This window comes from Prinia subflava, chromosome 3, assembly GCF_021018805.1.
Source record: "Prinia subflava isolate CZ2003 ecotype Zambia chromosome 3, Cam_Psub_1.2, whole genome shotgun sequence".
Lineage (NCBI taxonomy): Eukaryota > Metazoa > Chordata > Aves > Passeriformes > Cisticolidae > Prinia > Prinia subflava.
The window spans coordinates 21468553-21596189 of NC_086249.1; the positions used below are offsets into that span (position 1 = coordinate 21468553).

Here is a 127637-nt window from a genome sequence, read left to right on the forward strand (position 1 = left end):
AAGGCAGGAGTCACCATCCAGGGGAGCTTGTTTCTCTCCAGAGCACTGCCTGTCATAAGGTGGCCACTTCAGACTTAAGTACCCAGAATCTGTTAAAAATGGAAGTGTTAAGTTTTGGCAGTGTATTTGGAGCAGGAGGATGGATTTCACAGCAATTTCTCATCACTACAGAAACATGCGGCAGCTTGACTGCGGCCACAGACACATTCAAAATAAAGATTGACAGGCTTCAACAATTCACACAGAGAAGCCACTCTCTTCTTCGATTTGTTTCTTTCTCCCTGCCTTTTTCCTGTTAAAGTCCCGAAATATCATCCATGTCCACTGCGTTTGCCACGTGTCAGAGCATCTGCTTCTTCAGCATGTCTCTGCAGACTTCCATTTTTTCAGGTTTTACACATCTCAGCCTAAATAAATGAACCTGGCTCCTCAGTCAGGAGCACCACGTGGACACCTCACGGCTGTCTGCTGGCACAGCCTTCCTGGGTACAGCGCTGGCTGCAGGCACACTTGTTTTTGTCAAGTGACTGCAACATCACTATGAGATGAGATATAAAAAGTATATAAAAGATGGAACACACACAGAAAACCATCATGACTGCAAAAACAAATCCATCAGGTCTTTCCCACCATCAGCCACAGCTGCTCAAAGAAAGGAAGGTTTTGTCAGTTGAGCTGCCATAACAAAACCAACATAAACCAGGAGTTGCTCATTCCCATGGCAGGCAGCAGCACCATCACAGGCTGGAACAACACACAGCAGCCATTACTCTGCTTGTTCTAAAACTAGAAAAGGTATGTGCATGTGTAATGCCCATTAAAAAGCACTTGTATCTGCAATACACATTATACTTTGTACATCAAGTTATTTCAATTTTTTTTATTATGACAATTTACATGTCATATTTATATGAAAGAAATGACAGTAGATATTATAACAAAACCATTATGAAAGAAAAGTTACACAATTAGGCCTACAAGCTATAAAATGGCTTCAGGCCCAGCTTATACACAAAGAGTTCTGACCAGACTGTAGTGAGAGACAACGCTAAACAATTCATTAACAAAAATATTGGCACCAGCCTTAACATTTTTTCTTACTTCATTTACAAGGAATACAGTATTTAAACAGTTGTGTACTGCAAATCTAAAAACATTAGCTGTTAATAAACTGCAGTTAACCCTTTCAGCACTATGCCACCATGATTTCCGTTTTAAAAAGTTTTAACACAGCATGTTTTACATGCACGTGATATTACCAGTGGGAGGGAAAAGACAGTGAAAGCACCACCCAATTTATGTGCAACAAGAATAACACTTCCAGTTTTTTCAAGTTATCTCCCCCCCTTCCCACACACACAGTGTGTGTCCGCTGGGTCCTTTCCCTTTGATATTGTAGCAAGTCATGTTGGAAGAGAGACTGAAAAAAACAAGGTTCAGGACTCAAAAAATGCAAGGATTAAACTCTACATAAAGAGCTCAGCTTGTAGAACTTTACCATGTTAATTCTTTAAAGAAAAAAAAGATGATGCCAGCTGTGGAGACCATTTTTAAGGAACTCAAGGTGTCTTTGCAAACATACAAACATCACACAGGAGCAAGACAGAACTGTATTTCATGTAAGCATACCTTAAATTTTAAGAGACCTATCTGGCAGGTTTGATCCAGTTCTCAAAAGAACACTGGAGGGTAAGCATCCACGTGGGACACTGAGAATCCCCAGTGCTTGTCTCATGGACAGATCTGTGGCTGTATGAGAACTGCCCTGCACCCGGGAATGGTGACATTATGTGTTTGGGGCAGTCCCATCCGTCCCCTGGCTGCAGCAGGAGAGCTGTGGAACACGGGCAGGAACCGAATTGGCAACACAGCAGTTCAATGCCAGTAGGAGGAGGAGCATCCTTTGAGTGAATACAGGGTAGGAATAAGGTACTGTACAAGATTTTAGAGTCCATATAACAAGTACAAAATGGAAAACGGAACGAGGCTTACAGCTTTACGATTTGACTTCCTTTTCTACCACTACCTTGTGTGGCAGATTAGTATCTATTAAGGACTTTTACCTGTTCTAACTAACAAACAGGGCACTGGTTACTGGGTCTATCATACGTTTTTGCAGAAGGACCTTATCCCTGTAGAATCACTTACATTCTGACAGACTGATCCAAGTTCAGGTGTGTGGGACACAGTAAGAGGAACAAACAAGAAAGCAAATTGTGTGGACTGTCATCCCTGGAGACAAACACTACCATAATATTCTACAGACTGATCCTAATTTTTTTCTACATCCACATTGCACTGATGGAGGAACATTATTTATTCCCTCAAGGAAGGAGACATCAAATACATTTTCCAGTTACTTTGAAAATCAGGATGAGAAAAAAGGAGGGTATGGGGATGATTCTCCTAAATGGAGACCTTCCTTTGGAAATCCAGCTTTTAAAGAGCAAGTCACAAGTAGTTTCTAGGCTTGCCCAAGACCTGTCTTGCAAATGGCATGAGTTTGCATACACATTATTCCATTCCACTTCCCTCCATCCATTCCCCATCTCCCCATTATTGGAACAAGCATCCAAACAGCAGGAGTGACTCTGTCTGCACCTGGGGAACCAGTGAGACTGACTATACACAAAGTGCTGCAAAGTGCACGAAGTAAACCAGCCGAACAAACGGAGCCACGCCGTCGCTCAGCTCTGCTCAGCAACCTTTGGGGTTGTATGGAGCAACAGCAGATTGCTGGCAGGCACGTGTGCCCCTGTAACTGCAATGCTTCCCCTCTCCTGCTCCTCAGCTCAGATGTGGGGCACCAGCATTTACAAGATGACAGTCAAAAACCCAAGTTGTAAGACTTGCTTTCAATTGCAGTTGAATTGGAACGCTTTACAACACAGATTCAACTATAAAAACTTACCTACTTTAGAGTGTTTTATTCTTTCCCACAGAAGCTCCACACAAAGAAAAACCCAACTGGATAATTTCTGCTGGATTTTTTTACTTTTTGCCTTCCAACAGTTTAAGTGAGATACAGTCCCTATGCTAACTGTTAGGAAAGGGAAGGCAGAAGACACTAGTAGCAAATGTGATCATGATCCTGTAAAACCTTACTTCAAACAATATCCTAAATGCTTCTGTGGAAGTTTTAAACACTTAAGGACTTGCAAAATTCTGCTGCCTTATGTCTAGATATTCCCATACCATATTCAGTGCAGTTTTTTCCCCAAAGTTACTGTTTTGCTTGAAGATACTTGATCTTCCACATATATTTATATATATTAAAAGGATTTTACCTATCCACCAAATCAGAAGCATATATCCAATGCAAATACATACCTAGGGTACACACTGCACGTCAGAACCACATTACAAGTCTGTGAATAGTAGTCACTGCACATGTATCAAATCCAATTTTCAAGGCCTATATAAAGCTTTTTTGAATTAGGTGATACAAATCTCTTTGTCAGACCAGTTCTGGGTGCGAGCACTACTGCCGTGATTTATTTAAATCACTGTGTACAAAGTGAATTTAAAAAAGCAGACACCGTAAAAATTCCTTGTTTACTTTTCATAAAAGAAGTTTGTAAAAATAGGTGACTTGAAATTATTATTTGAAGGTTTAGACTAAAGCTTCCTACTGAAGAAGACTGAAAACCATGTTATAAGCACCTGAAAACAGAGGCATAAAATGGAGCCCCTGACAATGAAGGATTAAAATTATTAAATAGTCGCAGCATCTGGATACGAGTGTAGCTCAAAGAATAGATGTGAAGAGAAATCAGAACAGGTGTACTATTACCATACAATTTTTCTTTTGTGAACATACATCTTTTGCCCCTTGAGCTTCTTAGTGTAAGGTCTCTCACCAAGAGTTCAGACACAGCAATTGGAAAACAGAAGTGAACAGAAAACAAGTCCAACTAAGTTATTAGCTCCCATAATATGGAGAGTAACCAAGACACCTAATACCAGAAAATCTTGAAGGTGACACTTGAAAAATGAGCTTTTTACAAAAAAGTGTCTCTTACTTCTCCTAAGTGCTGCTAGACCAGAACAATCTTTTCATTCAAAAAAATAATCAGGAAGATGCAGTGATCTTATAATGTAAATCAGCATGTACAAAATGAAAGTATGAAAGAGTTGATTGTTCAGCACTGACCTTGCTAACTAAGCGTTGTTAAATGTGATGTCATTTTCCATCTTATATGAAGAATATGCTCAGGTTTATCAGACTTAATCAGAGGACAGCAACCGTGGTGAAACCAACCTAGCTGTTAATTCTATCCCCCTTCTGCTTAGATTAACACACCCCATTCATTACTGCAGAATGGCCCTGCTTGTGTGCTTTTTGTCACTGAGTTACAGAATCCCCACACAGGGAAGCAAACAGTCAGCATTTATCTTGGTGGCACAAAAAAACCCACTCCTCCATTTGATTTGTATGTTCCTCTTCCCAGCAGTGCTACTTAAGACTACACATAGAAATCAGCTTTCCTCCAATCAGTTATATACAGAAGAGGTTGCAGCTAAAAAAAGACAAAGCTTTCAGTGACAATCTGTGTTGAATAAACAAGAGTTTGCTGAATAAATGCTCTGCATGTTCAGCCAGTAGCTGTTTGTTCTCATTAGAAACGATCCCTGGCCGGTTTTCTACTTCCCACATGGTTTGAGCTCTAAGACCAAAGCTACACCTGAAGATCACTAATCAAGACAACTTCTGATCTCACACTGAGCACAGAGGAGCACAAGACTGTAAGGACACCAGGAAGACATTTTCACTGTGGAATAACATATATGTACTGTAACAGCATGAACCCTGTGTGATAGCGGGCCTCTTATCAGAAAATGCCATTTCCCAAATAGGAGATAATACATTTTCCACCAAGCAGGAAGTCTTAAAAATGACAAAAATATCAAGTTTTAAAATGGCAATACTTTCCAGAGCATTTTTAGCATTCTTTCCTTGCACACCATTCCCACTGATTTAAGGAGGAACCCTAGATCCTGTGGGATGAAGCCATCTTAGGTAAGGGTGACTTCTTAGAAGACAGAAAAGTTGCTTTTAAGAAAAAACGTATAGAAAATACAATTTGGCAACAACTGGCCATTTTTAAAACATGACACTTCTGATGCAAGCTTCAGTGCTCCTGTTTTGCTTCCTGGTCTTTCCTGCTTTTACATCACTCTAACTCAGTACTCCAGTTTTTTCATGATTGGTATATCCAGAATTGTAACTATTTTGTATTTTCTTACACACACAAGTACCTCCCTATGAAGTATTTAGCGTTTGGAGTCGACTCTACAAGCAAGAATGTTTGATCAGACAATAAAAGACTCCATCAGGCAGCAAAGGAAAATATGGCACCACCAAAACAAATGAGGAACCATCGATTCCACGTAGTTGATGGATGTGAATCAGTTTGCACTGCAAGTATTAAAAATTCTCAGCAGCTACTGTCATGGACATGTGGAAGCCTTATGTTCTTACTTGTTCTAACATGTAAGTATATTAGAATTTAGAAGCACTACATTAATGCATCACCTAGGCAAAGAAAAGCACTAGAAGTAGCTTAAAACGCTACATATGCTTTTAAGAACTCATTCTAAGCTTCTGTGGCTCTTCACTACCCCATTTTAATCATTAAACTGTTAATTGTTAACATCAGTAAGGTATGAAAACATTTAATCTTTGATAAAATTAAATTGTCATGTAGAGAGAGATTTCTCTTTGTTTTTAATCACAAGCTTGCTTAGCACAGCAGATAACCAGCAAGTTCCATCTTTTTGCATCTTTCTGATCCTGGTTTTATAGCATGATATGTGCACTGCTAGAACCCAAACGAGTAAGAGTAACAGAGTGGTTCTGACAGACCTTGTGGAAAAAGAGGTGGGGAAACAAAACCAAGACTTTAAAGGCCAGAAGATAGGTAAATTTTGGATCTAGGTTTTCTACAGAGGTATTTAGTAAAGGCCTAAATGCTGGTTTTATTACAAGAAAACAGAAGTGCTTAATGACTGAGTAGTAAATACAATATAATGGAAGGGAATCAGGTGGGGCAGGAAAGGAGAACTCACTCCTTAGTGGCAGCAGCAATTTTGGTGCATCCATTGCCGGCAATGGACATAAACACCAGTCAAAAATCCAAATCTCAGAGCAAAAGGATTAATAGATGTGACCTTTTTGGATTTCAGTGTTTGGCAGATCTCTTTGAACTGTCTGTGTCCTGCAATATGTACAAATGCTACAGCCTGCAACTTAATCAGAGTAAAGAGAAAACTATACTCTTGATGTGCCCCATGGTGATTTGGTGGGGTTTTTATTCTTCCGTTGTCTTTTTTTTTTCCCCCTTGAAAAAAAGCACGTATCACTTCATGCCTGCTCAAAAGTTGATGAGGTGTCTTGGAGTCAAGTGTTTTCTCTCAGAAACTCTGCCTTCTTGAAATCTGTTGGTCACATGACAGTTATTAAAATGTATTTTAAGAAAATTCTAATGGCCAAAGGCCAACAACTACATTCAAAACCTGCTAATACATCCAGGCAGATAAGTAAAACCAAAATAAAAACACACACAAACCCCAAACAGGAAACCTCCAAAAGGAAAACTGTTCCATTTGTTTACTTCAATTTGAAGTAGATACTAAGGGCATGAATGGACCAGTCATGGTTTATTTGAAAATCCCTCCATCCTCTTAAGCACTGTCATTCTGTGGTCAATGCTGCTTGTACAAACACATTTTGTTCAGAATATTCCAACTGGTGATGAAAAGTCACGTGGCCAGGCAAGCGACCGCAGGGTTCTTTTGTCTGTAAAAGTTTGCAGTGCTTACAGACTTACTTGACATCCAGCTTACAGACTAACTTGACATCAATATGTCCTCCCACTAGACACTGTGCATTGAAGGCCATCTGATGAACTGTGCATGGGATCACAGAAATTCATGGCTAGAATGTTTTGACTGTCAAAAACTTCATTACAGTACACTTCACTGTACAAACACTTTAAAGGATGTTTATTAGGAAAGTCTGCAAGTCATAATGAATAGCAGAGTTCTTGTTTATGGTACCTTCTTGGCCTCTAATAATTCTGTTTGCCTCCAGTATTGAAATCAAACTGCTTCCATGAAGGTGATTACTAAAATGAGCTATGGTATGTTAACCTACAACTCACAAAATGCGACAGTACAGACATTAATTTTGCTTTTAACTGCCTGTTAAGTTGTAATCTAAGTTGTGAACATTTAAATATAATATATATCTCATATGAAAAAGCTAAAGCACAAGTGCTTCTGCACCACCCCCCCTCCCATCCCCCCCACCCCTTGAGCCAAACCCACCCCAGTTCCGGTTTGGGCCCTGACTGATTTGGAATGCTTTCTTAGGCCACCCATTTCCACAAATTTGTATGCACTCAGGAAATATAAAGTCAAAAATATACAAATCTCTTGTTGTTATAAGGTTTTTGTGAGTGAAATTACCCAGGACCATGGACTTGGAAGGAGGAGGGGGAGTAAGAGAGGGAATTTACAGCAATTAATCTTCAAAGTTCAAAACTGGTCACTTCACAGAAAGACTGCAGGACTGGTGAAATTCTTGCTTCTAGAAAGTGATACTGTAGTGGAGAATTTTCTAGGAAAAATAAAACAGCTTTTAATAACTGGCCCGCTGGTATGAGCTACCGTGGAATAAATTAGCACAAAAATGGAAGTCTTATAACTGTTCACTGTTACAGACGTAATCAACAAGGTCAGTCACTCTCAAAAGTTCATCTTCATCTTCCTCCGGCCCTACCGCTTCCTGCCCGCTCCCTGTCCCGTTGGGCGCCAGGCTGGCGCTGGCTGTGCTGTCCTTGGGAGCCTGGGTCTTCTCGCCTGGCTTGCCAATCAAGTTCTCAATGGTTTTCCCTGGGCTCTGTCCATTGGTGGAAGGCAAGTCCACCAGGCTGTAGTCCAAAGGGCTCTCTACTTTCCCTACATTATCAAAGTCATCTTCGTCGTCGCTCTCTATCCGGTAGCAGTGCTTCTTGGGGTTGTCCTGGGGGGCTTGTGCTGCTGGCAGCTTCTCTGCAGGAGCGGGGGTTTCTGCATCGTTGTTTGCGTTTTCGCACGCATCTTCCTCGTCGGTCTCGATGCGATTCAGGCGTTTGCGGACAGGCTTCCCTTCTTCCTCCTCATCCTCTCCTTCTTCCTCAGAATAGTCGTCTGTACTTCGCCGACGTTTTCGAATCAATCGCTTTGATTCCTTTGTGGATTCATCATCTTCAGAGTTCTTAGATGTGTAGCTCTCTGGAAGAAGCAGCAGACTTAGAGCCATTAGCAAATCTCAGTGAAACATTTATCTCTCATCTTTTACACTCATTACCAAGACAGCTCTCTGAGCACACACATTTGTCTCCCTCCCCAGGTTCCCCAACCAAGCCAAAAGCTTGCATTCTTTTTACTCTCTAAATAAACTCCTAATGTAGCAAGTATCAACAACTTATGGATATTCTGTTTCCAACTTGAGGAGTACCAGAGGCTTTGGAAGTAGGTGTGTTCTCCCCTAAAACTGCTGACTCCATGCTGGGAATAACACAGAACCGCACTCCTCATCGCACAGTATGCACTTTATTTGCACCCTGACAGAAACTCATAATCCAAATGATGGCTGCTCTGTCATAAAATTCATGCATACACACACACACACAAAGCTGTACTATACCCCTACCATCCCCAAATTATATACAATTTCTTCTAAAGTAAAGGAATGCTGCCTGTCACCTGAAGTTTGCTGCTCTTAATGGGAAGCTTGGTGCTTTGGCAAACTGGAATACTGCCTACACACTGACAGCCTTTACACTGATCTTTGATGGTTGTGGTGAGAAAAGATGGAAACTGAAAAATCAAACTGCAAACATAATTTGTTGTCTCTTTGTGATTCCAATTAGAAATCATGGGAATTTTCATTTTAAAGTGTATTATTTAATGTAAGTTCAAGTTGATAGAGACTGTCAGTGTTCCTTTATTTTTAAAGTAATTACAATTCCAGTAACACTGTTACACATTTTACAACATACAGTGGAAACTGCAGGACAGTGCTGGAAAGGTGCTAAACGGTGCGGATTTTAACATATGGAAAGCCAATACTGAGAATACCCAAGGCAATGGGATTTCATGAAGAAAAGACAACATCAATCAGGGAACGTCTAAAGCCACTAGTGCTGGTAAAAAAATGCCACCACAGAGCCTGAGAACAGGCTGTACTGAAGATCATGTTTTTGAGATACCACAGACTTGCATCACATCCTTGTTTCCCTTCACCTACAGGATACTCTACCACTCTGTAATCTCAGCACAGCCCTTCCAAAACTGAGGCACTCAGGCTGTCAAGGACAACTCATTTTCTGAGGAAGCCTGGTATCCATTGCAACTTGCACCAGTCAGCATTTGCAAAGCCAGACCTAAGGTCTGGTCAGCCAGGCACCGACAGTCCAAACCAGCCAAAATCAGTGGCTAGTTTTGTAAAAGCTAATTCGTTATAAATCACAAAGCACACCAATCACTCATGGTGTGCCTGACATTACTGAGCGAGGCTTCCTCTGCATTTGGCACAGCTCTTTAAACAGGAGATGGAATGAGTCTGAAGCACCAGCACAAACAGCCAGGGCACCAAAGACAGTGCCCTTCCTCTTACATAAAAGAATCTTCAGAGGCTCGTGGGATGCAGCTTTGTGACCTCTTAACAGAAAAGTGGTGAAACAGTTGCATTAGTGCCAATTTTGGAATCCCAACACTCTGTCAGGCACAGTAAATTCAGACCTGGAAGTCAGGATTAAGGGCAATGATAAATTTGAGAAGTGACTCAGCGCATTATAAAGTACCAGTGGGCTGTTTCAGAAGGAAAGAGTTTCTGAGAAACATCAAGGGACACTAGAACGAAAATTCTCTGAAATCTTGGAATTATATAACTTTCCCTTCATGCTGACGCTGACATACACCTGCTCCTGGAAATGCTGGACTGTTTATTTTACCTTCACTATCTGAAGTGGAGAGCCTGCGTTTATGAACTCTTCTCAACTCCTTCCCGTATCGGACACTCTTCTGTGAGCCGTCACTTTCTGAATCTTCCTTATAATTGACTTGTCTCTTCTGATTCCGTCTTGATCTTCTCCTCCTAGTTTCCAGGTAATCATCATCACTGTAATCCGTGTAGTCACCACTCTCTGTATGGAACAAAAGAGTGATGTGCATTATTCCATCAAAGCAAAACTGCCTCACATAAAAAAATTCAGGTAAGTTTCCTAATTCAGATAATTTCCTTATGATGTTTTTGTTGCTTTATCTCTACTGGTGTCAGAGAAGTCTCTACAATTCCTGACAGTGGAAACAATCTTACTGAATTGACGGCTCACATTACCAGTGCCTCAGGATAGTCTGTTCTGCTTTTAAAATTTAAATAAATTGTACTCTACTAGAAGACTTTTAAGAACAGGTAGATGAAAAATGACTGAAGAAATAAAACTCCAAGACCCGAGTTATATAAGTTGAGAACAAAAATCAGTTTCACTCAGTCATGGATTTGCTTAAAACAGAAACCATACAGAAGAAACTTACCATCAATCACAGTTCTTCCCACACCAGTCTACTGCAGCTAGTATCTTCAAATATTAAACTTATTTACACCAGTTGAAAATAGCCTCAAATCAACTTCAGTTGCTTTTCACTGAGCTATGCCAGAACAATTATCCCAAGATACATTTCTATAAAAGTCACACACTGTTCCTAAGTTAGTGATTGACATGAGTCACAGATCAAAATGGCATCCTCTTTACTTCCTAAAACATTAGACAAAGAAACAGAGCAAGTCAGCAAGAACAACCAGCTTCAAAAACAAAGTCTGTCTCTGGAGACTGAAAATAAAGCCTCTTGCAGGGCACCTGATTTCCTTAGCTCAAAACAGGCTTAAAGCAGTATCCTGACAGACAATTATTGTGAGAATACACAAGACAGAGAGTCAAACAGACTTGATTAGCATAGCTGGTTTGATAACCAAGATGCCATGGCAAGAACAAACAGAACTGTGAAAATTACAGAAGATGGGATTAAACCTGCTTATGGGAAGAGAGAAGATTCAATCAATTTCTGCAAGCAAAGAATTATTGTAAAATGCATGAGTTTTCTGTGTGATTTTTAACCTGATTATTGCAGTAGAAATTATTAGCCTGTCTGAAATAGTATATAAGCTTTTGAGAAACCTGAGTAAAATTGAAATCTGATCACCAAATCAGTCTTCCCGTCTCTCAATCAATCACCAATAAATTATGAGGGTAAGAGAGAAACAGAAACATACAGTTAAGATTATACTTTAGATATATATGGAATGATACTGGAATCAGTTGATTTTATCACAGATGTGTGTCCACCAGAAAACAAACAGTCGCTCTTGTGCACTACAGAACAGATAAGCAATCTCTTTAGACTTCTGCTAGTACCTTCATTGATAAGAGCTTATGATCAGTGCAATGATGCATTGAGGACAGGGAGACAACAATCACTCTAATCACTCATATAATTGTCTTCGTCTGTCCATGCATGAGCCTTCCTTTTGGAAATCAGTACTCCAAAGCAACTTATTCCATTCTATAATCTAGACAGACAGATAAAACACTGGAAAGATAACACATACTGCAGTAAGTTAACATTCCAGTATAGTTAGAACCTGAAATTCACAATAAGGGTGATAAAAATTGAGTGCTTATGTATATGGCACTTTCTAGTCTGTGTCTCAAATGAAGCAGAAACAAGGAGGACAGTCTTCAGAGAAAGATGCTGATCATGAAAATGTTTATGTAGTGCACAGGTACTATTCTCACCCTTCAACAGAAAATGAAGTAGTTGAAGGACAAGTAGAACAAAGTCAATTATTAGGTTCCTTCGTAATGCAAGAGTCTTCTGTTACTAAAGATTTTAAGGATAATTTTAGGAGAGAGGGATTCAAGGTGTTTTTCTTTGCTTTCAAGCCTCCTAGAAAACACAGAATGCCACACAACTGAAGTTTTCTTCCACAAGAGTGACAGAAAATGTTTCTTTCAGAATCTTTTTCATAGGTGTGTTCAGAAGGTCTTCTGCTAGCTATGAAGAAGCACGCTTTTGTCTCCATCCTCTATCCTATAGTCAAGTGCCAAACAGGACAGGTACAGAGGTAGCTACAACTATCCACAATGGTGGCCTCCAGAATCACAGCAAACATTTATTCAAATACATAATTACCTAGAGATGCCAAGAATCTAATGCACAATATCAGTTTCCTGAAAAACACTGACAGAAGAACAAGATGCAAACTGCTTTACAGCAAAGATGACAACTGACTTGACCAAAGCAAGCAAACACGTTAGTGTCAGTCATGACAAAAACTCAGACTGCCATTCTCCCTCTCTCCAAAACTAAGTATTTAAAATATCAAAGATTGCTTATACTCACCAGACTCTCTGCTTGAATTGTCTTCAGACTCCTCATCTTCATCATCTTCAGAGTATTTTTTCTTGACTGTTTTCCTTCGTAACCTCCTGCTTTGCCTCATGGGCCTGGAGAGGTGTCGCCTGGATATGCGGGCGCAGAACTCGGAGTCGCTGTCCTCGTTTGATGGTGGGTCATCTTCACTTTCATCCAGATTTTCCTCTGATATAACAAATTCATCCTGAGATCTGTTCATAGGAAAACCCCAGGCAACAGAGATAGGTATCACAACCAAAGGATTGAACTAGTACTTGTATTTTACAAGCAAGTGCTAAATATCATTTTACACAAAAAAAAACCCCACAAATCTTATAACGAGGAGCAAAGACCCAGAAAGAGCAAGCTGCCGTCACTGACACAGGGGTTCAGCTGTGTATTTGAGATATGGCTCTTCAGTCCATGACATACACAGCAGACTACAACAGCAGGTGGATATAAACACTCTGTCAAACCAGCACTGCAGGTGGCATTATCATAGGACGGATCCTAGACTGTTCATATGGTTCACTGCAATGTAATGTCTGCATGCAGTAACTGGGGAGGGAAAAAACACCAACCATGTCCCAGCAAAGGCACCTTTCCTTCACAAATCCAGCACTGTCCCACACAATTTCTGAGAAACAGAATATCATGCCTTAACACAAAACTGTGGCTCTAATGCAAAACATGCACCTCACAACCTTATAAACTTGTAACATTCCCATAATTTCAAGTGAGCCAAGGCTTTTTTAAAAACCACTGAGCACTGAAGGTACACAGTCACTTGCATTTGGCTGCCAGCTGAATCTAAATTCCAGTGTAAGATCCAGAAGGCCCTAAGCAGAGGATGGAGTTGAAAATCCACGAGCACACTTTAACAGATCAGTGCACTATTAATTCTGTGACATTTCCACAAGCTACACTCATTGATTGGAAATTTCCAGCACATGTAGCTCAATTATTCAGGGTGCCACTGAAATGTCCTCAGCATGGTCACAGATGAAAAACAAAGCTCAAAATTTGCATTTGTCTTGTATAGATTTTTCATACACTTAGTAAATTGACTCAATGATAGGTATAAAGCTTTAAATTTGACTGGTAAAGAGCCTACAGCCTCATGCCTCCTTTATTATGTTGCTTCATTGAAGCTTAAGTTAATCTAAAATTATCAACCTTTTTAACACCAGTAACTGCCCAAACTGAATGATGAAAAATTCTGTGGAAAGTGACTTTCTGTCAGCCAGAGCTATATTCATTTAGAGTTTAAAGCTTCCCATGATAAGTATTTATTTTCTACAGTATAAGCCACCTCTTTGACTGTTTTCAAACTGTGCCTCCTACAGAACAGCAATCAAGAACTAATTTCAAAATCTGCCCGTCAAGTTCTGGATGCTCTAAATAATGAAAATTTTCTTCTTCCAATTTCCAAATGACAATCAGGCAAAAAAAAATTCCTACAAAATAGGAATTTTAAACTCATTTTTTAAAAGGAAACAATGAGCCTCATTTTAGCTTCATTTTTGTTATGGATTTCTGCTCTACAGTCATATCAGCCAAAGAACTGAGCCCACCTGGCTCCTTCACTAACAGAAGTCCGCAGTGAGGCCTCAAACATCCCAGTAACACTTCCAGAATATGTTATGCTTAAAATACGACTGGATGATGTCAGCACATGGATCCAGAGTGCAGCTTTTCCAGCACAATGATGTTCCTCTGGGCCAGGAGGACTCCATGGTAGGGGATTTGGAAATGGGTGATTTTTAAGATCCCTTTCAACCCAAACCATTCTCTCATTCTTTGACTTTTACTGGTACTGTGCAGTGCCATTACAGCACTAAGAAATGCTCCTGATGATCATTTCAGGGGCACTGAAGAGTCACTGAAGTCTGTAGAGGTCAGTGACTTGTGGTGGAAGTTAAATTGCAGACCTACCCATCACTTATCTTGAATTCATCCTCACTCTCTTCTTCATCCATGTTACTGTCACTATCCAAGTCATTTAGTCGCCGTCGTTTCTTGCGTCGTGCTGCAGCAGCCCTTTGTGGTCGCTTGTTTTCCTTCCTTTCTTCCTCTAGGATTGTGGAAATGTCTTTTCCACGGTGACCTGTGATATTTGACATGTCTTTGCCTCTGCCAATGCCTGAATTCAGTGACAGAAAGGGTAAACAATAGCAAGTTTATTTTCTTGTTTTACTTCCTACAGATCTTTCTTGCATGCGCCTAACTTCAGTTTATTTTCTGTCATGCAGATATTTTCTTGTCAAGCAAAACTCTGTCCAGAGTCTTGCTCCTGACACACGCAGCCCAGCTGTGGTCACTTGGAAATATTGAGGTCCATACAGAAGGTCATGGTTAAGGGTCTGCATTCTGATGCTCAACCCCAACCCGTGTTATTACCATGCCAGTGCCTTTTGAGAGAGCAATTACCAGAAATTACACTTTTTTCATAATGCTGAATATCCTTCTTAGGAGATGAAGTGTTTGAGTTGTGGTTTGGCCAAGAAGTGGAGTTTTTGAAAAGGTGCTTTAGTCTTGAGACTTGGTTATGTTTACTGTAATGGGCCTTGTGTTACACACCCACAAACACATGATTTTCAGATTGTCTGCGTACATCCACGAGCTTCTGAAACTGGTGAGTGCCTGGAGATGCTACAGGCCAGACAACTGAGGGACAACGTTTCATGGTTCTTGTGTTCGGGCAAGTTAAGGTGATGCAGAGGCACAAAGGCACCTCCATCCCTCAGACAGTGCTGAAGATCTCTGGTCTCATGTTGCCTTAACAGGCAACAAAGAACAGAGCTGCACCTTCCTGGTGTTCAACTGAGAAGTGCTAATAGAGCTGGATGAATATTAAGACAATTTGGTACACCCAGTCTTTAGGGGGTCCAACTGCAGGCCAATTTGTGAGCCCTCTTTTTACAGGGGACAAATGTCAATAGCACTGCTGCCATTCCAATCTCAAATCCAAAACTTACTCATTACATGTATATAAAAACCTGTACAGGCTAGATTTAACTATCAACTTTTACTAATTTTCTGACATTTTTGGCAGCATGGGATGGCCACTCCTAAGGGAAATTATTTCGTTCACATCCAAAAATACAGCAGTAAAAAAATCCCTGGCAAAGTAGAGAGTTTAAAGGGAGAGAATTGTATTTGTTGTGTCTCATATCAAAATAAATTTGCTCTCCATCTTCTTATCACCATTGCAATGCAAAACAAGTAATATACAAGAAACATACCTCCTCCATCAGCCTCCTTGATATCATCTTCAATTGCCTCATCAATTGCCTCATCAAATTCATCAAACCTAAAAATAACAGCTTCCATTTACTACTTTGAAGTGAACCTTCATTAAATTGTTACAAAAACATACCACAAAATCTGAAGAAATTACACTGCATAGAGAGAGAGTTAGATATATAATTCACTACCTAAAATAATGGGCCAGAATTTAAAAAAAATGGCTATTTTATTATCCCAGTTGTGTTTCTTACTTCTATTTGCTTGTGAATTATTTACCATTGCCTGTCTTACTATTGAATTACATGAACAGCAATCCCCTTCCATTTTACACAACAGGCCTCTGAATATAACAATATATAATCTGAAAGTTCTTTAAAATGCTTTCAATAGCATTTTCACACAAAATATTCATAATTTTCTCCACAACTTTTATTAGATGACATTAGCTCTACCAACCTTCAGAACAGCCTGAGAATCACCTACTAAACTCAATGTAAAATTCTTTATTCTGTCCACATTTTCCTTCAGAACTGATTTCAAATAGTTGCTTTCTACTCTTAAAGCTCATTATACTTTATGGATCTGCAACATTCTAAGCTGAACAGATAAAATAAAATACAGAGCACGAAGTTCCTCATAAATCTGCATAAGTAAGTTATAATGCAATGTTACATAACTGAATAGGACAAACAAAAGCAAAGTCTTTGAGTGTGCTTGTCCTGTAACAGCTTTTACAAAACTGCATAAATCTCTGCATCCTGAGTAACTCATTTAAAGAGAACAGCAAACTGAAGAAAAAAGATCCCATCTTTTCAACACAATGACCTCAGTTTGTTTCTTCAGTTACGAATTCAAATGCCATAAAAAAGGATTGCTACCTGTTTTAAAAAATAAATGCCTTGAGCTCCAAAATGCAAAAGTACAAATTTTAACTATATAGAAAAGACTTTTTATTTAGATCCAAACTTTTCTTTTTGTTTTTTAAAAAGTTAATTTTTTGTATTTTTAGATACAGACAACTAACAACTGGACAATACATTCATTAAATATTCCACGTCTCAGTCATGAAAGAAAAATTACAGTTATATTTACCTTGGTTCTCCATAGGAACCTCCAGCAGTACAAGAGAAAAAATAAATCTAATACTTTACTCTGTATTCCAGTAGTAAGCATGAAACACTTTCTCCTTTAAAACTAAGGTGATAGGCTTCTGATATATTTATATTACTTAGGAGCAGCTGCATGCCACTCTAAATGCAGCTTTACCCAGCAAGGAAATAACTCTGAAATTTTTCCATCAGTAAGATTAATTCCACATTACTCAAACACTGTTTCTCCTCCACATAGCTATTAAAAAAAACCCTCTTAAAAATGCAAGAAATCACTTAATGCTTTCAAACCACTGCTAACAAATAACCGGAGCTCAGTCACAAGCTGACAGCTGCTTGTCCATTAGGTGTAATGGAACATAATTTCTTCTGCTGCTTTATTCATGATGCAGGTTTTTGCTAACTTGCTCATGAGAGGACTCAACAGAGGAGTGATACAAAGGGATTACAGATCCTTTAGAGAACTAGGATGCTCCACAATTCACATCTGTTTCCTAGTGAATAAGACTTTCAGCATTTATTTTCTCCTGATGTCTACAACTGTCAGTGACACCAATGGAACTTCACTGCAGACATATAAATCTGACACACTGATACATGTAACATTTTCCTCAGCTCAAACATATGTGTATGATGTAGTCTGTGAGAAAGATTATCACTTCTTATCAGCCTGATTTTTCTCAAACATTACAGTCAATAAAAATTTACTGTCTTTGCACAACATGGGTCCTGCTGAAGGGTCGTGCCACACACACCCTACAGGCAAGGGTTTTTTTTTCTCCTGGTCAGATGCTGCCTGCTGGTCATTAACATAATCACAGATCTATGTAGTCTTGCCCATAGTATAATGCTTCTTACAGGAATGCCTGATTTCCCAAAGCAGCAATGGCATTTTCAATAGTGTCACTTCTGCTGTTCATTCAAAAAGTTACCAAAATTCAACAGCTAAGCAAAATCAGACTGAGTGTTCTGACCAGGCTGGAAAATTCACCTACACAGTCTATACAAATGCCATGCCTCTCTTCAGCAGCAAAACTAGGTTGATTACAAATTCAATGATGGTTATTGTTGGAAAGTTATAATTTTTGACGATAAAGGTCTACACAGAGCAACTACTGAAAAGATAGAGTTTTGTTTTAACATTCCTTATGTATCCGGGGCAAACCTCCACAATCTCTCAGGCAACCACATTCTTTTCTAATCCCAAGGGCATTCTACTTGCCTGGTGGACTGAAGACGATACAGAGTGTCACAAGGTATTATTTCGAAAGCAGTTTATAAAAACAACTTGGTAATACACTGAGAACAAAAGTTGTTATTAAGATCATGCTGAATTTTGAAAAGCTTAGTGACCTATTCTACTTTCAGAATGCAGAGTCTAAACATCTTGGCACTTTCATTTACTAATTGTATTTTTGTCATGATTTCTCTACAGAGTTGCATTTTTAGATGCAATGTTTGATAATTACATTTTAAGTATCGTGCTCCTTTCACATAAGGAAGGTCTAAGGTGGGGAGGGGGAAGAGAGCAAGGAATTGAAGGCCTTTAGACACAAGCAGAAGTCTCCCTTGCAAGAGAAAGGAGAGGTTTAATTCACCTGCTGTAACTCACTCTAGAAACTGCATTAGTACCAAATAGTACAATACTTCTCCAGTATTCCTGAACAAAACACCACATGTGTTTTCATTTTTTCAATGCATCATCTCTTCACTATACCACCTCTTGCTCTCACAAGCACCAAGCATAACCAGTGCTCAGAGGAAAGAACAAAGACACTTTAGTTGGGCTTCCCTGTTAAATGTAAAAGTTTACATGAGAAGTGGTGGGATGATTCAGAAAGGAAACAACAGCACGACTTTTGCTGTACAAGCTGTTTTGAAAGCTGCTGACCTGTAGCTTATGCACTTTCGGGTTCTGGTAGATCTCCTTTCAAGTTTCGATTTGGGCTTTTTGGAATCTTTCTTCTTTTCCTCCTGACCTTCAGGTATTTCCGGCTCCTGTTCAGGTAAGACAGAAGTGTCAAAAAGCTTTATCTCATCCCTCCCTTCACACTCATTACGACTGAACTCACAATACAAATTATTCATTCTGTCTAGAAAGCTTATATGCCCAATGAGCACATTTTAACTTCTAATATTGTGACCTATTACAGCAGTTCAGGTGAATATGCACATTTTGGCCTCACAGGCTACAGAATTTCCAAACACAGAGTTTAAAGTCAGGCAACTGGATCATTGTGTTCATGCTGCAATGCTGAGATCACACCTCAGGTGATACTTCCAGGACTAGTAAATGTGGCAGCTGAACAAACTGTGGCCACCACCTCTACATACTGAGCACAGGGGTACCTTTACACGGTGCAGTTTCAATAAAGCTTCATGCAGGTTGGTTTTACTATATTGCTTGCAAGTTATTAATTTAAAAGGAAAATAATCTGCTCCCAGGATGCATTTTTCAAATATTTACTCTTAGCCATAGATTCTTCTGCAAGTTTGTAAAATCTGTTATCATTTTTCTCTTATTCAGAGACAGGCTGGCCTTGTTACAGCCAGGCAGAGTGGAAAGTCTAAGTTTAAAATGAACAAAAGTTCCATTTTAAACTGCAAAGAATAGATTATATAATTCCAGATGAAAGCATTTGGTTAAGACTTCTGGAGACTTGCTTTTAAGTGTATTTAAGTGAGAAGAGGCTGTTCTTCTTCATGTGAATCAGAGCATTTTCCTCTCTTCTCAAGGGAAACCATACAAAAGCATCAGTTAATGAAACTAAATGTTTACAGTTTTTAATCACGTGACCTTCACATCCACTCACTGAAGGTAAATGCTATGCTGCCTAGAGATGTACGTATTCCCTCTGAATCAGAAGTCAGAAACATTTGTTTCCATCAATTTCAAAGGACAGCCATAACAATTAGCTCAGACCTAGATAACTGCACAGCAAACAGCAGGGTTTAATAACTGATTCCCAGCTTTATAAACTACTGAACACTGAGCACTCAAAACACTGTAATGGGCAGGGAGGTCATCCTGCAATCCCTCACAGGGAGAGGACTCTGTGTAGCATCAGGTGCTCTAATAAATACCATAAAGCTCCCTTGGTTTCTCTGCTATATTCAGTCTAAAATGAAGGGTCAAGAATTATTTCTGATCTGCATATGGATTGATTTTTCTTTCCAAGATGCTACTAGTAGCTCTGATGCAGCACTGGGAGACTTCTTCCCTGAGAAGTTTAGAAAATTAAACAATAATACCACATAAACACACTAGCTTACCTGAGGTGGAATGATGTTCTCAATACTGATACCCACATACACCAATCGCTCCTTTCTTGAGGAGAGAAAGAAAATGGAAATAAGCTTAAAGAAAGTCTGCAGATATCTAAAAAAATGCTGTAATTAGCACCATTTGAAGCTGTTACTGTATCACTAGGCAGAAACATCCCAAGAGGATGTTCCAAGTGAAAAGTTATTGAAATTAGGATTATGTGCTAATTCTCATGTGATTACATTTTCGTGCATGTATAACGTAAGAGATTTACAAAGAGTTCTGACAATCAACAGTACCTGAAGGTTGTGAGCCCCACAGAAATTATTGAATTTGGGGTATAAAATGCAAGTAAAAACCAAATGAAAAATATTAATGCTGTGATGAAGATTACATTGTCAGGTCCCTAACTACTGCCAATCGTGAAGGCGATGAAAGATAAAATGGGAACAGAATCACACTGAACTGCAGAAAATATATAAAGATAGGATGCAATCAAAAATGGATAAAAGCCAGATATTAGACCCAAGCAGGAAGAACCAATTCTAGAAACACCAGGGGACAAAAAACTGCCTACAGAGCAATTCCTTGCCAGAGAAGAAAAGCCTGAGCAAAGATCAGCAGAGTCAAACTGCTGCACAAAAGAACTATGGTGACAGATGGATGTGCAAATAGGACAACAGCCGACAGGACACCTGAAGGACACCTGCCATGGCAGTCAGTCTCCTGTAAGGGGAAGCAGGCTGTCCTCTCTGTCCACAGTGTGTTACAGGATTTAATCTATGTAAGCTAAATTCAGTTTAGACTTAGCTTTCCTCAACACAGACATTCTGCACCATATGAATTGCCATGGGGACAACTCAGGCTCCCAAAGGACACAAGTCTTCTCTAAGTCCTGTTGTGTCTGTCAGGTTCAACTAGAGATGGACTCCCTAACTCTTCACAAACAACACTGCATGCTGATCTTCATGCTGCTGAACTGAGCTTTCAAAAAAGCAGTCTCTGAGGAAGAATAGCCAGGTACTAATGCAGACCGGGATAGGAAACCAAACTCCTATCACCATAGGTCCCTACGAGCCTTTTCTATGAAAACAAAGGTTAATTTAAAGAAATTAAGAGCACAATGAAAGTTGATGGCATTTACTGGTGTCTGGAAGGAGTCTGGATTTTTGAACTGAAGGGTTTCAATCAACCAGAATCAGACTATTGAAGTTACAGGGAGTGCTCATATGAGCCTGTCACACTACACTTGAGTTGGAACAGGACACATCATACTCATAACTGCAAAAATACCCAAGACATGCATTAATTTTAGATATGTTTACTTCACTGTGTTATGTTTTGCAAATAGAAGCATCGATGTGTAAAAATTTTGTTTCAAATTCATTAAGTTCTGAAGAATCTAAGTAAATTTTGAAAGTCTTCTGAGTAGCCTTCTGCACTCTCTAGCATAATATTCTTAAATAAAATGAACAAGCACAGTTCCTAAAGTAACACAAAGAGTAAAAGGTTGTTTTACAGCTAAAAAGATCATGGACTTCGACAACTTGCTATCAATTATGTCTACTGAAATGACTGGCTGTCTATAGAAGGAATTGGTTTTGTATTCTAATGTAAATATTCCTAAGTGACAGAGGAAAAGAAATCCTAATCCAGCTGGGCACTATTAGATTGGTTGGATAAGGAGAAAGGATGCTGTGCAAAATCACTATGCTCCTGAAAATTAATTAAAATAACATTTTAAGGCAAGGAATACAATTAGTGAAATGAGAAAGGAACTAGAAGTGCGAACATTTTAGTATTCAGCAAGTGTCTTTGATGGTTTACTGAACTTCTCATTTCTTGTAATGCAAAACACCAAGAGACAGGAGACGAGAAAAATTCATCTGTTCTTAAACATGATCAGCAAGGTTTTCCAGTTCTGCTGTTCCTCTCCCTGGCTTGGGTATACACTGCTTAACAAATCAGCAAATGGAACAAGACAATCCTGCTGAGGTCAAGATCATGAAATGAAATACAAAATTATATCGAAATTCCTTATTCCTTTTTTTGGCAGACAAGAGCTCAAGACTTCAGCCACAAGTTTAAACATTTGAACCAAGACATCTCCAAGGGCAGCAGCAGATAAGCACTGTCTGGTTATTTCCCAGGCAAATTCTAGAAAACATTTTTACCTCAATTACACGGCTGCAAAAGCTGCTACAGGGAAGTCATGAAAGTGCGTAGGAAAGCAAGTATTCCTCACAGTTTGGCCTAGGAGAATTAGACAAATTGTTCCTAGAGGGATTTTCCATCAAGAAGTCTCAGAGTATCTAACATGGATTAAAAGAGAGATCCTAGAAGGCTTTAATGTCCATTCCCTCCAGCTGGTGGTAGGACATGATTACAGAAGGTAGTCTGTACATGAGAAACCTGCAATTCAGCCAGGTTGTTGCAGTAGCTCTTTCAATTCATGAACAGAAAAAAAAGGAAGCGGGGGGAGATTATTTAATCCATTTGTATTTTTAAGTCAATGGGAACCCTGAAGGTTTCATTTAAAAATCAGTGACATAACAGTTTGGGGATGCACAAGCACACGGCTGAGCAGCTGAATCAGCCTCAGTCAGATTCCTGAGAGCTGGAAAGGGCACAACATCACTACTTCAAAAAGCATGATAGCAACACTGGTTTGAAGAACCTATTAGGTAGACAGATCCATAATGACAGAGTTGGATTTCTTCTCTTTGCCAAAAAGACAGACACCAACCACATACTGAGTTTTCAGAAACACTGCATTCAAGTATGTCTGTGCCTCAAGCAACCAACCTGCTTTAACTTATACACTGAGCTGTAATAACGACTATCATTTCGTCTGGCATTAGGATTCTTCAGCCTTTTTTCCTTATTATTTGCTACAATACAGCATTAAGTTGGAAGACTTCCATATCCAACTATTGCATTGTGAAGTCTATTACAACTCAAGAAAAAAACAGTGGAAACTAACTAAATAAAAAACTCAATTTTATGACATACAATATAAAGCATTAGTTCATTTGGTGTGAGGATCAAATAGCAAAACAGTTATTAAACATCTGTTTCAGACACTGAAAACTGCTATGATATCAGCTGTATTCTCTCCTGTTGCTCTCAGAAGATTGTGTTTTTATGAAACACTGGTGATTTCAAGAAAGCAAGACAGACTGGCAAAAGCTTGCATTCCATGTAATGTTTGCCAGCAGAATATTTACCAAAGTAGGTCCAAAAATACTGTTCACTAGTAATGAGCATTCCCACCATAAAGCAAAGCAGCAGAGGTCCTGTGTGTCTCATACTCCTGCACAGATGGAGGCTGTGTATATGATGAGTTCACTCATAAAAATAAGCTGATAGTTTCATTCCCACAGCTACAAATTCAGCAGAATTGGCAATGGATAATTTCACCACAGTATGATCTAGATACACTCTGAGCAGAAGCAGTGACATCAGGAACAGTTGGTACTTGCTCTGTCACTATCACTGTTGCTGCTGTAACAGCAATAACAAACAGATTTGAAGAAAGCTGAAAGCAGACACAGATTGTGCTCCCATCTTCCCAGCACTGACTCACTACATCTCATGTAATGTTACAGTCCCTTCCACAAATATAAGCCTGCACAATTACTGTATTTAAAAGGGTCTCACCTTCTGGTGACATTTGCCTTTCAAGATAAAATTCATGTGAAGTTTTGTTTAATAATGCATAAAGATGTTATTAGAGTCTACAAAGTATTCAATATATGTCCTAAAAGGTATAAATTATGCAGACTGTGTTTCATGTCCCTCATTTCCAGGCCTGAAAACTGCTAACAGAATGTTCCAACTGTTAGGGCTGTTGCTCCTAAATGCAGTAAATACGTTTGCATTTAGCCTTTGGTAATGGCAGGGCTGACAGTTGGTCAGAGCAGGGTGAGGATATTGCCAAGGTTGTGGGTTCAATCCCTGCATGGGCCATTCACTGAAGAGTTGAACTCAATGATCCTTGTGGGTCCCTTCCAACTCAGAATATTCTGTGCTTCTGTGATCACTGACCCACTGCCCTACAGCAGCTGCTGCATAATCTTGTACATTAGGCAGATTCTGTTAAACTCTGCAACAACTCTCAAATCCCACAATAATCTGGATGACTTTAAGTCAAGACTTAAACTTGCTTACAGCAGGAAATCTACACTGACAGTCAGCTGAACCAGTGCTGGAAGCCCTTTAACTATTGAGAGTCAAACTTGTGTTCAGGCACTTTAACCAAAGTTTAATACAAATGTATTTGCTTATCTTTTCCAGTTATTGTACTTTTCCCCCCTTCTTGCAAGTTGTCCCAGCACTGAGCCAGCAACAATCAGTGGAAAGTCAAAACTGGTCTTACCAATTCCCTGTCTCTTCACTGTTTTTCTCCCCAGCCCCCAGTCATTTTAATGCTCGCTCAATTGTTACCACCCCCTGCACAGCACTGCTGTGAGTGCATTCAAACAACAGTACCTGCGTTCTGCACGCTCCTTCTTTTTTAAGACAACATCCAGATCTTGTAATTGTTCCTCTAATTTCTCACAGAGTAATTTCTAAAAGAAGGAAACAAAGTATCAGTTTATTTCATAACCAGCTGTCTTCACACTGAACTAACATTCAGACTCTTCATTCAGTCAGTCTGAATCTGGAAGAACCCTTGCTACAGTGGAGGCTCCTCTTCACTGAACAAGGCTGATAAAGCCTGTCTTTTTAAAACATGAGCTCCACCATCAAGTCAAGGTTGGTGAGACTTTGAGCAACCTGGTCTAGTGGAAGGAGTCCCTGCCCACAGCAAAGGAGGCTGGAACTAGATGAGTTCAGTGGACACTGCAGCAAAAGCAGAGATACGCTTTAGGATAATTTTCTTACCAAATACCCAAGGAGCTGTAGGCAAAAATTACTTTTAATGGATAAACTGTGCCTTAGTCCATGTTAACGCCCTCATTATACTATTTACAAGTATGCCCTTCACCCTTTTACACACCTGTGTAAAATTTTTCATACTAGAGAATACTTTAACAGCAACAGAACAAGGATATGACATGATGTGTAAAGAAAACATTCTTATATATTCAAAATCATCACTACTTAAAAACATTCCTCAGAAGACAACTGAAAATCAACACCAAATCAAGTCATCTCCCATCATGTCCAATGTCATTAGCTTACTGTCAGGCAACAGCTCTTTTGGTGCAGAATTTCTCTAAAACCAAGGAAAGGAGTAGGGATCAGGCAGCTTATTCTGAAAATCTGTACAAATCGTTTCTCATTAATTTAACAAGAGCAGCGTCACACACTTTCTGCTTATCCTCCCAAGTACCAACCCTGCTTCTGACATTGGAATATGGGTTCATACTTGTCTATTACTTGACTGGAACAACCCTAGCTTTCCCAGCAGAGACAAACTATACCCTGAGATTCATGAGTAACAGCAGCTTTCTCTAACCAGCTTATGAGCAAATGTCTCTGAAGAGGGAATAGCACTTCAGAAACAGCTGCTTGCTCTGGCTACCTTGTTAACTTGATCCATTCCTTGTTGCCTACTGCTTCTGCCTCCTGGATGATAACTTAAATGTTTCTTTTGGGAAAAATGAATACATTATATTTTTAATACTATACTAGTCTTATGACGTAATCAGAGATGGGAGATAATCAGTGTGACTGGAGATTCCCATCTAAAAATCAGCAACGTACAGTCATTCATCACTAGCAGAATGAAGAAAACCATGTCACAAAGTCCATTTTACTAATGGATGGGAGGGCAGATCAGCAGTCCTACCATTCACCCCAGTCTATTTGCTAACAAACAGAAAAGATTATAGAAAGGACTTGTCAAGGTCCCAGTCAATCTCCACAACCGTAAGGAAAGCTGCAAAGAAGAGTGCAGTCACAAAGGAACCGTACATGCTGGCAAGGCGGGCAGAACCACTCTCCATCAGGGATGATCATCAGCGGAGGGCGAAGGCAGGCTGTGTGGTAGCCACTGTCACAAGAGTCACACAACAAAATCTGTGCAAACAAAACATGCCATGAGTATCTTTTGGCATTCCCATGTAACAAGCTCCAGAACTATTTCCCCAGCCAATGCAGAAGTGTTTGGACTGTGCCAAAACAACAACAACAACAACAAATGTACCACTTATTCTGTACCACACTTCCAGGGCCAAGGGAGGTTTTTAAGGGAAAGTTTACTCATCACGGTTTTCCATGCCAATACCAGATTTCCTCTTACTGTATCTTCTCAGTACTTAATACTACCAGACTGTGTAGACCATGTGCCCTTCGTGTAGAATCTGGTAATGCATTCCAGATCCTAGACTAAGTGGAAAACTCTATCTGAACAAGACATGGTATTACCTGTTTTCTCTGTGCTCTCCTATGCAGAAAACCTGGCCCTTTTCCTCAGTCAGGATAATTTTATGACCTGGGTAGTGGGGACAAAGTCTTGCAGGCTTGCACGGCATCCACAACTAGAGAACTACTAAAAGTTCATGCTTAGTTGGGTAAAATTTGAGATATCCCTTTCCATAAAACTTGAGAACAAAGCTGGCATAAACTGTGTGTCTATCTACTGGAATATTTATCTCTAGTATCCTAAAGGTCAAACTTTCTCTCAGCTATGCCAAGATACCTGTCAAACAGCCAAGAGTGGGCTTTTTTCTGGATTCATATCAGGACTGCACATGATAAACAGATAAACAGAAGAATTCATGATGGTTATCTACCACAAATAAATGAGAACCAAGAGAAAAAGCAAAATCTTGTGCTCTGTCTGGGACTTCACTGTACTCAGTCCTCAGGGTGAGATGCAGCTACATCCAATGAAGATGACTGTGCAGCTATGTGGCTATGTCATTGTTGCCTTGGAAAGTAGACATCACACTGCTGGGGTTCTTTTAAATGTTGCTTCCTCTGTATTCATTGCAACTGCAGGCACAACCTCAAAGCCTCACCCAGACTGATTCTCAACGGGCTATGGTGCATTACACCTTGTAAAAGATGCCATTTTTGTTTTGGCAAACAGGAAAAATTACTTCCTTCCCTCCTTATTAAAGGTAACTCATCTACTCCTGAGTTTACCACCTAAAACCTAGAAGATCCTCTCCTACGTATGGCCACCCTGATGTGCCTTCAGACACCACCAAAGCCAATCCAACAAATCTAACACAACAACGCACAGAAGCTTTCCCCAAAAACCTACCAGCTCAGGATGATTGGGAAGGCCACACTTCTTGCAGGGCTCATCATCATCAGCAGGTGGAGCTTCTTCCTCCTCCTCTTCCTCCTCTTCTTCCTCCTCTTCGGAGTTTTTTTCACTCTCAGAGTCCTCAGTCTCTTCATTACTTGAGTATTTCCACCTGCCACGTGTCCGCGTACCCGTCCACCGAACTTTGCTTCTCTATGAAACACCATTTCCAAGAAAAAACACAAAGGAAGCCCACAGAGTTTCTTCCCAGATCTTAAAAAAATATTTGTCTCCAGAGTAAAGTGATTCATTTCAGTCAGAACAGCTGCAGTAAATTTACAGCAGAGCATTTCAATGAATATATTGTCTTTCCAAGATTCTTAAAATGCAACCAGATAAAGGAAAAAAAAATGCATCTATGTGCAAAAAGAAATTTTCAAATAGATTTAAAAGTAGCCCCTTTTTTTCTATTTCTACTTTTTCTATTTTTTTTCTATTTCTACTCAGCCCCTTTTTTTCTATTTTGACAAGGCCTACTTCATAGTGAACATGGTAAACTCCACAGTTAAACTTCCTGATTTTTTCATGATAACTTGCTTCAACCCAAAGAGAATCTTTTTTCTCCTACCTGCTCCTCAAAGAGTTTATGCATTTTTTTTATGTTAGAAAATGTGTTTGTTTCTGAAATAAGAGCACTGTACCTTTTATCTATCTAGGTCTTCTTTCACATTTATACTTTTTCATTTTTCTTAACTGAAACATGGCTCACTTGATGCTTCTTTTTTGCTAATCAAAGGGGCATCCACCCCCTTCTATCATACACCATATCATGAATGAAAATATTTTGAATATATATATATTATCATATTTTGAATGAAAACCAGGTTTCAATTAAAATTCCGAAGACTATTCTGAATTAAACTCCTTTGTGCAACTAAGATATTTTCAATTTAAAGTAATATGTCAATCAGAAAAAACTTCTATTCCTATTGACTGACTTGTTTCTCACACCTATCATTCTCTCACAACTTATTACCCTCTCCCCACAGATGCTGAAAACGGAAAATAATTTTTCCAGCTTTTTAAACTCAAAACATTTTTTGAATTTTGACTAAATTAATCACAGACCTGAATAAGCTAAAATGCACAAAATATTTTCCTTCTCCTACATGATGGACTCATATCAAAGCTGCATTTATCATTTCGGTAGAATTTTGTTTCAGGTTCTTAACATCAATTTCTACCTGTTTAGAGACTGTACTGTTCCCTAAGCTTTAGCAGCAATGATACCTTAAATCCATGATAGTCTAAGTTTAGGCTACAGATTAATCATATAGCATCAACATTTCAAATCAGGTTTTCATAAGACCCATCTTTAAAAAGAAAGGAATGCCAAGATATAAAGTAAGCTATTAAAGATCTTGGCATTCTTCATCTTGTTTAAATGACAGAAGCTTAACAGCCACAAACTTCTTCTTCTATCATAATTATTTTAAAATCTCTCTAGAAAAGTAAACATCTTTAGGTCTCTTGATCTTTCACAAATAGAGATCAAGTTAAAACAGTTAAAACACATGTAGCAACAGTGCTTCAAAATTCTAATGACTTATGATTTACAGTCACTCTAACTTTCATGTTTTCTTTTTAAATTAAAATCTTTAAATTAAAAAATTGTTTTTCATTTCTCCATGCATATGACAGAATTTTTCAGTACAGATGTTACCACTCACTGAAAAATCAACTGTTTGTTCATTTTATTAAGGTTATCTAACATAGCAGGATGTGAAAGAAACTTGCTAAATGAGTGAATGTTTTGGGAAAACTACATCAGTCAAAAATATGTTGCAGCCGAAAATTAATAGGATTTTAGAAGCTGATATTAAGAAGTGCACTTAAAAAATACAAGCTCATTATTCCTCTTTTATTTTGTGCTGCATATCCAGAGAATACAGAAGATAAATTAATAAAAGGCTCTTTATAAATGCAGTCTCAGAAGCACACCATACAAATGTATAACTTCCTGTGATATATTTACCTCAGGTACTTTTAAAGATCTATTCTGCATGAACAGAAGTTAGTATGAAAAAAACCCCTGTACCCACATTAAAATGTGTATCACATGTGAGAAAAGCTAAATTATATCATGAAATCACCACAATACCTTTAGCTTCACTTAGAAACAGAAGTCATAAATTCTTGCCCATTTGTTCGTTTGTTTTTAGCTTATGATCATTGTGACCAACCAACAAGTATCCATGCAGTAAATCCAGAGAGAGTACAAGTCTCTATTCAGCCATACAGCCAGACAGACTCATATCTGATCATGCCATTTTTCAAAAGAATTCACTTGGGTTGGTTGACTTAGGTTGGTTTAAGTGGCAGATTTTATAAACTGTCGAAGTTTATAAAAAGTCAATGGATATTAGCACTCTCCTAGGAGGTGTTTTTAAATTGGTTGAGTCCACTAACTGAATTGCAAAGCTAGCTTCTTGCAAAAGCTGACCAAAGGAACATAATCCTCAGTATTCCTATGCAAGAATATAATCTCCTTATAGATAGGATTGGGGGTTTTCATTACTCCCAAGTAATAAAACTGTATTTACCTTGTTAACTTTAGAATTTGTCTCCTTCTCTTGCTTTTTTGCATCTTCTTTTCGTTCTGGTTTTTGTGCTGCTGCAGGTTTCTCCTCTTCCTCTTCAGGTCGCTTCTTCTCAGGCTTCTGATCCCGAGTCTCCACAACTTTCGGAGTAGGCTTGGATATTCTTGGTGACCGCCTTAACGTGCGGCCAATGCTGACCTCTTCTGGCGGTGTTTCTGTCTTTCTCTTCCGACTAGAGATCCTGATTGTTAATTTAATTCCTTCTTTCTGTCTTTCAGAAGTTATTTCTTTATTCTCTATTGCACAGGTTTCTTCTTCAGAAACTAGCTTATACTTAAATTTGCTTTTAGGTACTGGAGATTCCTTTCTGCTCTCTGAGGAGTCCTCTAGATTAGATGCATGAGCATCATCTAATCTATCTGGCTCTGTTTTGGCAGCTTCTGGCTCTTCCTCTTGTTTTTCAGGGCTGCATTTTTCTTCTACTTTGCTCTCCTCAGGTAGAGCCAATTTACTATCGGGGTCCTCCTTTTCTGAAACAGGTTTCTCTACTGTAACAGGTGAAGTAGATGCAGGAGGTATCTCAGCAACTTTTGGAGAGTCGTTTTTCTCCTCAGGCTCATCTTTACTTTTCAAAGTCTCTTCACCAGCCAGTGCAAGTGTAGGCAGTTCTGCAGGAGCAGATGCATTTGGAGACATCTCTACCTTCTCTGAACATTCTTTGGGTGGTGGCAGGCTGTCATTTTTGAGATCAGTGGCTTGTTCCTCTTCAGTTGTTTTGGCACAGACTTCAGAGTTTGAAGACTCTTCTGCTATCATCTCAGTAGTTGTGCTGTCAAGAGACTCTTTTTCCACAGGACTAGATTCCTCCTTTGAAGGCACTTTCTGATTAGAAACCTCAGAGACCACATCCCCAATCTCTTTCAGCACAGTTACTGCATTTTTTTCAATCTCACATGCTTTTATAATTTTACTAACAGAATTTATGGAGTCTGATACTTTTTCTGCACTTTTCCCATTTTTCTCTTTTAATGAGGTGCTGTCTTCCATAGTAATAGCAGAGTGTTCTGACTTATTATTTTGTATGACGCTCGGGGTTATTTTTTCACAGCTAACCTCTCCATTTACTAGCACTTTCCCATCAGGACATAGAGCAGTGATGGTAGGGACTCTCTTGAAAGCTTCTTCTTCTGGTTTCCCTTCTTCCTTCAAGACATCCTTTGTTGGAGTAACACACTTACACAGGGGCCCTTTTATTGGACTGTCATAGTCATCTGTCAGTTTGATCTCTCGCTTTTTAAGTGGTATTTTTGCCTGTTGGTCATTTTTAAGTTTTTCACTTTCTTCCACAGATTTCTCCACAATTTCTTGTGGAGTTTTGACATTAACACAAAATTCTAACCTCTCTGCCTCATGAACTGCTATTTTGTCCATACAGCTTTTTACTTCTTTTAGGTCTTTAGGTTCTGTTTTGTTTTCCTTCACCTCTACTTTAACAGGCTTGACATTTTCCTTAAAGGAATCACTTTCTTCCTTGACAGTTTGCTTTTCCTCATTGTGCTCTAAAGGTTTTTCTAATTTCACTATTACTGGCAATTTTATAATTTCTTTTTCTTCCACTTTCTCAATTTTAAGCGCATTTTCATCTTCTTTGACCACAGGAGGAGGAAGGCTTTCTGATTCCACTGACTGTTCCTCTACCTCCTCTTTTTCTTCTTTGATTTTCAATTGATTTTCTGTTGAGAGAGAAAAACAGCTATGAAACAACCTAGGGACCCACAGGATTACAAAGAACTTCATCAAAACAGAGGCATACCTAAAAAACCCAACAGCCCAAGTCTCGCAGAAAGGTCTCTTCTCTCACTGAATTAGAAGAAATCTGGCTTTTCCAACACTGTCATTAAATAAGTGGGTTGACGATTTTTAGCTATAAAACCGCTGTTCAACCTATATTTCAGAAGCCAGCAGCAGAACCCTAGATTTATGCTTCTTTCAACACATATCTCAGTCCCTTCCTCAGTATCACCACAATACATCCAGAAGATACATAAAACCTAGGCAGAGGCACGAAATCTCATTGGAGTTTCTGGACTATTTCAAAAAACAGAACATGGTGTAAGATTCCACGGCCTTCAAGAGAAATTCCTCAGAGAAAGGAGTCCCCTGTTTGTAGGTATTTTAATTTCAAGATATACTTAATTTTATTTCAACAGTTCAGAGAAAAGACATTCAGCATTATGCCTTACAGCAAAATTCATCCAGGTTCTCTGAGCAATGACTGCAGACAATATTCTACACTCACCTCATCTGCTGTTTTTAAAACAAGCAATGAATAGTAGCATATCCCAGGAAGCCTGCACAGCTTTAAGAATCAGGTTATTCCACTTTGCTAACTCAGTTTTAGATCATTAGGGCTTGAAGTACAGTTCCAGCATTTGGAATAAACCATACAGCTATTTTGTCTCTAAGCACTTCAGCTTGTTATTTATTTTTACCACAGCCTCTTGATACTTCAGGTTTTCTTACTTTACCAACTGTTTTGTATCAGCCAGAAATAGAACTAATTAGAAAAAGCAAATACAATAGCACTGCATATACCAGAACAGCAGCTCCTGTTCTGGAAGATGCTTTTGCAAACGTGCCACAAATGCAAACAAAAAGATGATTTTTTTTCCCTTCTACCTCATGCCTCTCCAAATGAGCTAGTGTAGTTTTTTTTGCATGATGAGAGCTTCCAAAAGTGGTTAAAAATATACAGGGGAAAGGACATGACAGCTAACAATTACATCAAAGAAATTTAATATTTTAGAAAAGAACAGTGAGGAGGAATTTACACATTTTCTCCATGCGCAAATTCTTCCATTTTCCCTTTATTTCTGTCTGTCTAAACTTTGTTCAGCCATTTCTTCCCATCATCTACTGCTTTCTCCCAAACCTCATCAAGGATCACCAGAACCCCAAAACTCACCATACCAAAAATCAGCAGACGTTCTATAGTTTAACTCCCTGAACTAATCACAAAATATTTCACACATAAACAAAATGACTCAGTCAATGCGCAAGCTCTCCTAACACTGCTGGAGTCAATCAGTGAGGCCAGTAAACATGCAAGCATTGGGTTAGGTTACCATGTATTTCCATGCACTAATTCAATGATATGTGGAAAAAGGCCAAAGCCAACAAGTGTCAGGTCTTCCAGCATGTTTTTCCTATATCTTAGTAGGGCTTTCAGTGCAAACCCTGGACTACAAGGAGGAAATAGTACAATTTCTCAACTCAAAGGCTCTAAGGAATGTTCTGTGACATTGACAGCACTCAAATCATTGCAAATGCAAATAATAGCATTATTCATTATGCACACAGGACATGGACCTGTAGGAGTGAGGCCATGAAGATGTTCAGAGGGCTGGACCACCTCTGCTATGGACACAACCTGAGAGACAGGTTGCTCAGCCTGGAGAAGAATCTGGAAAGACCTTATAGCATCTCCGAGTACTTAAAGGGGTCTTTATTGACTTTTGACAAGGGCATGGAGTGACAAGACAAGAGGGAAGGGCTTTAAACTAAGAGAAGTGAGATTTAGATTAGATACTACAAAAAAAATCTTCACTGTGAGAGTGGCTCTCATAGGCTGCCCAGCAAAGTTGTGGCTGCTCCATCCCTGGAAGTGTTCAAGGTCAGGCCAGATGGGGCTCTGCACAAACTGATCCAATGTCTCTGCTCATTGCAGGGAGGTTGGACTAGACGGCTTTTAAAGGTCCCTTCCAACCCAAACTATTCTGTGATTCTGTAACTAGTGCCTAGAGGTGATTTTACACCAATACACAGCCTAATGCAAATACTGAGCCAGGTGAATGTGTCACAGGACTTAGGAAATTATCTACAGTAGGGACATTTAAAATATTTTCAAATGACTGCTCCTGAATTCAACATAAAGCAAAATCGTATCTGAAGAAGAGGTCTCAATCAGATAATTTAAGGTGGCTTGACTGAGACAAAAGCACAATCAGTACATGGAATTAATTTGGCAGTGTTGGAAACTATGCAGGTTGTGTTGGCACTTACATGCAGAGTTAGATACTGGAAATGCCTTAGACTGAAAGACAATTCTGCTGGGCTTTGTCACCCTTTACTGCCATTTCTACAATCATCTCTTAGTACTTCCACAAGAAGTCCAATTTTATCTAAATGTTTATTTCTTTCTTCTGTTCTACATTGCTTGTTGCAAAGAAGAATAGAATAGTAATTCCTTCTCTCTGATACTCAAAACCAAGACAAGCCTTGGCTAATTCCATGTATTAAATTAACTTCCACACATTAGCAGAAACACCTACTGACACAATGGAACACCTAAATTTTGTTTCTGATTGTACAAATATTTTCCTGTATTTTATTAAAATAGGTAGTAAAGGATCAGGTAGTAAAACTGGGGTAAAATTACTTGGTATAACAAGCTTTTAGTTTTTCATGACCTGAAAGAAGACTAGGTTCTTAAGAAGTCAAATACTTCAGGCTGACTGATACTTAACAAAACCAGTACACAAACCAAGTCAGGTGAGTTACTAAATACATGCAATGACATGATAATAAGGAATGAAAAAGGTTCTTGGCTTTGATCTTGGAGATCTTTTCCAACTAAAATAATTCTGTGATTTTAATAACAACAATATAACAGAGGCAGATAAGGACAACCTCAGTTCTACAATAGTTTAGCATTTTAAATTGCTGAACTTAAGTTCATGTCTTCTTGAAATATTGTGTCAACTGTGAAACATTCGAGGAAATAACCTATATTTTTCTGATTCTAACTGAAAAGCAAGAATAAACACCACACCCCATACTGCCTTGATTTCAATCATGGCATTGCATAAGCAGATTTCTTTTTCAAAGTTTTATGTTGCTAACAGGAGAATTTTGGCAGCAGTTCAATGCCAAAAAAACCATACAATAACGAGCATTTACAATATTATACAAAATGTAAAGAAAATAAAAGTTACTGAGAAAACATTTTTTACACAGCTCTCTTCCTATAAATAAATGTTTGAGATTAAATATGTACTGAAAAACCTCCAAATATATTCAGAATTTCAAAGTATTCAATATTTTCTTGATTTACTTTAAGTCCTAATCCAACACAGAAACTTTTTGTGAAGCTTAAAATTCTAACATTGTCACAGCAAAACAAAAAGTTTGAGAAAAGAAGGCAGAAAACCTTGTGGAGCTGCTTCTTCACCCTTTTTGGTGTCTTCATCTTCTATGCTTGGACTTTCACGTGATGAATTCTCCTGCTGAGAATTGTTGTTTTTCAACAGAGCAGGATCAATTTGTGCTTTCAAGAGCTCAAGGGTCTCGGCAAGCTCATTGCGGTTTCTAGAAGAGAAAAACACTGTCTGATAAGCCACTTACTTACCCCAAAGGGATTCAAAAAGAATAAACAAACATTATCTGCTTAAGTGAATTACCCTGAAAACGTTATAGAGTTATATAGTGAAAACACAAGCACACTGAAATGTTTGTCCCACCAGTGGCTGCACCTTTGCAGTCAGAAACCTTTCAATTTATTCATACCAAAATAAAATTATGCTTTTGGAAGGACCATATCTACTTATCTATCTTAACTCCTGCTGGGTCTGGATCCAAGCTGCTACTATTATTCTGTTATTTATTATCTTCTCATTACCCATCACTGATTCTTTGCTATTTCTTTTTTTTTTCTCAGCAGAGAACAAGCTACAGCTCTCTGCTCATGTACCAAAGAAGCAACCATATCATTTCAGTGAAATTTGCAAAAGCAAACAGCAAATTAATTTAGATACTTTTTGGAAGTGCTTATCCCAAGCACAAGCAACAAACAACACCAAGTTGTCTAGAAAACTCCATCAATTCACAACAGCAAAAAATGTTGGTGCACATCTGTATGACTGTGCATCTCAGTGCACTGTAACTCCTTATTTAAACTGCACATCCAACTATAAAAAACCCCTTAATTTATAAAGAATTTGATCCATGATTGAACAGTAATTGCTTTCTTAATGGACTAGAATAATAAGGCTCTCACATCTGTTTTTCAAAGTCAGTGTTCAGCAATTTGTTTTCCCCAGGTTTACAGAAAGAACGGAAGCCTGCAACAATCCCAGTATATGGAGACTCACAGGTTTTAAAACCACTTCAGATTTCTTAATGCATTACTACAGTTTTCTGCTGTGAGTGTGGAGTGTTAGAACCTTCCCAGCAGAACCCTGGTTTCTTCTTTTGGCAATGAATTTTGTTGTCTACAATGCATGGAAGAGATGCATGATGCATGGATCAGCGCTCGATCTGTTTGTTTGGATACATTTACTTTACTCCCCCACAACAGCTGTCTACATGTAACTCATAGTAATGTGTATCATTTTATGCCCCGTTGGTAGTGGTTTAAACACTTCTGCATGGCTCCCTCAGTTACTGAAGTCACGGCAGTGTAAATAACCTGCAGATAGTTTGGGTTGGAAGGGATCTTCAAAGACCATCCAGTTCCAGCTTCCCTGCTATGGGCAGGGACATCTACAAGAACAACTTGCTCAAAGCCCTGTCAAATCTGGCTTTGAACACTTCCTGGAATGGGGCGGCCATAGCTTCTCTGAGCAACCTGTGCTGCTGCCTCACCACTCTCACAGAATTTCTCCACATCAAATTCAAACCTGCCCTCTGTCAGTTTGAAGCCATTTCCCCTTGTCCTGCCACTACATGCCTCTGTAACAAATCCCTCTCCCCCTTTTGGCACTAGAAAGAGCTCTGAGTTATCCCCAGATCCTTTTCTTCTCATGGCTGGACAATCACAAGTCTCTCAGCCTGCCTTCATAGGAGATGTGCTCCAGAACTCTGAGCATCTCCTTGGCTCCTCTGGATTCCTTCCAACACGAGTAATTGCAATATAATTTCCCCAAGAACAAATCTATCCATTTGTAGCTTTCCTAACAATGCTGAAGTTAAAGAGGCAAGAGTGCTCTATTTTCCAAGGCATGTAGCCGGTCAGTAAGCAACAATATGGAGCCATCATCCTCAAGACAGTCTTCTCTTGCTATCCTTTCTATATATTCATTGTAGCTTGAACTAGCAGGAGACAAATTATGTGATGGCTGCTACCAATGAGTCTGTGAGTTATTTCTGTAAATGATTTTTCACTAGAACACAGATGTCAATACAGAAAATCCCACTGTCATGAATCCTACTGTGTGAGAAATGAAGATTTACTGAAATACATTTCTGAGCCCAAGTCACAAATAGCTAAAAAGCCCACCAAAAAAAAAAAAAAAAAAAAAAAAAAGGAATACCTAACAATGCACTTCCACGTGGATCCATCCTGGTCATCCTGTTCTTCTATGTACATCCTGACATTATGCTCTTGATCCAGCTGATACCAGTACATGAGGCCGTCCTTGTCCCGACCAATGGGCTGCAGACGCATGGCGTCAGCATCCTCCTCGTTAATGATATTCTTAAACTTTAGATTGTCATCAAACTGACATTCGCAGAGATACTGAAAATGTAGAAAGACAGGTAAGATACCAAAAATATAAACAGAAAGAAGAAAATCAGCTCACTTCATTTCAGTGTGATTTGGAACTTGTTTTTAGGCCTCTCTCTGTTGGATCTGTGTGTCAGCTGTAGCTATCAGATTTTTCCAGACCATGTTGTTTTTAAATGAGATACAAGGTTGGGTTGGTTTTGGGTTTTTTTTAACCTGGCTAGCTTAGAAGGTTCATTCTCAATTTTTAATACATAGTACAAGTTATCTCATTCTATAATAGAACCCATTCATAACTTGGAACCAACCCTGATAATTTTGTCAAGGCCACAAAAGATGAAGTCTCATTTTGCCTTTGGAATTCAGCACAGTAACAAACATATTTTAAAGTGTGTATTGCACAGGCAAAGAGCTCTTGACAAAGCAGTAAGCACAAGATTATTTTCATATGAAGTGTGAAAAATATGCAAACAAATTGTTACATGCAGTTTGGGTCCATCCCACTACAATGAATAATATGTCTGTTCCAAGATCAGCTCTGTATTTAATATATGCTCTTATGGTTCAGTCAAGCTACATTTGCAAGACCCTTAAGTGAGTGAGAAAGTAGTAATTTAGAACCTTAGCTGATCATTGTGTACCTTCAGAATCCCCAGTTTGCATTCAACACTCATTTCTAGGTATCCTTTTTTTTCCATCTCCCAAGCCCAAGTGCTGTTGAATTCTTGACATATCTGTTACAAATGAAATAAACAGATTTTTAAGGTTAGGAGAAAAAACCAACTTTAAACTTTTTATTTAGTACCTTAATACAGTAATTAATTATACATGACCTCTTTCAGATCGCAGTCAGAGAGTCTTACAGAAAAACAAAAAGTAAAACTGAGGCATGTTAGCAACCACCGTTGAATGTTCATGGAAGAGGAGATCATCGAGGTCCTGATCACCACCACAATCTCTAAACATCCTAAATTAGGCAGCATGACTCTGGAATGGGAAGGCATTATTGTCTTTGCTCTGCACATATCTCACATTTTTCTATTTTTGTCTATTTAAAATATAAATTCTCTCAAGCAGACATGACTTCCTATTATATCTCCTTGCAGCACTTAGCAGACAAGTTGCCAGGGTCTCTTGGGGCCTCCTAAGTCCTTCAACTGTACGGCACATAAACGCAACTGCTACTCACTCCACACTGTGGAATTATTATTCTTTATAAAATATCTTGAGCTCTGAGCTGCTTGACAAATATTTTAAAATATTTTAAATATAGCCAATTTCAATTTATTTAAAGCAAAGAAATTCAACCTACCAATATGGGGGGAAAAAATCCTATCATCAAAAAAACCAGCAGTAGAAGAGAAATAGATTGAATCAGCATGAGCTCCAATAATAAAAGTGAAGAACAAATTCCCTCTCCTCCTAAACAACTCAGATGTGCTTAAGACAACTCTCATGGAGAGACAAGCTGCTCATCAATTGAGGACACATGGTGGGATCTCCAGCCAGTGAAGCTATTCCAGTGGAAATATCCATGAGGAGGCAAAAGCTGGTCACAGTTACATCTCCAGCTGGAATTATTTTGAAGTGCCACTGCTGAATCACAACTGTCAAATCAGTGCATGAGGTGCTGCCGCCCTTCAGTCTGCAAGGCTGGACTCAATCAAAACAGTGCAGTCTCCCAATTAACAAATTATTACTAAACATAAGATTACCAAGCTACTTAGAAACCTGTCAATCACATCTGAATGCAGCTTTCTCTGGAAACAGCAGCAAAAATCATCCTAAATTTCACCCACCAAAAGTACAGATTAACTGACTCATAATGTGAAACTCTACCTGGGCTCCAACTTAAGCAAAGGGGCTGCTACCACCCCATCCCCACAGCCACACTACCAACCCTCCACTACCCCTTGCAGTGACACCTTTTCTCAGGTGGCACAAGGGTAAGCCTGCAGTTAGTCAGCTCAGCCACACCATAAATCATACTTTGACTTTAAGCTGTGACCTACAGAGAACAGTGAAGAGCACTCTGGTCACAAGGGATTCTGCTGAAGAGCAGTTTTTCCTGCTCTGAGGTTAAGGAATATTACACAGGGACTTCTCTGATGCCAAGCCAAAGCTCACAGCAGGAGACAATTGCTGCTTGCTCACAAAATGAGGCTACTCCACTTTCTCTCTCCTTTTCAACCATGTGATATGAAGAACACTGGGAAACTCTATATCAAAACCCTTGCTCAGGGCATATGTCAGTTGCTGTTCATTACTTACTCATTAAGTATGGGAGCAATAATGAGAAGCTTCACGTGCTACGAAGTGTGTGACTATCAGAGCAAAAGCTCTGAGACATCAGAGCTGATGAAGCATCTGTTCAAACTGAAATGACTACATTTTGACAATTAAAAACCAGATAATTGTGCTTTCTCCTGACAAGCACTGTCACAACCCTGAACTACAGATCTCATTGATTCAGGCTCTACTGAAATCTTAGTCTCTGCCTTCCCAGAGAGGATGCTTCACACTGATCACAGAGCTGCTGCTTGCAGGAACTGCTGGCTTCTGCATGCTAAGAGGGGTCAGCACCTTCCCACCCTGCAAGAAATGCTGAAACACCTCTCTCAAAGAATTCCAAAGCAGCTATGATGGCATCCAACATTTTTATCAGAGATCCAAATGTTCACTTTAAGCAAGGAAACCAGGAACATGAAAAAAGAGTCTCCTTGACAGAGGAGTCTCCTTGGGTAGGACTACAGACATCTGAATTCTAACAATCAGAAATGCGTTCAGAATGTGCTGGGTTTGGGTTGAAGGTTTCAGACAGACCTGTGCAGAGAAATCTTCTCTGTATAAAAACACAAGTTACGTTTCACAATAGTTAAATGAAACACTTTGTCAGGAGACAGTGCAATGTGACCTCACTACACGTTTCTCAAAATCAGCTAAACTGGACACTTCCTCTTAGTTGTTGGAATGCTTGGGACCAGGCATTTCTTTACCTCAGCCACACATGACCACAAGGCATTCCTTGTGCAGAGGAGGAAAGTCAGACTCAGAGACCTACAGCCATTTTCTTCCATAAAAGACTAGTCCACATGCTGGTGGATCCAACCTGGGTGGTTCACCACCGGAAGAGGGGAAGGAAAGAACTCTCAACTACCATGTTCACTTCCTATCCCAAAACATATCCATCTGTCAAAATACCAGCCACAGGTTAGAGACAATTTTTATGATGCTCTTCATATGCACAACAGTCAAGTGAAGCACATTTTGTAATTAGTTGGTATATAAACAAAATATAATAATACATACATGCATAAATATTAAGAGCATGTAAGTCTGAATGTCCTCCACTAAAGTTTCTGCCTAAATAAGAACAGCTAGAATATATCAAGCCCTGTTTTATCAAAGCAACACATCAGTAGTTTCTAACAAAGGAAAAACAGGTCAACTTTGCCTCTTAGAGTGTCATCAATAATATGTGGAACAATACTGCAGGCATCAAGGAAAAAAATGCTCCCAGTGGTTCCACACCTTTTCAGTTTTTCCTGGCTTTTGTGGCATTTCCCAGTACTCTTCCTTGCTTCTCTAAATTAATCATACTTCTTTGAAATGGGGACAATATTAGCATACCTTTCTAATTAGTTATATTCAAATTCCTTTGTTCTTCAAGGTTCCTTTGAACCAGTGGCCAGAATAAGCTTCAAGTTTAGCTCTGGAGACTGTTAAATGAAGTAGAATTTATTAACACTTACTTGGTCTTAACAGGGGTGTGAGGGAGGGTTTCCTTACTGCTTTCCTGAAGAAAAATTTCCAAACTGCTTTGAAGAAGATTTTCCAAACTACTCCCTCAAACTTGTTTAATCGCCCTGCTTTCTGCTTACCACACAACTGGTAAGTGGCTCCAGTGGAGTACATAAGTTCACGAGTCAGAGTTGGGTTTTCTCAGTTTGCTGCAATGGTTTTTGGGTTTATTAAGGAATTTAACACAATTCAGTATCCATTGTACTTGGTAATACAAAAAGTACACACAAGTTACATTAATTATTATATTACTATTTTTTAAAATTATCATCAGTGCTTTACAATTGGTTAACGGGTCAGAATTAACAAAGGCCCTTTAGCAGGTTATTCCTCAACACATTCTCAGCCCTAAAAATTTTCATCATTGTCTTAACAGGTACAGAAACCTCAAGACAAATTCATACCTCTGTAGAATTTATAGACAGCACTTAAGGGGGAGACCTGCAGCTGGATTTGCCAAGTGCCATTATTTGTACAGTTGCTATTACCATGGTGCTGTATTTCTAAGCAAGATGTGATCATGGCTGTAAAGACAGTAACATGATTACAGTTCTGGGGATTAAAAGACACATAGAACATATCCAGAGGGGAAATGGTAACTGACTAATTTTGACTGTCCATATCTTTTCATTTTTTGAAGCAGTGAAAATTATTTGAACTGGAAATTATTTGTATGTAAAATGTCAACAAAGACATAGCTGCAATAAAAACACCAAGACAGAATTATGTAAAACAATGGGATGCTCTATTTTTACTGATGCATAATTACATTTTTATCTTAGCTGTGCCATTCTGAGCATATAGATATAAATCACTGCAATACTTTTATTATTAACACATGCTACAAGACCTCTATATGGTTCCTGTATAAATCAGCCATATCACAGTAATTAAATCATATTCAGACAAGTGATAGACAAATTAACTGCTACTGTATAGATCTCTGCTCAGTTTAATTCATTTGCAGGTTAGTAGATCTTCTTTATTTAGGGTCTTCATACTCAAGAAAGTATTTTCCAGCCAATTATGAGGGTGGACACTCTTTCCACATGCAGAAGATGGTGCCTGCTTTCAGAGACTTTCTTTCCACAAGCCTAGGCAGACTGCAAGTTAAGCTGGGATGTGACGGACGTGTGTCGATGCCGGCACAGCCCAAGGCTCCTGGAGCTCATACTAGGGCTTGCTCACACCTGCTCATCACAACCATATTCCAGCACTGCAGAATAATACAACATGCACATTGTACCTTGATCAAGTATTTTTCCCATCTGTCTGCTGTGACAGACTTCCCAATCTTTCTCATCAGTTTCAAGTGAAGCTCCACCAATTCTTTTGGCACTGTAGTATTGAGAGAGAGAAAAAGAAAAATACAAAAAGAAATAGTTAAGTCTGGTGCAAATATTCTTCAGTGCTAAACACTGAAACACTGTGACAAATCAGGACATTTTAATAAAACAGAAACTTTAAGCTTGCTGAAGAGCCACCCTGCAACTGAGAGATTGAGTAAAGTTAATTTAATCATGAGTCTTTTTGTTTAGGTTTATATTCAGGATAAAATCATCACCCTTCAATTCAAGGATACAGAGCTCAGTGATAGACCTGTGGAAATTCTGGCAGTGTTAAAAGCACAACTGGACCAGAATCACTCCAGTCAAACACCTACAAAAGTAACACTGCAAGCAGCACACCTGCAGCTGCCTCCAGAAACCCCAATGCCATATTCTGCCCCATGCCTGGAATACCACTGGATCCAAACTATTTTTCGCCAGGTGCATGGTATGGAAGAAATGTTCCTTAAACTCTGTTCTCATAGATGGAGCTTTGCTATACACTTACTCTCTCTTGTACTGGAGGGACAGAGAGGTACTCAAGATATGGGGCTTGAGGAACAGTTGCCAGAAGTGCAGCAGAGTACAGGTGCACGAATGCTGTCACAAAATCAAAATTTTTCAACCAATTTTATGCCTTTTTTAGTGTACACTCCTCAGAAACAACTTCAACAGCTTGCTTCAGCTCACATCTGTGACTTATAAATCAATTTGGCACCACCAAGTGGCAAATTTGCAGAACATTGATTTTAGAAGTTAATGAGTAGCATAGCTTGCAAAAAATACATAATTGACCATTATTAATGTAATTCTACATGTCCAGTGGCATCAGCTTTCTTAATTTTTGAGAAAAACCTCAAAAATTAAGTTTTCAAGTATTTTTATTTCTCTACTCTTTGCACACAATTTTATGTTCTAAAAGCATTTTCAGCACTCCATGATGAAAGACACACATTGAAAGCTTTAAACTCAAGAATTTTTATTCTCATAATTTATGATTATGATTTTTTTGCTGGTCCATAGCATTACTTGACACAGGATAAGCAGCTGGGACATCAAATGTGTTTGTTCTAAACTAGGTACCACTGAGATGTTCATTATTTTACTTATTTGTACATTATCAGTGTGAATCTCTTCAATACCTAACTTGACTTCACCCAACCTTTGTCTTTCAATCAAATGTCTCGATTTCAGGTGAACTACTGAGTTGCTAAAAAATCAGTTTGATGAAAATGCTTGTGTTGTTTCAGAAATAACAATATTTCATATACAAACTCCTTCAATAAATAAATATAAAAAGTCCCAGCCTGGTACCCTCAAAGAGACCTCTTTTCAGTGTAAATAATTGATAAGCAACAAGTCCTGACTTGCTCTCTTTCACTCCATTTGCATATAATATTTCCATCACATATTGAAGACACCTAGTACCTCTCCTTGCTTTTCCTGAAAACTGATGCTTTTCATGATTTTGAACTAACACTGATTTTAAAAGGAACAAGATCAAAGATCTTAACCCCCGGAAGTGCCAAGCAGTTGGCACTAACAAAATTAAGAGCAAAGCACTTTACACACATGAGGAATTCTATCTACTTTAAGTCATACAATTAAACCTCTGCTTGTGTTTGTGTGACATAGAACTGAGCCAGGGTATTCAAAATCTTGCTGAATCAAAGCTTTTGTTCAGCATCCTTTTTTGTTTGCTTTTAATCAGACCTCTTTTTATGTGTACATACTGATAAGAATCCTAGTTTAAGGAAGCACAGGAGATTTGTTTCAAATAATCAAATTCCCAGTCACCACAAAAATCTCTGCTAGAGCTTTAATGTTAGAAAAAATGGAGAACATGAAAAATTTTAAAAATTGGAGTAATGTGCACATTCTTGGGTCAGCACTTCCTGTGAGTTCTGTAGTACCTCCAGAAACCTCACTTTTCTCAGTTTCAGCATTTCAGCTCTTGTATTTCTAGGATCTTCATGATGTATTGATGTGATTACTTCTACAAACTTCACAAAACACTTCACATCCATTTTCTGTTTACTACCCTTTCAAGATGCTTTCCATGTAGTATGCAATATTAATCATTGGATTTCCAGGCTGGCTTTTCACTTCTTCCCTTCCTGAGAGGAATCCCACAGTAATGAAGGAGGCAGGAGGTTTGGAGAAGAAAACTGATGTCTAGTTTGCTCTCTAGGGAGTGTGTGAAATGCAGCCCAACCAGCCACATGCCCCAACAACCACAGGAGCAGAAGCCACTGGACTGAGAAACAAATCTGTATTAAATCCAAAGTAACTGTAAACAGTACAGTATGCACATCTGACTTGTCCAAAAACACCAGCTAAGGGAGATGGCCCAGGAAGGCTGAAGAGCAGTGGTAAATCTCCCCCAGAACACTTAGCTGGCAGGGAGCAAAACTACGCTAGTAAACACAACTACTGCTTCAATCCCCCCAGAAATTCATTGAACTTGCATAACTATAAATTAATTTATTTTATTCAGACTACAGAGAGAATTCCTGACAAAAGTTCATCAATAAGGATCATTTTTACAACTTTTCTATCTTACATGTAAGAGAAAGAACATAACACCAAAGAGAATGAACATAATAATTATTTTGGGTTGTGTTGCTGGCTGGTTTCAGCAAATAATACCAGTAGACTATACCCTCCTTTGCAAAATTTCACCTCCATTCATGTGGGACCTGCATTGCTCATTTCAGGAACTTGTATAAGAATGTTCTGCATTTGTAAAAATTTCACATAAGGGAAGGAACAATACACAGCATCACTCTTGTATAACTGCCATAGTGTGAGGTTCTGGTCAAAAAAGTGTGATGGAACATATTAAAAAAAACCTCTCTAAATCTGAATTATATTCTCAAACTTTTAGGAAACTTTGATCTCTCTGGAAAGTAATACACGAGTATTATTTAGTATTCTCTAAAACCTTCTCAGAATATGCTTAAACTATGCACAAGACCAATAGCATTTGTACAGCACTTTTGTGCTGTTTCAAAGAATCGGCTATAATTAAACCATGGTGTATTCTGCTAGATATTCAAAAATACATGCTTTTCATAGGAAGAGGAAGACTGAGTCACTATATACAATTATAAGGTGTATATACAATTATAAGGCGTAACTCTGGTGGAGTTCAGCCCATTTGTTAAGCCCTACACTTCCCTGGAGGGCAGGCTGTCACCTGGGCCTCATACAGAATCCTTTGAACATTACTCTGTCTACTCCAGCATTTCAGGGAGCATCCTATACATCAGTCACATGTCTAATAAATTCGGGAACATCAGAATAATTGAAATGGAAGAGAAAACATACAAACATGTGAAAAGCCCATCATTTGGCTAGAAAAGCTGTAACTTTCAAACACCTACACAACCACAGATTAAAGACAACTCCTCATGCAACCATAACCCCATTTCATCGCAATTTATTTTCCCTACCAAAATGAAAAGGCTTACAACTCACCTAAAAAACCTGAAACAGTGGATGAAAACAGAAAACATGACAAAGTCCTGAGTCCAGAGGGAGTGTGGGGGAATCTGTTATTTTGAAAATTATTATAAACAAAAACACTTTGATATCAGAGCAGATCTGGAGTGCTGGACACAGAGAGAAGGATCGGAACCATGATGTACACAGAGCACCTGGTACTGATGTGGATTGCAAAGCCTATGCCTACTGTCCTCCTTCAGGGGCCCCGAACTCTTAGTGCCAGGAGGACCTGGGGTGAAGGGAAAAAAAATTAAGGGAAATAATAAACAAAAAATAAAACCCTGGGATGCAGTGGCTGCTGGCAGTTTTCATGCTTCAGGAACACAAACAGGTCTTCCCAGTTACACTGCTAAACCATTTTCCATGCAAACTTGTTTTGGCAAGTGGAGGAAGTAAAATGACTCATAAGACATACATGGCAAATATTTCCATTAACCATATGTTCTTTTTCATCCTTCTGCTTTGACCAAAATTACCTCTGCACACTATGACTGTGCTGTCAAATAACAGCACACTGAGCAAGAGGACAGCAGAGATTGATGAGATCATTAATGATCTCCCACCTCCTTTCACCTAGGGGAAGGTGGCTCTCAGCAACCTGCACAGAGCTGATGGGGATCAGCTACAGGCACCCGCACGGGGTTGAATGGCAAACAGGAGACAATTTCCACTCTGTTCAGATCACTCTGCCCTGAGTGCCGGAGGGACCTGTCCTGGAGGCACCGGCAGAGGTAAGAGCATCTCCTGAGACATCAGTAAAGACTCAGTACATGGAAACTGTGGAACAGGCTGCACAGAGAAGCTGTGGGTGCCACACCTCTGCAAGTGTTCCAGGCCAGGCTGGATGGGGCTTGGAGGAGTGTGGTCTACTGGAAGGTGTTGCAGCTCACAGCAGGGTGGTTGGAATGATCTTTAGAGTCCCTTCCAAACCAAACCATTCTATGATAATTTACCACTCATCACACACTAACTGTGGAGTTAATTTCCTTTACAGACAGGTCCTTAAGCATAAATTTGCTTAAAACCAGTCAGCTGCATCCCTTATGAAAGGTACAAGAGTCCCCAACAGACATGTGACCACATTTCCAGAATCTTTAATATTCTCCTTTTATTTCTGTGTGAAGTCTGAAATCCCACTAACAGTCTGAGGCAGCAGATGCCTTCTACGTTAGTTTCAACCAAAGAGAAGTCCCTCATCTGTTCCATTAAACAACCAGCAAACACTGAGTAAAAGAAAGGGAATAGTATCTCCCCTTTGCCACCAGCAATGGTTTATGGTAAAAAATAATCTTCTTGAAGAACTATCTCATCTCAAGTCAGTATAAGGAAAATGTGAGATCCTGTTAGTTATTCACACAAGTTTATAAAACACAGAGAAAAATGGCAGCCTTGGTATGAACTTGGCATGATAAATAAATGAAAAGACAAAAACCCCTAGTTTGAGACCAGACAAGAAATTTCAGTAAACCTCTGATAAAAAATTGTGGCAAAAGGAGCCCCATCTTCACACAGCAAGCTTGGCATAAAAATAATGAATTGGAATCATGTGACCTCATGAGAAAAAGAGCAGTTGTTCCTGTTTGAAAGGACAATCTAAATATCTTATTTTCTGAGTCACCTGATGAGTTATCCTACCAAAAAATGAAAGTGCTCTGCCTCCTGAGTGAATGAAAAGAGCAATTAAACATGCTGTAATTAAACCACAGATCAAAACAGAACGAACAAGTCACCAAGTAGCTGTTTTATATCCTGTTCCTAGAAAGACTGTTGGCAGGCATTACAAACAAACAAACCACGCTCACATTTAAATGACATTGTTATCCTAGGAAAGCACTTGGAAATCTGGATGCTCACCAGCTAGATCATTTTCACACAAATATCCAAGCACATTTATCTCTCTGATCTGTACAAATACGTATTAGAAGACTCTCCTGTTACCTGGACTATTTTGAGCACGGGTCACTCTAACATTCGCCAGGAAAGGTAAGATTTTTATCCTGCTGGTAAACCCCCTCCTACACATTCCCATGTGAGGAGCCCACCACACCACCTCTTTCACTGCTGCTTGCAAATTAATTGTGACAAACATGGAAAGTGTTTTGAACATTCTGGACCAAAATGCCTCTTCTACCCCCAATTCTTTTAGTAAGTTGTGTCACCAGCATAACAGACCTTGCTCACAGAGTTGCATCCTGACCTCACTGCATCAGCCCAACCCAGCACTGCCAAGTCCCAGCAGTAAACCACATCCCCAAGTGCTGCATCCACACGTCTTTTAAATACATCCATAAATGGTGACTCCACCACTTCCCAGGGCAGCCTGTTCCAGTACTTGACAACCCTTCCCATGATGAAATTTTTGTAATATCCAAACTAAACCCCCTCAGCACAACTTGAGGTCATTTATTCTTGCCCTATTGTTTGTTACTTGGGAGAAGAGACCAACCTCCACCAGGCTACCACCTCCTTTCAGGTGGTTGTAGAGTGATAAGGTCCCTCAAGCCTCTTTTTCTCCAGAAGAAAAAAATCCCAGTTCCCTCAGCCGCTCCTCACCAGACTTGTGCTCCAGACCCTTCAGAGCCCTTCTCTGGACACACTCCTCAATTTTTTTTTTGTACTAAGGGGCCCAAAACTGAACACAGATTCAAGGTATGGCTTCATCAGTGCCCAGTACAGGAGGACAGTCATTCCCCAGGTGCCACTGGCCACAGTACTGCTAATACAGGCCAGGATGCCACTGGCCTTCCTGGGCACACAGCTGGCTCATGCTGCCTGTCAACCAACACCCCCAGGTCCTTTCCTGAAAAGTAGATTCCCAAACCCACAGAACCATCTTAAGCATCCTTTCCTCCCATATCTTTTATTCTACAATCTTCCCTTGTCTAGAGTTCAGTGTGTTTATGCTGTGCTTTCAAATGCTCACACCACCATCAGTCACCTTCTCACTGTACATGAAACTGAGATGAAAAAAATCACTTTCATTGTCATCGGCATAATTCTTGAAGCTGGAATTAAAGGCCATACAAAGTAAACAAAATCCCTGGAGAGCTGTTCTTCAGCAGCCCTTTAGCAGATAGAAGATGGCTTAATCTTTCACAATCCCCTCATTTCATTCTCTGGCTATTAAGTGCCTAGGAATGTCGGGGACTTTTTAAAGCCAATATATTATAAGGAACAGCAAAAAGGCTAACAAAAGCAGCACTGATGTTAGAATAAAGCATAAAATTTAGCAAGAAAAGCTTGCTGTCCTCTGCAATGAAAAAGAATACAAGATAGAAGAAAAAAAGAAAATTACTTTGAAAATAATACAGGAAAAAATAGCACAGAATCTATTTTAGAAACTGGAAATAGTCCAGGCAAGACAGTAAATGAAATCCTAGTTTACTGACTCAAAAAATGTATTGAACAAAAAATGGGCTCCAGTCCACAAACTTAGGCCATGCGAAGAGCAAGTAAGACAAATCAAGCTGTGGCAGCAATACGCAAACAAGCAGGTTGCCCTTAGAAACAGGTACTGAAAACATTTGAAATTGTCACTGATTGCCATTACTGGCAGTTAACTCACGTGCAGTGACAACACCATACATTTCTACTGTCTAAAATCAAGTGCACTTGACTTGCTGATCGTTCATTTGGGCATCTGCAAACCCTGACTGAAAGTACTGGGAGCACACCCCATGAAAGCAGAGACACAGCAGCACAGGTATCTTTCATTCTAGCTGGCAGAAACTGGACACAAATTACTCCCAGGATCCTTCTGCTTGCTGCTGCATCTCAGTCTCCAATACAACCAAGATTTTTAAACCATGAACAGAAAATCCTCCTCATTTCTTTCCTTTGCCCTGAACTATGTAATTACAGTTCTCAAATAAAGTGTAGGTATGACAAAGGTGAAAAGTAATTGTAAAGATTACACTTTAGGAGTGGATTCTGGAGTGCTTCACAGCTCCTCAGTGCAAGTATGCAACTCCATGGCTCCTGGATACACTGGGGTAAGTTCACTTCAGAGAAACTTCAGTAGTTAGATTTTTCCCACTGGAAGAAGCAGGCAGAGATGAGCTGCAGTGGGTGGCATCAACATGCCCGGTTCAGGCACTGGGAGCCAGCCTTAGGAACACGTTGCAGAATGCCCTTGCCTATTCTGCTTGTGCTAGGCACAAAGGTGTCCTACAGAAAACACAAATAGAGTTCAGAGCTATAACAAAAAGAAAAAGTAGGTTGATCAGAGGGCTGACCCAACTCTGCAGTAAGAAATGCTAACAAGGCACATATTCAGAAGCGTAAGCCCTCTCCAGAAATGCTGGTAGCAAAAGGAGGATTTACCATCCACATGTCAGTCTGGACTGAGGCACTTGCTGGCCACTACAATCATGGAGGTTCACACTTGCAGAAAGGATGTAAGCAAAAAGGTTGAGATGGCAATGTTCACCATGCTCACCTTTTGATCTAACACTAACAAGCTGCACAGCCATTCAAGTGGGAAAATTTAATTCAGTGTCTTTGTTCACTCTCGGATCAAAATTACAGCTCCTTCTCCTAAGAGGGTGGCCCAGACAGAAGACAAGCAATTAGAAAAGAAATACAAAATTCAAGGGACCAAAGAAAGAAAAAAAGAAAGTATAATTCCTTGACAAGGAGCCTGAGCTTTCATTCCTACACCAAACTCCTGGAATTTTTTAGAGTTTTCCTATTTTTTAATTCCATTAAAAAATAGGAAAAGGCAGCAGCATAGCAGTAGGATTCATCTAAGCAAATGTAGATATTGACACCTGAGCTAATTCCATATAATCCATTTACAACCCACATGGAGAAACACTTTCAGAAAGAGTCAGCTCATCCTAGAGAAAAACATCTGAGCTCTGCTAAATACATTTGGAGAGATTAATTCTGTTATAGAGTGTCTGGCAACTTTTTTCAGTGAAAGCCACCAAACCACCTCTTTCAGTTGAGGAAAGTCTTAAATATACAGGAGTGTTATTAGTTACTGCTGGTGGGTACATCTCATTCTTAAACCCTTCCCTGAGCTCTTACACTACCCATTAGACACAGAATTACCATTGCAGATCTAACTTCAGCTCCTACAACTTACCTATGCACAAACACTTGCAGAAGACAAAAATCAAATGTCTAAGCATGCCAGCATTTAATTTCAGATGAAAGCTTACATCCTGCTACACTAAACTAAAGCATCCTCAGTGAAATAAGTGTTTAGTACACAAGCATAGGGTTGTATACATCAGTAGTTACGAAGCTGGCAGCTTTATTTAAGCTTTATTCACTTAATGAACATAACAAGCTGTTTTTAACACTTTCTGTCAGAGGGTAAGGTGAATGGAAGTCCTTTTTCACTCCATTATATGAAAAGAAGAAAATGCATTTTAATCCCTTACTTTGTTTTGTTACTAGAAACATCTCCCGGCGTCAGTTTTGCCACATTTCTCAGGTACTGTCCAAGGGTGAATATTAACAGCATTAACAGACGGAGGATGTTGATTAAAGTACCAAATCACTTTCTCTCACATCTCTCACTTGAGTAAAAAGGCAATATTTAAAAACTCAGGTTGAATAAAGCCACTTTTCATGAGATGTATTACAAAGATATTTCTGTCCATTTTCAGATTTAATTTTAAAAACAGTGATTTTTTTCTCTAGTCACTGGTGATCCAACTTGCATTTCAAATAAAACTCACACTCCAGTATTTACCATTCTATCTTTCATTTACTAACAATTTCACTGAACCATTGCAACAGGTAAATATTTGTTTGTAGTTTCTCTGTAGCTGTCAAATATTGCAGACACAGTTTTTTTGAAAACCTAGTCCTGCGAACCATAACCTTTTTCACAGGATTTTTTATTTACTGGATCCTAAAGAAGTACAAGTATAAAACTACAGTGCAAAGACACACATTTTATGCATTTCAAAATATCCGGCAGTGATGAACCGGTGCAGAAACATTTGAGTACTACTCAGCAAGCATTTGGTATTTGACAAGCAGCAGCATTATGTGAGCATGAGGTTTTTTTAAGAATCAGGATACGCAAACTTTGAAGGTGAAGCCAACGCAAGTCATTCTGCAATGCAGAACACGCTTCCGTGTCAGCTGGAAATAAGTAACTGCATGCTTGCTCTGCTCTAAGGTAGTATCGGTTCATTAATCTATCAGCAGTGCAAGTGAAATTGTACAATAGTTTATAAAAATATCAGATATCCACAATGAGATGCATCATATCTCAGAGACTTGGGCAAAACAATCATAACAGAGCAACTTTTCCAGCAGCTGACAAATATTTCCGTGAAAGATAGCAGTCACACGGCTAGATGAAAGTCATTCTACAGATGAATTTGTGATCCCAGACAAAGAATTCTACAACTTTAACCCAACTGGCACAGAATTTGAGGGTTCTTCTAAATTGATTCAGATCTAGTAGCAACTTTTTGTCCATTATGTCCTGAAGTAACCCAGGAAGCATGTGAGAATAGAAATTTAATAAGCAGAATTGTCCAAGACAGCTGTCTGACAAAGTGCTAGTAGTACATAAAAACAGTGTGGTTTTTCACCAACTTCGTTAAGTCTAGATCTAAAATGAAGACTGCTTTAGACTTAATGCAAACCACTTATGTCCTCTTGAGAGCCGGTAACTGAATCATGCACAAAGTGAAGATTCACAGAAGTTTCACTCCTTGAAACACCCAGCTCTTAGGTATGAATTACTATGAGCAAACTCATGTTTTGACCTGTCAACACTATGAAAATATCTACCCCCGTTAACATAATTCTTTTAATTGCAAGAATCAGTTGTAACTGTGGGGCTGTTGCAGCTTCCCAGGGGAGCCAAGACTGTTACCTTTGGGGTCAACATCATCTCCTGTCTGTCCAGGCAGCCTCAAAGCCTCAGACCCCTTTGCCAGACTGGCAGCACTGTTGCTCCTCCTGTTGCCTCTCCGTAACTCAGGCTCAGCTGCTGTCAGCCACCTCTTACACAACTTTTAATCTGAGCTAGAAAGTAAGACAAGGGTAACAGCCTGAAGGGACACTGAATTTGTAGCTACCATTTCCATAATGCCTGCCATCACTCAGTCCTCATGTCTGAGATACAAATCCTCCAACCTACACAGCCACAGGCAGACGCTGTCAGGATCTGGAAAGAACCTGGTGGCCTGGGCCGCAGACACGTGGAAAGTGCCACAAAATAACGCAAACACACAACAGTATCTGAGAGAAAAAACTTCTGCCATCAAATCCTTCCTTTTCCATACAAGACAAAACAGACAGAAAGGAGGGTGAACACACTAAGCAGTAGAAAGGGCTGAGAGTACATGGCACTCTGAAAACGATGAGCCATGGTAGAGATCACTTGATGTGACAGTGACCACCAGGTGCTGTTTCAGAATGTGCGTGAATAAAACCCACAGCACGTGTAACAAAATGACCTGCCCCGAGGTTAGCTTTAAATCACCTTTTCATAGAGCCTGGCTTAACATAAAAGCAAGAAACTTGGTGTTTTTAGTTTTATTTTAAAATATTTTCACTACAACTCAATGTTCATCAGTTTCTAAATATTTTTGGGCTCTGGCCTCAATAATAATTTGCAGCAATCAGCTGCAATTACAGACTATGTGAAAGGCATCTATACCTCAATTACTTTTGAGTTTCATTCAATGCACCATTTTTCTGGTTTTACAATATAAAAGGAATGCAAAACTCTAAGAGCCTTGCTTTGAAAAATTTTTAAAATGTCCTCTGAAGTCAACAGTATAAGCTGTCACACAGATCTCCTTCCTCTACATTCTGCATTATCTTTCAAGGTGGAGCTGCCTCTGCTGAGCACTAAAATCAAAACAGAGGCAAACAAGCAAACAACAAAGCAAGAGGTAGATATACATACTCAAAATTATATATCCCCCCAAGTTTCAGTATGATTCTCAGCCCACTCCTCATGCTGTTATTTTGTTAATTTTAGAACTCTGTATCTGTGTTTATAGGCATGCTTTCCTGACTTATCACAATACTACCTGGAGTATTTTGTTGAGTAACAGTTAATTTAAAATATTCTGGGATGTATTTGTTATAAACATTTTCCTTTATAAGGCATACTTACAACTCTCCTTCATTTGCAGTTTTGTTGCCCATTGACAATATTTTATAGACAGCAGTATTTCCCCTTAGGCTGAATTAGTAATCTTAAACCTTGATCTTTTTAAAAACAACTCCTGTCCTTCTGGTTTCTAAGCAAATGAGATTAATTGCCCATGCTATTAAAAAAAAATAAAGAAATTAGGAATTTTATTTATACTACAGTGACCAATAAAAAATAATCTATTTTTCTAACCAACTTCCTGTTATTTATTAATGTTAAGGTTTATGATGGTGCTTTCACCCTGAACTGATGACCACTCTGGTCCAGTGGTTTACTCACCTTGAGTGATGCACCCCCTCATGTTCTGCCAGCCTTCTGCCAGGTAGGGCTGTCAGGGCTGGACAGAAAGCAAAGCCCCTCCTCAACAAGTCTTAACTTAAAATCAACAGCAAGAACACGGACCACTGGTAACATCAGTTTGCATTAACATGTTGGGCTGTAGACCGCAAAGGCTAAAAAATTCCCCATGCCTCACCTGATTCCTCCTGCCACAACGAATAATGTCAAAGAAAGGGCTGGGCATGAGAGTTACTATCTGGGTCGTGCCACATAAGGTTGCTCTGGAACACCAAGACAACTACCTTAATCAGTGACCTCCTTAAAAAGACTGCATCTGTATGTATTGTAAGCAGATGTCAAACATGACCTATCTATCTTTGCTTCAGAAGAACTAGCCATGCTTTCAAAAGAAAACAGCAGAATGTTTCTGTCTGGTAACTAACTACTAGAATTACGAAATTACAATTTCATAAGGTTTATCAAAACTAGATGTAAAAGCCCCTTGCTTTTGATTTCCTAAATCTTTGTTGAAGTGTTTAAAACAGGCTAGCCACTCTGGTTTCTATTTCTTTACTCAAATACACACTTGTACTTTTTTACCAGCTGTACTTATAAACTTTTTCAGAAAGTCAAGCTAATACCTAATCTAGACAACTCAGTATGCTTTCACATTATTAACCATGTTATCATCATTTCCTAATATGTCATTTTTCCCATATTTCATCATTATTGCCAGAAAGGCAATGGAATTAAGATATCACAAATTAGCCTAATAATGACACCTTATGCAAAGAGGTTATCTAAGTTCTCAGTAACATACTTATTTTAATCCTTGCATTGTGGCTGATGATTTTAGCCATCCATGTCTCCTAGATTTTTCTTCTTTTTACATAAGACACTTTTGTGTCTGCATTTCTGCAAATTCCCCTTGGACTTTTTAGCTTCCTTTCTTCTACTGCTAGCTATGAATACATTCTCCTCCTGGACCTCAGCAGGGTTAGATTTCCACCTCTCAAACAATTTCTACTCAGCATACAAACCGACCCTTAGCCCTTCGGCTTATCCTCACCATCCTACTCTCATTTGTTCAATCGGCACTCAGGGACATCTACCAGCTCTGTGAACACGCTCCATGATCGAGGACATCGTGCTTTTATTCCTTGACTTATGACTACTCCTTCTGGTCTCCCTTTATTACGCTCAGGTCTTCCAAAAGCTCCCCTGTTGCCGCATCAGTTTTTCTCTACCTGATGCTAAACTTTCTTAACCTTCACACACAGTGCTAACATCTTACTTAGGAGGTCAGCTAATGCTGTCTGCTACAGATTTTGTCTAAGCTTAAATAAACATTACAAGGGATAATTTTTCCACTTAATGGAAGTGTCTTTTGCAAAGCAGGGCATTCACACAGCCACTTCATGCCAGCTTAAACTGGTTCCCTCCCAACTACCACCGCCAGGCAATACTGGGAGAGGAGGTTAAGTGTTCCTTTTTGTTGTTGTTGTACCCCACCATACACCTTTCCACCTTGGATGTTTTATTGCAATATACTGTTGGTAAGTACAAGAACACCACACTTTAGGCTCTGGGATCAAACTAAAATTTCCACACTATCATTCACTAATTAATACAGCTTTTGTGAACCATTGCAGTTTGTTCTCAGGAGGAAACCTTTATAATCCTGGTAGTCATTAATACTAAAAGGCAATAAATGTGCCTGGCACTGGTGCTCCTAGATAGCTGTAGATGAGTTGGAAAATAGCCAGGGCAGTACCAGAAGGACACTGAGAAGAGCAGGAAATAAAGTGTTTACTTACACACAAACCTAAACAACCAGCTTTAATCACCATAATACTGGTTCAGGGCAACTGCTAGGATAGAAAAATGGTATAGCACTAGACAACCAAAAAAAAAAAAACCAGGCAGAGTTTCATGCTGATAAGCACCATTTTCCTGGAAAAGAGGATTTTCAAGATTAGGTTAGGTAAGGTACAATTTGCTTCCTACCCATTCTTCAAATATCAACTAAGCCTGTGAGTTCAAGGGTATAAGCAGCATTTTTCTCCCAAGTACTAAAAGACCTAAATGACCATAATGGAAAGAAACTGAATACTAAAACAGAGCTGCTGAAAGACAGGAACCTTGAAAAATAGGCCTTCTCTCACTTAAAGAAGTTGTTTTCTCCAGATCACTAGACAGGAACATGGTCAGAATTTCTACAGTAGTTCTGAGAAATTCTTTGCTGCTTGAGCTTTAAGAGATTTGTTTCGCTCTTGGGGAATACATGAGAGACTGACAAATGCTAGAGGCTACTAATACCTGTTAATGCTAAAATGTTCGTTGAGTTTTACAGATGAGTTGAAGCAAAGTTCATTGATTTGGAGAAAAAATGGAAGAGGAGAAAGAGTATTGAAACAGGGTGGAAAGATAAGCTTAGTGTTATGAACAGCCACAGACCTTGCTATTCCACAACTGGAACACTGCGCTCTTACTGCAAGGCTTTGAGGCAGTGGTGACCATATAGCCACGGCATTCTTCATCAGGTTATCTATTTATCATCTTCCCATCATCTTCCCCTTCTTGACAGTTCAGTAGCTCCTGTCCTCTGCTTCACCCCAAACAAAGGAATTCTTTCTGTCATTGTGATCAGGAGTAGTCAGCATAGATTCATTAAACCATGCTTGACCAACTCAATTGGCTTCTACAATGAAACAACTACCTGGATGATGAAGGGAGAGCAGTGGATACTGTGAATCCTTTAGCAAGGATTTTTGACATCTCTCATCTTTTGACATTGTCTCTCACAATGTTCTCATAGACAAACTCAGGAGTGTGGACTGGATGAGCAGACAGCGAGGTGGAGCAACAGATCCCAAAGGGCCATAACCAGCAGCACAGGGTCTAGTTGGAGGCCTGTCACTAGTGGTGTCCCCCAAGGTTCTATACTGAGCCCAGTATTGTATAACTTATCCACCAGTTATTTGGATGAAGGGGCAGATGCCTCTGCAGCAAGTTCATTGGTGACACAAAGCTTGGAGGAGTGGCCAGCACCCCAGAGTGCTGTGCAGCCCCTCAGAAAGGCCTTGGCACGTTGGAGAGGTGGGCAGAGAGGAACTTCTGAAATTCAACAAGGGCAAATCCAGGGTACTGCACCTGGGAAAGGATAAACTCAGAGAGTAGCACAGGCTGGGGGCTGATCTGCTGGAAAGCAGCTCTGCTCCTTCCAGAGAAGAACCCAGGGACCCTGGTGACAACAAGCTGGCCATGAGCCAGCAGTGCCCCTGCTGCTAAAAAGGCCAATGGTATGCTGGGATGCCTTAGGAAAGCATTGCCAGCAGGTTGAGGGAGCTGATCCTGTCCCTCCGCTCAGCCCTGGCAAGGCCACACCTGGAGTGGTGTCTGCAGTTCTGGGCTCCTCAGCACAAGAGAGACATGGAGCTCCTGGAGCAGCTCCAGCAGAGGGCCATGAAAGTTATTAAGGGACCAGAGCATCTCTCTTAGGAGGAAAGGCTGAGGCCTGTTCAGCCTCGAGAAGGGAGGGCTGAGAGGGGATCTAATGCATGTATGTAAGTACCTAAAGGGAGGGTACCAAGAAGGTGAATCCAGGTTCTCCTCGGTGGTGCCAAGCACTAGGACACAAGGCAAGTGGCAGAAACTCATGCACAGAAGTTCCACTTGATTATGAGAAAGAACTTCTTGACTGTATGGATGACCATGCACCAGAACAGGCTGCCCAGAGAGGTTGTGGAGTCTCCCACTAGAGATATTCAAGAAGTGTCTGGATGAATCCTCTTCAGTGTGCTGTAGGATGACCCTGATTGAGCAAAGAAATTGGACCAGGTGACCCACTGTCTTCCCTTCCAACCTGACCTGTTCTGTGAATCTATAATCTAAATGGCAGCTTTGGGATGAGCTCAGAAGTATATGTACCAAGCAGTGGGCACTGATAATTGTACATGTCTATCAGCTAATTGTTCTTACACTAGATAATACAGGTTGAACCAATCCCAAACAAGAGAAAAGGAGTTCATGATTAGTGCTGAAAACTCAGGAAGACCCTGAACTACAAAGATGGGTGCAGGGAGACTATTCTGAGAAACTCTTAGAGCTTCTGCAGACCTCTGAAGTTGGCCAAGGCAATTACTGATGGATTGCTGGATAAAACACAACTTCCACCTTACATGTGATAATGGGGTCACACGCACCTCACTTTGGTGTTTATAAAGTTCTCCAATACAAATGTACCACAGTAAAGCACTGCCATGGAGCTTCTTTCACTGAACACCATCTCACACCAGCCACTATTACATACTTACATTCCACAGATACAGTCAGGTCAGCCTGCACTGAGGTGATAACTACTTGACTGATTCAGAACAGCAGTTAAAAATTCTGATTCACAAAGGAAAGGGTGCAAAAAGACATGAACAATCAGGCCTGCAGAGCAGATGAAAAGCATTACCTCCTGATACAGCTTTAAGCAGAAGAAAGCTTCTAATATTGATACAGCCACAAACTTAATATGTTAATGAAGAAGGTGTAGCAATATGTAACGTGAGAATAAACCCCACCCACCCAGCATTACAGACACTACCAACATTGTAAGTCAGAACGCAGCCATTTATGTAAAAGGACACCACATGAATTAATCCCTCTTCATTGAAATCAGGTAATAAGTCTTATGTACAATATCAATTATTAAATTTGAAGTGAAGCAATGTTTGATAGTACTTCCATATCACATTTATCACCTACTTTTAGTACAAACCAATCTACTGTGGATTTTACGAGTTACTGCAACATATCACAACTTCACCTAAGAGTCACATCAAACCCTGTAACTTCTGATCAACAGTACACAAACATGCTTGACTTCAAACATCAAATACAAGAAAAATCAATCACATTAACAGAACACCATTTCACTACCCTTTTCATTGGGAACACAGCTTGAAAGTCTGTCAAGCTCCTTGTCATTAGATAGAGTTGACTTTGCCTGTCATATTAAACAGCTACAAAGTTTCTCCCATATATACAAATCTTTTTCCCATATATATATTCAACAGCAGTTTAAGTCAACCTTAATTGTTAACTTCAGAGAATGAGAACCCTTGAGCTTAACACTGTATTCCTTTATTGCTTTCCAGAGGTATTGAAATGATAATAAAAAACTACAAACATAACCTATTGAAAACAAACTATTTCAAGATCCAAATTAATTTGAAAAAATGTTTTAGGTGTCTAGAAGATTCAGGGAAAATACAGCATTTTATAAAATGTAACTTACTGCTTTGAAGCATGGTAGTCCTGAAGACATTTTTATCAGGTCTATAATGTAGTAACAGGTATTCTCTACAAATGGTTTGCACAGATTTTCCACAAGCTGCCTGCCATTAACCTAAACACTCATTATAAAGACAGAAAAGGGGAGAAAAGATCCAGAAAAATGAACCTCCTACCAGACATTTGCACCTCAGCATGTCTTTCTTTAAATAATTTTAACCCTGATCAACACGAGCAGAGTGGTTTTATTACAACACTCCAAACAAACATAACACATTCATGCTGGAATTAAGCAACAATCTTCCAGGCTAGGTCAGTCTGCCAGGGTGACTGTCAGGAGTCAAAGGTGATAAAAAAGTTTAAGCTGCAGTGAAAGTATGGAAGAGTGCTTTAGATTGGAAATCCACACAAAATTCACTTGCTATTTTGAAGCCCCCCTTTAGCATGATCTTCACCAACAAGATTTTGATGCAATTTTACTGAAGGACACACAAAGCATGTCTACTTGTGACCATTTCAATGAACAACAAATCAAACGCCACACTGCTAAGAAAAGCCTGCAAAAATCAATGAGCTAATGCAGCCTAGCACACTTTGGAAGATGCCATTCACCTCCGGGAGAGGTTCTCCCATTCACACACCAGGGAACCTGGCAAACCAGCGAGTGTTTTGCGTAATCATGTGTAAAATTAGATTTCTGTTGTGCAAGCTAACATTCTACTAATATTTTCATTCACAAGAGACCAAGTGCTTAATTAACATTTATACCAATTCTCAAGCTATTTACCGACACAAAGGAGGTAGTGACTTGATAGCATGGTTCCTTAAACACAGCCCTAAATACAAATACAGGTTTTGCTCCCCTCTACCACGTTTTTTACTATTTAAATTTGCAACTTCTCTTCTACTGAAAGTAATAAATCTCTCTCAAAAAACCCAAAACAAACAAAAAAATAAAACCAAACCAAAAGGAAAAAAACCCAACATCTAAACAAAAAAATGCCAAGGAAACAAAAATGCCACTACAGCATATGTCTGTAAGAACAAGTATTGCTTTCCTGTGATAATTTATTTCAGTTTGCAGTTTTGCCTTTGGAAGCAAGCAGAGTTAAAGGAGAAGCAGAACCACAGCATAATGCAGGATGATCTTTATCATTACCTTAGTTTTGCATCTAAAAGTACAAAATATGGTAGTAATAACAGCTCTCAGCCACCAGAAGTTCCAGCCAAAATCATACATTGGGTTCCTGTGGTGCACTTGGAGTTAATATTCTTCATAGTAGTAGCATTGGGCTTTGTTTTGGATTTGTATTCAAGACAGTGTTGATCATCCTAGAATGGTTTGGGTTGGAAGGCACCTCAAGGATCACCTAACTTCACCCTCCTGTCAGCAGCAGGGACACCTCCCACTAGACCAGCCTGCTCAGAGCCCCATCCAACCCGGCCTCGAACACTTCCAGGGAATGGAGCAGCCACGGCTTCTCTGGGCAACCCGTGCCCGTGAATACCACGTTGCTTTTGTTACTGCTGAGCAGTGCTCACACAGAGCCAAAGCTTTTGCTGCTCCTCACCAGCCCCACCAGCGAGGGGGCTGGGGGTGCACAAGGAGCTGGGAGGGGACACAGGCAGGACAGCTGACCTCAGGTGACCCAAGGGATATCCAGACCATATGGTGTCAGGATCAGCATGAATAGCTGGGGCAAGAAGAAAGAAGACTAGAACATTGGTAACCATGGCATTTGTCTTCCCAAGCCACCCTTACACGTGATGGAGCCCTGCTGTCCTGGAGATGGCTGAACACCTGCCTGCCCATGACAAGTGCTGAACAAATTCCTCGTTTCGCCTTCCCTAATAAAGTGCCTGTCTCAGCCCACTGGTTTGCTCACTTTTATCCTTCTGATGCTCTCTGCCATCCCACCAGGGGACAGTAACTGAGTGGCTGCAGGGGGCTGAGTCGCCAACTGGGGTTAAATCATAGCAGTCGATTTTTAATAAACCCTATAAGAAACTATTTACTTTCAAAGGCGTATCAACTAGCAAATTTAATGAGTTAACACTGTCGCCATCTCGACAGACATTCAGCTTTACTCCTTCCTAAGATATTCAAGGTTGTCAACTGCAACCCAAGTCACAACATTGTACTTAAAGCAAGAATAAGCACCCATAAAGGAAAGATAATTATTCTTCATAAAATAAAATCTTCATCAGATAACTATAGGTCATATTACTTTTCTTGAATGGTTGCAACTTTTAAATGAGCCACGAGCCAGAAAATTTAAGCTATTTTATAATAGCGCTCTTGTAAGTAGCCAACTATTTCCAGATCTATCCATTTATCCCACTATTCAGTAGCAATGGGTGAAATCAACACCATACATTCTTATTATCCCAATCAAGTATGTTTTACATTATTCACTAAATCACAATCTGTGTACAATTGGTTAAAACTTCTCATGTGCTCCTAATACAGGTTAATTTGATATCTCTATTAGTCAGACTGCTGTTGAAAACTATTCATACCTGAGCATTGCTGTCCCTACTATTTGTCTTGAAATTCTCAGTTAAGGAGAGGCAGTACAGCAAAGTTCAAGTGCTGTCTATGTGATAATAAAAATCTAAAAACCCTCTAAGAAATAGCTGATAGCTTCCCAGCTGTCAGCACCTGCTCAGCATCCCTTCCTTGGGCAGGGAAATGTTATACCTTGCTTCCCTAATAATGAGCACGTGCTTTGTTCTAATTGTTAACAACAAAGAAAATATGACCATTATACAACAACTGAAGAACATCCAAACTTAAGCTCCTTGTTCTAATTGGGGTTCCTAGAGTAAAGGAAGTAATTTCTACTGGCATCTCCCAAGAATAACTCTTCAGACAGGACAATACAGGCCATACTTTTAAAAAAAACCACACCACAAACAAACAAACAAGAACCAATCACACACACAAAAAATCACACATTTTTAAACTGCTGAGCATCAAACCAGTTTTAATGATAATTAAGGAAACCCTCAAACTACTGATTCCCTTCCTTGATTAATATGAAGAGGAGTTACAAATAGGTGTTATGTCACAGCTGAGATTTAAAACTTGCTGCAGTTTCTAAAATTTCAGGAGAACACCTCCAACACTTTGAGGTTCTGTAGCTATTTCCTTATATTTTATTATGTCCCTGAAAATAGACTGTCAAGTAATCCTGGTATCAAAAGTGAAACTAACTGTACATTACAAACTGAAATCAAAATCTTTTTGCGTTCCAAGGAAAACTACATACAGTTGTAAATAACAGATGTTCCGAGATAAAAGAACCCCTTCAGTTTTCCATCAGTGTTTAGCAACTAAATGACATGTACCCTTAGAAACACCACCTTGAGGGCTACTTGAAGCAAAAATCATGTAGAGAAAACTAGTTATTGCTGCCATTTTCCCAAAAATGTAAAACACACTAGTGTGTACCACAGACCAAGCCCAATGAGTTGGTTTTATCAAAGGAAAAGATATCCAAGACACCCATCCAAATTACCAGACAAAACATCAAGAATTGTCCAAGCTTGTTTTTCACACCTCCACACTTTCTTAGAGATGAGAATTATCTCTCCAATTATATCAGCTACACCAGGAACATGCAGAGAACCACAGTACTTCAGACATTACATTTTCAGAAGCTGCATCTGCTCCCATTTTGGGAGGGCTGTTCTAAAGCAGGGAGAATAACCTGCCCCTTGCCAAACAGAAAGGGTGATACAAAGTTTAAAAATTTGAGAAGTATCAAATCAACCCATAAAACAAACTCCAGTAACACAAGTCATCTGAAATCTCTTTAGAAAAGTCATGCAGTAAACACCACCTTGTTGACAATCCCCATCATGCAATAAAAAGTCATCAGAAATTATGGTGTTTGGGTTATTGTAAATAAAATGCATATTTTTAAAACACAGGCCACTGTCTCACCCTTTCAGTTTAATTTATTCTGCAGATCATACAACTAAATTGCTCTTATATATCCACTCCCTTCATGCCACACACAAGAGCATTAGTTTTCTTTGCAGACACCACTTTAAAATTACTGTTTTCACTAAAAATTCAAATTTATATGTGTTGGTGCCTTTTATTTGTAAGTTTTGCAACAGTTTAACAAAACATTTTTTCTAAATGGTTTCTCAAAACAAAGACAGTCTTTTATTTAGGTAAGAGGTACAGGAGTGGTGGGGAATTGAATCTAAATATATGTTTTCCACAAAGCCAACCCTTTTTTAAGAATTTTGTGGATTTCAGCTGTCTCTTTCAAATCGACAGACAACACGAGGAAAAAACACATTAACCATGTTTTATTCTGTTTCAGCAGTGAATTCACAGACAGGACACCTGCGCTTAGCAAAGTACAACTTCCTTTAAATGAGGAGACACCTACACGCCGATTCAATCACACAGCCCCCTTCCCCGCCCCAGACAGGGTGGGCTTGGTGGGGAAGGAGGCGAGAGCGAGCGCGTTTTGGGGAAGAAGCGGGGGCTGCCGGAGCAGAGCAGCCCCGAGCCGGGCTTCTCCAGCAGCAGGAAGTTTCCAAGGGGCCTTGCCGAGCATGCGCCGTGCGCTGCACGGGCTCCCTATGTGGCAAGAGTGCAGAGGCAACAACCATGCGAATAACAGAGACAAGAGATCAAGAGCAACAAGCTCCCTCCCCTCTGTATTCCTGCGGCCGCCTCCACACAGCTCTCCTTCCCCAGGCTGCTCTCTTGGCCCGGGCCCTCCCGCATCCATGGCGGGCAGCTGGGATTAGAGTCTGGCAACCGAACCTGCTACTGGGGAGGGAGGAGAGGAGAGCGAGAGCAGCTCTACAGCAAACAGCGGAGCGCAGAACCTTCCCCTCCACCTCGCACGTCTCAGGTGGCGGCGGGGGAGCAGCAGCGAGCAGCCACAGCCTGTCCCCCCCGCAACTGGGAGAGAGGATGGGGGAGGAGGAGGGGGAGAAAAGAGGGATGGAGGTGGCACACAATGGCTGTCTGTGTTTGTGGGGAGGAGACGGCCCACGACAGCAGCCATGGGGGGGCTCGGGGCTTCTCCGTGACCCCCAGTCCTCATTCCAGATACACCGAAGTGAAGGGGGGGCGGGTCACTGGGGATCGGGACATTCCCGTGTGTTTGGATATGTGTGTGCGTGTGTCCTCTTCTTGATTCGGGGGAGAGGTAAAAACAGACAGAGATATGGGGGGGGCAGGGGGAGAAGAGGCTGTGAAGCGCCCCCCAAGCCGTGGGGAAGGGAGGAGGTGGAAGAGAGACTGGCTACCAGCGCCAAGCTGAACGAAAATAGTTATTTCGTCTTATCCCTGTTTTCTGCAAGGAGTCCCACCCGCACACAGCTCGGGAACGAACCCAGGGATACGGTGGGGGGGGGAGGAGGGAGGGACGGAGGGGGGTCACAGGCGGCACTGAGAGGGAGGAGAGGGGAGGGGAGGGGGAAGTCCTCCTTCCTGTGCCCTCCGCGGGGGCAGGCAGCTCTCCCCCAACATACACACATAAATAGCTGCTCCCCCCCGAAAAAAGCAGGGAGAGAAGGCTCCCCTCCCCCCGGGAATCCCAGGCCCCTCCTCTCCCTCGGCGCGCTCCACCCCCGGGGCCGGGAGGAGGCGGGGGGGGGACAGCCCCGGTCCCCCCTCCGTCCCCGGGCCCCCCTCAGCCGGCCGCCCGGAGCGGGCGGGCGAGAGAGGTATCGGAGTCGCTCACCCTGGTCTCCGGGCTCCTGCGGCGGCTGCAGTACGCGCTCCAGCTCGGGAAAGGGCAGCTCGGGCAGGTCCAGCAGGGCCCCGTAGCGCTCGAGGAAGGAGCAGACAACGGCGAAGTTGGGCCAGGAGCCCGGGCAGCGCGGGCCCGCCGGGGCAGGGGGCGGCGGGGATGGGGCCGGAGGAGCCGCCGCCGCCGCCGCCATCTTGGACCTGGGGATGGAGAAGGAGCTGGGGAGGGGGAGGGAGGAGGGGGCGCTGCCGGGCCGGGCCGCCACTATCCCACAATGCACCGGGGGCACGAGGAAGGCAGGGGAGGGCAGGGGGCGGCGGCCAGAGCGGCTCGAGCCGGCTCCCCTCCGCCGCGCGCGGCGAGGGGGAACGAAAACAAGGCGGGGCAGGGGCGGGGATGGACCCACGGACCGACCAATCGGAAAGAGCGAAGGGCGGGGCCGGCAGGGAGCTCTGCCCAATGAGAGTGGCAGCGCAGAGGCCCCGCCCCCTCCGCGCGGGGCCGGGCGGAGGCGGAGCCTGGCGGGGCAGCGGGGGTCGCGCGCGCGGGGCGGTGAGTGCGGCGCGTGACGGACCCTGGGCGTGAGGGGAGCGGGCGGGAGGGTGGGGCCAACGCCGGTGGCAGTCCCGGTCCTTGTGCCCCGCCACGCCTGGCCGTGCTCCGGGGGGATCCTGAACTGCACCTTCCCTTCCCAACTCCCTCCCTTCACCCCCCCGCGGTACTTCTCGGGGTTCTCTGTCCTTGTCTCCTTGCTTCTCTCCGCTGTATTCACAAAGTGCTGTCCCCCCTCTTCTCTTAATACCAGATCCCCGTGACCTCCCCTGTTAACTGCTGTCAGAAGGTTCTCCAGCGAAATGGAATTGCCGAATTCCCAAAGTGTGTTCCTGCCCTTCGTGAACTTGACACCTTCCCCCGCCCTACACAGTTGATCTAAACTTCTCCCGTCCTTTCTATTTGCCTTGCTGCTGTCAGTTTTCAATCTTGACCTTCCTCTGGCTTTTGTATTCCCTGGAATGGGAAGTCGCCCGCCTCCTGACCCTGCTCCGATGCAGCGCTAGAGAAGCACGTTGTCTTCTGACACCTTACAGGAATTTGTTCTGCCCCAAACTTCACCTACACCAATTTACTCTTCCCCTTGTATCCTCTTCAGTCTCTGGTTGCCCCTTGGATTTTTTTTTTCCTTCTGCGGCATCTCAATAAAATGTTATCTGGTGCACCGTTCTTGTTCACCCCTTCTATTCCATTTGATGCCGATTACCTCCACAGAGGAAAGGTGTGCTGGCAATCTTAAAGTCCACCAGCTTTCCCAACTGCAATCTCAGCTTTCTTCCTCTTCCTTCTCAGCTACTTTTATCTTCTGCCATCCTTATTCACCACTTCATTTCTCTCCCTCAGTACAGTCTCCTGGCATAGACGTGCATTTTGCCTCCTTTTAAGTTCTGCTTCCTTTATTTCTGATGTTTTTAAACTCTCATAACTTTGCTTGTAGAGTCCTGAGCCATTTCTGCGCCTTGTCTCTTTGTGTTTGGACTACTGTAGTTTGCAGAAGTTGCTAATTTAGTTTGTACTTGCAAGTAATTTAATTTAAGGTCTTTTTTGATCTTAAGTGTTACTGTATATTTTGATAATTTACATTTCTCACAGTGAATAATTTAAAAAAGAAGTTGTTCAAGAACTATTTTCTTGCTCAGTGACTGGACCACGCACCATATCAAAGGATGCCCAAAGTTTCTGTCAACGAGTTCATTCTTACTCAAGACATTCTTATTTATTCAAGTGGCCTGCCTTACTGATAATCACTGGCGGTATTATAGGAAATAGTTTTAGATGGACAATTTTATTTGTGCCTTGTAAGTTTTTTTTCTTCATTTCTGCTATTGACTTATTTTTATGCTGTTTGGAAAAGATAGCAGCAGTTTATGCTTGTTTGATTGCACAATTCCAGCTTTGTGATACTGTTTGGATTGGGGAGGGTGATATTCCTGATAATTTTATTGTTCATTCACCCCTGTCTAACCTCCAGGTCTAATTCTACCATTTCATCTGAAAAGTAGCTCAGGCAAAAATTATTTTCATTCTTCAGAGTTCTTCATTCTGGGTACTTTATTCAGCCCATACTCTTTGATTTCATTCTGTTGGGACTACAGCTGGTTATTTCTTCAGCTAGAATCTCCCTTCAGGCAGACCTTTAGAAAAATAATCTTACAAATCTTTGTTTGAATCCATTGCATCATGGATGTGTGATGAGAGAATCTAGAACATATGAATCCAAGCAAGTTTGAGTCCCCTCTACCTGCTTGCCTCACTTCCTGTTTGACAGGACACATGTGCCACTAACCACACAGGAGTGAGAAGGAAAAGAATTGCCCCACTATTCTATGTGAGAAGCACCTCTGGCAAACTCAGTCCTGTGTTTTTTTCCTTCATGCAAGGCTTTAGGCAGGATACTGAGATCTGCTTCTGGCAATGCAAAGAGAGCACATCCTGTCTGGCAGTGCTGCATCTTCTGTAGCACGTGCAAGACAGGAAGGGAGGCCTCCAGGAGGACTGGAAGTGTGATCATCCAAAGATTTATCTTCTGCGAGGGCACTGCCTTTAATCTGTGCTGCCAGGGTTCATAAAATGAATTTAAACAATTCAATTCCTGGTGACTGTTAACAATTAAAAAATAAAGGATGAGAATCTGTGTATCTTGAAGGATCTGCCACAGAGATTTTATGGATCAGGCAGAAGTGGACCTCTTTTTACAGGAGAAACGTCAAGTTTTCTTCAAAATGTGGAATTGGATGGGCAGAAAGGTGACTCTGCCCTGGAGACATGGCTGTGAGCTGCCATGCTAGTCCAAAGCATTCCCAGGGTATCATCCCCCTGTGATTCCTCTCTTTCCATTCACTGCCAGAATCACTGAGCAATCAGACTGCAGTACCTGGGGGACTGTGAGGAGGGGAAAGCTTCCATGGGGAGCTGACACGGTGCCTTGTGAGGCAGAGCCCCTGCCCTGCCAGTGCCCTGATTGGGAAGCAGATCCCACCATCCCTGTGGCAGACACCAAAAAGCACTTGGGCTACAGCGGAACTGATAAGGCTCTGTCAAGTTCTAGGCAACAGACATCAAAGGAAGATGTGTCCCAGTGGTTGGCTGCCAAAGGAAAAACGGAGAAAATAAGCAGAGACCTAACAAACATGACTGAATAGATGTTTATTTAATCTAAATGAAATAAAAGAAAAATACTGAGTGAAATCCTCAAGAAAACAACAAAAAAATGGTGAAAAAGACAAAGATTAAGCTGTTCTACTTGTCCCCAACAGAAAGGATTAGAAAAAATGGATTTAAGTTGAAACAATGAAGATGGAGGTCAAACAATTAGACAAGTTCTTATTTGGATGTATAATTATCTTGGGAGGCTTGGTCTCTGTGAGCAGTGTCTGAGGACAGGCTCGACCCTTTTACATCTCTGAAAGCCTTGTTTTCTATAGCAATTCGACAGTGACACTCTTTGATTCATGGCTTTACTGTTGGGTTTGTTTGGCATTTCCTTTTAACCTCATTTACCACTTAAAGGGTAAAAGAAGAAAGTGGCCAAAGAAATAGTGCAGATTTCTGATATTTTAGGAAATTATTATAATCCTCATTGTTCATTTTAGGGAGAAGATTAAACCCCAGATGTGAGAGGATATTCTGGGACCTGATCCCTGTTGATAGTTTTAAAAGTTGAACATCCAATACTTGAACAGATTTAGCGCGTAAAATGATTTGCCCAAAATCCTGCACAAAATCCCCAAGAGGACTGGTAATTCAACAAATCTGCTGATCCTCAGTTCAAGTCTGTTGTCACAAAACCACGTGGCTAAAGTCAGTAATAGCATTTCCTTCCTAGCTCCTCGGGGTGAGGACAGAATTTTCCATTTTTATTAACGTGCTGCATATGTTGGCCTGATGTTAAGTATTAAATGTCCTTTTTCCAGACTTCGGTTCAACTTTGTGATGTCTTCCCCTGAAATAGCTTCCCTTTCTTGGGGTCAGATGAAGGTGAAGGGCTGCTCTACAACATACAAGGACTGCAAAGTGTGGCCGGGAGGAAGCCGCACGTGGGATTGGCGAGAAACCGGGACTAATGTAAGTTTGCTGTTACTACCCTGCATTTACAATAGGACTCTGAGCATGGGCCAGAGAACAGGGTCCAAGTTCCAGCCAGAAATTCAGTGAGCTGCCTTTCTCTTTCATCTGGCCATTAGATTTTCCTGGGAAGAACTGAGTGTATGTTTTGGAGGTGACTTTGTGGAGGGATCAGAGGGCTGCAGTCCCACAACATCCTACACACAAAAGGATACAGCAACTGTTGCTATGAGTTCTGACAGCCACCCTGACCAGACAACTCTCACACACCTTAGAGCTCTCAAACAATATTCCTCATCTGCTTAAGAGTGCAATTGTCATAAGATGCTAGTAACAATCTCTCTTCAGACTGTCTAAACAAAAGTTATCTTAAATGACATAGGAAAAGAAATAATGAAAAGTTAAAAAAAAAAAAAATAGACAGTAATGGATCTTGCATGTTTGCAAGACAACATTGCATGTGGCTTAGTTTATATCCTTTTCCTTGGGGTCCCTTGTACATATTTCAGAGGAAAAATAGGCAGATACAGTGTCTCATGCACTATTTTCTCTGTGAAAAGCTCACTGTCTGGCTAATCACACAGTGACTTCTCTTGGTAGCTATATACTAAGTGCTTGCCCTCATAATTTTTAAGGTTTATCTGTAAATGCAATCAGAATTGGATGAAAGTACATGGAGCAATATTGATGTTTCAGATTTAGAAGCAGTATAGCATATATTGCATTAGGAAATTGATGTTGATAATTCTCCCTACATTAGGACTTGCACTGGAATAGATAATTGGCTAGGGAAAAAAAGTTCCACTTTCAAATCAGAAGTTAAAGCACAAAATAACAATGTACTGACCAGGCCCAGCACCTGCAGCTGCATCCATGCCGAGGATGCAGCTCTGTTGGATTCCTTTTGACAGAACTGAAATGCAGAGCTGTCGCTATTGGACACAAAATAAAAATGCTTGACTCTAGTCAGAAGGCAGAAGAGAATCAGAAGGCTTCATTTACAATTCATTCAGCCCTTTTATAACACACTGCACTAAAAAGGCACATTATTGGTCCATGGGATGGACACCTCTCTCCATTGGTTAAGTAACACAAACAACACCTGGGAGAGAGGTTATTATGGGAGAGGAATATTGTTTACTTAGAAATGTTATGGGAAGAATAGTTATTTACACAAATTTGTTTGGGAAAGGAAAAACTGTTGAAAAGTTTCCCTTGGAAAAACTAGCAATTCTCAGGCTTCAGAAATATCAGGCCCACATAGAGCATTTGGGTTTGCAACTTCATCTGTAATCTTTGGGAGAATAGAACTTTTTTAACCTGTCAGGGTTCAGTTTATGCAGAATATATAACACCAAGAGAAAGGTGCTGCTGTCATGCAAAGATATCTGCACCTTGCAGAGGAAAAGGTAGCTGTGTATGTAAGTACGTAACCTTTTAAAATGTATTTCATTTATGGCCTGGTTATAAAAAAATAAGTTTTCACTGGCTGTTTAAAGGGCTGGGTTTTGTGGTGAGAGTTGCTGTCTGCTTGTTTGGCAATATTGTTTTTGTGCTTTACATGCACATTTCAAAATAAATAGAAAACAACAAATATTAAGAATAGAACTAAGCTTTTTGTAGACTGCATCTCCAACACTGAGAAGATCTATAAAAAATTTAATTTTGTACACACTGGAAACAGTCAGATTCAACAGCTGCATTTTCTGCCCATTTTTTAAATGATGAACTACAGTTTACCTACTTTCCTTGAGCATGTTTTTCCTGGAGGTAGCTGGAACTGAAGTGTAGAAAACAAGCAGTGCTGGTCATGTCCTACACTCCAGTTGGAAATAAATTGTTTCCTTCCCTCCTCTGCTGTCACACTGCTGTCTAGTGGAGCATTCTTTCATCAGGAAAATTGTATAACTGGCCCTGCAAGGTTCTAAAACTGAGCACTAACAGTTGTTGTGGCCTTAACCCTTGGGGATGAATGGTACCCTCTCTCCCTGGCCGGCTGCATTTCAGTGCCATCTGCTAATGGCAGGAGAAAATAAGTAGATATTGCTGAAATTAAGGCCAGAGAACAGAACAGGCAAGAAAATCTGCTGTCAAATCAACAATGATACAGTTATTTCATCATGTTACATGTTTCTTTTAGTAACACTAGTTTCTTGCTAGCATCAAAGTGTCTTGTGTAACCAAAGAAAATCCTTTTGTTCCATGGCTTTAATGTCTCAGGAGTGCTTCTCACGTGACAGCAAACTCTCCCCAGACTTCTAATTATCATAATTGCAGTAAAACATACCAATTCTTGTTGTCTAAGTTTTGAGTCTACTTAAAAAACCCCAAAGGAAAAGCATTGCCTATTCTGTCATAAACAACTACTGGAGTGATTTGGTCGGAGAAAGCTCTGCCTATTCAAGTGACTTCTGCATTCCAGGTGTGGATATGGAGTGTAAATGGACTAAGGGGAACACAGCCTTTGGTCGTGGCAGCCCAAAGGGCCTGACACGTCCTGGAGTGTGTCAAGCACAGCACAGCCGGGGCAGATGCTTGTCCCGCTCTGCTCTGCACTGGAGCAGCCACCCCCAAGCTCTGGTGCAGTTTTGGGCACCTCGGCACAAGGAGGACATCAGACTGGTAGACTGTGTTCCAAGGAGGGTGGTGAAGATGCTGAAAGGCCTCGAGGGCAAGGCTTATGAGGAGCTGAGGTCGTTTGGCTTGTTCATCTTGGAGAAGAGGAGGCTGAGGGGTGACCTCATCGCCACCTATACTTTCCAGAGGTGGGGCAGTGCAGGGAAGGCGCTGATCTGATCTCCTCTCTGGTGACCTGCAGTGGGGCCCATGGAAATGCAGTCAAGCTGCAAGGGGACATTCAGGTGGGGTGTTAGAAAAGGCCTCTCACCCAAAGGGTGCTTGGGCTCTGGAACAGGCTCTCCAGGGAAGTGGTCACAGAGCAAGCTTGTCAGAGTTCCAGGAGCATCCGGATGATGCTCTTAAGCCATGGTTTAGCTTAAGATAGTCCTGTGAATGATCCTTATGGATCACTTCAAGCTTGAGGTGATTCTGTGAATTTGGAGAACCATAAAGATGAATCATCTCTGGTACTGAAATTCCAGACATCAACCATGCTAAAGACTTTCTTAAAGTTTTAGTCACTCATTGGAAGTGGCACTCTACCATGGAAGGCTTTTTTCACCTGCAACTTTAGGAGCTCATGTGTTTGTTTCAGCTTGAAAAGTCTTACTTGCTCCATTCTCCATGAGTCCACCATGGCATTACCTACTTCAAGTGAGAAACTCAGACCTCTAGAAAACTTGAGAACTTCAGAATTCTACTTAAAAAAAAGGGAGGGGAAACAAATAATATTTATGTTTTAAAAATAAAAATGCACACCAAAGAGTGGCCAAATTGTAGCCACAGGATGTCCAGTATCTTACTCTTGACCACATGGAGATACATGGAAAATGAATCCAGGAGGAGAATTAGTGTAACATCATAATGTTTATAACATTATAGGTGTGGTTTATGCATTCATATGTTTAAAGCATAATAGCAGTAAATGGGTGTACTTTTTAAAACCTCTGTTAATGTGCTGTGAAAGTTCCTTCTTTATTTGAGGAGTTTGGTTTCAAATATTCTTTTCTCAAAAGAAAGAATAGTGCAGAAATAGAAGCTGTGGAACTGCAATGGAGCTACCCAATACATTTCAGTTCTCTTTGGTGAGATTTGCAAAGTAAACAAGAAAATTATTTAATAGTTTTAATTGTCTGAGGAGCTCTTTGTATTTAAAGTGAGTAAGCTTTGGCTTGCAATGATCTTTCTTACAAGTAGATTTTATTTTGAAACCAAACAGCAGTATTGTTGCAATTTATTGGTTTCACTTTAACCGTTAATATTTATAAAATGCCAAAGTTAGACATAAATGTTTTAGAAATGTGTAATGCATCTTTTTGGTTTTGACGGTTTAATAAGGAATTATAATCTTGCCATCAATCAATTACTTATCATCCTTCATCTGCATATTAAATACCTTTTTCAGTTTCTAATGTTCTCTACTGTGAGTATGTACAGAAGAGGGTTGTGTTACGTTTTGGTTCTGCTAATTTACCCTGCTGCTGCTCTGTGTTCAGGACACACAGACACAGCTTTCCTGGCTGATGCTGTCAGTACACAGACTATTATTTTCCTTCCCTGACACTTAGCATTCTCCAGGAGTGCAGCCAGCTGACCTTGAAGAAGTCGTCAAGAAGGGAGTTGAAACCGTGGTGATTGGTCGTGGCATGAGCGAGGCTTTGCAGGTAGGTTTTTGTTCTGTGACAAGCATAAAGAGAACTCTGTTTTCACTCCCCCTCTGATTAGGAGGAAAAAAAATTAATCGATGATGCTTCACTGAGAGGGAAAAAACTGAGGATCAGTGTGAATGAGCTCCTGCCAGGGGTCCCTCTGGTCCTGAAAGAAACATCATTTGAGCTCCCCTGTATTAGTGTGGATGTCAAGCAGCAAACAGGTTTCTGTTCTGCTACAGGAGCAACTGAAACAAGGAGGACTTTTCAGAATGTCGCTAGGCCCCTCCTCTTGCAATAGGTTATCCCTGGCTCTCTAGCCTGCTGGAGATACTTTGGTAATTAAGCATTCTTGTCACAAGTGTTGCCAGGGTGTCATTTCAGCAGATAAACTAGCTAGAGAAAGCTCAGATCAGAAGTGCTGAGCTTTACTTGGTGAGAAGCAAGTCTTTAGCTTTCTGGTGCAATGAACACCTTATTTAGATAACATTCTTTTAGTTCCAGTTCTATTTATATTTGTAAGAGAGGACTGCATTTTAGTGTGCTAAGGAGATAGGGGAAGTGTGTGTTTAAAAGTGGCTTTATTGAAGAAAAGAAAATTAAATCAATCTTAGAACTGAGTATTAGCATTTTGGCTACTGGCAGTTACTTAAGTCATGCTTAACAAATGGCATTAGTACCTGGTTTTCTACAAGTCTTACAGTTTAAGGGGAAAAGAATTTGCAAAGAAACTTGCTTTTGTGATTTCCTTTTCTCTTGCGAGGTGCCAGCATCCACTGTGGACTATCTGCAGAAGAGCGGGGTTGACGTGCTGGTGCTGCAGACGGAGAAGGCCGTGGCGGAGTACAACGCCCTGGCTGCGCGGGGGGTCAGGGTGGGCGGCCTCTTCCACTCCACCTGCTGAAGCGCGCCCGCCCCGCCTCCCGCAGCCGGGGCACGGACACACCTCTGCCGGATCCCATCGCACTCGGCAGAGCGTGAACTGCCTGCCAAGGCATCGGTGCACGGACAATCTAAAATGCAAGGACAGTTGATCACTTCAGGATTTAAACAAAATCGAGAGCTCTCAAAAGGCGGGGCTGTTAATGTAATTGAATTGTTTCATTACAGAATCGTTTCCATGTATTGTTGAGGTTGACCTAATTTTCCTCTGAAGGCTGTCCATAGTCTTGTTACTTAACTTTTCACCTGTTGACTAAATCAGAAGAATATGTTTTGAATACTTTTATTAGAAAATGGCCCTAAATCACATTGCTGGCTACTGGAATGCAGCCATAAAATAGCTGATGAATGCAATCAAATGGTAGATACGAAGTGGTGGTAAAGAAGCACTTTACCACCACTGGAAAAATAAGTTAAAAATAAAATAAATTAAAAAGCAAACCCAGAACATAAAACTTTACCTACTGCAGGTGACTTCAGTCAGGGTATTTACCAATTTATGAATACCACATAATAGAGCACTTGTAAATTTTTCATCGAGCCTGGAAAAGGGGAAAAATGTCAACAGGCAATAAACATAAAACCTGGGCCGTAAAGAATTTTCTTATTAAAACTGAGGATTGAATTGTCTAATACTTATCTGTTCAGAAGTTCCTACATGCCTAAAATCGTGAGAAAGGTGTGTTACAAAACTAGAGTTTGCAGCATAAAACATTGATCTTTAGGAAATCTGAATTGTTGCTAGCAAGGTACTGCTGGCAAGCTGGGGATGCATGTGAGAATTGTTAGTGGTCATCATTATCTGATGATTTAAATGTTGTGCCAACAAACATGATTACACTGAAGATTTAAACAGTTCTCTTGGTGGGCTTCTACCAATATTGCCAGTTACAAGTTACCTGCTGTAGATTTTTTTCCCACCAGGCTCACCATTTCTTGCTCTGTGCATATTAATTGTGTGTATTAATACAAGTTCCAAGATGAAGCTGAAAAAGCCCTGAGGCACTTGGAGCTATCCAAGCAGTAGTAGAAAGGCTTAAATTGATAGGAGAGCACAATAACTTTCCCAAGACGCACAAAATACTATGTTCTTTTTCTGCTATTTCCTCTAGTAATCATTTAGAGCCTTTTATCTGATAAAATACAAAGTGGTGTAAAAGCAAAGGGAAAGCGAGTACTTGAAAGTTTTATCTTGGAGTCTGCTAATTACAGCAATGTTTTCTGTTAGTGTGGCTCCATTTGAGGCAGAATCTTACATAACGCAGCAGGAACTGCCTTTCCAGCTGCATCTGTGTTGTCTGACACAGCAGCTGGTGTAATGCTCATTGTAGCTGCTGTGACATTTTTCTGCATAACTTGCCTGCTGTGAAGGAGAAGGTGAACTACTGACCCAGAAGAGTGTGGTCATCCCAAGGGAATGCCAGCAGAACGAGTTCCTGCCAGCCCGCAGAGTGTGGAGACTTTTTGCACTGAATGTTATCTGGTAGTGAAGGTGGTTTGACTCTCTTGATCGTGGTCATGTTTTTGTGTTATTTTATGAGCTCCTGGGCCTTAAGGCAGCCTTAAATGGGAAAAGGCTTTGAAATGCTTTGGCTGAGAGGACACTGCAGTACTTAAAAAAAATGGAACCACGCACATTACACTGTTAGGAGAAGTTGAGCAAACACCTTATCTTTCTCCTCCAGGTCTGTTTTTTACTTTTTTTTTTTCTTTTGTAACACGTTTTCATGTTAATGGGGCACATTAATGGTGATGCCACATTCACCAACATTGCCTAGCTCAGGTCCTGCAGTTGAGACAAATGCTGTGGGCTCCTCACACTGCTGCTGCCACACGATCTGTCCTCCCAAAAGGCATGGAGGGAGCAGAGCCCGTTTTGCATTGCCAGGTGACTGAGGTGCACCCTACCCAGCTTTGTGTTGCAGCCTCTTAATTCTTCCCTTCGATTGGCACCTGGTAGGATGCAGAAGATTCCACTTCCAGAACGGGGAGCTGCAGTGTGCAAAGAAATGGATTTCTTTTTTTAAAGGTAAACTGCTAAGTGTCACCACCACCAGTACAAAATTTTGGTGTCAACAAGGAGATTATCTGCTGCAAGTCTTTTCCATCCACATCTTCTCTTGCTGCTCTCGTCACAGCTTCCTGAGTCAGCACTGTCAGTTCCCACAACAGCATCTGTTCCACTTGGTCTGCTCCAGTCACTGAAAGCCCGATTTCCTTCTTGGTGCCTGAAATTGCTTTGCTAGATGGTGGAAGCAGCTGGGATTGATTCATCAAAAAATTCCAGCAGGGCTCAAACTGGTATCTTTGTTAAATTGCTGCTTTCAGCTAGAGCCATAAATAATTTGTTAAAATTACGGGCTCATAGCCCAAATCCTGGGAATGCACTTTTATAGGGCAGGATTTCTCGCATACACCACTGCTCTGCCTCCCACCAGGAAAACGATCTCCCAGTAGGCAGTGAACTCCCACCCTGACGCTGAAATTGAAGCCGAGCTGCGGCTGGGCTGGGAGCCAGGAAGATTCCACCCCAGCTGCTCTGCCGCCGAGTGGGTCAGTCCCCAGCCTTTATCTTTGTGAAGCAGCATGTGTGAGCTGGCAGCCAGGAGAAACAGGCCATAAAAGGCTCACAGACACCAAATGCAACATGACCAGCATTTTTGAGGGATATTGGGCAGCATTTGTGCAAAGCCCAGCATCCACAAGCCTTAAAACTTTATATTTTGAAGTCCTACCGATAACACATAAGCAAACTGTAAAGTAAAAAGACAGCCTTTCCTGCATTCCCAGTGCCTGTTACTAAAAATAAAATGGAAGATGCCAGTGAAATAAGATGAAAAAAAGGGATTATAACTTAGACAAGCAAGATAGGACTCCAGAGGAAAATCCATCTCTGTGAGCTTGAACTCAAGATGACCAGTACCGCATGGTGGAGAGTGCAAGTCTGATGAGGAGCGCCCTGAGGGAGCGGGGGTGTGCAGCCTGGAGAAAAGGAGGCTCGGGAGGGACCTTATCACTCTCTACAACTCCCTGAAAGGAGACTGTAGCCAGGGAGGTATCAGTAACAAGTGGCAGGACAAGAGGAAGCAGCCTCAAGTTGCACCAGAGGAGGTTTAGATTGGATATTAGGAAAAAATCTCTTTCCCAAAAGTGTTGCTAGGCTTTAGAACAGGCTACCCAGGGATGTCGTGGAGTCATCATCCCTGGCAGTGTTCGAAAGGCATGTGGACGTGGCACGTGGGACCATGGCTTAGTGTGGGTGTGGCAGTGCTGGGTTTATGGTTAGACTCCATGATCTTAGGGGTCTTTTCCAACCAAAATGATTCAGTGATGTCATGCAGTCCTCCATTTTTCTATCTTCCCAAGAACTTGCATTGTACTTTTTGCAGTGAGTGTCCCTGCCGATTTACTTTTTTTTTGGTCCTTTTTAAAATAAGACAGGTGAAAGCCACACCAGGTCTGAGTTAATGTCTCATAAGCTTCAACACTGTTCCCAATACACTGTGCATTGTTTTATGACTTGACTCAGTATTGAATTATTTACTTCCAATAATGAATTTCAGTGGACTTCACCAATCTGGATATGAATTTCCCACTAAAACATTCAAAGCTGGGTTTTCCACATACACAGATGCCTTATGTAAATTAAATCCAGAAAGTTAACGGTAAATAGGACAACACATTTTCAAACCACTAAACTACCCCTCTTTTATGTGAGGTCAGCATTCTCCCTGCTCTGCCAGATTCTTTTCCCTCTTGCTTCCATCTAACTAGGAGATACAATGCAGAGGTGAGGGGTGTTTGAACATTGCTGGTTCTTAGCAAATTATCTGCCCTTCCTTTGTAGATTGCTCAGTCTCCCTGTGGCTGCAGCCATACTGGCACACTGCTCCTACACTTGGAACTATCTGAGAGAACAGAAACTCCCCATACTTGGGTGACTGTCATCTGAAGTCCTCTGTTCCCGCTTCAACAGAGATGAAAGATGCAAATTATCTTTGTGCGTGACTAGAGCCCTTTGTTTTTCTTTTCATTCTGAGATCAATCATCTCACAGACTATTGCAGTGCAGAAGCCCAACAATTATCCAGAATTAAAGGACAAGGGGTGAATGGCATGAATACCTCTGAGACAACACAAAGAGCATCAACTCTGGTTTTCTGAGAGCAGAAAAATCTTAATGTCTTAAACCTGGGGATGGGAATAAAAAGTCAACATCTGGATTTCAATAACTACAATAACCCTTGCTTTTTTTATACAAATTTCTTTTCCAATTCCCCATATGTTGGAGCATGGTGTGAAGTGGCCAGTCCCATACACATATACAGGCTGAGTGGAGAATGGATTGAGAGCTGCCCTGAGGGGCAACACCTTGGGGATGTTGGTGAGTGAGCAGCTCAACATGACTCAACAATGTGGCCTGGCAGCCCAAAGGACTCAGCTGCCTTTCTGGGCTGCATCTGGGCAGCAGGGAAAGGAAGGGGATTCACCCCCTCTGCTCTGCTCTGGTGAGACCCCACCTGTACTGCTGATCCAGCTCTGGGGCCCCCAACATACGGATGTCAACATCTGGAGCATGTACAGAGGAGACCATGAAAATGCTGAAAGGGCTGTGGAAGCAGGCTGAGAGAGTTGGGGTTGTTCAGCCTGGAGAAGAGAAGGCTCTGGGGAAACCTGAGAGCTCCTAGTACCTTAAGGGGTTACAAGAGAACGGGAGGGGGACTTTTGACAAGGGCATGGAGTGATAGGGCAGGAGGGGCTTTAATCTGAAAGAGGGAAGGTTTAGATTAGATGATGAATTAGTCATCTGCTTGCATAGGTGAAACTGAAGGAGGAAAGAAGCTGTGATTTCTTCCATGATCCAAACCAGGAATCAGAGAAAAATCTACAGGAAAGAAGCCAACTGCAGAATGCTCTCATTAGTAGATTGGAAATGTTCGTAGCAGCCTTAGATTTTCAGCTTGTTTTAGGCATCTTGAAATTACAGATGGAAGAACTTTTCCACAGCCCCATGAAATTTCATTCTCAATGGCAATACAGAAGGCACTCACTCTTTGCCTGGTATGTTATATGGAAGGGGGTCAAGGACAGCATGAGGGGAACAAAATAGTAGAAATTTGATCCAGTACTTAGCAAAAGAGATAAAGATGCCAAACCTTTGATATTGAAAATATCTGCTGTGCCTACCACAGCATCCATTGTGGTCTGGAGCCTATGGACACCATCTAAATTAGAAACACTACTGAGATGACAAACTGCACAAAATACTGGTGAAGTGCAAAAATGAGAGGAAGAAAAAGGAAAAAGTCTATAACGAGCTCACTCAACTTGTCAAATATCTGCCCAGATACAGCTTCCTAATGAGAGATACATCAACCCTGTCTGCTGGGAACTGAACTGAGGATGCCAAAGACAAGTCGGACGATAACTCAGCTGTCAGAAGGGCAGGAGATTTTCAAAGCAGTGCCCTAAAGGTGAAACACCAAAAAACAGTTTATAAGAGCAGAAGCACTAAGAAAGGAAACTTAATTCAAGACTACCTAAAGCAGCAACAAAGTTTTATGGCTATGAGCCTTTGGGCTCCAACTTACCAATGCTAAAAAATTAAAATCACAAAAAACATGCAGTGACCGTATTAGCCAAGGACCATGCAGGCATCCATATTCACTCATAAAAAAGAAACAGAATAGCATGAGTTTTCCAATTTTATTGTAGGAAAGCATAAGGAGTTATTTACACTAAATACAACTGCAAAGTATTTCTTCACTGTTTTGTTTACTTGCTAAAAATATACCTCTTTTTAAAAAGAAAAAGCCTCAACTGATTCACGAACACAGGCAACATCTGGCTGCTGCACTACAACGTTTCACGATTAGAGCCTCCTAAAAAATCTTACCAAGGGATTGCTACAAGTCATACCCAGTTCCTCAGTCCGCTGAGCCTGGCACACAGAAGTAATGCACAGACACAGTTGCCGACAGGAATTCCAGATGTATCATGTTTTAACTAAATTCTTGTCCCTCTGTACTTCCAGCTCACCTCCAGAGGGCAACACTGACAAGCTGCCCAACTCTGCTGAACAGAGTGTGTTCGGCTGCTTCACCTGACAAGAAAGACTTTGAGTGCCAAAAGTGCTGCTGAACTGAAAATCACAGATTTTCATATCCCACTAAAACTGGCCAGGATGACACGAAACAGATCCTGTAAAACTTAGTGGGTTGTGGTTAGGAATTTTCCAACTGGTACTTAATCACATTGCTCCTCAAGCTGCACAAAGGTGCGACAGCAGACAAACTGCTTTGTTGCTGTAGCTCATGGAGTTAAACTCCATGTCCTGCTAACTGAAATTCTGCCACCTGCACAAACAGGCTCCTCCTGCCCCTGCATCATGAACAACCTGTGCCCTCCCCACAGCTGGACCAGCTTCAGTACAGCTGTAAAGGATGTAGAACAGCAATTGGCAATTTCCTTCCTAGGTGCTGTTCCCACACAAGAATAATAGTACTTATGATTATTTTTTCTGTTAAGAAATTAGGTACCAGTGCACAAATGCAAGTTTTAGACATTCAAAAAAAAAAAAAAACCAACAAAAAAAACCCCAAAAACCCACCAAAACAAAAAAAATACCAAACCAAAAAAACCTCAGAAACAAACCAACAACCCTCCACAAAATGCTGAACTCCTCAACTTCACTTCAGAGTACTGTAAAAATAACATTGATTTATGTGCCCAAGTATTTACATAGTAAATACACAGCAGAAAACTTAGAGGCCTTGGAGAAAGACTTTTGATAGGTAAAAACTGAAAGTACAGCCCAGTGAAATTACTACTGGAATGCTGATTGAGAATAGTCCTGTTTCTGTTGAGTCAATATAGAAAAACCTGCATTTTCTTGAAACCACTCCTAATTAGCTGAGTAACTCCTGTACTTGCCTGCTGCTTAGGAGACCAACTCTTCTTCAGGAGCTTTATTTTGATATCTGACTCCCTTTCTGCATGTACAAGCTGTTTTGGCTTGGTTTGCTATCTTGGACACAGCATTCTGTTTTCATGTAACCCAACAAACCCCATAAATAGGTTTTTCAGCGCCAGCCTTCACCGCCTGGCAGGCTTGGGCATTATATACACCTTGACAGGCTTGCTGAAGGGGATGGTCCCCTCTATGCCATTTTCAGAGGGTGGGAGAGCCTCCAAGCTCTCACTCCAGGTAGATTTAGGAATTCTGGTAGATGCTTTGCTCCTGTTGGAATTGTAAGCCAGCAGCAATCGCACTTCAATCTGACATGGCTCTGCAGAGAAAAAAATAGAACAACGCAAACATGATTGTCATTGCACAGTGAACAATCAACATCAAATAAATCTTAATTTCATGTATGCTGGGTACATACAGAGCTGTTCTGGAGTGGCCAGAATCCAGTCTACAGTCTGAAAACAAGCCTTTGGCATTACATTCAGCACAGCAGAACTAAGGACTATTCTAGGTTTATTCCCCTCTCTTTGTCATCACTTAAAAAATCTTACCACTAACTTGCAACTTTCAAAAGTAACTGTTGGAAAGTAACTCCAATGAAATAATAACAATCATTAAAACCCCTACAGAACTAGCAGGCCCTGCTCACTGTATTTATGTCAGGATCAACCCAGATGACATCTGTAAGACCTGTGGCACAGGCGATTACTTGAAGATTCTCCTTGGTTGGAAGTTTTTCCACACCAGACAGCCTCTTCCTCTCTTTCACCAACTATGCAGCTGGGCAGAGCAAGGTTCCTAATACTGTTCATAGGATGATTTCACTTTACTCTTCTTGACAGTGGTCAAAACAGAACTGGGGTTTCAGTATACACAGTATTACCCTGGACTAACTGCTGGACTTACATACCCAACAAAATTCTTCTTTCTAGACTGAAAACCAGATTTGTTTAGGTTTTCTTTATGGACTGTTCTGCTTTGGGCTGGGATAAAGTTAATTTTCCTTCATAGTAGCTCGCATGATGCCTTGTTTTGGATTTGTGACCAAAACAGTGTCAGTAACACAGGGATGTTGTAGCTATTGCTGCACAGTGTAATACCCATGAGTTTTCTCACATTGCCCTTCTGATCTTACACCCGTCCCCACTGGGCAGGGAGCACCAGGTGGTGTGCGGGACTTAACTGTATACCAGGGATAACCCCCAACAGGACCTCCGTAATGAAACCTCCACTGAAACCTGCTGAAACCCACAGGACTTTAAGATGCCACGTTGAGAACTGCAGGGGGTCTCCAGCTGAGACATCATTAGCACCAGACAGGACACAAGAACCCTTTTGCACAGTTCCACCACGCTTCAGCCAACACCTCCCTGAGCTCACCTTCTCATCACTCCACCAACTCCTACCTGCAGCCTGCAGTCACCTCTTTCACTTCTGCTCTACACCTGACAGTTAATCAGTGCTTTGCACTTGGGCACTTTCCTTTCCAAGCACACTCTTTCTGCTGGACTTTAATGAGTTTCACTGTCTTGAATTAAGGCAATTTCTGCACTTTGAATTCTGACCCTGTTTCCTGAGCCCCTCCCAGCTCAGTGTCTTCCCCCTGTTTTATATGCCTAAGTGCCAATGTCAAAGTTAATGGTTAAAATAATGCCTAGAGGAGACAGCAGAACAGAATCCCTCAGTGGCCCTTCCAGGGAACACTGCAAAAGTACAAATAAGGGCTTCAGCTCCCTCTGGTGAAGTAATATGATCAACCCCTAAACCCAGATACTTCCTAGAAACAATACCATGTTTTCTTCTCCAAAACAAAACAAAGACAGCAGGATGAGTGAGTACACCATGGAAGTACTATATTAAAAAAAAGGGTATGTGAAGGAACACAGCAATAAACAAAATTATGTTGGTTAAACCAAAAATAATCAACAAATCCAATGAAAAACTGCTCAGAAAAAAAACCTCTCAGAGGAAACCCCCACATTTGAATAAAGGTGAAAGGATTAAAAGAAAACAGGACAAAGGGAGCTGCAAATGATTTTTTTGTTGTTTGAAATCTGGTTTTGTTGTTTGAAGTCCACAAGCCAATTACTGAAGGCTTCCATGGGGAAGTGTGAACAGCAGCTGAGACTGAAGGCGAATGTTGGAGTCTCATCATCATCAGAGCTAAAGGAGGGGTTTAGGGCACTGAAAGGGTAAAAGTTGAATCAGCAATGAAATTGTACTGCTGTGCTGTTCTCTGCCATGCTCAGATACCTGTGAGACCTGAAACAACCACTTACAAGGAGTCAGTTTACCATGATCCCTTGCCTCAACCTGAGGATGCAGACCTGGCTCCGAGAGCTAACTTCGCACACGAGTGGGTGACATCACCTTGAGCACAGCTCTCGTGTGAAGGCTCCCAGGGCTCTCCCAAGACAGCAGCCCCTCTATTTCCCTACAGAGCAGCAGTGCCTGGTGAACAGGGAGCTGTAACTGCTCAAAGGCCTGATCGACACCAAGGGCAGCACCAACTACAGGTGCAGACTCCAGGATCCTCAGAGTCCCCCAGACCATGGGTATGTAACTTGTGTCTAACCCAAGTGCAGCCACGTTAATGTGTCTCATTAACTTTACCTGTCCAGGCTGTGTGCGAGAGGTAAACCTGAGTTATCAGCCTGTGCCTCCCAGGGCCAGGATTTCGGAAGTCAGCTGGTTTAGGGTGGATTAGCTGTGCTTGTCCATCTGGATACAGCACCTAGAGGGGAACAAAAAAAAGAAAAAAACAAAAACAACAAAGGAATGACAATTGCACTGGGGATCTGCACAGTGGAACAGGGCATTACTTGGCTGTTTTCTGTTTCACTTTGGAAGGCAGGACAAGCAGGCTTTAGCTTGGAGCCACGAGTTCAGTTGCCCTGGATATAACCTGGATTGCCACACGCTGGCAATCAAACCCACAGCACAGGTGGAAAAAAGGTCACACTGACATCAGCTTCTTCCTCTGCATTGTAACTGAGGGTTTTGTTTCTTTGTTCAGCAGTGATGCTGCATATTTTACTTGGCTCATACCACTCCTACCTCCTCAGCTGTATCTGAAACTAGTGATTCAACAGCAGGAAGAAAACCTGGAAATACAGAGAGCCAAGAGACTACGTATTTTTGTGCCACTCGGAACAACTTCTTTTGCTCCTCCCCTTTCCACTCAACCAGCTGGAAGCTCACCAGAATTTATTGGTGTTCATGTCCATCTCATGCACAATGCATGTGGAAGCACAGAATGACATCCACGTGCTCAAAGCACTCTCAGAACTGCACCCAAGTCAACTGTCAGTGCACTACAGACAAACCAGTTTCTGAATGACTGGTCAAAACACAGAAATCCAGCATTGTTACTAATAAAGTGTATCATTATTTGCAATCTAAAGTATTGACATCCTTAAAGAAACTCCCCCAAGACATAATCTTCTTTGCATTTATGTCAATTGACTTCTTACCTGAACTTTAACAGTTCCTTGGGGATCCTGCACATGCTCCAGAGTTGCATCAACATCCAGTGCCACAACCAATCCTGATGTAAACCTCAGGGGATTATCAGATTCACCAGTAGGCTCAATGATATTTGCAGTGGCCCTATGGAGCTGTTAGGGGCAAAGTGATGGGCAAAAATCAGAAGGTGGGGGGAAAAGGAAAGAAAAAAATCATAATTACCACTGTTCTTAACAGAGACATGCATAAGCCTTGGATTTATTTTTTTTATATTGCCAGGAATTACTAAGTTTTTCATGTTTTTAGCAGTAGACGTGAGGATGCTAGATAAGAAACCAAAGAAGAAATCAATAACACTTGTGTCTGGCCAAGACCCTGAATTCTAAAAGCTTCATGGTATGTTAGGAAGTAGTCAAATGGCAAGACAGTCCACAAGGATATTGCATTTTAATTTTCTGTTAAACCAACCTGCTCTGGCAGAGGAAGGTGGAGGAAGGTACTTTGCCGCAGTGTTGTCTGAAGAATCTTGACCACTTCTGAAGGCTTGGACGTCACAAGTCTGGGCATTAAGTCCAACAGTTTATCTACAAAACTGCCTTGCATATGTGGCAGCTCAGAGATGAAACATCTGTGTCAAGAATAGATTAAAAATCAAATACTTTTTTCAACTTTTTCCACAGTATTGTTATTTTCAGTCAAGCTACTTAATCCTTCCATTTAGTTATAATGACAGAATTAGATACCTGCATTCCTCTTCTCATGTGTCTCATGAGATGACTTTGGCTACGTGTGTTGGGACAATGCCTTGTGCTCAAACTGACACCATCAAGGGCTATGTGGTGTGGGCAGCAGGTCAAAGGCGGGGATTCTGCCCCTCTTTGCCCTCATGAGATCCCACTGGGAGTACTGGGCCCAGTTCTGGAGTTCCCAGTGTAAGATGGACAGGGGAGGCCATGAAGATGCTCAGAGGGCTGGAGCACCTTTGTTATGAAGACAGGCTGAGAGAGCTGGGGTTGCTCAGGCTGGAGGAGAGAAGGCTCCAGGGAGACCTCACTGCAAATTTTCAGTACTTAAAAGGGCTTATAAAGAAGAGGGAAAGTAACTTTTTACACAGGTAAATCATGATAGGACAAATAGGAGTGGTTTTAAACTACAAGAGGAGAGATTTAAATTCGATGTTAGGGGGAGATTCTTCAGTTGTGAGGGTGGTGAGGCACTGGCACAGGTTGTCCAGAGAAGCTGTGGATGCCTCATCCCTGGAAATGTTCAAGGTGAGGATGGATGGAGGTCTGGTCTAGTGGAAGATATCCCAGCCCATGGCAGGGCAGTTGGAACAAGATGGTCTTTAATATCCCTTCTAACCTAAACCATTCTATGATTCTGTGATTTTATGACTCAGCAGGGAATGGGATAGCTAGTCCACAGATACAGATATCCTTAGTTGGTTGAGCAGAATGTTATTTCTAGTTCTGACTAAATTCACATTTATTATAAGCTTGGCAGCTGTGGCTGGCAAACTGATAAGAAAACAGGACCAGATCTGCTCAACCCTAATGCCCAGCTGGAGCTGGAGGATAGAACTGTTCATTTCCAGTGTAGCTTTTCCTCAGAGTCTCAGGATCAGCACAACTCATCACTATTTCACAGAATCAGGACCACAGAATGGTTTTGGGTTGGCAGGGACCTTAAAGATCACCTGTGAGCAGGGACATTTTTCACCAGAATCAATCTGATCCTGCATATTGACACTTAGTACATCTATTCTCCCTGCAAGTAAAGGTGACTATTAAGAGGTGGCAAAAACAGTAGACAGGGCCAGGAAAGATACCACAGAATTCTTGTCTGACTTATTGCTACATGTTGAGTACATCAAGGGTAATACGCTTTTTTATTAATCTTTGAAAGGTCAAAACGCTCTCAGTTCTCCAGGAGACAGAATAACAACAACAGAAATTTAAGTATTTATGAAAACAACATCCACTCAAAGCAGATAAATCCTTATAAAGACAAGAAAAAAAATCAGCTATTCTATAAAAAATTAATTCAGAGCACATGTTTCTGAAGTACCAGCATAAAATCCTGATGTTAAGGACTTTAACTACTAAGATTGTTCTTGCTTTATTACTATCCCATGACAGTTCCCAATGTAGGATAGCAGGGAAGGGAGATGTGAAGAGATGAAAAATAAAGTGAATAACTCCAGATGCTGATGGTGATAGGATTTCTAACATAAAGTGAAGAAGCAATGGAGATTGTCACCTCTGAAAGGAATCCACTTCTTGGAGGAATTTTTCACACATCCCAAAAAGAGGTTCCACTCTGTAATGAAAATAGTATTTCTTGGTTTACTTTTAAAGAAAAAAAAGGCTCTACAGCTATACACATTTAGGTGGTTTGAAATCACATTAAAACTCCTAAAAATGGGAAGATCTTACAGTTTTTGAACAAATAAAAGTGTTCCTCACTTATTTATATCCCCCTCTCACAAAAAAACCCCCATTTGAATAAGGCCCTAATTAAGTTCTACCTCATTTTCCACCTATAAAACAAGAGGTTAAAAGGTAAATATATTATGGACCTCTCTGGTAACACAGTAAGCTGATGGCAACAAACCTGAAACAGAAGTAAACTAGGACAGTAACTAATTTGCTCTAATTCCACCAGCTGGAGTTCTCATTCTACAGCCATGTGTCACTTCTTTAACTTCAGCAGCCAAAACAAACCACTCAGAGCCTCTTGTGTTCCTAAGCCTGCACAGGAGCAGTTTCTGTCTGAGTCACACACAGCAGTTGCAGATCAGTCAGGAGGACAATACTTTCCTGATGCTAAGAATTCAGCAACAAATACTTAATGAAGTAAACATGTTTGGTGAATTCTTTTGATACATGGCTTTTCCTCATTTAAAGCAGGTCCCAAATATCAACTCTACAATGTTTTTAACCTATTTATACATTCATAAATGAGAGAACTCAACCCCCAAAACTCATCCTCCCAATAGTTTTGTCATCTAATTCAGGATTGTGTCCCTGTACAGCTGTATCAAAGGCAAAAGAAGGTTCTTTGTTCTGAATTACTCTAGCAAATGGTTACTGGCATGCTGCCCTGTTACGTGTCTAATTTATCCTTGCTGGTTTTTTAAACAAAGCTTAAGGACAGTAATCTTAGAGCCAGCCCTAAGAAGATGTTCAGCCCAGGGGCTCCTTACCCTCTGGTGGTGCGGGCAGTCACTATGAGCTGCAAGGCCTTCGCCTGCAGTCTCATGTGGTGGATGATGACCACTTGTCTGCTCTCCACCCCGCTGTACATGAACTCCATCTTGTACGTTTCTTCCAGGATCTGCCAGACAGAGATCACAGGCATGAAAAACCATCAGACTGTTAAGCCCTGGTACAACCACGATCAGCAGATTCTGGTATTTTTCTCTCATACCGAGGAACACATGAAGCAAGAGGAAGTGCTCAAATTAATACAGTTGAGCTCAGTACGATGGTGCAGATGCCAAGAACTTCCAAGTTATTTACCACAGAACACTGCCTCCCCTTGCATTGACAGCAAGCGACCAATATTCACCACACATCACAACACAAAACACTTTCCAGGGGGTTCACATGCTATTCAAGAGGGCACCCAAGACAAACATTTCAATCAGAGAATATTTCAAAAGCTGGATGGCTTTTGTTTCTACTCATCAACAGCAGAGAAGGCTTTGATGCACAGCAGTACCTGCCTATTACATTTTAATTACCTGAAGACTCAAAATAACAGCAGAGCTTCCCAACAGATCCATGAACTTGCTTTTACCCCAGATTTATTACCAGACTATTGAATGGCTTCCTTGCTTCTTTACCTTTTCTTAGGGCTTAGCTTCAGTTTTTCCAGGATCTGATCATTTATACATTTATACATCACAGAATCAGAATAATCCAGATTGGATGGTACCTCCAGAGGTCATCTAGCCTGGTTCCCTGCTCAGAGTAAGTCTCATTAGATCCAGCAGGAACTGGATCAGGGCCACATCAAATTGCGAACACTTCCAACCACAGAGACACCCCCCACCTCTCTGGGCAACAGTATTTAACCATCCTTACAGGAAATCTTCCCTTTATAGCTGATCAAAATTTCTCATCATTTGCCAATTGCCTCTTGTCCAGAGCAGCCTGGCTCTGTCTCATTTATATCCTGTAACGATATGGTGCTAGACAGAAGTAAATCCATCCTGAAGCCTGCTCCTCTCCAGGCTGGACTGGAGGCTTCCTCAGCCTTTCCTCACAGGTAATGTGCCCCAGCCCTTGACCACACTGGTGGCCCCCTGTGGAATCTGCCCCAGTCTGTCAGCATCTTCCTTCTGCTGGGGAGGCCAACACACAACACAGCCCTCCAGAAGGCATCTCCCCAGAGCTGGATCATTTCCCAAACCAAGCCATCCCAGTTGCAGCTGGCATCCTGCAGTGCCTCATAGTCAATGTACTGAACGTGATGAGGTTCCCGTCATCCCAGCTCCCCAGTCTGCCCAGACTAGCAGCCATGCCCTGCAGCATATCAACTGGTTCTTCTACTTGCAGGACCCTTACTACCTGTTCATTCAGCCACAATCCTGCAAGTCTGGTGAAAGAGAAACGATGGGAGACTGTATTCAAGCTCTGCAACTTCCACTGCCCTCCCCTTGTTCACAGCACCAGGCCCCTCCCCACAGAGAGCAGTGATGGTGGTCAGCCATATGTTGTTCTTGAGAAATTCATTCTGGCTGTTCCAAGTAGCTTTGTTGATCTTGTTCAGGAACAGCTTTTTTAAGTATTTCATGCATAACCGTCCACAGGAAAGAGGTAAGGACAAGCAGCCCACAGTTTTCTGGATCTTCCTTCTTACTCTTCTGGAAGGTGAGTGTGATATTTGCCTTTTTACAGCAGTCATGAACTTCCCTCCCTCACCACTCATCTTTTGAAGAGAAGAGAAATGACCCCAGTTTGGGGGACTAAGATTGACTTGGACAGAACATGGCAGTGGAAGGTCAGAAGTGTATTATTGTTCCATGGCCAACGAAAGACTCCTACCCAAGGACTGGTCTCTGTGCAGGCTCAGCTGCTTTCACCTCACCTGTTTTGCTGCAGCAGATGCCAATGCATTCTGTTTCAGGTACAGGGGAGCTGCCACGTTCCACAACTTCTCCTGCAAGGCCTACAAGAAAAAAACATGAAATGATGATAAATATCCAATTCAGTCCTAACAGTTGGTTGAAAAAGCATGCCAAAGCTTTGTTTTTTGCTTTTAAATACAACACAGGGCACCAAGGCCTCCAAAATACACATTGTTCTATAAAGACACAGAGATACCTATACAACAGGAAAATATAAAGGAAGTTGAGAGTAACATTAACAAAGCTGTGAATGAGAGACTTGTCAAGCAAAACTCCTTGAACTTCATAAAGAAAACCAACAGCCCACTTGTTATCAACCCCTTGAGACCAAGAATGGGGCAATCTCAGAGAGCAGGCAAAAAGTGGAAACAATAACAACTTTCCCCAGAAACACACTTACTTCCACAGCCACATTTCTTAACTTTCCTCTGCTCCACCAAAGATCCTGGAGTTACTGTGAATATTGTGTCTAATTCAGCTGCTGACATTGATATTAAAAAAAAACGGAACAAAACCAAACCCAACTGCCTACCACAGCCTATTTGCTTTTTGCTTTATGTTTAAAAAAACATAGAAAGCTTGCCTGGATGATTTATATCACTGCCCCCTTTTTGAAGCTGCCTGTCCTTAGACAAAGCAATGCACAAGGGTGGCTGCAGCCAAAGCTCAAGAACATACAGACTGTATCCTTGATCTAGGCTGGCCAGAGAATCCCAGTTAACTACCCCTAAAATCACAGGGTATGTAGAGCCTTTAAAAGTATAGAACCTTTGGAGCCTTGAGAGGTTGGGAAATGAAGAAGTTTTTCCCCCACCAGCTTTTTTTCTGTTGGGAAAAGAAGCAACTGGAAAGAAATCTACTGAAAAGGGCTACTTGGACACACGTTCTCTGCAGTATCAGAATTTTTAATGGTATTGTATGAGTGGAGGGTGTCCTGCCTGTAAGAAGGGGTCTGAAATTACATGATTCTCAAAATCCCTTCCAACCCAAGATATTCTGTGATTCTTGATATTATCAGTTACTTTTCATTCCATGCACATTACTGACCCCTCTGCATCACTGATCTATTGACTGGTCTACAGCTCAAGCCAAGAATTGCTGATGCAGCTTTTACCCTTCTTCCAAACAGAGCACACCTCAGCCAGATGCAAAAACCATCTGGCTCATTCCAGTCAAACCCTGGAGACAGGCAACAAAGCTATCTCTAAATGCTAGTCCTCAGCCTGCACTGCACATTTCACTTTGGATTTAGGTGGATTGTACTGAACTGTACCACTGCTCATCTGAAATACCTTGGGGTGATAAATTTATTCCAAGGATTTGAGGCCTGCCATGAGATATGCCAACTGGCAACTATGCATTAGCAAATCAACTGAAATCCCTCCTTGGTTTTACATAACAAAGCTTTCATTGTGTCCTTTCTGGAAACCTTGCTTGCTTTAGTTCTTGCTTTAGATGTGTGTACATTACACTCAAACACTAAAGAATGCCAAAAGACTAAGTTAAATACTACTGCCACCTTACAGCCCTGAGCAATCAGATCCAGTGGAACCCCTGACCACAGCAGGGTGTTGGAACCAGAGGGTCCCTTCCAAGTCAAGATTTTCTACAAAGTAAAAAATTAGTTCCTGTTTACAACAAGAAGCTGACTTTGAAAAGGGACTTTTGCAAAGGGCTGCTGCAATGGTACCTCAGTAGCCACTTGACTTGCTAATACTAAATAGATGGATCATTTCAGCATGATAAAAGAAAGCATGACTGATATTTAGCTCAATCAAGTCTTAAGAACTCCTTTGGCACTGGTGCCAACAAAGCTATCTGCAAATCACAGTCTACAAAAATGGCACTCATGGCCACAGTCTAACAAAAAACATTCCAGCAGGCACCAGCAGGGAAAAGTTACTCTCCTAACATAGCTGCCCTCAGTGTGATTTCTGTCAGATAATAAACTCTGCACTGACAAAATGCTAGTGAACCAACATAAGCCCTAGGTACAGCAGCTGAGGTCTACATTGGCAAAGTAACTGCATAAATTATTTGCCACAGGAGGGAAGCAGGATAACCAGAAATCCACAGAACCTGCTCTTTGATCACACATCACTTTTCATCCTGAACATCAAAACATGAAAGCATGCCACTGCGATGGACTGGGGGCATTTTTGAAGAACAGCTCAAAAAAGCCCAAATGAAGTCAAACCTTGATGAGGAGCAGCTGACACTGAAGGTAAGTTGCACTGAAATCTGCCATTCCTGCCAGTTCTGACTGCAGCTCTCCAAGCCTCTGAAGATCACTGAAGCATGTAAAAAAAAAAAGAGAAAATAATGTTGAGACAGAGAACAGTTTAATCCAAACACACTCAGAAGGCAGTGACAATAAAGCCAGCTATTCCTGCTGCTTGCTTTTATTAAAGCAAGCACCAGAAACAGCAGCAAAACACACACTACAAACCAGTTTGCACCTTGGGACTCGGCATGTCCCTTCTTCTGGGAAGCTGACACCAGCACAGCAGTGGAAGCAGTGAGTCTGTCAAGCCACATTACTCTGCAGCCCCATGGGAACCACACAGAGTGGCAGCTCCAGATTTAACGTAAAACACTCCAGCCTTCTACAGCAGCTAATGACCCATTTGTGTTACACTGCTGGGAAATCAAACTATTCATGTTGGCTGAGAAAGGTTGTGTGGAATGTATCAGGCTCATGCAACCACCTGTATCTGAAACAGAGCCGCCCTTTAAAGCCAAGCTAGAATCTGATGTACTGATATTTGCCCAACTAGATGGTGTGTGTTGCCTCGTATTTCTTGTAAATCATACAGTAATATCAGCATCTTTTAATATTATAAAAAAAAAAGGTCAGTTAATGGAACCCAAAAGGCTTTAGTTCTCTACTGCTAGACATGTTTTCTTAAAGTGTGCATTAAAAAAACAAAATTGATTTTTCTTACAGAACTGAAAATAGGTTGGATGATGTGGTTTCAGCTTGTGTCTTTTCTTTTCTACACTTTGCTTTCATTCAAAGTCCATTAAAATTGTCACTTTACTTCCACATTTCCTGTGTTATGAATTTTTTTTTCAGATTTTTGTTTTCTTTTGTTTTAGATTTATCTTTGCATTTAGGATGCAATTCTGAAACTTTAGCTCTGCCAGACCAGGGAGTTGCTGAGCCCTGAGACATTAACAAAAATCCATTAGCTTATCTGTATAACATGCAGCCACAGAAAATCTTTCCTAAGCAGAGAATCATAGAATCATTTATGTTGGAAAAGATCTCTAAGATCATTCAGTCCCAATATTATGCCAAGCCCACCACAAGTGCCACATCTACATGTCTTTCAAATCCCTCCTGGAATGCTGAATATACCACTTCCTTGGGCAGCTCTTTCCAGTCCTTGACAACCCTTTCCATGAAGACATTTTCCTACTATCCAATCAAAACCTCCCCTGGCACAACTTGAGGCTGCTTCCTCCTATTCTCTTCCTTGTCACTCACGAGAAGAGACCAGTCCCCTCCTGGCTACAGCCTCCTTTCAGGGAGTTGCAGAGAGGTTAAGTTTTCCCTGAGCCTCCTTTTCTCCAGGCTGAACACGCCCAGCTCCCTCAGCCACTCCTCCTCAGACTTGTGCTCCAGCCCTTCCCAGCTCTGCTGCCCTTCCCTGGACATGCTCCAGCCCCCAATGTCTCTCATAGTGAGGGGTTGTGCTTTCCTTCACCAACAGCCAAGTCAGACTCAGCCTCACGCAGAGATTCCATTTCATCTTTTTCCAGAGAGCAGAGTGAAGAGGAGGCTCCTGGGTGCTTAATTCCCATGTCACAATCCATCACAACACACTAATGGGGAACAGGATGTCATCTCTCAGTTAGCTAGGCAGATACTCCGTGTCCTGGTCTTACAAAGTTCCCAATTCCACTAATTCTATTTCCTTACAAATCTTAAACAGATTTCAACATCCCTGGAAGAAAAACAAAATATTCTTGTATAGATGGAGAAACTAAACCACAGACAGATTTGCTAAACAGCCTGTCGTACATTTCTAACCACGCTGCAGACTGATGCTCCCCCTCCAGGCTCTGCAGCCAAAACTCTGAGTCCCAAGCAGACACAAACTCCACAAGGTCTGCTATTTCTGTGGATGACAGTGATAAAGGAGGAGGGAGTTATGTTCCATGTCAAAATCTACTGCTGTGAACTGCTTCTATCCCTCTGCTCTCAGCAACCAAATTGCTGGTGCAGGGATATCTTGCCCTCTGCAAAATAACCTTTAACACTTTTTTTGGCTTTGTTCAAATCCTCCCTTCAAGGATGGAAAAGAGCAGCTGGTTTAGTATGATTTCCTGGGGGGCAATCCCATCAGGAAAAAAGCCAAGCCAATAATTTCCATCAGCTCAAAAACTGGAAACAGTCATGGCCTGAGAGGTTCTGGATGCATGGCCTAGAGATTACCTGTTTCAAGTGTTTAGTGCATTAAATGCTTTGAGACTGTATTTTAGGCTGGCACACAGCAGCTGCAAAACAGCTGAGGACAAACCTCAAAGCTGGGTTTTCAGTGAGGAGCACAATCTTTACTCTCTGCTGCAGATGGGTGTGACAGTGATACACACAACAGAATACAGCTATTTTGAAGAAAAAAAGAATTTAGCTTTTTTAAAATTTAAATTCCACATTCTAAACAAAGTATTTTGGATTGTTTTTTATTAACTGTTAAAATAAGGCTCTTTTGCTCTTTCCAAGAAGAGGAATCACATTGAAAGGATTCTTTTCAAGTGTTTTGTTTGTGTAAATCAGTCTAGAGATGATATGGAAGAGGCAGCATAAAACCTTCACTGAGAATCAATACCACACACCCTTATCTATACAGCAGCAGACAGCAGCACACAAGAATGTTTTCTATTCCTGGAAAAGCTCTCTGATTTGAAAACTGATGAGGAACGCCTAAGTCCTTTGTAAGTGGGACTGGCAATGAGAACCCAAACCACCAGAAGCAGGTCCTTTCCTGTTGAATCAAAAGGCCACAGGACCCAGAAAATGCAAGAGCAAAGGGGACAAGAACCTTCCCCTCCACAAAAGCAAAACAAGAAAACCTTGTGCACGTACAGTACAAATAACGTGATCAGAGTTACAAGGACACAAAACTGAGAATGAGACACAAGGCTGTCACTCATAAACCATAAAACCTGAGAGTGTATTTCAGCATAAGTGAACAGTCCAAGAAGAACACCCTTACCTAACTCTTACCATGCTCTGAAAAGATGCCTCCCACCCAAAATGCACACTGGTTACTCTGAGGGGCTGTGCCAGACCCGAGACCATCAACTTGATTTTAAACAGGTCATGAACACTCTTTTATCACAACAGTCTCTAAAGGAAGGCTCAAGTTAAACGCTGGACAGCAAATGACAACACTCATACTCAGAAGCAAAGCACCTGCATCAGAGTAACCGAGCATCCTAACACATCTTTCCATAAACAGGGCAGCTTGAGGCCTTACCGGATGGTGAATTCCAGCAGCTCCTGGATGCCCCGGGGGTCGAGGTGCTGAAAACTGTAAACCCTCTCCAGGCTCTGATGCAGGAACTGCTGGGAAGGATCCTCATGTGGAGTAATACTGGGAGAGACAGCAGACGACACCAGCTTCCTACCTGGCAACTAAGCAAGAAGGAACACACACAAACGAAGAAAAGAAAAGTTTAACACAAGGAATAACGCTGCAAAATGCTGACATCTATTTAACAAGAAACTGAGAGCTCCAATTCATTTCTCAAATACAAAATTTATACCAAGGCTTTCAAATCTGCATCTTTGTTAGTTAATCCTCCCCACTTTACAATCCACTTGCACTAGAGATCCTCAGGCTAAACTTCAACATCCCTTTGAGGGAAACACCTTCCTCATCTATTAACTTTGACACTGTGAAGTCAAGGGAAGTCTGAGACTGCACAAACCACCACTCATTTTATGAGCTGTGATAAGACTTACAGCCAACTTCAGTCCCACCCATACTTCCATGCAGGAAAAACATGTTGCAAAGCAGAATGGAACACATTTCACCTATGAATAAACTGCTCAGGTAGGACACAAGGGAAGTGTTGCAAGATCTACAAAGGCCTTTCCCACATGCGCAGTCAGAGCTACAGAAAACTCCCAGGAATGCTGCCCTCCCAGTATTCTTACACAACCAGCAAACCATGTACTATTCTCACTTGAGAGCAGTTACATTACTATTCTCCCCAAAATATTACAAATCCAATCCTGTAACAATTTAACATTTGTCACTAGTGCCTTAATGCACATTTCAATATTAATTCCTGTGGTGCATAGAAGAAAAACCTTTTGGAATCTAAGTGTTACACACAGACAGACATGGAAGAGACCAGCAACACCTAACAGGTGTCAAAGCCCAAACCAGAGTGGTTCAACTTACTCGTAATGGAGGGACCAGGTGAGAGAGACTGTCCCGAAGATACGCGTAATGTCTGAAGGTATGGTCAGAGAACAGGGCAGGCATCGTTGGGCAACTTTTGGCAGCATTAAAAATCAGAACCAGAACAGCAATGTCTATTGTAAATGGATTGTTAAAGAAAAATAAACAACAGCAAGAAGAGCTTCTTGGGCATGGAAAGTTAAAGCAACAACAAGTCAACAACCTTTCTTTGGTCAGGATTTGTCTAGGAAGTTCTTTATAGTTGGAAAATACTGAGCAAAACCCAAAGAAACAGCTGTCTGAGCAGACGAAACCAAGCACAGAGTGCAAACATTACAGGGTGAGCCATACTGGAGAAAGGATGTTCCTGCCAACATGGGATGGCTCAGAGGCGACACAAAGGAAAGGAGCCAGGGATCCCAAATACAGAACATGTGCATTAGGTGGAGTTTCACTCTTCCTCACAGCTTACACTGTGCTCACCAGTTTGCACCACAGAGTGGTTTGGTTGGAAGGGACCACTTAAGACCACAAGTCCAAACCCCACCCTGCCATGGGCAGGGACACCTCCCATTAGACCAGGCTGATCAAGTTTTTTTGGTGCCCTAATAGCATCCAAAATTATACATTTACTGCCAAGCCTTTGGAAATTGCTGCATTACCTAAGATGTCCTCAAAAACATCACTCTACACAGACTTTAAGTAACCCAAAGAATCAAACATGGAAAGGTAATTCCGAAGCAGAAAACATTTTCACGGTCTGAGACCTGCAGAAATAGAGAGCAGCCAAAGGCTTTCAAAGTTAGCCCAAAGGCTGACACCTGCAAAAAGGCTGATGCCAAGCATAAGCTCTGATTCAAATTTCTTAAGTGCTTTGAAGCAAACAAAATCATATTTTTATATACCAGTTTACATTAGAAACATACTATTCAGGTTTACTTCAGCTTCTGGCTCACAGGCCTATCTTCACATAATATGCCTTTGTAAAATTTGGTGGCAAGTTACCTCCAAAATATTCTCTAACATTATATTCTGTAGTTCCTGGCAGGAAGGTGCACTGAGTTAAACAACAGCATTCTTTCCCCTGCAATGTTCTTTTAATTCTCAACTCACAGGACAACTTACTCAAATTATTACTAAACCATGTAATTACAGATTCATTTCCCTCCACCTGATTCTAACCTGTTTAAATTCTCACAAGGCATTCATTTAACCTGTATAGAATTTCTGGTTGATGGCCTGTGAACTGGTGAGAAAAATAAGGAGCAGCTTCTAGAGGAAAGTTCCAGTCCAGTGTGTCTCAGCCTGCATCAGAAATAACATTATGTTCTGCCATTGCACAGACGGGAAGCAAGGGGAATAACAATGAAAAATGCATTTCCAAGACATCTGCTGTTGCATTATCCATAATTGTTTGTATTCTAAAGCACTGGAAGAGCTAACATTAATGTAAGAATTTCTGATATTGCATTACTTCAGAAAGATGAAAAATTCAAAGCATTATGGGGATTCAGGCACTGTTGCACTTAGAGATGGTGCTGTTTTATAAACTGCACAGCACTGAGCACAGCAGAAGTTTTACCTAAAAAGAAAACAGACACGTAAAAACACTACTCATTTAAAAGCTAAAGCATCTTCAAAGTTAATGCAGAGAAATGTTTTGACATCAAAGGGCTCATCTGCAAGGCTTAAACCTTGACAAATTGCTTGAATATTCATCACAGTATAAAAAGAAGGCAAATTATAGTCCACTGACATTTATGAAGATGGTTCCAGCTAACAGTTTTTCCATCGCTTGCTAAATCACAAACTAAGTGCAAAGGGATTCAGAAGCAGGCACAGGATTGTTTGTCTGCTACAGTGAGAAATGGTTGAAGAAATGTGAGAGTCGGGAAGTCAAGAATAAAATCTACTACAGTCAGAATTATCAACTGGCTTCATGAATAAAGATACAGGCTGGGTCATCCATGTCCGGTTCCGGAGTGTCAAAGAATGGATGCGTGCTCAGCAGCTCTGGGACTAACGGAAGCACCAGAGTGGGATGCCTGCTTCCCAGGAACTTCAAGCATCTGGAAATCCACAGATTGAAATATATGTTAGTAAACAGGCACATTTCAAAATACAACATTCTAAAGCATCACTGCTTTATGTTGCAGCAACACTTCCAGACAGTCAGCAAGAAAATCCTGCTGTCCAAGTTCACTGTTTCTTTACAACTGGCCATTTGCATTAGTATTTTATAGAATCCAAGAAAACCAAAAGGACAAGCAGTAATATTTTTTTTAAACTGTCCACAAAATAGTTAACATATATAACTATATATTATATAGTTATAATTAACTATATATAATTATATAGTTAATTATAACTATATAATTAGTATATATTAATAATATATACTAATATATAATAGTATAACTCCATAAGATTGGAGTTATACAATCTAGGAAGCTTTTATACTAAAGACTAACGAATGAGTGCATTTCTTTTTCTCCAGAAATAAGGAAGACAGGAGGTAAAACCCTAAAACCCTCAAACTCCAAAAACAATATAAAAGTACACTGGAAGTCAAAGCAGGCTAACATAAGCGTTTCCAGTAATATCTAAGAATTCTATCTCAAGCTATGTGTGTGGAGCACCACTCCCTTTATTGCTTCCATTAAACAACCAAAAATTCTGACACAAAAGTTCCTTCTTTTTACTTAGATAAGTATGCTTACCTATGCTGGTAAATATTACTATTTAAACAATGTCAAATGAGCAAAAACATTTGCATAGAAGAGATGAGATTTTAAACTGAATTCATCTTTTCTGGGAATGCATTGAGTGCCTGGAATAGGGAAACATTTCCGGGAGTGGTCATCAGTTCTGGATTCCCAGGGCAAGTATTGACAAGCAAGAACAACACAGAGTTTCCAGACCAGTCAGGAACAAGTACATATTTAGAGAGTAACAGGATTGTACACCTGCAATACCTGTTACCTCCTTAGCAAGCTCAGTATTTCCTAGCACCTCACTACTAAAAAAAAAGAGGAAAGTAAGTAGACACACAAGGACACTGAACACACTCACTTCCATATGGATTCTCTGTCTGTGGGATACTTGGTCAGGTTTTTCAGCAGCTCCACCAGTGCAAGATGGATGCCTTCTTTAGTTGAAACATTGGTGCAACACAGCAGTTCATGAAGGGCTTCCCGAATGTCCCTCGAGGAATCCTAAAATAAAAACCCAACCCAGACACCACTCAGTGAAACATGCCTGCACACACATTTACTTTAAAGGTGGCAGCCTCTGCTCCTTGGCTGAGGTAACAAAAGAGGTCTGTGAACAGCAGTGCCTGTTTCTAGTTACCAGAGCTAAGCACAGATGAAGTGACAGACCAGGCAAGTGCCGTAGGGACTCCTGGTCTCATCCCCTCCTGTGCTTCCTTTACTGGAATTGATGCCTTGGGAAGGCTGACCTGGAACAGAGACTGGACAGAGCTAGAGAACAAAGCAGGTATTTATTGAAAGGCCTCTAGGACACACCTTGGGCAGGACAAGAGCCTGACCAAGCTACACCCAAGGTGGACTTAGAACGGTCACAAAATGGATAACCAGTCACAAGGTCCTACACTTTTATAAGTTTTGTTCCATTTGCATACTGGGTTTTAATTGTCCAGTCACAGCTTCAGGTTGTGAGGTCTCATCCTTCTTGTTTCTCTCTTCAGTCCACTGTTGTTTGTGCTTTTGGGCCTGAAAGTTGTCCTTGAGCAGAAAAGGATTCGTTTTGTCTACCTACTCTGTGAAGAGAGCTTACCAGCACTTAATATGAGGCTCAGAACTACACCCTAGGCAGCACAGAATCTGAAAAACATGAAAGCTAGAACTTTCAAATGGGAACTGCTTCACTGCTGACCTGTTCAAGCAGAGCAAAAAATCACTACTTGGTTTGGGTGATGTATCTTTGCAGTAACAGAAAAGGAAGGTGTTGGGCAACTCAGTAAAAAATCACCAAAGATTGTTTTAGCATTTTCACAGCAGCCTTTTATCATTTTCAACCCAGGGAACTCAATTTCACAGGCTTTCAGCCCAGCCACCAGCCTCCAGAGGGTCTGAATAAGCACTGAGGATATGTCAATGGCTGGACAGACTAGAATATTCAGCAGAATTAACATTCCTTCTGCCAAAAACCACCTTGACATTCCATATCCATGTATCACCACGTTCCTTGCTATCAGCATTTGCCTTGCACTGCTGGACACGGTGAAAATTTGATAGGACACAAGAACTGGATGCTTTTCAATGGTGCATTTTACCTTTTCTAAATTATAATTTGCTAAGTATCAACAGCTCATTCATCACTGTCCTACACAAAAGAAGAAAGAGCAATCCTCTTGTAAGGCTCTTAAATGACAGCCAACACACTCGAATGATCAAAGGGGTTTTGTTGGTCAAAGGCAGACTATGACCACAGAGAAGACAAAATCTAAGGACTGGAATGACCACAGACATGAAATACTCCAGGCCACTAATAAAACCCACCAGAAATGTAATACAAACAAGGCAGAAGACCATGAAAGGACAGAGATGAGCACAACTCAACAGAAGCTGGGATCAAGGACAACAGGGAAAGCAAATTCCAAGGTTTGGTCAGAAAAGCAAGGAGTACCTGGTACAATTATTCTGATACAATGAAAGCAGTGGAGTGAAAACAGAAGTTACCCTCAACACCCCAGTGTTCCATATTTATGCTGCTGGAACCAATTTAGGCACCAAAGTTAATGGTATTTTTCCATATCCTTTATGTTTGTACTCAAAGATGGATTTTACAGAAAAGCACCAAGCATCTTTCAGAATCAGATAAACCCATTAAAATGTTAATAATTCTACACTTAAGTTATCCCAATGCTTGATAAAAATTATGATAATATACACGACAATACACATAGGGTTTACCATACATCATAAGTCAGCACAGAAGAGCCCAGACTAACCAGGACATTTTCATACCTCAATGCACAAGTCCCCAGCTTAAACAAATGTAAATAATGACAAAAATGTGAGGCATCTAAAGCTCATTGCTGCATTTGCAAAGTCAGATCATATGCCACAGCATTTGTTACAGAGTGATAAAATAGGTTTAATTAGTTTGCTACTTCCTGAGGCACAACTGAGAGTAGCAATTGCTGCCCTGGGTCAAGGAAATAAAAGGTGAGGAGACTGAAACAGTGGATTTGCAGCACCTCCCAAGGCACTTCCCAAAAGAAGAAGGAACCTGCCTACCACAAGCAGCAGATTAAAAAAAAATGCCTCAGGGGCTACAGCTCAGCAAACAAATCAGGTCTGAGAGGAAGTAGTTTGACACCGTACCATTCACACAGCCAATATCTCTTCCTGGATCAACCTCATCAACCAGGAAGAGCAGCTGACTTTTGCTATTCCCTGAACCCTGGCTGAACACCGACTGGGAGGACGCTGGTTGGGAAGACTCAAAATTGTGTGGCAGAGCACACTGACAAACACTCTAAACAGAAAAAAGATGCCAGGCCCATGGCCAGCTCTGCTTGGTGAGCAAAGGTGTAGCAAAGGCAGCTGAGTCAAGGAAGCAGAAAGAAAATGAAGCTGCATGCAAGATCAAGAATGCTGGACCACAACACAAGACAGGAGGAAATACGTGGAGGGAACAGCACAGCAATCAAAGGAAGAATTTTTATCTAAAATGTATCTATTTCAGAAGTCATCTGCTGTCCTGGTGCTTACAAGCTATCAGATTTTAGGAACCTTTGGCAGTGTTCAAAGAGTCAAGAAATGCAGAAAAAGGGTGGGTTTGCTCTTAGAGGAAGGGACTGATTAGCAGTGCATAATTAAGCAGTACATAAATAAAGCAAGCAGGAGAGCGATTCTTGCCCTCCTCAAGAATTTCTTACCTCCAAGACAGCTAACACAGTATCCAGCTGGTCTTCCCGCAGCGTGATATTGTTGGAAATCTTTCTCATTGTGTGTATTGACTGCAATCTGACCTCCTCAATTTCATCATTAAACATGTCAACCAAAAAATCCAGGCATTTCTCCGCAAAAGAAGGCGAGGACTGAGCCAACATACACAGGGCTTCAACGGCAGCGATTCGAACCTCTGTTAAAAGAGGAGCAGGGAAGTGACTGTAAATCAATTAAAACTGGCTGGTTTAAAAGGATGTTCACCCAACAGCGAGGTCTTGCACTATTCAAGGGCTGGGCTAAAGACAGGAGATGCTAAGGAAACGCTGAAGGCAACAGAGCCTAAGCAGGGACCCATTGGGGATCTTATCACAGGCAAATCTTCAAATCATGTCTCACTTCTGACACAGCCCCTGCTGCTGCCATAGGATCTGCCAAAGGGACCTGCAGGTGAAAAACAGGTCCCCAACCATCAATAAATACTGTGTATTTCATAGTGTGTTCTGCAAGCATAGCATTAACACTGGTATCTTAAGCAAACTAATTTAGTTAATTAAACTGTGGTTGTTTTATTCTTCCTGACATTTTAATTGCTCGGAGCTTTCACTGCATTTTTAACTTGCTACATAACACTTTATGAATTGCTGGAAAGCCCCAGAGAATCAAAGTTTTGGCAGTTAACAGAATGAAATTTTCTCTGCTTTCTGACTTCAGATTCCTCAAAATAAAGGAAAAAGGTGCCACCAAAATATTAAAATTATTTGAATTAAAGTAAAAAAGCATCAGAAAGCATCCTGAGTGTACTTATGCTGTAAAACACTGCAGGAATTTGAAGAATACTCAAATATAACAAGGTTAGGCAGAGATGAGATTCTCTTCCCTATAATCATCCTCATTAGCTTCCCTAACATTAATGTGCTAGGATCATAAAAATGGTAATTAATCTGATGTCTTGCAACCATTGTTGTTCTAAACATACTTCTAGTTTTCACTCGAATTAGCTCATCTTGAAACCATTTGCTTGAACTTCTGTGGAGCTTTCAGGCCTATTGTTCTTAAAGGAAGACATCTGACTCCTCGGGATTCTGATCAAGTACAAAAATGCACAGACAGCAAGACCCCTGCTTGCTCAGTAATGAAGCTTTTGTCACAGCTCTGAGTCTCCATGGTCATTAAGACTCAGGTATTAAGAGAAGAGAAACATTTTGCCGACATTGCTCTCATAAGCTGACACGCTAATTCAGATTTAAGTTACAACATGGAATTCAAGACATGAAGCAGCGTTGCCATTCAGAGAGAGCTCAGCAGTATTTAAAAATGCTGCAGTGCAGAGAGAGATCTGTGTCTATTTCACATCTGTTCATTTTATCCACATTCCTCAACAGCATCATACTGACAGAAGACCTGTGGCACAAAAAAACGGAGAACATGTTTCATCAGGCCAAGGGACTGAACCAGTGAAACATTTCTTTTATTGTTAGCCAGGGAAAAAAAGAAAAAGTGCACTTTCAAGTTTCAGGGAGAGTTCAGCTACTGGGAAAATGTGCATTTATTTGCAGGACTCATGGAACAATAAACCCACTTTTACAACACAATCTACAACATTATTTTTGTTATGGTGGTTTTGGATGTTTTAACCTAACCTTTGTCCTTCCAGTAACATTAAAGGCAAATTCAAAAATAACATTCAGAGCTTGCAATTGCCATGATTTATGCAAATACCAGCCTCACGCTGTACCAGGGGAGGTTTAGATGGGATATCAGGGAAAACATTCAGGTTGTCAGTCATTGGAACAGACTACACAGGGAAGTGGTGGAATCACCATCCTTGAAAGTGGTCAGAAATCATCTGGATGTGGCACTTGGGGACATGGTTTAGTAGTGGACTTGATAGTGTTGGGTTAGCATTTGGACTCGATGGTTAGAGGTATCTTCCAACCTAAATGGTTCTATGAATTTCCTTCCTGCTGACAAAACCCCAATTTCAAACAGCAGCAACTAACTCTGCCAATTTCTGGCCACATACAACTGTTACATTTAAATCACTACCAACAAAAAATAATCCCAATTGGTTTTTGCAGACCAGAAGCAAACCGTTTATTACCATATATGTTACTAAAACTTTATAATTTATAGCAAGATATTTACTTTTGGCTACTCAATGGAATATTTCTATTCAAAATTCTGCACAACACCACAGAACCTTCGAACAACTGCCATATCAGAGATCACAATGTTGCTTACTAGCTAACACACATCTCCCCCTTCAGCTAATCCCGCAGCAAGTCAACACTTACCGTACATCTCATCTTCCAGGCCATGAACAAAGGCCCCACAAGCTCCTGATTCAATCAAGTTCACAGCACCAGTATCGATCTCCTCCTTGGGAGCATCATCTCCCCACTTTCTGCCACTTGAAAACTCCCCAGAGCTGTAGAGCTCTTTGGCTCGCTCATGTGCAGTGCGCTTCCTCTGTGCAAACAAGCATTTGGGTTACAACCACGTAAACTTCAAAAATGATTGCACCAAATATTAAACTGCATCTGAAAATAGATGTAGCTGGAGGCTCAGGCACTGACACACATGCAAGTGCTAAGAAAAGCAAACAGTATCTACTCTTCTATGGCTGCTTCTAACTGCCAGTAACTCTTTGTAGTTTTGTTGTAGGGAAAGGATAATAACAAATACGTTTTAATTAACATATCCTTAGACATCCATTGTAAAAACGGCCAAACTGGGTCAGAACAAAGGCCCATCTAGTTAAGAAGCCAATAAGTGATCTGCAAAAATGCTATCACTTCACAGTTCAACTTGTTAAACTGCAATATTTAATGCTATCAATACCATCCAGAGTTCAGCAATGTGTAGAATGGAATATTCATTCAGTGTGCTTGTTAGTCTGCTTCCTTTCCCCGCACACTCTAAATAAAGCTGTGCAGCACTTTAACAGCTTTTACAAAGCAGCCACAAAACCCAGCAGCTCTTCACGATTCTTTTGTATATAGAAAAAAATTAACATAACCTTGAGCATGTTGGTTAAGGAAGGATTGTTATTAAAAAATTTTGCTCAAGGGCTGAGTAGCCTTTAGCTACTCATATTTCTTGACCAGATGTTGATCTTGATCAGGAATGCTGATGTTTTTTGATCAGATCTTGCAGGATGTTTCCAAGAGCCTGCTCCTAGAACTACGGTGTAATCTTTCCATACACAATAAGCAAAGCTTTTAGTCAAAAAACTATCAGAACACCATGAATGTTTATCTCTCAGTTGTTGCAAAACCTGAATAGCCTACAGCTTTTTCTTACATGCTTGGTTAATGAAATCTAAAATTAGCAATTGCTCCATTGATTTTAATCTAAAACAAAACCTGTCATCATCAATTAACTCTCAGCAATCCTCAGGTAAGGACAAGGTGAACAAGCACACTCAATATTATCATCCCTCTTGTATGATTTTAGTACCTACACACAGGAAAACAAACCCAAACATTTACAACATTACCCTCAGATCTGACATGAGCTTCTTGTCAAGCGTCTGCTCCAAGAAATGGGAGCTAACTTGTTGCATAGAACCCTAAAGAAAAAAAAAAACATCAAAAGGAAGAAACAGGGTTATTTTCTAAACTGTACCATATAATTTCCTGACCTATCCCAACATGGCATCCAATCTTATCCACTTATTCTAACAGCTTTATGCAATGCCTGACACTATTGTATGTCAGAGTCTAAAAAAGTGAACTTAAAGAGTCAGAACATCTTATTTTCCCACTGAGGTTAATACAGTTTTTCTTGAGTTCAGTTGGTTCACATGTCCTGTGGTACAAAAACAGGGGCAGGGAATTATGACAAGGATTTGGTTTTTTCTTTAATGCTCAACCATCTACTCTCAAGGAAAGAATCACTGCACAGCTGAGCTAAAAAACTGTTGGGTTTCCTCAACCTCCCTCACTTCTTTCACCTCAGAATTTTGGGAGAATTTAATCTATACAGTTTTAAACATCCTCCCATTCTTTTTTTTTTCCAAATATATATGAAAAGTCAAGTAACTTAAGAGAAACTATTCTCTGCTAGAGAAGAAAAGAATGCAACTTACCAATAACTTTGCAGCTTGTACTCTTACAACCCAGGAACCATCACTAACCATATGGCAAATTTTTCCAAAGGCATCATCAACCAAGCGAATTTCTTCATTGGAAGAAGGAATCGGGACGATGCTGACACAGAGAAATCAGTTTGTTGATTGCATTCCATATTGGATGGCATCAAGAAGAAACAACTATGCTAAATTCCTATGAATGTGCAACAAATACCAGGAACCAAAACTTCACTGCATCAGCGTATTCTCATCAGGCATCAGCCATTTGTACACACCCCTTTCCTAACAGCTCCCCCTCAGATCTACCAGCACAAAACTCTCAGGATTAGGATGATAACCTGGCTAGTACTTTGAGGACAGTGCATGCAGGCTGTACCTTTCAGGGTAGAGTTGACTGAGGACCCAAATCAGCTGAACTGCAGCGCTGCGCACTTGCTCATAATCATCTGCCAACAGCTTGCAGGCCTGAAAGAACATCCAGAGCTCAATACACCTGAACCGTCTCCACTGAGCTGCCATGCACTTCCCACAGTGGAACCAGCATCCCCATCACCAGACAGTAAGGACAGATTAAAAGTCAAGATGAATCCAGTCTTCTCTGCTACTCCCTAATATTGCCAAGTTTGATCGGGCAGACTCGATCTAATCAAGTCAATCAGGCACATGTTATAAACTCCAGAATTGCCTGTCCTCTGCCAGAAGAATAAAATGTGAGTCTGCAACAGAACTGACTTGATACAGGCTGCAGCTGCACAGCTTTACTGATATAACAAATACAGGCCTCACGGGTACTTTCCAAAGAACAAGGGTTTAGGAATTCCAGACTACGATTGCCAGATGACAGGAATGACTTCATCATGCCTTGCCCTTGCCATGATCACCTCCCCAACAAACAATATATAATAAAGCACATGCTTTAGTGCATTAAAGCACAAGAGATGCAAAATACCCTTTCATTTCCACTGTCATATGACAACAAGGAATATCAGCAACCTAAGTGCAAAATAGTCCTCCTCTGCTCAGTGCCCTCCTCCTTATGAAACACACTGCCAGAGAATTCAAAAAGAAAGGTATGCAAACAAGTACAAAACAAATACAAAGTCTTACCTGACTATAAATAGCTTGCTGTAACTTTAATCCTCTTTCATGAAGCTGTAGCTACATAGGAAAAAAAGAAAAACAATGCAAGAAAGTGTAAGTACAGCTTTAAAGACACAGACTAAGTTTTCACCACTGAGCTGCTTGCATTTCTTGATTGCTGCTATAATTAAAAAATTGTATTATCTTGACCATAAGTATTTAAAATAATATTCTTGACTTCAGTATAATTTTTTGGCTTCACAGCCATTCATATTTAGATTAGGAAAAACAATTTATACAAACACACTCCCTGTTCATTCTCCCAACCTTCAAAAAAATTTTAGTGTTAGCCATATTCAACCACAATTAAAACAGATAGTAATTACTACCATTGGATCCATGTTTCAGGAATGGCAGTAATTAATGTAATTTAATAATAATAAATAATTAATCAAAGTAATAACATGGGGCACATAGGGCCAATGAGTTTTCATGCCATGTAAATCTTTCCATTACTGAACCACAGGGACACCAAAGTGTCCTACATTGTTTCTTTTTAGAAGGATGAGTAAGTAAAACATCCAGGAGAGGGATATTTCAGAGAGATTCAAGTACAATCTGATCTCCTCAAACGCCTATTCCTTCTTTCTTTGGACTTTAAGAACATTAATTCAAAGATGCTTGTTCACCATCACATCAGATGGAACATTGTGATAAACTTTAAGGGTAATAGAGAAACTTCTGTATTCCCACACACTCACAGGCAACTCACATTAAGCAATATTTTGAAATGCATGGTCTTTGCTTGCATTTCTGCAAAGCTAAAAGCTTCTGAAGGGTTCCCCACACAAAAATCCCCAGTATATACTATATCTCATGAACAGTTAAGAGAATGCTAATGAAGGTAACCGTGAGGCAAAATGTAAATGTTTGCTTTATAACAAACTTCTTTCTGGATTTATCACACAGGTTTCCTATAATAAGCAGATACCTGCTGCATTTTGGAGCACTAGTGGTTTTTTGTATTTCCAGTAACCAATAGTAAATCAAGAAATAGATTTGTCACTAAAAGATAGAGCCCACACACACACTCAAAAGAATGAACAGGTTGAAAAGCTTCTTCAGCTATAGGTGAAACAGAAGTTATCAATCACTCAAACACCCTTTGAGATCTCATGTTACTCTAGTATTTCAAGACCTAGCTTATTTTTTCAGCTAATTTTGATACACTAAACAGGCTTTTACTAAGTTAATTAAAATAATCTCTAAACCAAACCTTTTTGGATTAGTTTGCAGCCCTCTCTCAGCTTCCTTATACAACCCCAACCCCATTTCTTCCATGGTGCCAGCTACACTTACCATGGCTTTTATAGCTGCAGTCCTAACTCGAGGGTCCTGATCACTAAAATGATCTCCTATTATCTTCTGGACATCTTTGGCCGCCTGGCTTTCAGCCTCTTTTGCAGCACCTTTTTCCACTGGGCCAAGACAGCCAATGAGCTGAAGACACTTATTCCTTACACCATGAGAAGAATCTGTCAGATGCTGTGGAACAAGAGATGAGCAGATGTAACTGGATTCTTATGGTTCTTTCAGCCCTTTGAAACATTGTGTTATGTTTCCTAGCAGTTATTAATGTTAGTATTGTAACAGTTTATTGAGACAAATGAAAATAATTTAAATACTGACTATCTTTCTTTTTTTCTTGTGGCATGACAAAGTTCCCTTGCCCAGGGAGGCCTCCTTACCTTGCAGGCTACCTCCACCAGCCTCATCCTGACAGACGGATTCTCTGGGAGTTTTGTGCCAATCACCAACAGGGTGTCCAAGAGCTGAGCGAGGACTTGGTGAGACTCTGCAACACAGGAGAGTGAAAGGCTCTGCACTCCTCTGCTGAACTCTTACCAGCCACAGACTGATCCACACTGCAAGGCCATCCCGAAATCTCCTCCTTTCAAGGCCTGAACTAGCCCAGCTCCCTCAGCTACGCCTTGTACATCCCATACTCCAGTCTTGTACCACCTCAGTGGTTCTGCTGGACTCACCCAACCCTACCAGCACTAATCTGGCACCGGGGAATCCAAAACTGGCTAAGGTGTTCCAGATGTGGCCTAACCAGTGCTGAGTAAAAGGGTATAAAACCCTCCCTCGACCTGCTGGCTACACTCCTGTTGATGCAGCTTGATGAGCTGGCCTCTAGCATGATACAAAAAAAACTCCTCTTCAAACACATTTCTATTTTAAGCAAAACTGTCCTGTAGAACAGAGAGCTTCAGAAGCAAAAGCCTTCAGATGGAGATGCAAAAGCAAATTTTGCACTCCTTTAGAACAAAGATATAGAGCAGGCAAGTCAGAGGAACATTCTTCTCTTTCTCAGAACGTGGTGTTATCTGTCATCATTCACAAAACCAGACAATAAATACTCTAACCAGGAATTCCCAATTATACACCTGAGATGTAAGGCCTTGCCTCTGTCCCAAATGCTTTGAGAGCACGATTTCACCTTGATCTCACATCAAAATGAGACTTACTCTCATTCTGAAGCGTGTTAATGGCATCATCCATAATGCAGTCTGGGGAAAATCCTGCAGTCTTTGACAACAACCCCAGCAAGGATGCAATCTTCAGTCTCACAGAGGCATCATTCTCCTGGAAGGAAACAACACCCCAAAAAAATCCCCAACACAGCAAGGTTAAAGACAAAAAGAGAACATTATATATTACCTACATACATCTACTCATTTAAGAAACAGCAAATGCTGTCACAGGTAATAATTAGATAAGTAAGCCTCATCAATATTCCTTTAAAGTGAATTTCAAAAGTTCATGCATTTTAAAGATTTATTCTGAGGCTTCTACAGATTTATGCACACAAGACTTCTGGTCATAACTGGACGCTCCTTCTTTCACTGCATTGCCAAGGATATCCAATGCAGAGTAGAAAGGCAAAAAGTCATCGGATGTCATACCTGGATCTTACCAAGCATTTGTGCAACACTGAACACAGAGGTGCAGAAATATCACAGTAATAAATATCCCATCTTTCAACGTGAAATTTTGCAGTTACAACTGTTACATCTTTCAAGTGTTTAAGAGAGCCTTCAGTGCCACACACAGCCTCCAAGTGACAAATGTGACACCCAAGGGAGTAGTCCCTTTCTCAATTGAACTGAGAAGCATCTTTTATTTTAGAGTTGAAGTTATGTGTTTGAACAATGGATACTGCCATCAGGGCTGTTCTACCAAAATATATAGGGATGAAGGAGCAGGAGGCTACAGGACCATCTTAAACAAAACAATCACATTAAAAACAAATAGATCACCACATAACTTCCACTGCAGTTACAGCTTTCAAGGTCAGGTTTCTGGATGACCAGGAAAAGTGCAAGTCCTATGGAGTACTAAGAAACAAGTTCTTGTGAAAATTTTGTCTGTAAGTAAAATAATGCCATGTACAGTAGTTTTGAAAGCAGTATTTTTAAAAGCTGGATTCTGTAACAGACTGTGCTCTTGCCAGTGTGATCGTATCTGCAGGTTAACGAGTCTCTCTTCTAACACAGTCTACAAAACAAACTCCAAGCACAAATAATCTGTATCATTTGACCAGGAACTCTGTATTTCATAGAATCAGAGAATCACATGTGTTGGAAAAGACCTCCAAGATCATCAAGTCCAACACTCACACCAGCACTGGCAAATCTACCACTAAACAATGTCCCCAGGTGCCATATCTATGCATCTTTTAAAATACCTTCAGGGATGGTGACTCAACCCCTGCCCTAGGCAGCCTGTTCCAGTGCTTGATAATCTTCTCAGGTTGGAAAATTTTCCAAATATCCAACTGAAACCTCCTTGGAACAGCTTGAGGCCATTTCCTTGTTCTACTGCTTGCTAATTGGAGATGAGACCGATCCCAGTTTTTTTCATACATTTGATATTAGGAAGAAATTCATTACTGAGAGGATGGTGAGATACTGGCCCACAGAAGGTTGCTCAGGGAAGCTGCCTCATCCCTGGAAGTGTTCAAGGCCAGATGGAGATTTGGGCAACCTGGTCTAGCAGAAGATGTCCCCGCCCTAGCAGAGGGGTCAGAAGTGGATGATCTTTAATGTCCCTTCCAACCCAAACCATTCCACGATTATGTGATTTTAAAGTGCTGGTTTTTACCACATAAGCAATAGCTAAAAGGTTTCTTCACTGCAAGAGAAAATCAAGAACAAGGTAAGAACACATCAGTCAGGGAAGAGTTAGATAAAACTGAAACAGCTCTGGACAGCCGGGCTCTCTGGAAAACTCAACATATCTTTTGTCCCTTACCAAGTTCACTTCTACATAGGCCACGTACAGGGGTAACACTGCCATACCCTTGTCACAGGTTCCTGAAACCATCAGCACAGGGACCAAGTAACAATCACCAATCATTTGGGTCAAGAGCTACAGCTGTTCCCTCTCAGCCCAGGCTGCTGGCAACTGAGTCAGCAACACAGAAGCCTGTGAGCCCCTGCTCAACATCCCACACCAAGCAAACGGGAGCAGAAGCAGCAAGCATGTTCGGCTCCCAGCTCCACCACCTTGTAATAATGCTCCAGCAGGATCCTGACAACCCCTTCCACGCTCTCCACTTCCACGGGCTTCCTGGCAAACTGGAGCAGGTACTGCAAGGCGTCTGCAGGCGAGGTGGCTTTGCACAGGTCCACATGCAGCGCTGCCGACTTGCTGGGCTTGGTCAGCCGCAGCTTCTTGGTGGACAGGTCCTCATGCTGCTGCTGTGGGCAGAGGGGCACGGCTCAGAAACACAGCATATCCACACCCACTCCTTCCCAGACGGAACATGGGGAGGCCTAAGGAAGCCCCACGTCCCACGGCAGTCACTAGGCTCTCCTCCATCTGCCTCAGGTAGAAACACAACCTCAGACCGCTGTGGCTGATTCTGTCCTGCCCAGGCAGTCCCTATCCCCAGGAAACACGGCCTCTCCCAACCTAGGCTGGGTCAAATCCTGCTGCTTTCCACACCAAACAACTAATCCAGGGCAAACACGACTTCTCCTGCCTGGAGCAGCCCAGAAAGTCTCTGTAGCTCCTTCCCAAGTCCCGGGCTGGGGGATGGTGCATCTTCCCTGCAGCACTCCCGACCCTACTCAGGTCAATCAACATAGGGGGTCTGGTTGGAAGGGACCACCCTGGGTCATCTGGTCCAACCTCCCACTCAGGCAGGGTCATCTCAGAGCACACTGCACAGGGCTCTGTCCGGACGGCTCTTGAGCAGCTCTAGTGAGGGAGACTCCACAAACTCTCTCCCTCCCCACCCTAAGGGAAACACTTTCCTTCAGACCTCTCCCCTCCGGCAGGTCCAGCCTTCTTAAACTCGGGACCGACCCTTCCTGCTTCTCTCCTATCCCTCAGGGGCAGGCGGCGCTCCCAGGCTCGGCGCCGGGCTGGACCGGCGAGTTTCCCCACAGCTCCGCCTCACCCGCCGGCGCCCCCGCCGCACGGCAGAGCTCGGAGCCGTCCGTCCTGGCCCGGGGGGGACGTATTACCTGGACCACCTTGGTGAACTCCTCATACACCCGCTTCTTCAGGTGCGCCGCCATGATGCCGCGTCGTAACCCGGAAGAGGAGCCATAGAGCTGCGCAGGGAGGGGCCAGAGGCGCGGCCGCTCTTTCCGCCCGGAGGCCGCACTCGATGGTCCGGCGGCCTCCCGTTGCCATGGGGACGCGGGCCCAACATGGCGGCCGCGGCTCGGCCCTGCCCGCAGCCAGGCTCACCCACCCGCCCCAGGGCCTCCGCCCCGCGCTGTTCCTCCGACAGTATGGCCACATTTCAACAGTATTCGATCTTAAGCCGAGTTTCCCACCTATTTCTACTTTTTTAGCAAACAAAGAAACGAATGTTCATTGGTTCTAAATTATGTAATTCTCTTCATTAATTAGTATTCTGACCTCTATTGGTTCTTTATTCTTGCTTCTCATGTTAATAAGCCCCCATTTCTCAGTCTTTTTATTATCTTTTTTCCAGATATGGAGTTTTGCAGCAAATACTGAACAATCTTTGTTAGTCTCTTGTTATCTTCTGGTTTCTGCAAAATACCCTTGTAGTCTATAAATTCTGCATTTTTTGTGTCCACTTTTAGAAATACATCTCTCTCTTGCAGGTTTTGTCCATCAAAGCGTATCAGGGTCAGTTTAACAAAACTTAAAGTTTCAGTGATTTTTCCTATCAAACTTCACAATAATAGTTTGTGTAAAGAAACTTAGGCACGTGCTGGCTGGAAGTGACTTAAGACTAATACAATGCTAATGAATAATAAACTGCTTATGATTAATTAAAACAATTAATTAAAATAATTAGAAAATTTATTTCCATCAGAATCGTAGAATCATTAAAGTCAGAAAAAATTTCAAAGATCATCGAGTTCAACCATTAACCCGGCACTGCCTAGCCCACCACTAAACTCTGTCCCCAAGTGCCACATCCACACATTTTTTGGGCACTTCCAGGGATGGTGACTCGACCAATTCCTCAGGCAGCCTGTTCCAATGTCTGACCACCCTTTCAGTGAATAACCTTTTCCTGATTGTTTTCCTGGCACAATTTGAGGCCATTTCTCTTGTCCTGTCCCTTATCTGGCTACACTCTCCTTTCAGGCAGCTGTAGAGAGTGACAAGGTCCTCCCTGAGCCGCCTTTTCTCCAGGCTGAACACCCCCGGCTCCCTCAGCCACTCCTCATCACTTGTGCTGGAGCCCTTCCTCAGCTCTGCTGCCCTTCTCCAGGACACTCCAGGGCCTCAATGTCCTTCTTGGAGTGAGGGGCCCCAAACTGAACACAGGATTTGAGTGCGTGCCGATTAAAGTTTCTCATGGCAGCAGTCCTGTAGACTTAGCAGGTTGGTTGGTGTGAGGCTTTAACTATTCTATACTGAGATTGGTTTTTTGCTAATATCTAATTTTCATCTCTGTTGTTGTCACTTAAGCCAGTTTCCCCACCCTCAAATATGCACAAAGTGTAACAGATCTCGTTAAAGCAGCCTTTTGTCTATTGGGAGGCCTCCTCCATCTCTCTCCTTCCAGGCTGAGCAACACCAACCACTTGGTTATGATCAGAAGAGCCTATTTCCTAAACCTTTTTGTCCTCTCAGACACTGACTGTGTCCATTCTTACCAAGGTGATGAATGTGAGAGATGTCAGAGTCCCTTCCCACCTGCAGCAGAACTGCCCTGCAGTCACTGGAGTGACTCTCAGCTGTCACTGGAGGGGAGGTCCATGCTAGGATAAGCACATCTGAAGCACAGCTTAATTGGAAGTGATTCAAATCTGTTACCCTAAAGACAAAACTTCAGATCTTTAGAATCTGGGGATCTTGAGGGGAAAATGCGAGTAAATAAAGTACTTCTGAATCATTCAAAAAATGTTAAAAGTTATTTATTTGAAATCCCAGGGACCATTTTATGATTCTATGGTTGTAGTCTTTGACTGGAAGAAATCCATCTTCTGAGAAGTAAAGGAAATATGATCTTTATCAAATCAGCCATTATGATTCTCAGAGTGATTAAACCCAAGTCATCTCCAGTATAATAAAAACCTTTCAAATGCTAAGATTTTTTAAAACACATTGTAGAATGCAACTTGTGTTCAGTAAAAGAGAATTTGTAGGCTGTTGCTTCAGTACCACTTCCTTCCCAATAAATCATGGCAGGTTTTCCCAATTCTCCCAGGAGCTTATGTAGTTAAAAATAGCATCATTGTAATAGTGAGTGTCATAAGAAAGAGATTAAGTTTGTGTGGTCTAAAAGAGGAGTGTGTGTCCTTAGATTATAAACTCCTCACATCAGTGATGGTTTTTTTGCCTCTTGTTGATCCTGGACTGTAGCTGAGGTTCTCTGTCCTTCCTTCAGAACAAATAATAAATAATGGTAATAAATACATTGACTGGAGAGTAGGCTGTCTATTGGAGGAATAAGAAGAGGTCATAGGACACTGAATCCTTCATTTTAACCCAGATTCTAGTGTAGAAAAGAGGGAGAAGAATAGCTTTTGCCATCCATTAAGAAACCAAATTTAATTGAAGTATGTGGTAATGTCAGTGTTTCAGTCAGGATTTGCACATATGTGACTTGTTCCCATGTGCACTGAGAGGGCAACTCTCCATGTGCACGAGACATATTTGGGATTATTCATTTCCCTTAGGTTGAGTGATGTTGGCTCAATTCACAGATCCATCTCTTTGAACCGAATGAATAGTAACCAACACTGAAGAATAAAACTCCTTCTTTTTCTGGAGCCTTTTAAATCCCCTAAAAAGTTATCCCCTAAAGCCCAAGTAAAGTGGCTCTTAAGTGCTCTTTGATATGGCAAACAGACAAAGGACATCCTTTCGCTGGCCTGTGCATTTCTTCCTGTCCCTCTGGTAGCCCATGGTTTAGTCTCCACAGTCCAGGTCAATTTGTTCCAGTAATTACGTTCTAATGTTCTCTATCAGTGGTGGCACTTTGCTACCACCAGGTGAACAGGAACTTGTAGAAGAAGTCATGCGATTTGAAGCGAAAACCTTTTTCAGCAACATGGGGCTGAAAGGATATTTTATACCCTTTGGCTTCTACATCCATTTGAATGCAGTCCAGCAGATCAGAAATGCTTGGCACAGCCTTCCAGGGGCCAAACTTCACCACGGATTTTTTATCCGTGTCCAAACTGTTCAAGGCATCCTGACACCTGGCTGCGTCCTCCTCGGTTCTGACCACGCATACGATGACGCTGGACTGCCGGGACGCGACCGCTTCCGCCCTCGCGATGCGGATCATCAGCTCGATGTTCTCGCTGTAGTTGGGCACACGAGCCAGAAACTGCCTCCTTGCCACGAGCTCCCCAAAGATCTGTGGGGAGTCCTCCAGCTGCTTGATCAAAGGCTCTATGTCATAGAACAGTGCCTCCTTGTAGACGTCCTGGATGCACTGGGTGGGCACTTGGTTACTGCGCAGGTACTCCAAGATGTATTTGAAGTAGGTGCCTGGCCTGTCAATGAAGAACCTCCCTTCAGAGTCAGTCCTAAGTTTGGGCTGGCCAGTGAACATCTCTGCCAGCTTGGAGCCAGGGTGTTTCTTCAAGGTGCTCAGTGTTGTTGTGTACATCTCCCCACCAACATTTAGCTCCACAATTGGTGATAACTGGGGAAAAAAAAAAAAAAGGTGACAAAAAGCCATGTGTATTATCAGTCTGAGGTCATCAACAGGGAAGTGTCAAGGAAAAGACAATAGATGATAGCGGTTGGAGGATGGAATGATGGTGTGAAGTGCAGTATGAGCTCCCATTTTCTGGGCATCAGATGGGAACCTCCACCTGACTTATTGCAAAAAGCAGATGCAGGATGCTTATACAGCTCTCACAACCAGAGCAGCAGAGACTTGAACATTTCTAAATGGCTAAGTCCTCACCTCATCTCTGGGATGCAGGAAAGCATCGTTTTCCAGGTGGGAAAGAGGGAAAAGAAGTACCTGGCCTAGGGAAGCTGTGAGTGACTACACGGATCTCCTAGGTCACTCACAGGCATTGTCCCTGTGGGCCACCTACAGCAAGAGCAGTACATGAGCTCTCACCCACCCCATGTGCAGAGGGACAAGGATGGAGCCCAAAGCTGTGCCACTTCATTTTTATCATCTGAACTGTTCTTTTCTCTTCAAAGGAGAAACTGAAGCTCTTAAAACTTTATAAATAGATGGCATTGGCTTCCAGTCTGGGAGTTCAGCTATAAACACTGAAGTAAGAAGACAAAAAATGCGTCACCTCAGAGGTGCAGGACAGAAGCTGTGTAGCAAAGTACCTAAAAATGTATGATGGCTTTAGTTAGGAAGTAAAGGAGAAATATTTCATGCAACTGCCATGGACTTAAGAGGGAAAAATGTAAACATTGTGGGTTTGTTTGCATTTTTTTAACCTTCTGTATTAACACCATTATCTGAATTGGAGGAGGCCTGAACACCTGGAAAGCTGGACATTTTTAATTGACCTTCCTGTATGTTCAGTTATGAAAAATTTCACTAGCTTCCCTTTGCACTTGGTCATTTTATGTAGTACTCAGCAGAGGAAAAGAAAAGGGAAGAAAGAAAGAAGACGGTTCCTTTCCCTCCTGCCAACACTACTGTAATGCAAGTCACAAGCCAGGCCAGGGCCACACCTGCCATTGGGAAGGCGTGAGTCAATAAACAACCCTATTTTCCAGGAGCTCACCTGCACTTTTTTGAATCTGATCACGAAAGGAGCTGCCTCAGTGCTGCTGGTCACATGCCTCAGGTGAAGCGTGTACTTAAGTGCTTAGCTGGATCACAAGGGTACAGACCCACGGGATGACGTGAGCTGATCTGGCAGCGCACACCCAAGAGAAGGGGGGGGCCCTGTGCCCTGTCCCTGTCCTGTTCTTGTACCTACCTATGTGCTCTCTCCTTCTCTTTCATCTTAATGAGCTGGACTGGCTAACAGAGGATTTAACAAGCACAGAGCTGACAAAAGGACGGGACGAGGAACAGACAGCCTGGTGCAGGGGGAGACCTTCCCTTTAAACAGGAACAAACTATCAGATTTAGCAGAAATTTGCTTACACCCTTAGCAAGCCAGGGAAGCAACAGATGACTTAGAGCAAAGACCCTGCTGGAATACTAGTGTGGGTAGTTTCATCTCAAGAGCAATCATTTACACTTGGGTCAAGACAGGGACTGTTCTCTCTGAGAATATCTTGTGATTTCCACCCACTGAAGAACACAGCCCAAAGCTGCTTCTGTAGGCAAGTCTCTCCCCAGGAGATTTGCCATTAATCCAAGAGATACCAATAGCACTTCCCACCAGGGGTCATTTGACAGGAGAGTCTCAGGCTTTTGAGCCTTTGCTCCTTTTTCAGATGGCAGGTCAGATATTTCATGCTGTTTGTCACTAATAAAAGTGGATAACATGTTATTCCTTAATACAGTAGCTCAACTAACTTCATGTTCTTGCATCTTGATTAATTGTTTTAGCCTGGCATCAAAGTGGTTCCCAGCAGACTGGAAGTAGTCACCAACTGATTCCCAGTTCTGTAATTAGCTAGCAAGGTGACACTCAGGAAAGTCATTCCATCTATTTGTGCCCCAGTTTACTAATCTGTGAAACAGTTACTTCCATAGGGAAGCATTTTGCAATTTCTAGGTGAAAAGTGCAACATAGGAAGGTTGGATTTTCTTAATACAGAGAGGTCAGGAGAACAGATTGTTCAGCTTTAGCCAAGAAGACAAACTGGTTATCAATAGACTGAGGGCAGAGGAGAGTAAAAAGAAATAATCTCATCACTGATTTCTGCCTGGTAACATGCTGCTTGTCTGAGATGGCCATTAATTTTCCTTATAGGTAGAAAAACTACTGCTCCCACCTGATGATCCTGCAGTCAACAACACAGGGCAGCTTTGAAATCATTAGAGACTCATAAGACTTGTTGAAAACCCCCCAAACCTACAACAGGCTTTTATTTAGGGATCTGGCCAATTGCAGTTCATAATAATTGAATTCCATTTCTTGCCAAAGGAGAAGAACCACTATGGTTATTTGCTGCTGTCAGATCTTGCATGCCTGTGAGAGAGACGGCACTCCTGTGACACAACAGGTGCAAACAGGCCAGAGTCAGACACAGCTTTTTAAACAGAATCTTCTTAGAGATATATTTGGCGAGGCCTGGTGTCTTCAGATTAGCATATGGGGGGGAAAAAACCCGCTCCAATATAGCCCAACAGGGGTGCTTTGATCCCACATGAGGGAATTATGCCCTTGAGCACATACCTTACTCACCATATGCAGGGTGCTGGTGACTTGCTTCCCAAGGGGCTTGTGCTCCGATGAAATGCTCATCTTCCCCAGGAGCTGAGGACTCAGCTGTCTGGGATAACCTGCTGCTCAGAGCTGGTGTCCTACCCCACACGCAGGATGGCTCCCAGCTATGCTCCAGTCCTCTTTTACCTGGTCTCTCTTGGCTGGGTGAGCTTTCTGCCGCTCTCAGCCCAGCTGCTGCCACGGAGCTCCAGCTTGTCCCAGGCAGAGCCCCGGTTCCAGTTGCAGGTGTAGGGAGAGGGGAGGGGACAGCCTGCAAGCGGAAGTATTTGCTCATTAGTTTTCTGGCAAGCAGCAAGGTGCAGGGTGGACACGGCTGCCAGCACACACCTCGTGCCCTGCTGTCTGAGTGGTGACTAAGGGCTGAACAATCCCTTCCAAGGGAGGCCCAGTGCCCAGGTGAGCCCTGTGAGGTGTCCCTGTGCATCCACCTCTGCCTTTTCAGCTGCTCCTATCAAAACCAGTAAACATTTTCACAGCTTTTTGGCCTCCAAGCACTGCTGCTTTAAAGCACAGTTTATCCCAAACTGTTTCATTGATCCCATTTGTCACTCACACTGATGGCAGATCTACAGACTGCCTACTACCTGTCTGAGGTGGTGGCATTTTCTTCCTCGTCCATACAGTCTCTGGGTACTGAGTAATTTGTGCAAGGTAAACAAAACCAAACCTGAAAGCCTGTTTGAGCATAAACTTTTCTTTTCAATTGGCCATAAATATTTGATTATTATCTTTGCATGACATTGTTTTCTAGTATCCTGTATCCAGCAAATATAGAATGTGGACAGCACCACAGGTTTAGTGGTTGTAAGACTATCACAAAATCAAAACACTCACAAGGATGCAGTGAACTTCAAAGTACTTACAGGGGGGCTTATAAAAAAAGGAGAGTGAATTTTTGCCTGAGCATATAGTGACAGAAAAAGGGGCAACAGCTTGAAGATAAAAGAGGAGAGATTCAGATTAGATACAAGGAAGAAATTCTTTACTGTAAGAGTGATAAGACCCTGGCATAGGTTGAGAAAGCTGTGTTTGCCCCATTCCTAGAAATGCTCAAGTCCTGGTTGGATGGGGCTTTGAGCAACCTGTTCTAGTGGAAGGTGTCCCTACTCATCATGAGGGAGGCTTGGAACTAGATAATCTTTGAGGTTCCTTCCTAAGCCAAACCATTCTGTGATTCTACGATGATTCTCTGTCTGCATTTATTTATTAAATGCAGAGTATTACATCAGAGCTAGCCTAAATATTCTCTCCAGAACCACGCCACAGCCCTGAGGGGTCTCCTTTATTTCATTCTGGGTGATTCTAAGTGCACTGTTGCTTTCAAATTTGTCTTCAGGCCACTCATCAGTTCTGTGTCTTTGTTTCATTATGGTGGCAAAATTGCCGTGGGCATGATTATCCAGAGATGTAACTTAATGTTTGTAAGAGAGACAATATCTTTTATTAGATCAGTTGATACAGATGGATAAAACTATCCATGTTTTAGGGCACACAAGGCATTCCCATGTCTGTTAGATTCTGCTTCAGCTTGCTTGGTTGTTTTTTTTTTCCATTTTTTTCCCGTTTCTGTTGGTCTAATAAAAGGTGATATCCCCTCTACCAACCTTGCCTGCCTCGCTCACTTTTGTTTCAAGCTGCTTCCCTGTACCAGCAATCAAAGGAAAAATCTCACACAAATACAGCACTTCCTAAAAAATCTTTCTGGGGGAGATATTAATGATGAAAATTGACAGCATGATATATAAAGAAATAATTTGCACAAAATCTGCCTTTTGCTCATGGACACCAGCTTTAGTGCTTTTGCATACTCCAGGGCTTTTGCTGGATCTCTATCCTCTCAGAAGATAGCATTGATCTGAGCAGGAGCTTGAGGCACAGGGGGAAAAACAGTTGGAACTTATAGACTGATTCACTTCCCTTGAAGCCTGTCCTCATGAAAGGCTCCATCAAAGCTGAGCCCAGACTCTCTTGAATGCTTTGTGCATTTGGGTAAATCTGTCATTGAACCCATCTTACATTTTGCTTTTGGTTCTCTGAAGCATCCTCAGGGATCCCCAATGATAACTTCTGGCTGAGTTGTCACTGCTGCTTTGAATAGAAATGCTTAAATTTTCTCTTTGCCAGATGAGCAGAACTGGTAGTGCTGGATGAACCAGTGAGGTCTGCTTGGGACCCCAGGTTTTGTGCTTGTAATAAATTTTAAAAGAATAATGCTGACTGGAAAACAGGGAGACCTGGAAGATCTGCATGTTCAGGACCTCTAAGTGCTGCAAATCCCATTCTTTGGGCTGGCTTATATAGGTGTTTCAGATGATATCCTGGATATAGCTGACAGTTCACATCCACCACGTCTTTGATGCTAGAGGTGGTGACCTTTCCTTCTGCAGCTGCAGAATTTGAAAGACTCTGGACCATCACCTCTTTGCTCACACAAGCTTTTCACTAGGGCAGGGTGAAGGGCAGTAGGTGAGTTTACCTTGCTCACCTGAGAGATTTCCCCAAATCAGAATCAAGGGTGCCTAATGGTGTTTGAGGTCAAACCTTCAATGCAACAACAGAAATCCTTACCACTTTGGCAAAAGGAATAGTTGCCAGGTCGTGTTCACAACTCTCTTCTACTGCTACACAAGCCACTGCTGGTCCTTCAGTGTGATTAACTGGTCTGGTTCCTCTGTCCACAGTTTTTATTGGATGTAAAAGGGGTATTTCCAAGCCTGTAAGCTCTTTCAGGCAGGGACCATCCTTTCCCTGTTTTTTCATAAAAGAATTAGCCTGTACCTGGACGTTGGATGAGCAACCACAATATGAATCAAAGGAATAATCACATTAGTGCTTAGAAATGTGGGGTTGCTAAAGAAGAATAACTTGACAGTGACTTTGTGGGGAATAAATATGTGTCTTTTAGAAAATTTTTAATATATATATATAACAGTGAGCTGGAACATCTCTGTGCTGATACAGACATTTACTCAGAGAGTGATGAGGCACTGGCACAGGTTGATTAGAGAAGTTGTGGCTGCCCCACCCCTGGAAGTGTTCAAGGTTAGGTTGGATGATGGTTAGGGCCCTGATGAAACTGATCCAGTAGGTGGCATCCCTGCCCATAGCAGGAGGGGCTAGAACTTGGAGATCTTTAGGGTCCTTTCCAACCTAAACCACTCCATGATTCTGTGACTGCGCATCAGTTTGGAAAATAGTACTAACCATAAAAGTATTTATACAAGATTTGTTTCCTTAATATACTGAATTGGCAACGTCTGTTTAAGAGACTCAGCGATTCAAGAACCACTCCTAAATCAAACACCATGTGCTGAGCAAACACTGTCAGCATTCCTAACTAGTGCCTTCCAGCCATTTATCAGCTCCACCCACCTTCTCAGGTTGCAGGGCTGAAGGCTTGTATCTGGGATCTGAGCTGTCACAGTACATTCCACTGTTAAACAGCACAGTTTTTCTCTTTTATTTTCTGTGCAATTAGAATTTCACTAAAATAAAAACAAGGCAGGAATTTCCTGCTTTTTTCTTCCTTTTACAGTGCTGTGGATCTTCAATTGCTGCCGAGCAATCAGGACCCCACTAAAGGGGTCAACATGAGCACATGAGCAAGGAATGGAGCTGCCTGGAGGTGAATGGAGGAAATAGGAATACCACCTGCAAAACATCTGTTCATTTTTGATGAAGGGTTTTGGAGCTGATGAGTCTCTGATTTCAGTCTGAAGGATGTTATTCCACTTTTGTGATACGGCAGATTCAGAGACCACCTGTAGCAATGTGAACAACACAACCAGAGCCTGCAGCACAGGGCATGGTGACAATCCTCTCACCACAGATGCTCAGAGATCTCCAGTTTTATGATCAAAAGTGGAAAGTTGATGGAGAAGCAGTGTTTGTTCAGCTAAAGGAGCACTATTTCAGCAGCTGAGGTTTTTTAAAATTGTCCTGAACAGGCAAGGGGACACCTCCCTTGTAGTGCCCAGCTCTGTAGGACTTCCCAAGGGTGGTGTGTCTGGGAGGGGATGAGTCATTTGGAGGTGGGACCCAAACTGTCCTGAAGGCTCCAGCCTGCCTGAGAAGAGCTTGCAACTCCTGCCCACACACCCAGTGAGAGCTTTGCCCCTGGTCTCTCCACAGCTCACGGGGATCAGAGGCGAGCAAAGTCGTGCCTTTGTACCCCAGCTGACCTTCCCCAGCTCTTCCTCTGTTCCCGGGTCTGGAGTGTGTCATGGCCAAGCAGGGAGGAGCAGAACTGCCCCCCTCTTTTGCTGGGGCTTGTGAGGATTCCAACAGGTTGTTCACAAGAGAGGACACCGTGCTGGGTATGAAGGGCTGGGTGAGTGTAGGGCAAGGGATGGGATGTGCAAGTCCTGATGGGGTTGGAGCGCTGTGAAGCTGGGAATCCAGGAGAGAAGGGAATGTTGTGGGAGGGAAGGAAGGATGCTGGGGAGCAGGTTGGGATCCAGCACCAAGCACAGGATGGTGGCAGGATTACACTGAGGTTTTGCAAGGTGGGAGAGACAGAGAGCTGGGGGATGAGCAGCTCATCTCCCTGCACTGAAGCCTGACCTTGGTGGCCAAGGTCCTTCACCCTCTTATGCTGGGGGACAGTAGTTTTACAGAAGTGACAGCTGGTAGGAAACACAGGACACATCTGTACAAGGCTTTGTATTTATTTACATTACCAAAGAGAACAGTTTGGAGGTGTTTAGGTACACACAGAGAAAAACATCGCTTCAAAGTTACAGGCACCTTCTACAAAGCAGCTACACAAACCACTCTTTTCTGCCCCACAGAAATCCCACTAGGACAGGAGTGAAACGAAGCAGGAAGCTTGCCAGCAGGATCAGCCGTGGGACGAGTCAGATGGGGGCAGACGGCCAAGCTCTGCGCTGCTCATGAAGGACTCTCCTCGGTGGGACTTGGCACAGGAGGAGAAATGCCACTGGGCTTGGACAACAGACCCTGTGGGGATAAAACACATGGTCAGGATGTCATCATTCCTCTCTGGGTGTCTTCCTAAATGAGGTAAAGTCCTGTTAATGCCCTCTATTGTTGTTATCATTTTTCTACGCTCTCTTTTTCACTACAAGGACCTTGGCCATGAGCCCTATCTCTGATGGATCCGGGGATGTCTCCCCAAGGGGCCCCAGGGATGAAAATCCCACCAGCATGGAGAATGGGTTTCCTTTTCAGGCTAGGGAAAGATTCAAGTGTCTGAGCTGTTTGCAGGTGGTGTGTCAAAGTTAGATATTTGGAAATCTGGAAGTGCCAAACTCCTCCCTAAAAATGACTGTTGTCTTTTCCATCAAAGAAAAAAGAAATAACTGGAGCAACAGTGTCTGGCAGCTCCTGGAGTCCAATCACGATATTTCAACCACCCATTCCTTTTGTCCCTGGGATCTTTTGATTCTGGCCAGCAGCCGAAAGACAATGCCTATGCTGCAAACTGGGGAGTCTTAGGAACAGTGTGGAGCTCACAGAGTTGCATTTGTTAACTGACACAGCTTGCACCAGTGGCAATTGAGAAAGACAGATCCAGGAGGATGTTTTTGTTGAGCAATGAAGTGCAGACTCAGAACTCCTGGGATTTGGGGGTGTGATGCAAATATTATCACACCACAGAGCTGATGGGGCATGAGGACAAAGTGTGTTACCCCTCAGCCAGCTCTTCCTTGCCGCTGCCTGTCCCCAAGCTCTTACCTCAGAGGCAGGAAGTGCAGGCTCAGGAGCTGGACTGATCTTCACTAAGGTTGATCTCCTCCAGGATCTGGCTGTACCTGCGCGTCAGGGCTTTGGTGTTTTTGGTGAGGTCTGTCAGAACTTGCTGCAATCCATTGACATGATGGGAGAGGCGCTCTTCCAGATTGCCCTCTGCACCCTCATCTAAGGCTGTGTCGCTGTCGGCCCCGCTGGGGCTCTGGTCACCCACAGAGGCCAGGCCTTTCTCCACCATGGGCTTGATGGCCTTGAGCAGCTGGTAGCGCTCGTACAGGTCCGTGCGGCTCTCGGCGGCCGGCGCTGCCCCCTCCTGCTGCGGGAAGACCCCTCGCAGCAGGCTGGGGAACATCACCTCCTGCTCCATCTTCTGCGTGGCTGAGAAGTACTGCTCCATGGCCCTTCTGCTGCAGCTCTGCCTGTGCTGCTCGGGGCTCCTGGCACAGAGTCATCTGCTCCCTGTCCCTGCTGGGCCTTTTTATGCACAGCCGGGGCACCTCCCTCCTCTGCTCTCCTCCCCTGGCAGCCCTGCTTGGGCTGAGTGGCCACAGGACTGCGTTTGGCTCCAGCCCAGCTGGGGCTGCACGGTGTCCATGGCTCTGTGCAATCTCTCCTGAGCCTCCCCGTGCCCTTCGCCCGAGCTGCCCACAGGTCCCACTGCATCCGCGTGCTCTGAGCGTGGTAGTGAGGAGGTGCTTGAGGTCTCTCAGGTTCTTTCCCTTCCTGCCCTGTCCCCACCATCCTGACCACTGCAGGAGGCCCACGATGGTGAGTCCAGCCACTTTCCCCAGGGCAGACAGGCTGCAGACAGTACCATGGGAAAGCTGCCTAGATCTGGGCAGTTCTGAGGAGCAGAGAGGGGGAGCAAGTGATGAGTTTATCCAGAGGGGGAATTTCCCACATGCTCTGCCTGAAAACTCACCTTCTTCTGTGCTGGTCTGGGAATCTCACCCATCTCAACTCTGGTAGCTGGCCTGTAGAGCAGCCCCTGCTAAAAGAAGAGGATAATGAACAGGTGATACTTGTCTGAAGACTGCTTGCCCTAAACTGCTGATTCAAGGAGTAATATGGCCAGCAGCAGGATTTAAAAGAAAACAGGGAGTTAGAAAAGGCACTTTAAAAATTCAGAAATTATCAGCTAAAGGAGAAATATGAAAGTTCCCAATTTGAAAGAGCATCCTCGGAGGCGCAATGACAGGATTCAGTGATTGTGGGACCCAGCCCAAAGCAGCCCTGCCAGTATTGCAACCTGCACCCAGGCCTGGCAGAGCATCCTCCTGGTCAGGTGCTGTGAGCAGCCTGCAGCTCCTGGGCTGACAGCACAGGGGGCACGAGGCAGGGACAGAGACAGAGTCAGTGCTGGAGAGGCTGGAAGGCACCTCCTGAGACAATCTGCTTCAACAACTGCTCAAGCAAGGTCAATAATGGGGCCATGGATATTGGATATCTCTAAGGATCGACATTCCACTCCCTTTCTGGGTAGCCTGTGGGAGTGTTGGAGCACCTTCAGTTTTAGGAAAAAAACAAAGGTTTTCTCATGTTTGGGTGGGACATTTTTGTGTGTGTTTCATTTTGTGCCTGTCACTCTTTTCCTGTCGCGTCACTGAACACGTGTGGGAAGATTCTGGAGTCACCTTTTGACTTCTATCACATCTTTAAAATCATGGTTCAGATCTTCATCAGCCTTCTCTTTCCAAGTCTGGACACCACCAGCTCTCTCAGCCTTTCCTCATATGGAAGATACTCCTGCTCTTCTGTCACCTCAAGGCCCTTTTCCTGGACTCCCTCCAGACATTAGGATGTCTGGGAGAGGTTAGAGAAGGCAAGTTGGGGTTTCCTCCTCATTCAGTATTTTGGGTCAAACCTGGGCTTTGTCTCTTGTCTTCCTGACACTGAGCCCTGTGCCAGGTCACAGCTCTCTGAAGGATTTGCTATCCAAACAGATTTAAAAGAAGTGCTGTGACCCTGATTTTCTTCAACAATCTGAAAGAAGAAGATCTTTCCCCAAGGCGGCCAGCAGCAGTGTGGGGGCCCTGGGAGCCTGTCCAGGGCAGCCAAGAGCCAGCACCCCCTGGCACGCCACAGGAGCCTGATCTGTCCTGTCTGCCAACATCCCACTGGGACCAGCGCTGGGTCATGCCAGGGCAAAGACCTTTCTGTGGCCATCTAACATCTCTTATCAGCGCTGGCCAGCAGCAGGGCACCGTCAGGG

The 127637-nt window shown here is 41.8% G+C and overlaps 4 protein-coding genes across 9 annotated transcripts; 1 reads left to right on the plus strand and 3 right to left on the minus strand.

Moving 5' to 3' along the window:
- Positions 1-7319: 7319 nt before the first annotated feature.
- RSF1 (remodeling and spacing factor 1) lies at positions 7320-65687 on the minus strand. Its single transcript, XM_063394366.1, has 16 exons — positions 65452-65687; positions 42441-42532; positions 38035-38127; positions 37200-37405; positions 35099-35256; positions 29893-31622; positions 27305-27502; positions 26008-26112; positions 24577-24656; positions 20094-20148; positions 18712-18818; positions 15708-15775; positions 14398-14605; positions 12451-12674; positions 10002-10193; positions 7320-8277 (listed from the first exon to the last, which is right to left on the minus strand). Exons 1-16 carry the CDS (start codon positions 65651-65653, stop codon positions 7703-7705), a joined length of 4293 nt encoding a protein of 1430 aa, XP_063250436.1. The 5' UTR covers positions 65654-65687; the 3' UTR covers positions 7320-7702.
- A 154-nt stretch (positions 65688-65841) lies between these two features.
- Positions 65842-74969, plus strand: AAMDC (adipogenesis associated Mth938 domain containing). 3 transcript variants are annotated; one of them, XM_063394372.1, is made up of 5 exons: positions 65842-65995; positions 66047-66062; positions 69426-69576; positions 73764-73859; positions 74608-74890. In XM_063394372.1, the coding sequence occupies exons 1-5, from the start codon at positions 65857-65859 to the stop codon at positions 74746-74748; spliced, it is 543 nt and encodes a 180-aa protein (XP_063250442.1). In that variant the 5' UTR covers positions 65842-65856; the 3' UTR covers positions 74749-74890. The 3 variants fall into 3 exon arrangements, with proteins under 3 accessions (XP_063250442.1, XP_063250440.1, XP_063250441.1); XM_063394370.1 differs by lacking the exon at positions 66047-66062 and having other exon boundaries at positions 65888-66012; positions 74615-74969; XM_063394371.1 differs by lacking the exons at positions 65842-65995; positions 66047-66062 and having other exon boundaries at positions 69404-69576; positions 74608-74969.
- Positions 74970-80477: 5508 nt separating this feature from the next.
- On the minus strand, positions 80478-113527 carry INTS4 (integrator complex subunit 4). Of its 3 annotated transcripts, none has more exons than XM_063394368.1 (23): positions 113405-113527; positions 112439-112630; positions 110399-110516; positions 109616-109722; positions 109227-109412; positions 107895-107945; positions 107164-107252; positions 106785-106905; positions 106194-106265; positions 104989-105163; positions 102682-102887; positions 99846-99988; positions 98727-98842; positions 96774-96907; positions 95841-95998; positions 92552-92645; positions 90315-90395; positions 88426-88556; positions 87480-87539; positions 85689-85848; positions 85229-85372; positions 84369-84489; positions 80478-82074 (listed from the first exon to the last, which is right to left on the minus strand). In XM_063394368.1, exons 1-23 carry the CDS (start codon positions 113456-113458, stop codon positions 81881-81883), a joined length of 2907 nt encoding a protein of 968 aa, XP_063250438.1. In that variant the 5' UTR covers positions 113459-113527; the 3' UTR covers positions 80478-81880. The 3 variants fall into 3 exon arrangements, with proteins under 3 accessions (XP_063250438.1, XP_063250437.1, XP_063250439.1); XM_063394367.1 differs by having other exon boundaries at positions 112439-112633; positions 113405-113492; XM_063394369.1 differs by lacking the exon at positions 80478-82074 and adding an exon at positions 82101-83939 and having other exon boundaries at positions 112439-112633; positions 113405-113492.
- A 1745-nt stretch (positions 113528-115272) lies between these two features.
- On the minus strand, positions 115273-119958 carry KCTD14 (potassium channel tetramerization domain containing 14). Of its 2 annotated transcripts, none has more exons than XM_063394374.1 (2): positions 119663-119958; positions 115273-117030 (listed from the first exon to the last, which is right to left on the minus strand). In XM_063394374.1, the coding sequence occupies exons 1-2, from the start codon at positions 119729-119731 to the stop codon at positions 116359-116361; spliced, it is 741 nt and encodes a 246-aa protein (XP_063250444.1). In that variant the 5' UTR covers positions 119732-119958; the 3' UTR covers positions 115273-116358. The 2 variants fall into 2 exon arrangements, with proteins under 2 accessions (XP_063250444.1, XP_063250445.1); XM_063394375.1 differs by having other exon boundaries at positions 119672-119957.
- Between the last annotated feature and the right edge of the window lie 7679 nt (positions 119959-127637).

What these genes read in the sequence shown, in the direction of transcription:
- RSF1 (XM_063394366.1), bottom strand. Translation starts at nt 65,653, where the DNA reads ATGGCGGCGGCGGCGGCGGCTCCTCCGGCCCCATCCCCGCCGCCCCCT. An exon ending in GCAAACTGGGGATTCTGAAG is followed by an intron (nt 37,406 to 38,034) that starts GTACACAATGAT and finishes CTACATTTTCAG; the next exon opens with TATCTCTGCGAATGTCAGTT. An exon ending in CGAAAGTGCATAAGCTACAG is followed by an intron (nt 15,776 to 18,711) that starts GTCAGCAGCTTT and finishes TGTTATTTTTAG; the next exon opens with GTTTGATGAATTTGATGAGG.
- AAMDC (XM_063394372.1), top strand. Translation starts at nt 65,857, where the DNA reads ATGGACCCACGGACCGACCAATCGGAAAGAGCGAAGGGCGGGGCCGGC. An exon ending in GGCGAGAAACCGGGACTAAT is followed by an intron (nt 69,577 to 73,763) that starts GTAAGTTTGCTG and finishes CCTGACACTTAG; the next exon opens with CATTCTCCAGGAGTGCAGCC. An exon ending in GCATGAGCGAGGCTTTGCAG is followed by an intron (nt 73,860 to 74,607) that starts GTAGGTTTTTGT and finishes TTCTCTTGCGAG; the next exon opens with GTGCCAGCATCCACTGTGGA.
- INTS4 (XM_063394367.1), bottom strand. Translation starts at nt 113,458, where the DNA reads ATGGCGGCGCACCTGAAGAAGCGGGTGTATGAGGAGTTCACCAAGGTG. An exon ending in AGTTCACCAAGGTGGTCCAG is followed by an intron (nt 112,634 to 113,404) that starts GTAATACGTCCC and finishes CTCTGCCCACAG; the next exon opens with CAGCAGCATGAGGACCTGTC. An exon ending in AGTCAACTCTACCCTGAAAG is followed by an intron (nt 106,906 to 107,163) that starts GTACAGCCTGCA and finishes TCTCTGTGTCAG; the next exon opens with CATCGTCCCGATTCCTTCTT.
- KCTD14 (XM_063394374.1), bottom strand. Translation starts at nt 119,731, where the DNA reads ATGAGCATTTCATCGGAGCACAAGCCCCTTGGGAAGCAAGTCACCAGC. An exon ending in CCCTGCATATGGTGAGTAAG is followed by an intron (nt 117,031 to 119,662) that starts GTATGTGCTCAA and finishes TTTTTTCCCCAG; the next exon opens with TTATCACCAATTGTGGAGCT.